Raw genomic sequence first — 141047 nt, 5'->3', positions numbered from 1 at the left:
TAAAAAAGAACTGCATGAAGCTACTCAGCAGTTCAGAAAATTAGAATGTCATAGTAGAAATGAGTTAGGGGGGTGAGTGCAGGTGAGAAAATGAATGGTGCATTTATCATGTAATATGTATGTGGAATTGCTCCAGTCAGAAGCCTGGATTTAAGAGTAAAGGATAGTTTGGGGACAGAAGGGAACAGATGAAGTGAAATGGAGACAGTGAAGATTAAGGAAGGAAGCAGAGGATTTAAGGAATGAAACAAAATGAAGATATTAGAGCAGGTTTCAGAGTAACAGCCATGTTAGTCTGTATTCGCAAAAAGAAAAGGAGTACTTGTGGCACCTTAGAGACTAACCAATTTATTTCAGCATAAGCTTTCGTGAGCTACAGCTCACTTCATCGGATGCATACTGTGGAAAGTACAGAAGATCTTTTTATACACACGCAGCATGAAAAAATACCTCCCCCCACCCCACTCTCCTGCTGGTAATAGCTTATCTAAGGTGATCACTCTCCTTACAATGTGTATGATAATCAAGTTGGGCCATTTCCAGCACAAATCCAGGTTTTCTTCCCCCCCCCACACACACACAAACCCACTCTCCTGTTGGTAATAGCTTATCTAAAGTGACCACTCTCCTTACAATGTGTATGATAATCAAGGTGGGCCATTTCCAGCACAAATCCAGGGTTTAACAAGAATGTCTGGGGGAGGAGGGAGTAGGAAAAAACAAGGGGAAATAGGTTACCTTGCATAATGACTTAGCCACTCCCAGTCTCTATTCAAGCCTAAGTTAATTGTATCCAATTTGCAAATGAATTCCAATTCAGCAGTCTCTCGCTGGAGTCTGGATTTGAAGTTTTTTTGTTGTAATATCGCAACTTTCATGTCTGTAATCGTGTGACCAGAGAGATTGAGGTGTTCTCCGACTGGTTTATGAATGTTATAATTCTTGACATCTGATTTGTGTCCATTTATTCTTTTACGTAGAGACTGTCCAGTTTGCCCAATGTACATGGCAGAGGGGCATTGCTGGCACATGATGGCATATATCACATTGGTGGATGTGCAGGTGAACGAACCTCTGATAGTGTGGCTGATGTTATTAGGCCCTGTGATGGTGTCCCCTGAATAGATATGTGGGCACAATTGGCAACATGCTTTGTTGCAAGGATAGGTTCCTGGGTTAGTGGTTCTGTTGTGTGGTATGTGGTTGCTGGTGAGTATTTGCTTCAGGTTGGGGGGCTGTCTGTAGGCAAGGACTGGCCTGTCTCCCAAGATTTGTGAGAGTGTTGGGTCATCCTTCAGGATAGGTTGTAGATCCTTAATAATGCGTTGGAGGGGTTTTAGTTAGGGGCTGAAGGTGACGGCTAGGGGCGTTCTGTTATTCTCTTTGTTGGGCCTGTCCTGTAGTAGGTGACTTGTGGGAACTCTTCTGGCTCTATCAATCTGTTTCTTCACTTCTGCAGGTGGGTACTGTAGTTGTAAGAATGCTTGATAGAGATCTTGTAGGTGTTTGTCTCTGTCTGAGGGGTTGGAGCAAATGCGGTTGTATTGCAGAGCTTGCCTGTAGACGATGGATCGTGTGGTGTGGTCAGGGTGAAAGCTGGAGGCATGTAGGTAGGAATAGCGGTCAGTAAGTTTCCGGTATAGGGTAGTGTTTATGTGACCATCGTTTATTAGCACTGTAGTGTCCAGGAAGTGGATCTCTTTTGTGGACTGGACCAGGCTGAGGTTGATGGTGGGATGGAAATTGTTGAAATCATGGTGGAATTCCTCAAGGGCTTCTTTTCCATGGGTCCAGATGATGAAGATGTCATCAATATAGCGCAAGTAGAGTAGGGGCGTTAGGGGACGAGAGCTGAGGAAGCGTTGTTCTAAGTCAGCCATAAAAATGTTGGCATACTGTGGGGCCATGCGGGTACCCATAGCAGTGCCGCTGATCTGAAGGTATACATTGTCCCCAAATGTAAAATAGTTATGGGTAAGGACAAAGTCACAAAGTTCAGCCACCAGGTTAGCCGTGACATTATCGGGTATAGTGTTCTTGACGGCTTGTAGTCCATCTTTGTGTGGAATGTTGGTGTAGAGGGCTTCTACATCCATAGTGGCCAGGATGGTGTTATCAGGAAGATCACCGATGGATTGTAGTTTCCTCAGGAAGTCAGTGGTGTCTCGAAGGTAGCTGGGAGTGCTGGTAGCGTAGGGCCTGAGGAGGGAGTCTACATAGCCAGACAATCCTGCTGTCAGGGTGCCAATGCCTGAGATGATGGGGTGTCCAGGATTTCCAGGTTTTTATGGATCTTGGGTAGTAGATAGAATATCCCAGGTCGGGGTTCCAGGGGGTTGATCTTGTCCTTTTTCAGGGAGTTTCTTGAGCAAATGTTGTAGTTTCTTTTGGTAACTCTCAGTGGGATCAGAGGGTAATGGCTTGTAGAAAGTGGTGTTGGAGAGCTGCTGAGCAGCCGCTTGTTCATATTCCGACCTATTCATGATGACAACAGCACCTCCTTTGTCAGCCTTTTTGATTATGATGTCAGAGTTGTTTCTGAAGCTGTGGATGGCATTGTGTTCTGCACGGCTGAGGTTATGGGGCAAGTGATGCTGCTTTTCCACAATTTCAGCCCGTGCACGTCGGCGGAAGCACTGTATGTAGAAGTCCAGTCTGCTGTCTCGACCTTCAGGCGGAGTCCACCTAGAATCCTTCTTTTTGTAGTGTTGGTAGGGAGGTCTCTGTGGATTAGTATGTTAGTATATTAGTTTGTGCTGGAAATGGCCCAACTTGATTATCATACACATTGTAAGGAGAGTGATCACTTTAGATAAGCTATTACCAGCGGGAGAGTGGGGTGGGGGGGGAGGTATTTTTTCATGCTTTGTGTGTATAAAAAGATCTTCTACACTTTCCACAGTATGCATCCGATGAAGTGAGCTGTAGCTCACGAAAGCTTATGCTCAAATAAATTGGTTAGTCTCTAAGGTGCCACAAGTACTCCTTTTCTTTTTGCAATATTAGAGCAAGAACTTTTCAATTGGCTTTGCAATGTACAGTATCATATGGCTGCTACTGCCACGTGTATGTCCTTTTCAAACAACCTGGTGAAGTTTCCTTTACTCTTCAGAAAAATAGTTACACTGATCTGAGATGTGGGTGAGGCAATTTCAGCCCTGGACCAGTGATGGTTTAAGGTGAGAACTAATATCGTAAGATTTATGGCATTGGAAAGCTGGGGATGCCTAAGTTTCCAACAGGTTATGGTTTCTAGCTCTGGAAGATCCTGAGATATTGGACTTTAAAACTGTACCATTATTATGCCTAGAAAGGTTGTTCTGGTAACTGAGGTTTCCAAAATGTTTTTCTTTTCCTCTGAGACAGTAGGACTCATAAGGCCCAATCCAGTTCCTGTTCAGGTTAATAGGAGTCTTCCCATTCATTTAGACAGGAGTTGGGTAGGACCCAGGGTATATACAGAATACCCAGTGATGGGGGTTTTTAAGGATATCACTGGTTTCACGAGTTTGGCATCATTTTCAGTAACTCAGGACTAGTAAAAGCTATCCCAAATTCATGCTAATAAAAGCTTAAGCCCACACCTCCCCATTATGTATTACTTCACATGTAGCTAATGTTTGCAAAGCAAAAGCATTACATTTCCCTCTCCCCTTTTCCATTCTAATGTTACAATGCTGTGTTATGTGGGTTAATAGCTCAGCACACAAAATAACCCTGTCATAACAGAGTAGAGTGTGGCTATATGATGACAGAAAAGAGGGTTACTGGTAAGAAAATACATTTTAATTTTCAGCTTCTAAGAGTCGGAGAGAGACTCCAATTCAGCAAAGCAGTTAAGCATGTGCTTAACATATTTACTTTAGTGGGATGAGCATGTGCTTAAATGCTTCACTTTATAGGAATGGGATAATTTACATGCTTTACATTAATCACATGCTTAAGTGTTTTGCTGAAATCAGGCCATAACAAATATCTAGGGGAAAATATCTTTAAACCATTTTTTCAGAAAACCTTGTCAGTTTCTACAAAGTCTGATAAAAATGCTTATTTCCTCTGAAGATGGAGATTACAGGAGTGATTATGCACCACTGAAGTCAGTGGGAATTTTGCCATTGACTTCCATGGGTGCAGGAATAAGCCCGGTGGAAGGAGCCATATGACTAGCTGGCAAAGATTCTGATTGCATGTATTCAGCACAACGGCATAGGTCGCATTCAGCCAATGTATACTCCCTCATATAATTTCTCATGGGACAAGCAGAGAAGATAGTAAATCAAGCAGCTTTTAAAACATACGTCACTTTAAAAAAATCAATACAGTCCATTACTGCAATCCAGTTCTGTTGTTACTGATGTTCATTATGGAAATTATCATGGCCATTAAATTAACTTGGCATGAACTAAGGATGTTAGATACCTAGCACTCATGGAAATATATAATCCGTTAAAATCACCTAATGAGTCAACTTGTTACATTTTTCTTTATCCTGCACGTTAGTTTCTTTTTCATTTGATAAAGACTGTGGTTTCTGTTTTATATTTATTTTCCTTTAACTCTTTCAAACTTTGTATTTAGTAAGGATTATAAAACAGTTGTCAGTTACAATTAATACATCAGGTCACAGTAATAATTTTTTATATACATAACCTGCAATATTCTATGTCATCTCTATTTTAACAATCAAATTTGCCTAAAGCACAGTATTCTGTTGGTTCTTTTCCAGTTTTCTTTAATAAATAATAGCCTGGCTTGAACTTTCTATTGATATTTAACATGTAAATGTACTTTAGTGTGGATTTAAATCAATTTATAAATATACAAAGTGGATTGAATATCAGTGGTGAAATCTTGACTCCATGGAAGTCAATAGGGAGTTTTGCTGTTTGGAATCAGGCATTCATCCCAAAGATCAAATATTCTGATTGTGATTCATCTCTCCTTATATGTAATCATGAGAACTCTCCTTCCCTTCTCTCATCATACTATTAAGCTGGCTTTATGTTAAACAAGGAAAGATACGTTTCCTTATATTCAAGTCCTGGCTGGGCATCTAAAATGAGTAAGTTGCTGTTGCACAGTACTTTGTGCTCCTTTAACAAGTTATGTCTGAGCTCAAAAGTTGTTGGTGCTGCACCTTAAACCATTCAATATCACAACCTCTGCTCTGTACATGCCCCTTACTCTGAAGATGCAACCTGCTCTGATTTTGGCAGCCAAAGGCATTGCCACTGCAGGGAGCACCAATAAATCAAAGAAACAATAAATAAAAGGGTCACTACTGATTTTATTTTTTTTTTAAAGACTAAAATATGATTGCCTTATACATCTGTTCTTGTTAACCTGGAGTTTGAAAGTTACACAGAAACGTTGGTATTTTCTTTCAATTCCTAAAACCAGGGACCTGTGTGCTAAATGGAAAAACCCTATTTTGTACTAAACCCCATGAAGAATACAAAGCATCAAGAATCTTGTTCTGCATTGGCATTCCTTTTTAAATGAGGTGTTACAAAAATTCAGAAGAGCTCTACTTTTACTCATCATCATCTCTTACCAACTGCAGTGCTAAGCTCTGAAGCAGGCTGTGAAATACTCATTTGTGTCTCCCAAAGTACATACAAACTTTGAAGTCTAATACTGAGATATGCCTTTACTGCAAAGGCATAACCATCCCATTGCAGATGGCTTTATCTTTCCAAAATGATTCAATCAATTCAATGATTCAATCTCGTGATTTTAGTGTGTTTTGTTGTTTGTTTTTGGTTGAATTGCTACTGATTTAAAACAAATCTATGACATGTTTGTGTTGATAAATTGATCCAAAAAAGGAAACTAACTGGTGCAATGTGGGCAATGTAGTCTGCTGTTGCGATAGAAAGATGTTCTGTGAACTCACAATCCTGGTGACAGAATCAGAACAGTGAAGCCTGTTGATTGTTCTTTAGCGACTTGGATGTGCTGCAGTGCAGCTGCTCACAATGCACATAGAGGCAGGGATAGGAAAATGGCAGTCCTGGGGAGAAAGTAATATTTAATAATGCTCCTTCCCACTTGTATAGACTCAATGATGTGTCTGCCTCTGGTGTAGGCCAGATGCCTACTTTTAAAAAGAAACTAACTACTGTTAATGAGCCTGTTTTTTAAAATGTTCAAACTTGTTATCTATTTGATTAGAATATGAAAATACATAGGATGAAATCTTGGCCGCACTGAAGTCAGTTGGAATTTTACCTTTAACTTTAATGGGGCCAAGATTTCACTCAGTCATTTAAGTCCTGGGTAATTCCAAGCCTTCTCGGCTCCTTAACCTCGTGTTTCTCCCTCTTCTAAGGCTGAGGGCTCCCTCTCGACTCCCATCACAACATGCTTCTAGGCCAAATGCAGCGTGGCACTCTCGTAAGCACTCACATATCGGCCTGACTGAGTTGTACCAGTTGGCTTAATTTAAGGCTGGAATAAATGCTCATACGTGTAATCTTGTTCTTGCTGTCTGGGCATTAAAGATGGGGATTTTAGACTAACGCTGACTTCAGTTTAGTACTTGATGGCAAACAAAAACTAATCAGGCCAATAGACAAGAATGTATTCCCTAGACATGATTAATCTATATTATAAAAACAGCATTCCCAAAGGTAGTTTGATTGGGCCAGTTATGATCATAATAGCATTATTAAACCGAGAATTTTGAGAATTTACAGAAAATAATCTTGTGTTTTCACCACCATTACTTAAAAGCTCTCAGCAAATTAATACAGGCTAGTTTGGTAAAAAACATAAAGGATTTACCTCTAGTTTATTTAGTAGCAGATACTACAGTAATATGGGCTATATATTACCTGGACAAATATTGGTTCAGACTTTTTGTTAATCATGTCTAGTAGCCTGCTAGAGCCAGCAGCCCTTTAGATGATCAGTATATTCCCTGAAATTTGAGATTAAATTATTCTTGCATACTGCTAGCTTGGTTTAGTCTGACATCACCATATCTAAGATATCTGAGGGAATGTATCTTTCAGAATTCAGTTGTGCTTTACAACACATCATAGGGGTGGAGATATTAGACAATATAATTACTGTGATGATTTATTCCTATAGAAACAAAATTATGCTAGGTATATTACGTACAAACAAAATGACCCAATCCCTCCCCATAACACTCATAATCTAGTGTGTTTTATTGTTGACATCAAATACTCTCCAGCATTTACATGCTGTAATACCCTCAACACTTATGCCTTTTTTTAAAGTGACACTTTGTTAGTCCATTGGACATGAGCCTTCAAGAGTTGTCCCAAATCTGGAGTCTGTGAAGCAGCTACAGAAGTAAGGGAGTTTATGTAATAAGGTGCAGATTGCAAAAAACTTCATGGTCCCACCTTCTGACTTAACAAGATTCTACTCTTTGTGTACCAGCTCCACTCCACCTCCTCTCCCACATAGCGAGCGGTGCTCAAATTTATGTCGTGATAATGACACCTAACTGTTTGACTGGTTTGGAGTAGAGTTGGTTGGAAAAACTTGGATGGAACTATATTCCCTGAGAAAATGCAGTTCTATTGGAAAAAAAATGGAAAATAAAAACTTCCACCAATATCAGAGGATCCTGTTTCAACATTTTTGGAATAAAACATTTCAATTTTTCATTTTGAAACTACTTTTCATTTTGAATTTTGTAATTTTATAGTATAAATTTAAAAAGTAAAAATTAAAGCTTAGTGTTTCCATTTTGTCAAAACAAATATTTTTTAAAAAAAAAATTGGAGAATTTCAAAATGTTTGGGTTTTGTTTGAAGCTAAATTTCGTAATCCGTCACAAAATGGAATTTCTGTCCTCGACAGAGCTATAGTTTGGAAGTTTAAAAAATGCTAGCATGATTTGTGTGGCCAACTGTCATGATAGTTGACATTTTCTTTAAAGCTCCTAGAGTCAAGTGATTCCATGGGAATCTCATCCTTCATTCTTTTAATATGTAAATTTGTAGCTTTTGTGGTTACAGAGAAAACTTGGAAATGTGAACTCAAAAGTTTTAAAAAAAATTTTTTTTTTATTTAAAAAATCCCTTACGATTTTTAAGCCAATCTCTTGATTTTTTTGAAACCTAATTCCCGAACACTTGGAGCTGGTACTATTGTAAGAAGTTCCGCTCATTAAATAAGTGTGATGAAGTCCATGCTTTCTTCCTACCTAACATAGACAGCTGCTATTACCCTCAGTTTAGTCTTATCTCCTCAGTCTGTCCATTTTATCTGTTCTAAAAAGCAGTTTCATATGCTAACATACTAAAGTCTTGACACATTCCAGCTGTTATTCTCATCCCACACCATAGACTCAAGAATTCAATGCTAACTCACCCTCCTAGTTAGTACCTTGTCTGCCTTTTAGCAGGCTGAAACATACATGAGCAATAAAAAGCAGGTCAGGTGTTTATCATCTAATTTAATGGGATTAATAATATTTCCTGCTTGCCCAGCATAATATTCAGTGCTAGAACTGGGGAAAATCTATTTGCTTCATAAAAATTTGTGGGAAGACAAACAAATTTTTGTAGTGCACAATGCTTTCAGTTTCTTCAGATTACACCAGTTTGCCATCGTTTTATGAGCTGCACTATTTTCACAAGCAAAAAAGGTGACAAAAGGCAATCTTAACACAGGCTTTTCCATATTGCATCAGACCATAGGTTTGATTAGTCTATCAAGTCTTTGTCTCCTGCCTCCTGTAGCAGTCAGTATCTGAAAGAAGTAGACAGAACAAAACCTCATACACCGTACACCTCACCATTTGTGTGAGGCTTTACATGGGTGGGCATGGAAAGGTGCTTTGTAAACCATGCAGGTAATGAGCTTGCATCTGTAAGTATAAATTTTGATTAGCCTTATTTAAGGCCCCCCCTCTCCAAATACTTTTGAAGTCACTGGAAGAAGAGGGAAGGCTTCAGACTGTTGCAGCCTGAGGTTTCCCCCTGACTTGCCAGATTGATTTCAAGGCAAAGGAGCCCTCTGCGAGGGGATGGAGGGGTTAACATCTGTTTAGCTGGTGAAGAAGCAATTCCAGCACAGCTGCCCCTTTCCAGTCAGAGCTACTCAATGAAAGGGCCATAGGAATGGCTGTTTGGGAGACAAAAGAAGGCAGGGCTGACATCCAAAGGTCATAAGAACGGGTAAAAAGCCCCAGCTGGGGAATTTTTCTGTTTACTGCTGCTCATGTTATATTATTTTACTTGCTTGATACAATCACTAATCCCTGAGGAAAAGACCTTGGTGCCTGCCGCTGTTGCACTGTGCTCCCACCCTTCCAGCTAACCAGTTATGTCTCTCGATTTATTATGCACGTGACATCACAGAACAAATGGTCAAAGCTAACAACATAGACATGTTATCATTCTTACTGATGACAGTAATAGCGGTTTCTAGCTCTTGTCTAACAAGCCCCTATGTTGCTGTTTGGTGAAAAAACACAGAGATTAAATCTGTCATGAATGAAAAGAGTCTCTCTTTTAAAATGTTGCCCTCTTCCATGGGTTTTTAACGTACCCTACAAATCCACCTTTGAGTGAAGCTTGGTATATACAAAGCACATTGTGCACATGAGTTAGTCCTGTGTGGAAGCTTACACAGTCTGTGCACCAAGCTGACCCACCAAAAGACAATCTGTGGAGCAGCTACAGAAGTAAGGGAGTTTATGTAATGGGATACAAGGTAGGAAGGAACCTTGTGCTTGCTCCATTGCCAAGAGCTATAGAGCTTCTAAACGTACCTCCTGAACCTCCCTCTTGTTATGTTCACAGTATACACAGAAATTAGATAAAAACTGAAATACTCTTGCTGGAAGGTAGCCACATAACACAATGTTATTGGTTAGAATTCAGAACACCCAAGAACCTAAATACAGAGAGAAAAAAACTGGCAAATCCCTAAGATAGAGCGGCACAGCACACCCCATCTAGCTTTAAGCAGGCTCTTTCCAGACTGACTCTGCTCCCACTCTCATTCTTTGCTAGTCCGGTGCCCTTTAGCCCAGCAGTTCTCAACCCCTTAGAGCAGTGGTTCTCAAACAGGGGTCCAGGGCAGCCTGGGGGGCGACAAGCAGGTTTCAGGAGGGCCGCCAAGCAGGCCAGCATCAGACTCACTAGGGCCCAGGGCAGAAAGCTGAAGCCCCGCTGCATGGGGCTGAAGCCTGGGGCCCTGAGCTCCACCATCGGGGACTGAAGCCAAAGGCTGATCAATATAGCTTTGTGGGGGCCCTGGTGGCATGGGACCCCAGGCAACTGTCCAGCTTGCTACCAGTTGTTGTGACACAGGTGGGCTGTGGAGTTTTTATAGCATGTTGGGGGAGGGGGCTCAGACAGAAGAAGGTTAAGAACCCCTGCCGTAAGGGGCTATAAGCAGATTTCAGGGCCCGGGGACCCACCAAACAGGGCCAGCCCAAGACAGAAAGCCAAAGCCCCACCACCCAGGGCGGAAGCCGAAGTCTGAGCAGCTTAGCTTTGTGGGGCTCCTTGTGGTGTGGGGCCCCCAGCACTTGCCCTGCTTGCTACCCCTTACCACCAGCCCTGGCTTTTATATGCAGAAAAACAATTGTTGTGGCACAGGTGGGCCATGGCGTTTTTATAACATGTTGGGGGGGGCCTCAGAAAGAAAAAGGTTGAGAACCCCTGCTTTAGCCTACAAGCAGGACCCAGAACCCCTCCCCCACCCGCTGCTCTTTGAATGTGTCTACACTGCAATTAGACACCCATGACTGGCCCCCATGCCAGCTAACTCCGGCTGCGGGGCTATTTAATTGTGATGTAGACATTCAGGCTCAGGCTGCAGCCTGAGGTTGAGGACCATCCCGCCTCACAGGGTCTTAGAGCCCAGACTGCAGCTTCAGCCCGAACTTGAATGTCTACACGGCAATTAAACAGCCCCTTAGCCCGAGCCCCACGAGCCTCTGTCAGCTGGAACAGACCAGCTGTGGATTTTTAATTGCAGTGTAGATAAACCAGAGGTGGGCAAAGTATGGCCCCCAGCCGTTTTCATCCAGCCTTTGAGCTCCTGCTGAGCAGCAGGGTCTGGGGCTTGCCCCGCTCCAGTGCTCCACCCAGGGAGCAGGTCAGGGGCTGCTCCACATGGTTCCCAGAAGCAGCAGCATGGCCTCCCTTCGGCTCCTACATGTAGGGGCAGCCAGGGGGCTCCACTCTGCAAGCTGCCCCCACCCCAAGTGCGGCCCCCATAGCTCCCATTGGCTGGGAATCACAGCCAATGGGAGCTGCAGGGGTGGTGCCTGCGGACAGGGCAGCACACAGAGCCGCCTGGCCACACCTCTGCCTAGGAGCCGGAGAAGGGACATGCCGCTGCTTCTGGGAGCCGCGTGAGGTAAGCACCGCCTGGAGCCTGCACCCCTGAGCCTCCCCCCGTGCCCCAGCCCTGATCTCCCTCCTGCCCTCTGAATCCATAGGTCCCAGCCTAGAGCACCCTCCTACACCCCAAACTCCTCATCCCCATCCCCATCCCTGAGCCCGCACCCGCAGCTGGAGCCCTCATCCCTGCCACCCCACTCCCCCACCCCAGGCCATAGCCCCCTCCCGCACTCTGAATTCCTCATTTCTGGCCCCACCGCAGAGCCCTCACCCACTCCTACACTCCAACCCTAATTTTGTGAGCATTCATGGTCTGCCATACAATTTCTATTCCCAGATATGGCCCTCGGGCCAAAAAGTTTGCCCACCCCCGAGATAAACCCTTAGAGCAATAGCTTGCAATTCCAGCACAGTTCTCAGTACACCACACATCTTCCCCTGATTAAGTTACTGCCATTTAAGAACTTCCTTAACTTTTATGCGGCAGGGAAACAGACGGGAGCTAGGTTCAAGGGCGTTAACCATTCCTATCTCCATCATGTACTTTCTTTTAGGTCTTATATTTTGAGTTTGCAAAGAAATATTACACAAATTCAGTCTGATCTGACAAAGCTCTGAGTAAGCCCTAGCCTCCCATTGACTTCACCGAGAGTCGGTGGGGCTCACCATTTTCAGGATTTAGGGCCCAGTAGAAAAAGAATAAGTACATACTGAGTAAATAATCTAATAAAAAAACCCAAATGGACCAAAAGTAGACGACAGGGTGCCAGATAGCTAGCTGCATGTAAATATTGAAACATTCTGGCATTATGTGACTAAATATTATTACTAGCAGATTATGAATTAGTATGAAGAGACATGACTATTATTTTAAAGCTAAAATTATCCCATTTAAAGGACAATGATCCCATTAAAAATATCTGTAATACAATGTCTTCAAATTTCTTCTACTTTGCATTTGTCTCCCTTTTTTCGGTGGTGTAATATTTTCCTATGAAATAGCTAACTGGCCCATCGCTGGCAAAGCTGCAGATGAGACGTGAGTGATCCTTCCAATTATTTTGAGAATTAATTTTGTTGCCACTTTTTAAAAGGTCATCCACACGGCTGTTTCCTGGCTCCAGCGCTTGTAATCCAGGAACTTTTCAAAAGAACTCAGGCAATGGAGACACATGACATGAATGTGAATGTTCAAATGTTCTTGAATAAATACTTCTGTCTGCAACCAGAACAGGAAGTATAAGCCATTCATGCATTGCCTGATGCTCAGGTCATTCTCTTCTTACTAGCTGTTATAAACTAATCAGGAGTATGATGCGATGAATCTAGGGGGCTGAGTGCTGCCAGAGGCTCTATGGCCAAGTCAAACCTGAACTAATTTCCTACCATGGAATGAAGGTTTGAACTGCTGACTTCATAACACTACTAGGCTCATCACCACTTGGGGTTATTCGAGGTCCTGTGGAACTTCGAGTAAGACCAAGCTCCAGTTTGAATATATTTTGCCTCCCGTTAGTTCTAGCTGGATCTGGTAATCAGCTGATTCTCCCTTCCTCTCCTGTCACACAGTTTCTGCATTTCACTGCTTGGCTTCTGTTCAATATCCAGTATGTGGCTTATTGTTGTGTCAGCATGTTTCCTTGGTAATGAGGAAATATCCACTTGTTTTGAGGAGAAATATCTTCAGAAATGAGTTGGGTTTTCTGTATTTACCAGAAGTGATTAATATATGCAACACAAATTAATATAAAGGATTAAGGCCTATTCCTGCTCCCCTTGAAATCAATGGCAAAAATCCCTTTTACTCCAACGTTGCAGGGTCAGGCCCACTGAATATGTGACTTTAGGACCAAGTACTGCCAGCACTTAGTCCTAAATCTAGTTCTCATTACTGTGAGTGTTCCCAGTGAAGAAGTAAATAGAAAGTTTAACTATTCATGACAGTAAGGCCTATGGTCCCAGTTCATCAAAGTACTTAAACATTTGCTTAACCTTAGGCATCTAAGTAATTCCATCCCTATTCATCAAACTGCTTAAGAGCTTTGATAAATCAAGGGAAATAGGGAGGGTTTAAAGAATGGGATTCCAAAAGTTCTCAACGTTGGCTTAACTCTGTTCCCACTGGAACCAATGGTAAAACTCATAAAGCCTTATATTTGGCAGGTGCCTTTTTCCAGCTATCAGCATCCGTACAAGTAAGTGGTATGTTCTGCTCAGCAATCTCAAAAGCTTGTATTGCAAAATTTCTGCCTCTTGTTCTCCTTTTTTCGGTGTGTGTTTATCTACCCTACGTATAGCCTCTCACCAAACCATGTAGGAACCATGAAAGAGATTAAAAGAATAACCTGATGTCTACTTGCAGACTATTTCCTCCTCATTTCATGATTACTCATTTGTACCATTTTCTGACAAGCACATTTGCGTTTTCTCCCACACTGCCCCTTATGCATGGGAATTGCTCTTCATAAAAATCTGCAGAACCACTACATTGTCCTCCATTAAATTCTTCCTTTAAAAATTTCCTTTGCTATGGGGCCTACAAAAAAAAATCAACAGTGGTTAGGCAGCTGGTGTACTGAGACCACATTCTATCATGTGGATCAGTAGCTCTCATTGTTACCTTATGTTCCCTGAGTCTGCATTCATCTGTTGTCTCTTGCCTTGTCCTCAGACTGTAAACTTTTCAGGGCAGGGACTGTCTCTGTTATACTTTTGCACCACTGCCTACCACAACAGGGTTGGGGCCTCAAGGCACTACTATAGTACAAAGTATAATTAATAATAACAAGTGAGTTATGAGTCCATTCCGCTCCTTAGCATCGGAGTTCTACAGATGGGGGGCCTTTTACTGAAAACACTCTTTCTTGAGCACCAGAAAGTTTCATCCTGGAATTTGTAGTTCATCTTTTACTATGGTGCTGGATTAAATATGATGACTTCCTTAAAAATGTTGTCCAGCTTGTACACTTTTGTTGTGATTATAAGATTTTTAAGATTGCAATTGACACTGCTATATGCTTGACTGAATGAACAAGACTATTCAGTTCTTCTTCCTCATTATTACATGTCGTTTTCTCCTAATTGGTCTAGCAACTGTGGACCACAGCCACTGCCCTGGGACCACTCTCGTTAATGACCAGTGTTTGACAGCTTAACTTTGTCCGTTTGTCATTTGTTATTTAAAAAAAGAAAAACCTTACTTTCATCCTGACTCACTGGCTTGCCTCACCTCTGCACGTTGGCTACTGCCAGAAACTCAGTTATCACAATGAAACTTGTCATGGTTTGGCTGCAGCAGTTAACGCCCAAAAAGTATTGAAAGAGTCCAATGCACACCACTGTTACTGGGTCTCCACCTAGAATAGCTGGTTTTCTTATAGAAGAGAAATTACATGGTGCTTTCCAGAAAAGGCCCAAGTATCTTCTTGGTCTTTTAGCTAAGATCAAGCGTAGTATCAGTTTCATATCTCTGATACGGGATGTATCCTGTACCCTTAGCAGTTCCTGCAAAGAGGGAGAGAAGGGGAACTATCTCAACTGGTATAAATCGGCATAGCACCACTGAAGCAAAAAATGCCCAAAGTCAGCACCTAAATAAGTGGCCTAATTTTCAGAGCTTCTGAAAATCGACAGCTCGCACTTCCCGGAAAGAAACTCAACTAATAATCACCATACTAAACACTTCTGGTACTCTGTTCATGTACAAAATGTTTTACAAACACTAATTCGAGGGGCTAAAGTTTTTGTAGGGAACTCCTAGTTTACATATATATATATAAAAGCACAATTATTGACCCCCTCATCCACTTCAGGGTCCTCTTTAAAATGCCCTTTTTGCTGTTAGGCTTGTACATGCACTTCCTCCAGACCATTTTATAAAACATGTGTCTCTCTCAGGCTCTTGTCATCTGGGAAACTGACTCATCAGGACATCATAATATTTTACACTGTGATGGGGTGTTCACCTCACACCAGATGTGAAGGGGTTAAGATGGCCCAAGAGGGGCCAATTAACCTTCACATTTGCACCTGAGGGGAGGCCCAGGGAATCATAAACACTAATTGCAGATGCAGCCCAGATGCAGGGAGAAAGAGGAGAAGGGTTATAAACAGGAGATGTTGGTAGTAGTGAGAGTCTTAGGGAGACCATCTGAACAGCAATTGATTTCCAGGAGCAGAAAACTAGGGGTGGAAATAGGCTCTAAAATCCTAACCCTGGAAGCAGGGACAACCTCAGAAGAGTTGTAGGGAAAGAAGTCTTGAGATGGTAGGGTACGAAGAGGCCCAGGGAAATAGCATAAAGATAAGCCACAATTGTGTTTTGGGATGGGAGGATACTTTCAGTGGCCAGAGATCAAGGACTGGCTGGGGTCAGGGATATTGATTTTCAACATCCTGCTGCAGAAGCTACAAGAGTGGCTGTGGCATTGATGAAATTCCCTTCTCAAGCTGGGCCTTGGAGGTCTGGCTGTTGTGGGAGCCCGGGGATGCCGGCTAGTAGTGGTTAGTTTCTTTGCCCATCTGCTCCTATCTACTGAGATAACTAAAACTTTTGACGAACACTCTACTCAAGAAAGGCTCCTGTTGCAGGCCCTATGCAGTCTAGTGACAAGTCTGTACCCCTTCTGAAATGTACAAAGCTTCCCCAGCTGCCCTTCTCCATAGGGCCAAATGCTCTGTACATAGTATTATGGGATGTGGCTGTAGCAGGAGGTGGAGAAGAGCGGGGTTAGCAGCTGAGAGGGCTGTGGCTGTAGTGTGGTGAAATAAATGAGCTCCAGGTGTTCAGCACCTTCAGGAATTGGCCCTGCCTGAACAAGGACTGACTGAAACCAAGGAGGCCTTTGGGATTTGCCCTATTATGTTTAGTTTATTGTAGCACTTTGGGATCTGGCATTTCATTTGTTTGTTCTCTTCCTTGTTTGCCCGGATTAAGCCATGTTTCCCTGGCAGAATAAAAAAACACTGCATGTTCAGGGCCCTTTTCCATTGGAAGAGAGAGCCATGGGAAACTCTTCATTACCAACAGGGAGCAAATATTTAGTTCTCACTAGGCCAGTTGGCAGGTGTGGAATCCACTGTGACATGCACAAGAAAGATGCACTTGCAGACTGGTGATGTAGGCTTTGGTTAAGGCAGCTCACGGAAAAGTGGCCCTAGTTTATTCTATCCCCTGCCCCCCTTTAACATTATGAGTTTTATTTTCCTCCCTAATAACCAGTCACAGTGAGTGGGGCTCCACAGAGCAGCACGGCTCATAAGTGCATTCTTTTGCAAGCCAAGATTAGCCTTTACTGCTTCTGAATCTCTCCCTGTAGATGGTGACTATCATTCAGAAGGACATTCTGTCCTGGCTTCAGTAAGGGGAGAGGTGGGCTTTATTGTTAAGAGATCACCGTCAATCAAAGGTGCAGGATGATCGTATGTTGTGGGAATGCATGCCTAGCATCCACAACAGACCTTTTGTCAGACTAACTTTGTTATGATCTCCCCCTTTTCCGGGGCTGTTTGGTTGTGGTTTTTGGCTCACAGCTTCTCCAGAGAAGTGAGTGGTAAGTAGTATTTAGGCCTCTGATACAGACTGAAATGCAACAATGCCCTCTGATTTTCCTTCCTGTGCTCAGTGTTATTTACAGTATTACTAGTCATCGCTCCGACACATTTTTGGAAAAGGACCTTTCTTCCTTTTAACAATCTTCTTTCTGGTAAAGTGACAATGGTGGGTGGATCTGCCTCTTTGAAGCACACATATGTATTTTTAATGGAAAAGCAGATCTTCATGTAAATCTCATTGCCTGGCCAATCAGAATGAAATCTTTCTTGGCCAAAAAGAGGGTGGGGGGGAACCTTTAGCTGCTTGTCACTTAGCTTTTCTGGAGGAGCCTTTTCTCCTGACTGTCCCAATAGTGTAGGAGTGTCTAAGGCTCCTCTCCTGATGATCTGGCTTGGACTCACTGCCTTCGATACAAAAACAAATGAAATGAATGAAGAATAGGAAAGTGTGTGTGGGGGAGGGCATAATACTGTGAATGTCAGGCTCAAGGGACCTTAACACCCTCAGCACTCTCCAAAACTCCTATTGAATAGCTGAATTTCACTGTTGAGGAGAATGGTATGTGATGTATAGAAAGAGCAGTTTTCATAGTCTCTTCTCTGTATTCTAAACTTTTAGAAATAGGCGTGGGAAAGAAAATCTACAGCAAATTATAGTTGACACCAACCTTGTTTTTCTTCACTAGAGACTGAGACTCCATTGCCACGCCTCACTGTCCTCTCTTCCAACTAGATAGCCACAGTTACCTGGTACTAGTCATTTCTGCTCTCAACAATTCCATCGTGTTTCTTGTGCCTTCAAATGATTATGGGACATTGTCTCATTAATCCTTCCTATTACAGTTCTATCACAAGAAACTTCTTCCTCAGACCACAACCTCATGGATGAGGCTGCAGCTAAGCCCTTCTGTTCTTCCCACCCAGAGCTCTCACAACCTCTTTGCTGGAGTATCCGCCTTTTGCTGTTCCTCTGGCTCCAGCTCTCCAGCAAGGAGACATCATCAGATAAGCTGCTCTGCTGCTCCTCTTTCCTTCAGTCCTTTCCGGCCTTTGGCTCTGGCTCTATAGCTTAGTCAGCAGGCTGCTCCCTCTGCTGCTGTCGCCACCACCTTCAGTCCTCTGGCCCTGGCTCTCTGACTTGGGGACACTAGCCAGCAATTCTTTCTTGCTGCTTCTCCTACCTTTAGTCTTCTCCCAGGAGCCACTTTTCTCTCTTCTCTCCTGCCTCACTCCTGATCGACTCAGTCTGCTCTGTTCTCTCATTGGATCTCACCAGGCCTCCTATAGCTCCTGAGGTGCTGCCAGGCCTTCTGAATTGGCCCAAGTGGGAGCATGTGGACTGCAACAGGAGTGCTGAGCTCAGTTTCATTGAATGGGCCAGCTACCCTGTTACTGGGGGCTTCGGAGAGGATCCATGCATTTTTGTAAGATGTGGATAAATATAAGGAGTTTTTTTGTTTGTTTGTTTTTAAACTCCTTCCATTGTCTGTTCTCACATCACATGTCCCTCAGTCAAAATGTATGTCAGGTCATCTATAATTCTTTTCACCAAATCTGGTTCTATTGCAACCCAACAGTAGCTGGTACTGGTGGTTTCCATAAATCAGGCTGCTGAGGCAACAAGACAGATTCATTAACACAGGGAAACAAAGGTCTCTCTTTATTCTCATTGTTTTGCTTTTCCAGCTAGTATTTTTGCACCGACAGACAGAATCAGACTTCACTCAGTGTTCATTATTTAACTCACCCCTGACATGGCATGGAGTTAATGCCCATCAACAAATGGAAAAGATCTAGGGGCCCAGGCAATAGACTTGGAAATGCTTTACACAGAAAATTTCCCATCCCAAGCTCATAGAATGGATTAGTTTACAGAAATGTTAGTACTGGAAATTAAGCAGTACCTGTCCAGAGAAACTGGATGAGTTTCTGTCACTTCAGTATTCATAGCTTTAACTTAGACAAACTGCCCAAAATGGATTTTGATTTTTATAGCTTTATCAATTGTAACATCAATTCTTCCTCCTCCCCCCTTTAATTCAGAGATAGCAGCAAGATGGACTAGATGACTTAAAATGTTTTTCCATCTCTAAAATCCATGATTCAGATCTTGGGATCCTAAGAAGGCACTTTTTCTCCCATCAGGGGCATTACTCTAGTCCATATCATTTCCTAATAATTCCATTAATGCCTGTCTCTTTTCCCAAAATTCTAGGCTGCCTTGCATCTTAACATTCCAATATGGCAGATCCGCTAAGGACACCATTATCCTTTAATGGCTCCCCATTATTCTAGTATTGCTGCCTACGATAAGGAATGTGAATTATTCTTTCTGTTTCAGATGGAGAGGATTCCAGAGCCACATCCAAAAGTCCCCACAAGGATCTTCTAAAAGGCAGCCTGTAACAGCCTTCTTGTGAAAGGCCAGGAGGACAGGCTGCACTCTGCATCATATTGCTCCAAACACTTAACCATGTGAACATCCAGAGCCATAACAAAACTGCCATTTCCATGATTGCTTTCTGAACTGGTTTGGTCACATGCTAAAATGAAAAGGATGGACAGGGAGTGGGGAAATAAACCCCACACAACAGCCTCTAGTGGTACAGTTCTCAGCACAGAAGCTCCACCTTTGCAGACAAACTTACTGCAACAGACTGTCTCTAATTACAGACTGGAAATAGAATCTGGGAAACATGAGGCCTGGTAGAAATCCAAGGACACTGTAACACGAGAGGAGAGCTTGAAATTGTGATCCCTTTTCATCTTCACTGTCCAACCACAAAGGGGGCAGATGAGAAGTGACTACTGAGCAATCACAAATACAAACAGACTTCTCACTGAAAAGTCAAGAAGAAAACGTCTAGCTTTGGGAGTGAAGAGAGACTTTGGAACTGCCCTCCCAATATGTGACTGCCTTCTGATGAACCAGAAATGGCTAATACTACAAGATGGACACACTCAGGAACTCCCCATGGAAATCATGGCACCTGTTCCTTCGTTACGATACTGGCTGGCACCACTTGTATGCTTTATGCCAATAAAACTTAAATTGTAGGCAGGGCCTCCTGAAAAGCTTTCGACGCCCCCCTTTCCCCCATTCATCCCAGTGGCATCAGGAGATGACATTATTTACTTAATGTCTATAAACACTCTGAAGATGGAAAGGATTATATGGTTACTTTTGTGGACCTATGATGGAATGCACCCCTGTAATTACACCCTAAACAGCATTTTCGTAATGTTTGTACAAGGCATGTCTTATGAGCAAGGTGTGAGGTATCATTTGAAAAAAAAAACCTTACCAGTAATATCATGGTAAAATGCATGTAGCAACATCATTATGAACATAAGATGAAATCATGACTGAAGTGTTTCCTAGGTAAGTCTGAGGAGTGACTAAATCCATTTCTCAAAGACAAAGGGCAAACTGATGCTCCCTCCAGGTCTCGTCAAAGCTGATGGGCCATCACCTATCAACTGGCCATCCTTCCTCCACCAGACCACCTGTCTCTTGCTTCTCAGCTGGAAATCCTTTTCAAAGAAGGACAGAAATTTATAAAAAGGAGGGGCAAACACCCTCTCACCCCTCCTTTGTCTCCCTATCCATCTCACTTGTTGCACCTGAGGAGACAAAAGAAGCAGTCACTGATTCTGAAGAGTTTGGTCAGTAATGCTGTTGGAAGCATGTGGTGAGAAACGTACCTACTTTTTGCGGATACAGACTAACCCAGCTGCTACTCTGGTACCTACTTTGGTAAGCTAGGTGCTTAAAAAGCATTTTTATCTTTATTTCTCTTGTATCATTTCTGACTTATGTCTCATTGCTTCTTGTTACTAAATATCTATGTTTTTGTTAAACTTGTTTTGTTTAATCCGGTGTTTAAATTGAAGTGTCTGGATAACTCTATTTAAGGGGTAAGCTGCTGTATATTGTATATGTTGCTGTACTGTACAAGGAATAACAGACTTAATATAGTTGGACTGTCCAGGAGCAGGCTGGGCAGTACAAGACATACACTGCAGGGGGGAAAATCTGGGAGCGTTGGGGTCACCCTGCAGCATAATGAAGGCTGGTGAGCAGCAGAGTATAACCCAACTATGGCTGGAAGGCTTCAGTTATACACAGACACTCACAGTGTGACTTGCATGCCCAGAAAGCCGTTTGTGAGCAGTGCTGGGTTTACAGTGGCGCCATGGAGCCAGGCCCATGCTCAGAAAGGGCCCCGGCCTGCTCTGCTTGCATTGTACCCTGAGATCCCGCCAGCTCCCCCACACCCTACCCACCACTTGCTCCTCTCGGCCTGCCCACTGGCGGCTTCTCTCTGCCTCCTGGCCGGACCCCAGTGCACCTCTGGCTCCCGGCAGTCTCTGCTTCCCACCATCTGTGGGACCCCACCTGTCTCCCTTGAGCTGAGCTGCCTGGGACCGATGCAGAAGCCTGGCCAGTCTCTGCCAGTTGGGGGCGTGGGGGAAGGGACAGTGTGGGGGGCTTGGCTGGGCCCCTCCAGGCAAGTGGATCCTGAAGGAGCCCGGGTGGGGCAGTGGCTGGCCTGGTTGATTGCACCACTCCCGAGGGGCCGGAGTGATTCCCTGCCCCGGGACGCTGGTGCTGGAGGTGCCGAAGTGGAAGGGAGGGAATGAAGGACCCGCCGCCGAAGACCTGGACGTGCCGCCCCAATAACTGATGGAGTGCCGCCCCTTTCTATTGGCCGCCCCAGGCACCTGCTTCCTTCACTGGTGCCTGGAGCCGGCCGTGCCTGCATGGCTGGGCAGAGGACAGCTGTAGGCCTCTCTATCTAAAATGAGTCCTTGTAATATCATCTGGAAATAAGATCTGATTTGTTACTTATTTCAGAGTGGTAGCTGTGTTACTTATGTGTCTTTTAATCCTTGTCCCCTCCTTTCCCTAGCTCTTTCCTTAAGGTGTTTTTACAAACTCACATATTCACAATAAGCACCCCATGTAGTTTTACAGAAAAACACTTCCTGCTCTGAATGCCTTAGCCTGTGACTGCATGTGTGAGCTCAGGTGACACATTTGGCCTTGTACATGTTCACGGTAGTGGTTTCTTGGTAGTTTTCTTTTGCTCATTCATTTATCCCGTCAAGTAATATTTTCTCTTGGTTTAGGGCCAGATTCAAAATAATGTCCATACGTTACATATTGGTAAGGAAATCTGAGTCTGTCTTATACACCCAGGAACTGGAAGAGGGGCTGACCTATGTTAGGAGTAGCTGATGGCCTATATTAACTAACACTTCTTATATCTTCCTGTTAATTGCTTTTCCTGATCCATCTTTCTCTTCCTGTCCCTTTGCATCAAAATGATTCAGAACAATGAAAGACCAAAGTTCACAGTTCAAATCCAGCTCAGACTGGAAGTTTTTAATCATGACAGCTTTTAAGAGGCCTATGTGAAATAAATTGGAGGTTTCAAAACAATTCACTATGGAGTGGTAACCCCACCGTCACAATTAGCACCCAAGGATTGAAAAGAAATGGAAAATGAATTACCCTGTCAATCGGTAAAAGTGATTTCTATTGGAATGGGTTTCTTAATATTTTAGTAGGGCAAATTTGGGAACCCTAGTATTCTGATGTCTGTGCTACACTTCATCTGTGAATAATCAGGGCTCTTCAGTCTTCTGACATGTCAGTCTAGCACCTGGCACAGGCACTCAAAATTTGCTTTAAAAAAGTTAGCCAAAGTTTGCTTATGGATTAATGAAAATTAAACTGCTGTGATTACTCCTTCCTCTCTACAATGCAGTCTGCTTCCTACAAGGAGCTTTTATAGGGAAACGCAGGACTATAAATAATTTCCCCTTTCATTAGGTTAATTTCAAGGCAGTGCATGGGAAACATTTAAAAAAAAATTCTTAAATACAAATACTGTAATTCAACCATTTTTATTTGACTGTTTCCCATAGCTACATTTTCTTGATTGAAATAAGGTTCAACGTTGCTAATTTCTAGAAATGTTACCATGACTTCCCTGCATTTTAATAATTCGTTGAAATATTTACATTAATTTAAAAATGTAAATACATCTCTTTAAGTGGGACCAGACATGACCACTTAGCGTATTATGCTTTTGTTTGACTTTTTCATGGTATGTAATAGCAACCTTTCCTATCAGAGAGACTTGCTGTAATTTTTGCTAACATTTTGAAAGAATCCTTCACATGCAAATATGGCACCAGCAGTTGGCCCCGATCCTATACACCTAATCTCAGGCTTAATTTTGTAGGCCCATCAGTAGTGAGACAAGATGGTTTTAATAGCCCATTAATCTTCCAGCATGATTGTTTTCCTTGTCACTTAGCCTGCTGGGTTAATTGCTTTAAAATGGACGTTATTGAGCTCAATTCTTGCGACAAGCACAGGGAATTTGCTTCATCTCACAATTGCCTCTGTGCATTCTTGAATCTTTGTTTCTTTTGTTCTTGGTAAGTATTCCTTTAGAATGTAAATTGTAGTATGTACTGATATTGTGCATTATGAAAGATGTGGCTTTCAGAAATGATGACCTGTGGCTGCACTAGCTTTTAAATTTTGCTTTTTGTTTAAAAAAAAAATGAAACTCATAGGCATAAGAAATTGCTAATTTACCTATTGCTATTATGAATAATTTTAAAGGCCATAGCAGGTGCAGCTAGGATGAAGTACTTTTAAAATGAACAGCTGACCAGCATGTTCCCAATTGCAGGAGCCTAAAGCTGACAACAAAGAGGGAAAACTGCAGAAGTAGGGACAAAGAGGCTGTAGGAAGGGGACATTTGGGTTTGAGGATAAGAGAACAGAAAAGATATTTGATAAAGCGAAAGCGCAGGAGACAAGTAGAGCCTGAGAAACCTAGGGATTATTCTTATTATTTACATAGCACTTGGCACTTGAGAGGACAAAATAAAAAGGCAAGAACTCTGCTCTGAAGACTTTTCAATCTAATGTTAGATGTGAGCAAAACAAACAATAGAAGCAGGAAAAGGGAGGAAGGGTAAGAGTTACAGCAATAAATTCATTTGATTGCTCAGTTCTGTCAAGTATACAGTTTAAAGGCACCATAATATATCTCCACACCATTGTTGGGAGATGAAATAGGGTTTGAATTAACTTGGAATTAAGTTTTATATATATGCTGCCCAAAAAATGGTATGACATAGCAGGGTACAATCCAGACCAATGAGTAACTGTGTGACCCCTGCCCTGTAACCTGGGGTAGGCTTCAATGCCTTGTTGTTGTAGCTGCTAATCTGAACTGCTCACAAACAGCCTCCAGCATGTTCGGCCACTCCCAACTATATCTGTGTGCTGTAGCCATTCAGACACACTTTGGCTCTTACTAGCCCTAAAGAGTACCAGAGGATGACCCACCAACACACTCCCAATCCCAGATTTTCCCCTTAAAAACTACTGCTGTCAAGTGATTTAAAAAATTGTGATTAATCGTGTGATTGCGCTATTAAAGAATAATAGAATATCATTTATTTAAATATTTTTAGATGTCTTCTACACTTTTAAATATATTGATTTTAAATTACAGCATGGAATACAATGTGTACAGTGCTCAATTTATATTTATTTTTTATTACAAGTATTTGAACTGTAAAAAAACAAATACCATTTCTTAATTCACCTCCTACAAGTACTGTAGTACGATCTCTTTGTTGCAAAATTCTTTGTTGCAAAATGTTGCAAAATCTCTTTGTTGCAAAAGTGCAATTTACAAGTGTAGATTTTTTTTGTTACATAACTGCACTCAAAAACAAAATAATGTAAAACTTTAGAGCCTACAAGTCTACTCAGTCCTACTTCTTGTTCAGCCAACTGCTAAGACAAGTTTGTTTGCATTTACAGGAGATAATGCTGCCCTCTTCTTATTTACAATGTCACCAGAAACTGAGAAACTTATTTACAATGTCACCAGAAACATTTGCATGGCACTTTTGTACCCGGTGTTCCAAGATATTTACGTGCCAGATATGCTAAATTTCAATTGGTATTCTGTTGTTCATCAGTGCTATTAAAACTGTAATTGTGATTAATTTTTTTTTGAGTTAATTGTATGAGTTAACTGAGATTGATAGTCCTACTAGAAACGTGTCCTGTACTGTCCACCCCGTCTTGGCCAGTACAGGTATATTAAGCCTGTTATTCCTTTAAGGGGATAATAGGCATGCAATTTGTTACCCAAAATGAAGTTACCCAGACACTTCAACTTGAACACACTGGATTAGATAAAACAAGTTTATTAACTACAATGAGATAGATTTTTGAGTACAACCAATGAGACACAAGTCAGAAATGGTTACAAGAAAAATAAAGATAAAACAATTACTGGTGCCTAACTTAAAAAAACTACTAGATTAAAAGCAGAGTTCTCGCACCACATACTTTTAGCAGTCCTACTGCCAAACGCTTTAGGTCAGGACCCCTCCTCCAAAGCCTAATGGCCACTTCCCTTGTTTTTTTCAGATGTAGTGAATGCAGTGGGCAGGGAGAGAGAGGGGTATCTTCCCCTTCTTTTTATAGTTCTGTCTTCCCTTTGAGAAGCATTTCCAGCCAGAAACAAGGCAACAAGCTGTGTGTGTTCAAGGAAACTCCATGCTGATTCTTTGCTAAGATATAGATTTTTGCCTCTGCCCCCTTCCCTGCCAAAGAATGTCCACTTAGCAGATAATGGTCCATCTGGTTTACACCTGGCTGAGGTGGTTTATACCTGGCTGAGGTGTCAGCTTGCCCTTTGTCTCTGAGGAACTGGTTTGGCCACTCCTCAGACTTCTCTGGAAAACATACTTTTAGTCATGATCTCGGCTTATGTTTATAATTTCACATGTAATGCTGCTACATGCATTTTTCTATGACATACTGATAAGGAAATTATGAGTTTAAATATCTTAGAGGCACACTTGTACAAACATTACAATTGTGTTTACGGTGTGTGACAGAGGGTTACACTCTGTCACAGATGGTCTGTCGGAGTCTTAATTTTAAAACTTGAATGCCTAATATCAGGTACCTAAATCAATATAAGTGGCCTGATTTTCCGATGCGCATTTTTCACACCTCTGAGCAATGTAGTTATATTGATGTCGGTCTGTAGAGTAGACCAGACCTCCACATAAGAACAGCCATACTGGGTCAGACCAAAGGTCCATCTAGCCCAGTATCCTGTCTTCCGACAGTGGCCAATACCAGGTGCCCCAGAGGGAATGAACAGAACAGGTAATCATCAAGTGATCCACTCCCTATCACCCATTCCCAGCTTCTGGCATCTGTTAACCATGGTCAAATGGACCGACTAGGGTGAAATCCTGGCCACAGTGAAGTCAGTGGGACTTTTGCCACTGACTTCAATAGGGGCAGGATTTCACGTGCTAGCCTTAAACTTTCATGTTTTTAATAAAAATTGTATTCTTTCTCTCAAAGAAAGTGTAACATTCTAATGTGACAGTCATGCAAATATACTCATAACATTCAAAGTAAAGTTGGGACCAATCCCATCAAAGTCAATGACAAAACTGCCTTTGACTATAATGGGAGTAACATCTAATTTGTTATGCATAATACCTGTACTGCAGAAAGAAAGGATTTTAGAAATTAATTGCCAGCTAATCATTGCTTTCCAAAGCATTTGCCAATGGTCCAGCTGGCTTTTAACTTTTCTTATTAAAAGCAAGTTCATCTGCAACCTGAAAACCTCCTGAATTAGCATAGTTCATAGAAAGCAAAAGTTAAAAGCTGCTGTTAGCTGTAGAAGTTTTGCGCATATTTGCTAAGTAACAAGAATAATAACCCTTCAGAGAGAAGTGAAAAATGAAGAAGGAAAGGAGCAGAGCATTTAGTTCTTTTAAGGTTGGAACAACAGTACTCTTAATTGTGTGATAGATATATTAATCATGCCTAGACATTACAGAGATGTGTGCTTTAGAAATGCAAAGGCAGGTATATAAGATTATGGTAGTTAATTTTAATTATTTTTTCAATACAGATCAGAAGCTTTCATTATAAGAGGCAGAGAAGTTGGAGGACAGTGCAATATTTGCTTAATATTTAAGACTCGAGGCCAGGTGCTCAACTGATGTAAATTAGCACAACTCCTTGAAATCCATTATAAAATCTCCACTGAAGTCAATAGAGCTATGCTAAATAACATCAAGTGAGGATCTTGGCCATGATTGTTTGCTTCAACAAAACCACAGGGGTAAATATTAAGGTTCAGATCCTGCTTCCACTAAAGTCAATGTTAAGATTATTCTTGGCTTCAGAAGTGAGGAATTAGGCTCTAAATGCATAATATAGCTGGATCTTAACTACACCCATGACTGCGGCTGGTGTGGGGTAGAGCTGCGAATGCCAAACTCAGGACATACTGATAAAGGTAAGGCAGAAACACCCCAAACCTGTGGTTATTCTAAATTCACCAAACCAGTAACAAAATAAGCTTCTGTATCACCACACTGGTTAACAAGAAGCTAAACAGTCTGGGCAATTCAACCCTTTTGACACCTGGTCTTTCTGATGAGAGGTTACTGAAAACGAGATTCATCATATGTAAAGTTCTTCCAATCCCAAAGGATCAGTCACTTTCCTAGGTCAATATATAACTCAGATCTTACCCAAAAATCACACTTGTAGCCAATCCTTTAGTAACTAAGAAGGTTTACTGATATGAAAATAAGAGATTTATAAAATGGTTAAGGAATCATACACATTACAATTGATTTTTATAGTTTGCAGGTCAGGATCATAGCACACATGGTAATTCTGCAGGCATGCAAAAGTCTCTCCCTGGATCATAACCAAAAGCTTGGGGTTCATTCAGTCCTTTGTTCAAGGCTTCCATAGAAAGTTACAGTCCAGAGAATGAAGACAAAGGAGTGATGTCTTCGCTTGCAATTTATAGCTCATCCCATATCCATGGAAAGTTATTGGCCAAGACGGAGTCTAGGGTCAAACGAGGATGGAAAGTTACTGGTAAAATATGGAGTTTTAGATCAAATGTCTTCATCACATGTCCTTATACTTGCTGAATCAGAGAAGAAGCCATTGGATCCATTTTATCAAAGGCATCTGCAGGAAGACTCACTGAAGAGCTGATTTCCCTTAATCATCTATCAGAACTTGAATGGTCCCTCAAAAATTGAATGGTTCATCAACACTGGGCTGACTAGACTAGATATAAAACTACCTTGTGGATGTCAACCAAGAACAAAACACATGTCTGAGATACAAATACATAGCAAATATTCATAACTTCAGATACAAAGATGATACATGCATATAAACAGGATCATCATACTTAGCAGATTAAAACTTTTCCATCTATACCTTATATGACATACCAGTACTTTGATTCAGATTTAGTGCAATTGTACAACAGTGGTTGCAATGATGACAAATGGTCATCTTCAATCATACAGCATCACACCACCCTCCAAAAAAAATGAGGTTATGTTCATATTCATCAAATGGGGATACAGCAACTAAGCAATTTTGTAAATTAAATCATAGTATAGCGATATGTATTCACTAATTGCTTTCTTTCAAATATACTGTACTCACTTGAAAATCATTCCTTAAGAAGATTTACAAAGCCCAAATACACTTTCAGTACAATATGGGAAGATTTAATTCAGAACAGCACCAAGAGCTCCTCCAGGAGATCAACAAATTCTATGAAACAGTTCTATTTTTTTTTCTTTTGATCAAAAAAGTGTTTGGTTTATCAAGGGCAGCCAGATTTAGCAAGGGAAGAATGTGTATGTCTGAACTTAACAAAAAAGACAAAGATCTATGACAATGATATTCTCACAAACACAATTCTCTTCTAAAAATCACTTTGAAAATGCTCACTAAGCTTTTCTAAAATAGTCAATGAATAATTTCCTTGAAGCAATTTGAGAAGATCAAGTAGGGATCATCTTGGAAATCTAGTAATCAGAAAAAGTTATAAAGGTACAATGGATGACTGAAAATGGCAGAGTTTTTATTGAACTCATTCTATTAGTATAGAAAAGGTCAATTTGGTCTCTGGTTGTAAAAAAAAGAAAAAATCATGAATGGTCATACTTTGGGGAAGAAAGGAAAATTTAAAGGGCTATGTAATGCCAACAAACCAGGTGCCAGCTCTTGCCAAGGCTTTAGGCCTCAGCCAAGCACTGACATGTTATTTGCTGGAAACCAGTCTGCTTCACCTGTGTGTTAGTATGGCTAAGATGGATACTGAACCTATCACAATGTGTTCAGACTTTATAAAATGTGTGTAAGTTGCTGCATGCATTAATTTCACACTATCTTTATCCCATGCTCTAATGTAATATTTATGTTTTTGCTGTGTAACTGTAAAAAATGTTTGTTCTGAAACTGAACCTGTTAAGATGGATCATCTCCTGGTGATCAAGAAGGCTATCAAAAATAAATGGGTGTTGTGGGACATCACAATACAAAGACTTTGTTAATTGTCCCTTCACACACCTGAAGAAGCAAAGTGCAAAAGGGCTCCTCCCATCAGCTTTGAATTGTGGAAGGAGGAAATAAAAAGTAGCTGACAGGAAATTTTTTTATCTCTTTGCTGTTTGGACTCTGACCAGAGCTAGGAAACAGAAACAGCAATTCCCAGGGTCAACCTGGCTTAGCTCTAAAAGACATTCAGAGCTGACAGATCACTACAACTCTGTCGTCTTTTGGAAACCATAGACTACAACTCATTTGTGTATATATGTTTGCCTGCGTTAACCTTGTAATAACTCTTTTCCCCCCTCCCCTCCCCAGTTAGTTAATTACAGGATTGGTTACAAGAGTTGTCTTTGGTGAGCGATCTATGGTACAAAATGAGGTGGGGTAAATGACTGGTCTCTTGGGAATGGGAGCTACCTGAATCTTTTGTGATCTTTGGTGTATAGAAACCCACTATCACTAAGTCCAGCTTGTCTGGATGGCAAAATAGACTGGAATGCCCAAGGGCACTGTCCAGTGTTTTCCCCAGGAATTGAAATGGGTGTGTGTGTGTTCAAATTTACAGTGGGGAGGGTCAGGGCCAATGAAGGGTGAGACCGTGAGGGTGAAGGTGAACTGTATGGCACCATAGTAAAAACTGAAAAATGTTTCATGACCATTTTATTAGATTTTTTAAATCATCACACAAATTAAAGTTGTCTACTCAAGCCTTCTATGAAGCACTACATCTACATCCTTCTTGGTTTCTTGTTATAATTTTGCACAACTCTGTTAATGAACTTCTTGAATGCAATGCATTCATCTTTGGTGGCTTCTTGTGTGTCTGGTACTTCCATTCCTTCAATTGATATGCTCATTAGTTCATTCACATTGTTGGGGACACTGGGCACTACACTAGGTAAGGCGGGAGGGTGGAAGACCACGAGTGTTGATGAAGCCCTCCTGCTCTACGCCCAGATAAACCAAGGCCCCTTTGCTTCTTGAACCCTCTGTGATCCTGCATAACTCTGAGGAAGCTAGCACACAAACAGACAGGTTTGCACATGGCTCGCCAGCCAAGGCCAGCTTTGGCCTGGGAAACAGATAGATAAGGCAGAAATGATTAGCAAAAACTAGTAACAAATAGGACCAAATAAGGCAAGGCTCGGGCAATGCTACAGAGGAAAAATACAACTGGCTGCTTTAGCTGATTGGCTATGGTATTGTACGGGGCAACAGGTAATTAGTTGCTTAAGCTTGTGTAGTGAAGTAGGCAAAGGTATAAAATGTATACTGGAATCTGCTGCACTGCTGCAGGATTTGAGACAGCTCAGTCTCCCTGAGCCCTATTTGGAGCTCCAAATAAATCTCTCTGCTTCTCCACCCCGTTGTGGTCCTTGGCGTGACGCATATCAGGCAACGAACCCAGCTGTTGCTTGCCTCGGGCACTCTGTGCCAGCAATAACATGATCAGGCAGAAGGCGACTGAGCTGTAGCTCACGAAAGCTCATGCTCAAATAAATTGGTTAGTCTCTAAGGTGCCACAAGTACTCCTTTTCTTTTTGCGAATACAGACTAACATGGCTGTTACTCTGAAATCTTTCAAAATACAAAATTCTATTCCATGATGAAAAAGAATGAACTGTAGCTGTTGTGACTGGGAGTAGCAAGAGATGAATTCCTACTTCTTTCATCCCAGGAAACAGAGGATAAAGATCGGATCGAGCCACTAGTGATGATAAAAAAGAAGTTGAAGTCAAATCTTCATTAATTTGTCATATGATATTCCACTCTGTGTTCAAATTCTCTATTCTGTCCTGAGCACATGGCAGCCCCATGGCTGGTAGTGCCTCACTCCACTCAACTGTTGGTGTTTTATAAGATAGGGATCTGTAAAAGCTACGATAGAGGTTGAGTAGAATCTAGAAGTCGCTGTTGTAGATATATTTTAAGAATCAAGTCTGTGTACTTTTTCAGTTGTCTTAAACGCTTCTTGTCTGCTTCACTTAAGGATTCAATATAAATGCCCTCATTAGTCAACTTCTGGACTGAAGTCTTTGCTTCTTCCAGTACTTTTTCAATGGGTAGCTCTCTGATTGATCCATATGTAGCTTCTATTGCTGGACAAAGAACTACTACTGTTGTAGCAGATGCCTGGATGGCATTGTTTAATGACCCAAGTGGTTTCAACAGTAGACTTATAAGAGAGAGAATGGCAATAGTCTTCTCTGAATGTAGTAGCAAAAGTAATCCACCAGCCTCACTGCTTAGATCCATCCCATCTTGGTAGATACTTTCCAAAGCCAGTAATAATGGCTGGAGTAATTTTAAGACAACAGCCAAGGATCGCTCATGAGAAAGCCAGAGGGTTTTCCCAGGTTGGACTAATTTGAACTTCAGTCCCAGTGTATCTTCTATATTTTCCAAGATATTCAGTCTTTTTGGATTCTTGCTGAAAAAAGAATATAATGAAGACATTAAATTTATAGCTTTTTAAATGTCTTTTGATGAGTCTGCAGCTCATACTAGCGCTAGTTGGAGTAGATGCCCTCTGCAGTGTGTATAGGAGAGACTAGGGTTACACTTTTGTCTGAGCAAAGCTTGTGCTCCACCATGTCTTCCAGAGAAGTTTGCAGCTCCATCAAATGCACAAGCATTCATCTGTTTGGGGTCCCATTGACAAGCATTTAACTCTTCTAAGATGTGGGTTGTCACAGATGCAGCCAATCTGTCTTCTATAACTTGAACATCTAGAAATGCATCCACTGGCCTACCACTGAAATCAAGATAATGTACACAATGACTTAATACTTGATGACCATTTGCATTGGTGCATTCATCAGCCATGTATGCAAATGTTTTGACTGTGGTGAGAGAGTTCTTCACTTTTTCAACTGTTGAGTCTTTCACTGTTGCACCACATGCATCTAGCCAGTCAGTTGAGTTTCTTGAGGAAAGATAGTGAGCATTTGCTGGTCTTGTTCAAACCAGTGTTCAACTTCAGGATGAACAAGTGACAATGCACTTCACATTGGCCTCCAGTTTGTAGTATGTGGTATCTCTTGCTTAAATAGAAATTATGATGCCAAGGCCATGTTTGTTTACGTGAATTGTGTTGTGTCTCCAACATTCTTAACAACCTTATTAACACTCACCGGTGTTGTCCTTGGTCAGTGGGGACTCAGAGTTCAGAGGTGCTTTCACATGAGTTCATTTCTCAGGTGGGGGGCAAGAAGGCACCTTGTTCGTTCCTCCAGCTGCTCACTGTTTGCTCTGGCCACTGTTGTTCGTTGTGCTACTGTTCACTCCATCGTTCTGTTGCCAATGGCCCTGCGCCATCACCTTCTGCTGCCACCTGCCACTGTGACCTCTGCGAGTTGGTCTCTTGAGGTTCCACCCAGCTCTCAGTGATTTTAGCTGAGCTCTCAGTGGGGGAACTTCGCTGCTAGTGCAGACTGGGCCATCTCTTCCATAGAAACACTGTCCCACAGCAGGTCTAAGCACTCAGACCTGATTATCAGTGATTTCAGCTGTAGTGATCACTTAACAAAACAAAGACTATCTATGGAGCCAAATCAGCTCTGTCTTTAAACAGTGGAGAGGGGCAGGTCTAATAGTACTTGTGACTCAGGCAGACCATCAAGCAAAATACCTGTCCTCTCTCTCTCTCTCTCTCTATGCCCTCAATCAGCACAGGCTAAGTACAGTTCTACTGTCCTTTACTCATACAATAAGAATAACAACATTTCATAACACCTTCCCACCCCCGCATTCAGGTGATTTGTAACCCAACCCCAGCCAAAATCTATCACTTGGGCAACACTCTGTTTTCTGGATACCTAGGTAGATTAGGTGTGAATGTAAATACAATCTGGTCCTGAAGCCTTTCCCTCCAGCCCCCAGCTCATCACTAGCTGTCAGGGAGAGCTCATTTAGACTTTGCTTATAAATCATAATTTGAAATTATTAGGTTGGCCAACATCACCGAAATGAATGCTCTGACACTGTCATAAAAAACAACATCTGTATAGGGAAGTTAGTCTATGTTCATACTTTTCAAATCTATTATACTTTTTCAGATACATGTATTTTATCATACAGTGTATATGCTTTTAAAGTATGTATTAATGTTTCAATTTCAATTCAAATTTCCAAACAATCTCTAAATTGGCAACACTGCATGTAACTAGTTCACAAAACTGGGGGACGGGGACACACCCCCTTGGGGGGGCGTAGGGAAATCCCTGGCACTGTCTGTGACTCCCTGGTAAGATTATTATGGTGCTTTAGGAGTTCACATTTGTTACTGGATTGGTGAAGTCTAACTGTAGAACACACAACCAGTTTGGGTCTCTGCCCTGCTTTTTGGCAGTCTGCCCTGAGGTTGGCACTCACTGTCATGAACCATTCTAGACACCTGGAGACCTCCAGATGGGCTAAAATGTTTATATGGTGGCATAAATTTCTTTAGATTATAAACCTTAAATAGTTACAGCTGATATGAGTTATGAACTAGATATCTTATAAAGAGCTTCCTCACTGGAGGTGTGCTCTCTCCTTCAGTTTCTGCTTGAAAAATCTGAATTACTTTGAAAAACCCAAATTATTTGCTCTTGCTCTGGAAAGCTCTAGCATGAATTCACACTACACATTTGAAAATCTTTGCATATGTAAGTTTGTACAAAGTAGAGCTAGCTGAAAAACAGGCAGCTTTTACATAACAAAATGTGTTTTTCATTTTGTGCCACTCTACTAGTCCCACATTTTGGTATCCCTTATTTCTTTATATGAGAAGGATCAACGAACTTTGGCATTAAGCTTAGACATAAGATTTGAATAAGGCAAACATTTTATAATCCTTTGAATGACTGAAAATGGCATGAGAGTGACAAAGTGGGTGAGGTAATATTGTTCATTGGACCAGCTTCTGTTGGTGAGAGAGACAAAGGTGTTGAGATACACAGAGTTGTTCTTCCGGTCTGGGAAAGGTAGCCACAGTGTCACAGCTAAATACAAGTGGCTGTGGAACAGATTGTTTAGCATCAGTATTTAGCACATATTCTAGCACAGTATTTAGCACAGAGACTTGCAAGTGAAGTGACCTGATAACACTTCTGCAGTCTAACAAAAAGGGGGGTTTAGCGGGTTACAGATTGTTTTAATACACCATAAATCCAGTGTTTTTTTTACAACCATGATTGCTCGTGTCTAGCAATGTTATGAATGTTAAGCTCCCAGGCTCACCTTTTAACCATATTATGCAGGTTTTTCTTGAGGACGGAGATTCAGATATGGAATGATCGTTTTGTGAAAAGTGTTTGCCCACAAGCGACATGGTGCTTTTGTCTTTTATAATTTTTCTGTGGGAGTTCATTTGAGAGCAACAACACTGCAAACATGACAATGACATTCACATTCCTGAAAAACTTTCTGTGAGCCCTGTCTCTGTTGTAGGTCAGCAAGGGCTTGGTTGCATTCAGGGGAGTGCTGACTGGTGGAAATTTTCCCTTCAAAACTGTTTTCTGATGGAAAACTGGAGTTTCAACTAAATGATACGTTTGGGAAAAGTGTCTGCTGCAGAAAACGTTGGTATTTAATCAAAATGCCAAACCTGTGAAAACTGCGTGTGTGTGTGTGTGTGTGGGGGGGGGGGGTTGCCACAATGTTTTGACTGTTGATGCTTTGCCAAGAAGCTGACAGTCTGAAAAAGGTGTTTAGAAATATATAAGATTGAGTTGTGGTCAAGTGTCCACAGGAACCTGCCCCCTCACCCCCTTTTGGGCTAGCTCTAGGTCTGCCTTATTGGGGAATCCAGGAAGTGGGCGGGCGGAAGACACCCTCCCTCTAACACACCCATCCGAATCCCTCCTTTTCGCCCTCGCCCCTCCCTGGCCTTTCCTCCCCGCCTCGGCCACTGCAGGTAAGAGCCCCAGTGGTCACGCCTTTGTCGGGTTGAGATCGGGAAGCTGCGAGTCCCCCCAGCCGGCAGGGGGCGCTGCAGGCAGCCACCGCACTCGGCGCAGCCGCCCCAGGCCCCCGCCTCGGCCCCGCTCTCCTTGTCTGATCCCGCAACGCCAAGGTGTCGCGCAGGTTCCGCCTAAGCTCGTTAGTCAGCCGCCCCAGGCCCCGCTCCGCTCCTGGGCTCCTCGGCGCCGCTCCCCTGGTGCGCGCGGGCCTGGTCCTGACCCCTCCCCTCCCCGCGTCGCGGCCGCCGCCTACCCCCGAGGCCGAGGGGGCCCGCCGCCGCCTTCCCTCAGCCCCCGGGCCCCTGCGTGCCGCCGCCGCCCGGTGTGTGCGGGGCCCGGCTCCTGCCGGCTTCTCCCCTCCCCGGCGGGGCGATGGCCGCGAGCGCCAAGCGGAAGCAGGAGGAGAAGCACCTGAAGCTGCTGCGGGAGATGAGCAGCCTCCCGCCCAACCGCAAGTGCTTCGACTGCGACCAGCGCGGCCCCACTTACACCGACATGACTGTGGGCAGCTTCGTGTGCACCTCCTGCTCCGGCATCCTGTGAGTGCGGGCTGGGGCCGGGGCCGGGGGAGGGGGCTCTCGCCTGGGGTGTTTGCCTCGGGTGGGTGATTCTCTTGCGAGGGCAAGTTCCCTTCCTTCTCCCCCGTTGGCGGGGGGTGGGCGGCGGTGCGAAGGCCGGTAACCGTTGGTGATCTCGCAAGGCTGTTTGAACGTACCCAGCAACGGCGCTTAGTTTGCCCTGAGGGATTGAACCGGAGAACGGCCTGGTTTCACTTCTCTGGGCTGGGTTTTACTACCCTGCTCATCCTTTAATTTTAGCTCGTCTTGTGAGTTTGCTTAGTACTGTGGTGTACCAGGCTTGGCGAGTCATTATTTTAGCACTTGGAAAATGATTATACGAGACTAATAACGTGGATTAGGGGAGTTAGGGCCTGATCTTGCAAGCATGTATTCATATGAATAGTTGTATGACCCTGTTTAGTGCAAGCTCTTGCAAGATTGAGTCTCAGATCACTTACATCTTAACTAAAAATATAGAAATCGTATTTTTAAGCAACACTAGGGGGATGTTTGGAAGGGAGGGAAGCAAACTACTCATTTTCATGACTATTTTTCTCAAAATAGTGGAAGGATTAACTCTAGAATAAATACTGGCAAAGTACCTGTTACTAGTAAGGTAAATCATTGTTTTTGATTTGATACATATTTTAGTTCATAAAATTGTGATGCATGAAGGGTCATGATGAGGTAGGACAGAATTTGTGGAATGCCAGGCTGTCAAACAGTTTGCTTATATAAATGAGTTGTTTTCTTCGACTGGATTAAAGTTTAAACTGTGGAAAGTACAGGAGATAGTTTGGTAGAATTTTCATGTGATAATGGTAACTTTATCTTTAAGCTGTCCAAAGTTACTGGAAATGAAACTCTGTTGAAATTTCAAGAATGTTTTCCAGTTGCTGTACTGAAATATAGAATTGATTCTTTATGAATTGCTGTGCTTACACGTGTGCTGTACAACTAATGGACCCAGCAGCCTTCCATATCTTCCTTTGCCTCACTCCCATCCCCCACCAGAAAGAAGTGAATGAAATCAGAAGCATTGAAGAGCAGTTGGTTTTAAAGGGTATCTTGTAAACTCATCTGTGTAACTTTAGTCGTATTGGCTTCAGTGAGATGGATAAAGCTTTGCATGTGCAGATGTTTACTGCTTTGAGTTTTAAAGGAAGAAAGCAATTTGACAGTGTTTAGGCAGTAAATATTATTTCATTAGATGACTTGGGTTTGTATATTGAATTCAGAAATCCAAATAACTTAGCTCTTTATATTGAATGGGAATGAAGAAGTGTGTGTGTGTGTGTGGGGGGAAATAGCAATTGCAAACTAAGTGTCTTGATATAACACTGGTAGCTTTAATAAAAAAAAGCAAACAAGTTAGTTCCATGCTGCATTTCCTTTGAATAAGCTGTCTTTCATACCACTAGACTCCTAATTAATCTTGCTTTTCCTTTTCTTTTCATTGTTTTGCACAGATGTCTCTTCACATGTGTATACTTGTGTGAAGGCCATTCAAAATTGAAAAGTGAGCTCAGATTGTGGAAATGTGAATGGGCGTTAGAGTTGGATATATATTTGGTTCCTAAAGCAGCCAACTCAAAGTAATAAATTATCTGTGCTTATCTTAAAATAGTTTTGAACATGCTGTACATAAGCTTAATGACTGGATACGTTCCTTCTGCTTAAACTGATAGCACATTTAAATTACTCATAACAGTACTATTTTTAATTGGCAGGCTGGCTATTTTAAATAAACATGAGCACATGTGATATACAAAAAGTGACTTCAGTTGGGATGCAAGTGACTTGGATCCCTTCTAGGTCACCAGTTAGCGCTTCTGTTTTTAAAAATTAGTCTCAGACTTTCATTTTGGTTTATAATTTCTTCATATATCGTGTATTCTGAATCAAGAAAAAGCCATAATAGTTATCATGTAAGAACCTGTCCATATCCAATTTATGTTTTCTTTGCAGAGTGAGTTAATATACTTAATACTGATACAAGTAACACTTGTCTAATAGCTAGGACTGTTGCTGGTGTTTCTCTAAGGGCACATCTTCACTGTCAATGTTAAAGCGCTGCCGTGGCAGCGCTTTAACGTGGCTATGTAGTCGCGACTCTATAAAACCCACCTTCCCGAGGGGCATAGCTACCAGTGCTGGGAGCACGGCTTCCAGCACTGGTGCACTATCTACACTGGCACTTTACAGCACTGATACTTGCAGCGCACAGGGGTGTGTTTTTTTTTTTTCCCCCAGTTGGAGAAAGTTGGAGCACTGTAAAGTGCCAGTGTAGACAAGCCCTTAGTCTTGCTGTCTCATTGTCTTTCAGAAGTTTCACTCAGTATTCATGTTAAAATGGAACTATAATTCAAACCAACTTGTTTCTTACTACAAACATAATTTTTAATGTGGAATTCAACAGTGATGAGAGAGAGAACTTAGTAGTAGAGCAAGATTTTAAACTGTTAGCTTCTGCATATGGTCTCATTCAAAACTACCCTAAAATTACTGTAGTTCATATAGTTTTGACACCTATTGCAGTGGTTGTGGTTTGGAATTATTTACTGTAGAGCTTTATTCATGCAGTTTATCACATCATCTGTTTCATACTCTACAGGAACAGATACAGTTCTTCCTATGTTCCAATTTTAATTTTTGTTTTTCACTATTGTTTCAAATTGTAGTTCCTTTGTAGTATAGTGAGACAGTTATTTCAAATCTAAAATGCATTGTGGAATGATGGAACATCAGGTTCTTATTCTACAGATTAAAGTGGCACTTAATTTTGGTTCAGATATTATTTTGGAAGAGGGAAATTATGTAAATAGTGGAAAAATTTATACTTAGGGTTGTTTCAGATATTATTATTGTCAGCATTAAACTTTTAAAGCTGGTATTCAGTTACCTTCAGAAGATTTTTGCAGAAGATGTCTGATGAAGTCTAATTGTATAGATCATACTTTATTTTGATTAAGACTGATAAATATATAGCATTGCTCCTCTCCAACAACCTCCTGTCAGCTTTTGTAATTAAGGTGTGGGAGAAAAGAAACTTGCAGTGCAAACTAGGTTTAATTCAAATAGGTGATCTTTATTGCTGTCCACTTCCAACTCTCTCCAAAATAGTCTTATTAGCTTGCTCAGTGTCACAGAAGATGTGTCCATGGTGAAGAAACAAGTATGTCTTTGTTGTGAAAACATTGGTCTTGACTTGATGGTTAAAGTTGAATTTTGTACTTAAATCAGGAATTAAAACTATGTATGAGGTTTGATAACTTCTGGGTTAGGCATTAGGGAAACGCTTCCTAACTGTAAAGGCATTTAAACACAAACCAATTATCTAGGGCAGTGGTTCTCAGTCTGTGGTCCACGAGCTCCATTCAGGTGGTCCGCGGATAGTTCACTCTAAGGTGTGTGCCTGGGCAGCTGCACACAAGAGAATGAAGGGCCTAATTAGTGGAGCTGCACAAGGATGGGTCCGCTAATTTGGTGCTTGGACCCTGGAGAAGATGAACAGGTAAGGTGAGGTGGTGGCCTGGTTGGGGGGGGGGGGGGGGAAATAGGGGATAGGCGGGAGGGGGCAGTGGAGTGAGAAGATGGGGTGAAGGGAATTTGGGACGTGCAGGGTTGCGGTGTCCAGAGAAAGAGACGACTTTTCCCAGTTCCAGGGCTGCGGCTGCTGGGGAGAGGGGCGCCCCCCCCTTCTTCCTAGCCTCAGCTCAGGAGCTGCTGCGTTGGGGGGAGAGGGCACATCCACTGCATTAGAAAGGTAAGACTAGTATTAAAATATGAATTGTGTGTTTTTATTTGTAGAACAAAAAAAGTTAATCACAGGGTTTTTTTTATATAGCGCTTTTAACCAAGTGCTTTACAATAGTTAGCTAACGGTACAAATAACATTTGGAAAGATCACTGAGTGGTCCACCGAGACCCTCAGCAATTTTCAAGTGGTCTGGGTGGGGGGGGGTTTGAGAAGCACTGACCTAGGGAGGTTATGAAATCTCCATTATTGCAGGTTTAGATGCATTAGACAAACGCCTGTCAGCGATGGTCTAGGTAATACTTAGTCCAACCCCACTGCAGTGGACTAATGACCTGTTGAGTTCCCTTCTATTTCTGAGTTTTTGTTTTTTTTTAATTCTAATTGGGATTCATGCTCAGTTGAACCAAGGAAACCCCTCGTCTTGCATTCATTTATAAGATGAATTTAACTCTCAAATGAAATCTAAATATAATTATCCCAACTCAGGTATACTACTTGTATAACAAAATTGTCTATAATTTTCAGAAATTCAGAAGGATGTTTTAGTATTAACAATATGAGACTTTACTTTCTATATATTATAGATACAACAGTTGTGTGGTTCTATAGTCTGATTTAATGGTCTGTAACAGACTCCTACTAAACTTAAACACTTGTTAGATTTAAGTTTGTCTTAATATGTGGAAACTGGTGAATTCCATAGGTTAGCAGAATTTGAAGTAGTACAGTTAGCTTTAGCTCTGCTTTTGGCCCCCTCTTTTTTGCAAACGTACAGCTATGGAACTGCAATACGTTACATTGGAACTGGCTCACTTGTGTCACTTCTGGATGATAGTGACACATGACTAAACCCTTTCTAGTCACTGGCTTTTTCACTGCTCTTTTGTAGCATCTTACAGTAAAAGCTCTTTTATCCAGCACTTCACCAACTGGCAAGCTCTGTAAACCGGCATTTCTGATCTGCACTGAAAGTCAGGTTTATATTGCGGTTGGTGCGGGGCCGGAACGGGGCTGGGTCATGGGAGGGGCTGTGGGGCATGCTCTGGGAGGAAGTTTGGGTCCGGGAGGGGGCTTGGGGCAGGTGGTTGGGCGGTGTGTGTGTGTGTGTGGAGTTTGTGGTGCCAGATGCACGTGGGAGCGCTCACCTCTGGCAGCCCCCCGCAAGCAGCTCTCCGTCCCTGCTGTTGCTGGCAGAGGCGCAGCCAGGCGGCTCTGCAGGCATGCTGCCCTTGCAGCTCCCAGCCAATTGGCCAGGAACTGCGGCCAATGGGAGCTGCAGGGGGCGGCGCCTGCACATGGAGGCAGTGTGCCTGCTTGCGGAGCTGAACCACCTGGCCGCGCCTCCGCTTGAAGCAGCAGGGCCGGGAGCTGCTTGCAGGGGGCCATCGGAGGTGGGGGGGTTCCCCCTGTCTAGCACCTTGAGCCCCTTCCCATGCCGCTGCCCCGAGCCCCTTCCCACAGTGTGCCCCGCATTCCCCTCCTCCTCCCCGCACTCCAACCCCCTCCCTCTGAGTTAACCGGCATTTTTAATTTACTGGCACCCCTGTACCCCCAACATGCCGGTTAAAAAAGCGTTTATTGTACTTTTGATTTAAATCAATTCTGTCTTGTTACAGTTGGAAAAATTACACCATTGCTCAGGGTAGCACCTATCTCTATCTACCTTAGGTATCTGTATGGCCCTGTGTCTCAGTTCCCTAAGTGACATGGTCCCACAAGGTCACACAGGAAGACTGGCAGATAAAGGACTCAAATCCACATCCTAGGCTAGTGCCCTAACTGCTGTTACTGTACAGTGCAAGAAATAACAGATACGGATTACCAAGAATGATATCACACGTTTAACATGAAAGATTTTAACATGATTTGATCAGTTAAATCAGTTGTAATTCTGTCCTCCTGTGTGTTGGCCTTCTTAAAAGACAAAATTAGCATATTTAACTGATTGAGTTGCTTAAAGTGTAGTATTGGCATAGCTATAAAAGCTGGGTGTATTGGTAGAGCTATGTGAGGATGCTTGCACACATGCTTTAGATTGTCTTGACACACTGTGTTGTGGCGCCTTTAATTTAAAACTCCGTAGTTTTCTGAAGTGGGCTCGGAAGGGGTAAACATTCTTCTTTTGCTCTCCTATTAGTGGCCGTTCAGTGGCAATGTTCACATAATGGCTTTTATGCCCTTTGAATTTCCTTTGTAGTTTTTCTTCTCTTCATGCATCTTTAATAGGAAGGGTCTGAAATTGATTTCCAGCTAAAATTTGTCTCTGGCAATCACTTTCTTACTATTTTTTAAAATTCTTGGTAGAATCTGGGAGAGGGGGCATTCTATGAATCTGTATGTGGGTGTGACATCAATGCATATATACTAAACAAAAACACCTTTGAGTTTTTTTTCCACAGCCATGTTTTGCATTAGGGTTGTTAAGCTCAAAACATTCTTGACATACAGCCACAAAATAAAGTGGTTTCCTAATGGTACATTTCCTTCTACTTCTCCACGTGCTGGCACAGACCACTGTCATTTACCACATCCTTAAAAGGAGTACTTGTGGCACCTTAGAGACTAACCAATTTATTTGAGCACAAGCTTTCGTGAGCTATAGCTCACTTCATCGGATGCAGTGAGCTGTAGCTCACGTAAGCTTATGCTCAAATAAATTGGTTAGTCTCTAAGGTGCCACAAGTACTCCTTTTCTTTTTGCGAATACAGACTAACACGGCTGTTACTCTGAAACCTATCCTTAAATCAATCTCCTAGGAATGCCTACATTCCATCACCACCTTTACCAAGCAACCCCCTTTAAAAGAAATCAAATAACAAGTATCCCCAACTAATAAGGTTGTTAGACTAATAACATATTAAGTTTGACAACCAAATGTCTTATGTCCATATTCATAAGAATGAGACTTAAAAAACATTTATGCAATTATCAGTAGTAACTGATGCAATAGAGCATCCATCTTGTGGTGGTACAATGCTGTGTCATGCTGGGGATTAGAGGTTGTGGTCAAAATTTCCTTGTCTTATAGGGGAGCAGGTGCTGGGAGGGTTGCTGAGATAGTGTACTTAGCCTTTGGTAGTGCAAGAGGGTGGCCTTCCCTTTATGGATTGGTATATGTCCCTCAGGCAGGATGTCTGACTGTTTTGCTTCACTGGGAATAAGGGCCTATTCCCCTTATGCCACATCAGATGTGCTATTTGCAAAGGAGAAAAACATGGTTTTCTTTGAGCTTGGGCTACTGTGCTGTTTAGGATGAGCATTCTGATCTTGGAACAAAATGCGTTTGCAAGGGCAACTACAAAAAGATGCACAAAAACTGGCTCTAGGTCTGTATTTTCAATACTTAATCTCCAATGACAACCTAACTGAATTTCTTACTCTAACTGCTGTAAAGAACTGTAAAGATGCTAGTTACATCAGGACTATAAATTATAGTATGAGGTTTTCATCAGGGTAACGTATGTCTGTTCAGTGCCCTTAAATTAAATGTAAGACTATAGTATAGTGGTTCTCAAAAGTTTTTTTTACTAAGGCTTTTTACTAAAATCAACCACCATTTTGTCTTTGTGAACCCACCATTACCCTTGCCCTACCCTTCTCAGCCCAGGCCTCCTGCTTGACTCTTCTCAGCCCTGCCCTCTCCTGCAGTCCTAGGTGGTTGTGATCCTCTGTTCCTGCAGCCCAAAGTGGCTGTGATCGCTGCCTGGCTTCTGGTAAAATGAGAGTGGGATCTGGGTTGGCAACAGTAGCAGTGTGGAGTAAGTGTCCAGAACCAGTGAGTGGACAGTCAGCAGCCTGTCACATCTTGCTTGTACCCCAGAGGGGCTTGCTCTGCACTGCTGCCCAAATCCTGCTCCACATGCCATTCCTTGCTGTCCTGGGGAAGTGAGAGCATGGGTGGGGGAGTACTTCTGAGGCATGTTTGACCCACTTAGACCCTACCTGTGTCCCACTGGTGGATTGGAACCCACCGTTTGGGAAACGTTGGTATAGCATTTTGTCGAAGTATGCCACTTGCTGCATTCATGAAAGTGACTTCCCCCAGAAGAAAAACATGAATGATCGTTTCCATGGTATAAAAGGGATCTATAATCTACACTACAAGCATTGCAATATGCCAAAAATAATCATGTCTGCAATGCATGTAGAGATTCTTCCTGTAAGACATATGAGTGATTCCTTGTTGAAAGCAGCATGGAATAAAATAGCTTTTAAATGAATTAATGGCAGGCCATGGATTAGAGGAATTGGGAAAATATCTGCTGCGAATGTGAGAAGCTGGGGTCAGATTACTCAAATAGTTTAAAATATGCTGTTCTAGCTAGTCACTCACACCTCTGGTTCTTGATAGAGATAAAAACAAGGAGTGGTGATTGCATTACAGAATCTCATCCTAAAGTACAGATATGTTTAAAACACTAAACATATGTCATCCTGTGATTCCACGTTGGACGTGAACAATGAAAATTTATTCCTCCGCTCTGTCTCTCTTGCAAGCATGTTAAATGCATGTTTTTTGAAAGATGTTCTGAATAATAGGAGCTGACTAGAGAAATGTAAGATGACCTTTTTAAAAAAAAAAAAAAAAAAAAAAAAAACAACAACCAAAAAACCCAAACATTATTATACAACATTACATATTATAACCCATTCATCTTGTGGTAAGGGTTTTTAATTATTACTCCTAGGGGAATTCTGTGCGCACACAGAAAATGTCATCCATCCCCGCCTCCAGCAGATTTCTTTGCTTCCTGAAGAAAGTGACATGGAAGCAAAGGGAAGCTGTGTGCAGGGTCGGGGGCAATACCCCCCAAACAGAGGAGAGATGGGGGGCACACGGCGTCACATGCCAGTGAGGCACCCCCATTCCTGCCAGCACAGAACTGCCCAGCTGTTGGAGCTTGCCACTGGGCTCTGCAGCAGGATGCCGCTTCCTGGTTCCTAGTGCCAGTTGTGTTCCCTCTCTGTGTGTACAACAGTGAGTACCCGTGGTGGGAGAGATGGGGTAAAGGGGGTGGAGGAGGGAGAGGTAGTTGGGGAAGGAAGGAGGAGGGATGTGGGAGTGAGGGGAGGAGGATGGGACAGGGAACAGTTTGGGGAGAGAAGGGGAGGGGTGCAGAAGAGAAGGGGACAGGGAAATCTGCATCGGGGGAGTGGGAGCCTGGCATGCGGCGTTTCCCCTCTGCTGCAGCTGGGGCTCCCCCATTAAGCAGGCCCACTCAACCCCCACCCTGATGAGCCCCCTGCACCCAGACCCTCCCCCCCACTGAATCCCAACCAGCTGCACCTGGACACACCTGCTAAGCTCCTCATGCCCAGACCCCCACCCCTCCCACTGAGCCCAAACCACCTTCACCTGGACTTCCCTGCGGAGTCCCATTGCTTCTGCATCCGGAACACCCCCCATAAGACCCTGTGTATCCATATCCTGCACTGAGCCACTCCATGCCAAGATTGCCCCACACAGGACCCTCTTACCCCATGCCTGGATTTCCTCCACCCCCCCCCCCCCCCCCCAGCCCCTCCACACTTAAATTCTACTGGATTGAGCCTGCCTGCCCACACCTAGTGCACCTGGCATGGAGCGGCAGGGCCGGTCCTTAGGCTGCACCAAACCCTGACACAGCACAATGGCCAAGTCCCTGTCCCGGGGGAGCTGCAGTCCCACCTCCATGCAGCCAGTGGCCTGTGCTCCCCATTGCCGTACTGGAGCCTCCACATTCATTTATTGATAGATAAAATTTGCAGAATTTTAAAATATTGTGTGCAGAATTCTTATTTTTTTATGCGAAATTCCCTTGGGAGTAAATTATGGACTACTGTCATCAGCATTTGCAACAGATTTGTTTAGCTGCAGTTCTGTGTATAGAATTTCCTTTCAATTGTGTTGTGATTGGGAGTGCTCCTTTAAAAAATTATCTCAGATGGAGGAGAGAGGTTCTAAAGATATGCAAAAGTATTATGATCAGGTGGAAACAGCATTTAAATCTCCTGGTAACGATGCATTTATAAATGAGGTTAATGCAAGTACTGAGTGTTAAATGTTGCTTTGTATTGAACATGCTTTTTTATTAACTTTAATTGTAAGATGCATTTTCAATTTAAAACTTTTCATATTTGTTTAAATTATCCATTTAACACATTTTGTATAATTCCATGTTTAATATAGAGCATGCTTTATTTAACACTTTTTATGTGAGATGTCTATCAGACTTTTCCAAATTAAGTTTTATACGCTGATGTGGAATATTTAACAGTCATATCCTATCAATAGTTTTTGGAGACCAGAATCTGTAAATAAACTATCTTAGGCTATGTCTACACTGCATATTACTTCAATATAACTTACATCTCTCAGAGGTATGAATAATACACACCCTGAGTGATGTAAATTATAGCAACCTAAGCGCCGATGTGGAGAGCGCTATGTCGGGGAGAGCTTCTCTTGCGGAGGCAGGAGTTATTAAGCTGATGGGAGAGCTCTCTCCTGTTGGCTTAAAGAGTCTTCACCGGAAACGCTGTAGTATAGGCATAGCCTTACTGAAGGGAGTACTAGGTACAATAGTGCTATTTAAAGTACCATGGAATCTTTAGTTATCACTATATAAAAATGGAACTGTTTACTCTGAGGTCTGACCTTATGTATAATTTGTCATATATGCTGCTTCTGATGGTGTAGATTACTTTTTACACATGACCAACACTGCTATAGTGACAAAAAATTTGGAAAGAATCTATTTCATTCTCTCAGTCTCGTACATCAGCATTAACTAAACTCCCAGTGAGTAATCTTCCTTCTTTAATTAGGACCATGCTGGTGCTTCTGTGCAGAAACAGATGTGATCACAATTAAAGGACAGCAGGGTTGTAGGAGAAGACCTTTGTGAAAAACAAGGCAGTGATGTAAAAAGTGGGAAAGCTTGGAAAATAAGGTGCTGTGACATGTGCCTCAGTACTTACATTTATTTGGCATGCATGCATAGGTTCTTATTTATTTATTTTTTTTTTGTGACAAGGGCTAAGACTGGGTATTGATGGTAAAATATGACTAAGGAGGGTTGGTAAGCCAGTCTGTTAACTGTTTGTTTGGTCCTGGGGGCTGGCAGACAGGCAGCATATCAAAAAATATTTTGATGGATGGAATCTTCTGGAACTGCAGCAACTAGAAATAGAAGTCGGTGGCTATTGGGTGATTGAAATTCAGAGAACAAGAGCATGCCAGAAGTAGTGAAACATTAATAACAGAGACCTAATAAATTATGTAGATTTGGGGAAAGCCAAAAAAAAAATTTATATGGAAAATTTGTTTACTAAACATGAACATGGAAAAACTGTTAAAGCTGAGTGCAGGTTCTGTTCTGTGTATGTGACATGTAGATTGAATGGAGAAACATGAATTCTTGTGATGTGTTCAGTGATGTGTCTGTCTACTGGCAAAGATTTATTGCAGTCAAATGGCAAGAAAGGGAAAACTGTTTTGCAGCAAAATTCTTCCTTCTCTGCATTCTCCTTCTGCTTCGTCTTTGGCAGCATCACCACAAAGCATGGAGTCGTTTGCTGAAGGCAGTAATATGAGTGACAATGAAAGTGGTGCTAGTTCTATTTCTTCATCTTCTAATAAGTTTCAGCGTTGAAAACTTACTCCTGGGAAGTCTTCTGATCTTCAAGTTGGAATTAACAAGTTTTTTCAGCGAGAATATCCTTTGACCAGAAGAACCAACTTGACCATATATTTGCCAGAGGTATTTATGCCAGCAATACACCATTTCATATAGTTATAAATTGGATGTAATTTACAACAATTTCTAGCTTAAAAGATTTTCAAAGTACTGAGTAGGAAATGGCTTACTGGAACTCTTCCGAATGCCAAAGCAGATTATGTGAAAGAGGATTGACGTTCATATTGCACAAGCTGTCTCTGGTGTCTGATGGATGTAGCAATATTCACAATGAGGGTACCATCAACTTCATGAGAACTTCACAACTAGTGCTTTACTTATTCTGATGCACAATTGAGGATTAGCACATAGCCAAATAAATTGGTGACCAGTTGAAAAATATAATCAATGAATTGGTTCCCAGAAGGTTATTTCCGTTAACTGACAATGTGGCTGATATGAAAGCTGCTTGGGCTTTGTTGATAAATGAGTTATCCAAACCCTATGACGGATGTGCTGTCCTTACAACGTGGCTTCTCATTGGTGATGTTGAAGATCTGACCGCTCTCTGTGACATGACACAAGTGAAGAGCAGTGTGAAATTTTTCAGAAACATACTGAAAAATGGTACTTGTTTAATTTAGTACAACATTCAGTTTTACCCATTTTGAGTAACCCATCTAGCACAACAAGGCTATCTGCTGTTAAATGCCTCAAAGAATTTCAGATATGCAAGAAGACTCTTCAGTCAGCCCTCGGTTGAAGAAGTGGTGGGGTCATGTCCCCCTTCATCTCTTTGCCTAAACTGTAGCTCAGTCCATTCAGAATATGGAAAATAGTAGTTCTACATTGTATGAAGCCAAAAACAGGTTCCTGAATATTAAGAAACATATTTGTGTAGTGGACTGTGAAAAGAACAGTCCACTTACAAAATCTGAAGAGAAAAAGATTATAGACAAAATATCATTGAAAAATCAGGTGGTCGTTCCTGCACATAATACTGCCTACCTTCTTGATCCATGCTTCTAGGGCAAGCCCTTTCTGAAGACTAATGTAATTCAGCTTAGGTGACCTCTTAATGGCTGTTTGAAATGTTCAAAGGATATCCAAATGAATGAACAAACAGTGCTGATGGAGGTAGAAAATCTATAAAGCAAGAAGTGGCCCGTTCAGTTGCAAAGCAATGTGGAGTGCAGTCCCAGCAGTTAAATCAAAACACCTTGCTCCTTCATTGTGATGGAAAGGGGTGTCCTCCTTGCACTCTCGCTGTGGTGGCAGAAATTTTTTAACATGTCCATGTACTGCTGCATGTGTAGAATGAAATTGGTCAGTTTGGGGATTCGTCCATTCAAAAACCAGGAATAGACTGAAGACCTTCACTGCTGGGAAGCTGGTGACTGTGAATCACAATTTAAGATTACAGAAGAAAATGGCATCTGAAAAGATGACTCAGTAATCACGAGACGAAGAGGAAGAAGGGGACGCTGATGAATTTGACGACAAAGATGTAAATATAGCAGTTGAAGCTGGTAAAGAAAAATAACAAAAAGCAAGATGCTTGTAGAGTTGGCTACCTACCTAGCATAAGTGCATTTAAAAATGACTGTTTCTTGCATAATTGCTGTGTGTTTAATTTTTCTTTTGTAACTGTTCAGTCTTGAAGTCCATTCACATTTAAATGCTAACCTGTAAAATTAATTATTCTTTAATTTTCTAGAACTTCATTTCATTGTTTTTCATTGTTCTAGTTAAAATAACTTAGTTCGGTAATTTGTTTTTGTAATTAAGCAAAAATACCTAAGGCTAGGGCTACTGGAGACCACCAAGTCTTACTTTTTTTTGTGACTGTTCTAATTTGTGCTTAAAATATTTGTCTGTTTTTTGACAACTGGTCAGTAATTAGCCAAATGTTATCTTTGGACCAGTCTTGGGTTTTATGGGCTGCAGGAGATTCTTGTAGCAATGGTAACCAAAATGAAGGGCAGAAATGCTAGTCTAATCACAGAAGTAGATGAGTTTGCTGTGTTAATATGGTATTTGCACGTGAATAGAGCTGAAGTGACTCGCTCTCTGTAGGTCTATAGATAAATGTGTACACTTGAACATATTTCCCATTTTTTTTTCCCTGTTGTAATGTGTGTCCAACCATGCAAGCCCAAGATTCATTCTTGCCCATGTCAGCTGGACCTCAAACATTTGGAATGGCTTGAGTGTACACTTGCATTCCCTCAGATTGGTTGTCTCAGCAAATAGAGCAATATTTATCCCTTCTTCTTTCCCAGATACCAGCTTGAATTATTTCCAACGAGGAAGTAAAGTGAGTTTCTTTTTGTGAAACTAGAGGGCTGGAACTGGGGGCTGTTGTAGTGTATAAAGTGTCCTGCATCCCTACTTTCTCTTCTTTAAAGCATAACATGTTTTCTGATAACTTCAACTGTTTTGTAAAGACTGCCAGGTCACTTTCTTGAAACAACTGGGTATATCATACTTGATGAAGCACATGAGAATGGTTTAGCAAGGGCTGCAGGTTTGTAGAAATTTTGGTGGTGCCCAGAGCCCGCCCCCCCAAACTCTGCCCCTCACCTGCCTAAGGCTCTGGGAGGGAGTTTGGGTGGGGGGGGAGGAGGTCTGGGGTGCAGGCCCTGGGCTGGTGCAGGAGGGGTGCAGGATGCAGGCTCTGGGAGGGAGTTTGGGTGCAGAAGGTGTGAGAGGTTGGCTCTGGGAGGGAGTTTGGATGTGGAAGGGGACCTGGGGTACAGGCTCTGGGATGGAGTTTGGGTGCTGGGTGCAGGCTTTGGGGTGGGAGTGCAAGAGGGGGTGAGGGGTGCAGGCTCTGGGATCGAGTTTGGGTGCAGGCTCTGGGCTGGGGGTCAGGGTGCAGGCTCTGGGAGGGGGTGGGGGGTGCAGTGCTTACCTGGGGCTCCTAGGCAGGGCAGACCAGGGGGCCTCCGCATGCTGCTACCCCCAGGCGCTGCCCCCGCAGCTTCCTATGGGGCGCTTGGGGCGGGAGCAGCGCATGTAGACACAGACCCACCCCACCCAAGAGCCACAGGGAGGGGCTGGCAGCCATTTGGAGCGAGCAGGCAGGAAGCCACTCAGCTCCACTACGCAGCTGGTTGTGGGTGGGAGCCCTGCGCCATTTCAAGTTGCCCAGTTGGGAGTCCCAGGAGTGTAAGGTGGGGCTGAGGGAGAGACCGGGCCTCAAACATTGTTGGAGCCGGGCTCCGGGGCAGGAATATTCCTGATGCTCAGGCACCACGGGCCCATAGAACTCGCCACCCATGTGGTTTAGTACAGGGTTTCTCAAACTTCATTGTACCGCAACCCCTTCTGACAAAAAAAAAAATACTGCACAACCCCAGGAGGAGGGACCTGAGCCCGCCCAAGCCCCACTGCCCCAGGGTGTGTGTGGGGCTCAAAACCAAAGCCCGAGGGCTTCAGCCCCAGGCAGGGGGCCTGTAACCTGAGCCACGACCCACAGTTTAAGAACCACTGGTTTAGTATATTGGTGAAGCTATTCACTTTATGGCAACACATATGGTTAAATTGATCCTCTAATCCCTAATACCATCTGAACTTACTTTGGGGCCTGTGCAGCCAAAATGTGGGATGCAATGATCATTCCAGGGAGCTGTGACTATTTCACTTCATCACAATTAGGATTAGTTCTCAGAGTGGAGAAACTCCCTTAACACTAGAAATATTTTGAGTTTGATGTAATTGGGTATGGAATTAAACTGTAAATTGTTTACTTCTCTTGGTAAGATTCAGGTTGATGTTTTGCAGCAAAATAAGACCAGCAGGCGTTTTGAAGTGTGGGTGCGTCCCAAATCCGTAGTTAGGCATCTCAACCCCAAATTGCTAAAGTAATCTCATCCTTACAGGAGAGAGGTCTAACAGGAAAAAAAAATCCTTCGGAACTTCTGATTTATCATCCACTGAATTGTTTTGCTTTTTATCAATCGTCTTTTCCAGTGTGGTCAAAAGGAAATAATAATTTTCTTTGTAAGGGGAACTATTATTGAGTTTACAGTCTAATACTTAACTGGGGTCACTTGCTTTTGTAAAAAACATGTTTAAAGGGAGCCTGAGTCAGGCTTTGAAAACACCAATGTTAAATACCAAAAACAAATAATAACAAACTTTATTATCTAACCTGTATTAGTAGAAATATATCAGTCACTCCCTTTTTATACCAAACTAATAATAATGAAATATGTACATCTTGGCTAATGTGTTAAATGTTCTGTTTAATTTTTTCCATCTATCCCCAAAACGGGAATTACTACAAGCACAAATATATAATATAAAAAAACAAAACCCTTGAGTAACTTCCATTCCACCCAAAACCTCTCCACCTGCAAATAAATAAATAAATCTAATGGCTCCTTCAAGCAAAACAGAATTTATCCCTCAAGCTGGATTGGCACCTCATATCTTGAGTTAGGTCCTTCAAGATTGTTGCATAGTTAATAAAGTTGAACAAAAGGGGCCACAAGCTCCTAGGAGTAGCCTCTCAAGGAGTACTTAGAAGCTTGTATTATGATCCTTACTTCTGAATCACTTCCTCAGTGGGCTGGTGTCCTTTGCAGTTGGAACTCCAACAGCAAAAACACTAGATTAATGTTGACAAAACCTTGTTGCTACAAACCAAAACCTCATCCAGAGCTTCACACTGAACTACTGTTGTCCAACATCATTTTTTTTTAGATTGGTCTCTGTATTAGTATAAATTATTGCATCGGATGCAAGAGTGTAGTGTAGCTAAAGCAAAAGGCATTTTAACCCACTTGCATATCCAGTGCATACATTACATTAGAAGGCTCCAGTTAAAATGATTGTTCCCTATTTGCAAAACCATAAATGTTTTTAAACATGATCTCTAATATTACCGGCAGGGTTTGTAGCATGTCTGTTACTAAGGTTGCCGGACGCTTCCCATTATAAGATCCTGTTTTCAATTTTTTGTAACTATGGAAGCGTTTTAACTTTGGGCTGGAATTTTCTATGTCAGATGACTGTCTAAGGCTGATCTTTTTTTGAAATTTCAGTCATTTTGGAGGGGAAAGTGTAATTTTATGTTAAAATTTCTGGTGGTGGTATCTTTCAGCAGCTCTAGTGCACCTATGCTTTGGTGCAAGGACTTTACATTTGGTGGAATGGGGGTGGGAGCAGGGGTGTAGCCTTTGTTAGGAATGTGTTGTTGGCTGTTTTCATGAAAATTTGGCCAAATTATAAGCCTTTGAAAAATTGTGATTTACGCATGCTCCATATAGGTTCATTTTAGCAGCTAAATTCTCAGATTCTGTTGGCACTGAGCATGTTCTACTTTGGAGCTCAATGAGACTTTCCATTGGAGCTGTGCTGGATCTTGGTCTGGGCACTGGAACTGAAAGTAAAGTGCCTCTCTTGTGGTCTCATATTTCCCCCACTGGTGAACAGGCAGTGTGAAGGAAGAAGCTGCCTGGATTTGAATGCAGAGGGAATAAGGCAGACATGGGGATGGAGGGTGGACTAAATCGGAGCAAAGACAGGGTGGTCAGGGAGACTGGCAGGTGGAGATGGAAGCTGAAATTGACTAGGCAAAATGACTGGGACTGAGGACTAGTGGTAGGGTTGGGGAGAGGTCAAAGATCTGACAAAAAGCAAGATTGGGAAAGGAGCAGGGAGAACTGGGACTGGCTGGGCAAGGACTGGGAGAAGAAGCTGAGGTGTGGGGGGGAAAGAAGATTGGATGAGTTGCTGAGGGAGGGACACTTGGACTGTAGGAAAAAAAGTTATGTAACAAAAACCTATCATTAACAAAGAGGCAAAATTAAGGTTGCACAAGCAAATATGGGGATTGACTTTGCAGGCTCAACATTCTTTTAATGTAATTTGTGTGTAGTATATTCAATATACAGTACCATTCAGGGTTCAGTAGGTTGGTTGGCTGTAGTTTCACTGCATATCTTCCCAAGCCCAGCTCTTTAAACCATATTTTAATTTAAATTGTTTTTTAGCTTATTGGAAATATAGAAGTGATATTACTTTTTGATTTTTCAGAATACTGACAAACATTTGTTCTACTTCTTTAGGAGAGGTTTAAATCCACCCCACAGGGTTAAATCTATCTCCATGACCACATTCACGCAACAGGAAATAGAATTTCTGCAGAAACATGGGAATGAAGTAAGTGCTTATTTATTGTAGAATACCTAATGTTTGGTGAATGACTTAATTTGTTCCAATATTTGATTTTAAGAATTTCTCTAGAGGACATACGAGTGCTGCAGCCCAAAAGTAGACTGAAGAATTCAATCTTCTGAATGGACATTTTAAAAAAGAGAATTTCTTTCAGTTACCATGGGAAAACATTGTGATTTTGATCAATTAATGCACTATTCACTAACCAGGAGAGACCTGGGGTCATACAGCTGGAACCTTTACCCTTCTTTTTAGGTGTCCATTTCCCCTCCATTGGCTTGGAGAAAGTCTAGTCAGGTGCTTGAAGTATGTCAGTCCGTTATGCTGCAACTCCTATTACCTTCTGCTGTGTGTTCCTGAGAGATGCAGTATGCACTCTTATTTTCCTGCCCTGTAAGCTCCATCCATGGAGACTGAAGGCATCACCAGTGTCTGAAGACAAAGAATCTTAAACAGAATAAATCTGTTGCATGCTCTTATATCTATAGTGCACATGGCAAAAAGTCAGTAAAATCAGTTCCTGAAGCCCTTGAGGGGAGGAAGGGTAACAGAAGGAAAGGGGCAGAGAACTTATTGGAGCCCACAGTGGAAGTATTACAGCATTATGGATTAGAGCAGTGGTCGCCAACTGGTCGAACGCAATCGTCTGGCTGATCCTGAAGACTCTCCCAGGTTGATCGTGATCTCCGGCTGGTGATGTAGTGGGACTGCCGCTAAGGCAGGCTCCCTGCCTGCCCTGGCCCCATGCTGCTCCCGAAAGCAGCCAGTAGGCCCCTGCGGAGGGGCAGGGGTCTTTGCGCTGCTCCTTGCTGCAGTCACTCCCCCCGCAGCTCCCATTGACCGAGAACGGTGAACTGTGGCCAATGGGAGCTCCAGAGGCAGTGCCTGCAGAGGGGCAGCACGCAGAGCCAGTACCCGCGCGCCCCCCCCCCCCCCCCCCCCCGCCCAGGGGCCACAGGGGTGCATTGGCCCCTTCCAGGAGTGGCGTGGGTCAGGGGCCTGGCAGGGAGCCTGCCTTAGCCTTGCTGCGCTGCTGACCGGGAGCCACCCGAGGTAAGTGCCACCTGGCGGAAGCCCGCACCCCACCTCCCTGCCCCAAGCTCAGCCTGGAGCCCCCTTCCGCACCCCATTCTCCTGCCCAGACTCATCCTGGAACCAGCCCCCTTCTGCATTCTGAACCCCTTGGTCCAAACACAGAGCCCACACCCCCTCCCGAACCTGAACTCCCTGCCCCAGCCCAGTGAAAGTGAGTGAGGGTGCAGAGAGGGTGTTGGAGTGAGCAGGGCGGGGCTTTGGGGAAGGGGCAGGGTAGATCCTGAGTTGCACTTAAATTCAAAAAGTGATCTTGTGCATAAAAAGGTTGGAGACCACTGGATTAGAGACTACTTACTTATGCTTCAAGAGAATGTTGACAAGGCAAGTCACTAAAAATGATTAGGGCTATCAAAAAATTTAAAAAACCCTGTGATTAATCTCACTGTTAAACAATAATAGAATATCAATTGAAGTTTGTTATATTTTTGGATGTTTTTCTGCATTTTTGAAATATATTGATTTCAATTACATCACAGAATGCGAAGTGTACAGTGCTTGCTTTATGTTTATTACAAACATTTGCACTGTAAAAAGGATAAACAAAAGAGGATTTTTCAGTTCACCTCATACAAGTACTGTAATCTCTTTATTGTGAAAGTGCAATTTACAAATGTAGGGGTTTTTTGTTACATAACTGCACTCAAAAACAAAACAGCGTAAAACTTCAGAGCCTACAGGTCCACTCAGTCCTCCTCCTTGTTCAGCCACTAGCTGAGACAAACAAGTTTGTTTACGTTTACAGGAGATAATGCTCCCTGCTTCTTATTTACAATGACACCTGAAAGTGAGAATAAGCATTCACTTGACACTTTTGTAGCTGGTGTTGCAAGGTATTTGTGCCAGATATGCTAAACATTCGTGTGCCCCTTCATGCTTCGGGCACCATTTGAGAAGACATGCTTCCATACTGATGACAGGTTCTGCTTGATAATGATCCAAAGCAGTGCGGACTGACACATGTCCGGTTTCATCATCTGAGTCAGATGCCACCAACAGAAGGTTGATTTTTTTTTTTTTTTGGTGGTGGTTCAGGTTCTGTAGTTTCTGCATTGTAATGTTGCTCTTTTAAGACTTCTGACAGCATGTTCCACATCTTATCCCTCTGAGATTTTGGAAAGTACCTCAGATTCTTAAACCTTGGGATGAGTGCTGTAGCTATCTTTAGAAATCTCACATTGGTACCTTCTTTGCATTTTGTTAAATCTGCAGTGAAAGTGTCCTTAAAATGAATGACATGTGCTGGGTCATCATCCAAGACTGCTATAATTGCTATGAAATATATGGCAGAATGCGGGTAAAAGGGAGCAGGGGAGACACAATTCTCCCCCAAGGAGTTCAATCACAAATTTAATTAACACTTTTTTTTTTTTTTTTTAAAACGAGATCTTCAGCATGGAAGCATGTAGGTAAGCATGAAGCTTGTAGGCGCTAAAGTTTTACTTTGTTTTGAGTGCAGTTTTTTTTTTTTTTTAAATTACATTTATAAGTTGCACTTTCACCATAAAGAGATTGCACTACAGTATGGTGGGGGAATGGGGGGGCGGGAATGATAGCTCAGTGGTTTGAGCATTGGCCTGCTCAACCCAGGGTTGTGAGTTTAATCCTTGAGGGGGCCATTTAGGGATCTGAGGCAAAAATTGGGGATTGGTCCTGCTTTGAGCAGGGGGTTGGACTAGATGGCCTCCTGAGGTCCAACCCTGATATTCTGTGATTCAGTGATACTTCTATTAAGTGAATTGAAAAATACTATTTCTTCTGTTTATCACTTTTACAGTGCAAATATTTGTAATAAATATAAAGTGAGCATTATACACTTTGTATTCTGAGTTGTAATTGAAATCAATATATTTGATATAGAAAAACATCGAAACATATTTACAATACATTTCAGTCTGTATTCTATTATTGTTTAACAGTGCGATTGAAACTGATTAATCGTGATTAATTTTTTGTTAATTGCATGAGTTAGCTGATTGACAGCCCTAAAATGATCATCCTTTATAACAAAATATAAGCATGTTCTTTGACAATCTGGTTCAGCTTTAAGAATGAAAGTAGGAAAATCTTCTTTTTTAAAAAGCTGCTTTTTTTTGTGGTGATACATAGCACTTTCTGAAGAGTTTGACTAGCAATCATTTCTAGACCGACTTGAACAAAATCTGAAGTTATTAGTCTAATTATGAAATTGTTTGGCTCGTAACTGTTTAAAATCAAACATTTAAATCAGAATCGTGTTGCAGTTTCACAAATCTTCAAGTCAGGGCTTGAATACGTTATAAAATGTAGCTTTGTGTTGGTTTGGGGGTGTAGCTGGGGCTCTGAATGTTCTGATCACAGTGTAAAACTCTGATCATGGAATTTGCTACAGATACCACCCTCTTGTTCATAGCATTATGTTCTAGAATCAAAGTTTAATTTAAAATATTACGATGGCCAAGAAAGCTTTTCATTGGTCTATATTCTGTTCACACTTTCAGTGTCTTCAAAAGTTTGCAACAGTGGCTAAGAGGTGCAGATAACTGCTCTTTTACTACATGAAGATAACTAGCAGAAATCAGAGTAGCAGCCATGTTAGTTTGTATTTGCAAAAAGAAAAAGGAGTACTTGTGGCACCTTAGAGACTAACAAATTTATTTGAGCATAAGCTTTCGTGAGCTACAGCTCACATCATCGGATGCATTCAGTGGTATTTTCCACTGAATGCATCCGATGAAGTGAGATGTAGCTCACGAAAGCTTATGCTCAAATAAATTTTAGTCTCTAAGGTGCCACAAGTACTCCTTTTCTTATAGCGAAATATACAGCTAATGTTTCACCCATAATACTAAAGTCCGTTTTAAGGTGCCAAAACCATCAAACCCCACTGTCTGTTTTAATTGCTTCTGTGTTGCCCTTGTATTATCAGTCCAAAAGTCTTCAGTATGTTGAAAATTGAATGGGACAACATAGCTTGAATTTAATATCAAAACAAGTAACATGGGGATCACTGTGCTGACTGTATTGTTCCCTTTTCAAAATGCTGCTTTGACTTAAACAAAGCTGCTCCAGAAACCAGAGGGCCTCACTGGGTAAATTAGTTTCAGGTTGCCTTAGAGACACAGTAGCTTGTCCTTAGCGGTGAAGTATCAACAAGAGTAAATATCTTTAGTATAAGTTAAGTAAACTTAGATGAAGTATAAATGTTGTTTACAGAGCATCTCTTGGATAGTGCTTTAATGTTTTAGTCAAAAAAAAAAAATAATGGAACAATTAAAATATACTTGATTTGTTAAAATAAGCATTTTTTTTCCTGTTGTCCTCTTGAGATATAAAATAGTCCAGAATCTGTCTGCTTTCTGGAGAAAATTGGAGTATCCCAATGAAAAGCTTACTTTATTGGCCTAATTTGCTGCACAAAGTAGCACATTTTATGTACATCTTGAAAGCAGAAATAAGAAATAATATCATTTCGTAGGAAAACTGTTGGACAGTTTCTTATATCAATGCTGTTGCTTTGCAGGGCTCTTTAACAAAATTGATTAGAAGTTGGCTGTCTAAGATTTTAGATATCTAATTTTAAACACTCCATTCCAAAAAACTTTCCCAGTTCTACCTGTTTACTGGAAATCAGGGCAAGTAGATGTTTAAATCTGTCTTCTGGCACTTTATCTTAAATTTTGACCTTTGTGTCTGAACAATGATTCTTTTCAATTTTGTCAATCAAAAATTCATTTAAAAATATTTTTTAAAGGAAATGCCTGACCTGTAACAATGTCTAGTGATTTAAGGTGGCCTTGTCCAGCTCTTTAGAAGGCCAAATCCATGAGTAATCCATCCTAACTTGTGACTTAGACGTGAAACAGTTGGGTGCATTTTCAGTGGCATGTTATAAAAATTTAACTCACTCAAGTTGTTAGCTTTGCTTGTACATGGGATGGAAAGGTAGTGTTGGACAGAATAATATAATGCATATTGAGACGAAAAAAGAGAAGTCTGGTCTTGACTAACAAGTATTGAATTGTTTAAAAGCTAATAAAATAAGCATGAATGTTGTTGTAGGATGTACGCACCGTCCATTGAAAATTAATTTGGATTGTTGCCTAACTATGTTTGTCATTCCAATTGTAATTGGTGGCAGACATTTTGACTACCTACAGCACACACCAATAACAGCTGCAACGATTGGTTATTTTTTTGTTCTTCTCTCACCCGCTTGTATCTGGCAAGAAATGTAATGCCATATTTAACATGATTGGCTCCTTAATCTTTGTTTTAGACTAGTTCTCTTTATTATGTGGTAATTAACGTATATGAGCCCCTAATTCCAAGGGCTGGTCTACACTGCCAAGCTTTTTTTTGCCAAAAGGCAGCTTTTGGTGATGAAATAGCAGAGGTGTACACATTGCAAAGCCACTTTTTGCGATGAAACTAGTCAATTGCAGCGCTGTTAAAAAAAACAAAACAAAACCTCGATGAGAGTCAAGGCTTTTTGTGCCAAGGCTTTATTGCTGTAGTGTCAGTGTAGACACCATGCTTAATTTTAGCACTGTTATTGGCCTCCAGAAGGTGTCCCACAATGCCCATCCTGACCACTTTGGTGAGCATTTTCAACTCCGCTGCCCTGCCCCCACATAAACCACCTTCCACCACTCCCCCTTTAAAGCCTTGGGAATTTTGAAATTCCCCTTTCTGTTTGCTCGGCATGGAGAGCTCGCATCGCATCCTCCCACGTGGCTATGGCTTCTCCGTGCAGCAAACTATCTCACTCTTGGACCACTGGATCTGATAAGTGTTTGGGGAGAGGAGGCTGTCTAGTCCCAGCTTTGCTATAGCCATAGGAATTTCGATACCTATTGCCAGCTTGTGTGGAGCTTGTGCGAAAAGGGATCTGAGTGGGACACACTGCAGCGCAGAGCAAAGGTGAAGAAGCTGAGGAACGCATCCCACAAGGCAAGGGAGGCAAACTTTCTTTCCAGTACTGTTCCCCAGACTTGCCATTTTTATAAGGCGTTGGATGCTATCCTAGAGGGCAACCCCACCTCCACCGCCAAGAGCACTTGTGGATACTTCGGCATGTCTGAAGCTAGTAGAAAGTGTACCTAACCCAGAGGAGGAAGTCCATTAATGACGAGGTGGAGACTGAAGAAGATGTGAAGCCCACGGCAGAGTTGCCTGGTGGTGCATCCAGTCAGGAGCTGCTCGCTATTCTAGAGGTATCTAGCCAGTCTCAGCAGTTGCTCTCTGGCGAGCCAGAACAAGGAGAGGAGAGGGCAGAGAAATATACAAGGCTGGCTGTGTTTCTGTGTGCCGGGCACTTCCCTGCACAGCGAGGCAGTACAACGAAACAGGGAGTTGATGCACTCCAAGATTTCACAAGAATACTCCAGAGAGACCTCTAGGAAACTGTCCTGGAGGTACTCAGCAATCCTCTGCCAGAGATTACTTGGCAGAGCTGCTTTGTTCCTTCCCCCATTGAGAGACGCTTTCCTGTGCCACTCTGCAATTACTTGGGCAGGGCTAAAGGCTGCACACAGGCAAGCAGCATAGGGATTGGGGCAGAAGCCACAAGTATGTAGCAGATGCACCCTTGCTTCCCCTCAGGAGTGAGATATCTTCCCTAGTTGACCCCACCTGTGGAAAGTGGTGGGAAAATTTAGAGTGTTGCCCCCCATAAGTGCCCCACAGCCCTTTCATATTGCTTTTCAGCAATGAAGAATGCCCTTGCCCTTGGGTTCACTCACCATACTTGGGGTGTTCTCCTGCACATGTGCTTGCCTAGGGTCACAGAGAAACTAAGTATGTTACCAGCTGTGTATTTTAATGTAGTATTTCAATGCTCTGTGTGTAGTTGACAATAGTGCTTCTGTTTGTTGTTAATTATGCCTCTCCAGACGTGACCTTGAGAAGTCCTCCAACAGCAGCAGAGCATCTGCGCCAGATAAAATGCCCAAGACGAAGCAAGGAAGATATATTCTGGGAGATATATTCTCACTTCAGTCAGAGGCAGAAAAGACTGAATGCAAGAAATGGAGGAAAAGTGACAAGCAGGAAAGAAAGTAAAATGATGCGTACAATAGGGATGCTACGGAGAGGCTGATAAAAGTTTTGGAGCATCAAACTGACATGCTCCAGTCTCTTGTAACAGTCCAGACTGAGCAGATGCGTGTGCGCTTTCCCCTTCAGCACATTCAGAACTCTTTCTCGTGCGCTCCACAAACTCCCCCTGCACATTCCATTCTGCTTTCTGGCACTTCGTGCTTTCCTCTACACTCCACCCCCACAGACAGCTTTTCAAACAAAAGCTGGACTTACGCTAGCTCTGAAAGTCTTTCCTGCCCCCAGTACCTTCTCCCCTACCAAAAATCTGTGTGTGCATGTGGTGGTGTGGTTTATTTGGCAATAAAAGCAAAGTTCTTTGAATTGTAAGCACTTTTTATTTATTTCCATGCAAGTTACAATAGCAGATGACACCTGCAAATCAACAGGCACTTTTTATCAATTCCTTACATTGAATCCTAGGCCTTAACAATCACAACTGCTTCGTAGTATACCAAATTTAATTAGCCATTACAGTCCCGCGCATAGCAATAAACATTACTGGTTTTCATCTTCGAAGTATTGCCTCAAGGCATCTCTGATTCTCATTGCCCCACATTGCACTCCTTTTGATAGCCTGGGTATCTGGCTGCTCAAAATCAACAGCCAAGCGTTCTGCCTCGGCAGTCCACCCCTGAGTAAACTTTTCACCCTTCCTTTCACAAATATTATGCAGTGTGCAACATGCCTCTATAACAGGGGTGGGCAAACGTTTTGGCCCAAGGGCCACATTGGGGTGCGAAATTGTATGGAGGGCCGGGTAGGGAAGGCTGTGCCTCCCCAAACAGCCTGGTCCCCGCCCCCATCTGACCCCTCCCACTTCCCACCCACTGACTTACTGCCCCCTTCAGAACCCCTGACCCATCTAGCCCTGACCCCTGCCCCATCTAACACCCCTGTTTCCCCCTCCCCCTCCCCCCCCCCCCCAGAACCTCTGCCCCATCCAACCACTCCCTGTCCCCTGACTGGCCCCCTTACCATGCCGCTCAGAGCAGCGTGTCTGGCAGCCGTGCCTCCCAACCGGAGACAGACACGCTGCCGTGTTGCCCTGCAGGAGTGCACAGCCCTGCTGCCCAGAGTGCTGCCCACGCGGAGGCATGGCTGTAGGGGAAGGGGAATAGCCGGGGAGGGGCTGGGGGCTACCCTCCCTGGCGGAGAGCTCGGGGGCTGGGCAGGACGGTCCCGTGGGCCACAGTTTACCCACCTCTGTGCTGTTACCATGGGAGTATTTTCCTCATTAAGGTCTAACCTTCCATATAGGCATCGCCAGCATGCCTTTAATCAGCCAAACACATTCAATGGTCATTCTGCACCTAATTAGCCTGTTGAACTGCTCCTTACTACTGTCTAGGTTTCCCATGTACGGCTTCATGAGACATGGCATTAAGGGGTATGCAGGGTCTCCCAGCATCAGTGTAGGCATTTCGACTTCCCCTCACAGTGATCTTCTGGTCTGAAAAGAGAGTCCCTGCTTGCAGCTTTCTGTACAGGCCAGTGTTCCTTAAGATACAGGCATCATGCACCTTTCTAATCCACCCTGCATTGATGTCAGTGAAATGCCCAGAGTGATCCACAAACGCCTGCAGAAACATGGAGAAGTACCCCTTCTGATTGATGTACTCCATTGCAAGGTGGTCTGGTGCCAGAATTGGAATATGCCTGCTATCTGTCACCCCTCTACAGTTAGGGAATCCCATTGCTGCAAAGCCATCCACAATTTCACTCATGTTGCCAAGAGTCATGGTCTTTCACAGTAGGTACGATTTAATGGCCTTGCACACTTGCGTTAACACAGCACTGACAGTCGACTTCTCTACTCCAAATTGGTTCGTGACTGACCCGTAGCAGTCTGGAGTCGCCAGCTTCCACACTGCAATTGCCACATGCTTCTCTACCAACAGGGCAGCTCTCATTTGGGTGTCCTTGCACCGCAGGGCTGGGGCAAGCTCTGCACATGGTTCCAGGAAGGTGGCTTTCAACATCCGAAAGTTCTGCAGCTGCTGCTCATCATCCCAGACCTGCATAATGGTACGATCCAACCATTCTGTGCTAGTTTCCTGAGCCCAAACGCCATGTTCCATTGTGTTCACCTCCTCTGTGAATGCCAAAAGCAATCCCGTGTTGCTGCTTTCCATGTCGGACACAGTGCCCGTCAACTGTGACTGCTGTTGCCTTCATAACTTCAAGAATAACTCCACTACTATTGTGCTATGTGCTAGTGCTAACTAGCAGAGCAGTGGAAATCAGTGCGGGATCCATTCCTGCAGGTAGATGTGGTGGGGCAAGCAGAAAACAAGGGACGTTGAAAAATGCCATGAACTGAAGATGGAAGCACTTGCACTGCTTTCCGTCCAAGCATTCCATCATGGGGTATTGAGCCCGGACCCATGATGCCCCGTGATCTCCCTCCACCTTCCAACAAGACCTAGCGGCAGAAGTGGGGAGAACTGCACTGTGGGATAACTACACGCGTTACGCTGCTCTCATTGCTGATGCAAGTGCCGCAAGTGTGAACATACTATGCTGCCAGTGGAAGACAATGTGAACACACACGAGCGATTTTCTTGAAGTGCTTTTTTATCAGCAACCAAACTCTCAGCGAAGAAGCTCTGCCAGTGTAGACATAGCCTAAGTAATAATTATTTATGCACCATAAAGGACTAGATTAAATACCCACTGGGAGAACTGAGTATATTATTGCAATTTAAACACTTTCAGCTTTCCTGGGGCATTATATTGAGTAGTAAACTTGTTGCTGCATAACCCAGATTCATTATCACTGACTGAAACAAACACGTTAAGAAGCACAATGTATTTGAATTTTTATTAGGCCTCTTTATATATCCCCTTTTCTTCACTCATTCCAAGCCCCCTCTTCTGTTCTGTTAATTGCTGGGAAATATGGCATGAAAGGAATCTGTCAGTGTGCTCATACTTTTTAGTCCCTAAGTGTTAAGATCACTTTGTGTGCTCTCTATTACCACCTTGGAGTATGGTGATTTTTGTTTTTTTTGTCTCTGTCCCTATCCCGTCCCCCTCGCAAAAAACCCCACCCCACTTACTCGTGAACTAGAGCAAGCATATAACCATCCACGTAAAGAAGTTTGTGTGAAGCATCCTTGTTTATGCATCTGATGGCTTTAATTCTCCATCTGCCACATGTTTACATATTAAATTTAAAACATTTAATCCCACATTTGGTGGCATCAGGCAGAAAGTCCAAAGACTACCAAAGTACACACTTGCTTTTCTCCATTTCATACTAAAAAAAAAATCCTACAGAGTGCTATTGAGAGACCTATCAAGCGTTCTTTCATGTAGTTTATAAATTACTAGAATAGACTTCCTCCGATGTCAAACTTTATCAAACGGCTAGGACTACAGATATTCTTCTAGAGCTCAACAGTCATTCATTTTGACTCCTGATTTTTCATAATTACAGCATCAAACATCGGTGCTCCATGGTGTCGGAAAGGAATTGGGCATCTAGTACCTACAGTCCTGGAAGAATATTTCCCAGTTAACCGGTTGTTGTACAATAGTCTAGTCCGGGGTGGGCAAACTTTCTGGCCTGAGGGCCGCATCGGGTTTCCAAAATTGTATGGAGGGCCGGTTAGGGGAGGCTGTGTCTCCCCAAACAGCCAGGCGTGGCCCACCCCTGCCCCGCCCCCTATCCGACCCTCCTGCTTCTCCCCACCAGCTCTCATTCCCCAGGCCTCCCGCCCCGTCCAACCCCCCTACCCCATCCAACCACTCCTTTTCCCTGACCACCCTCAGACCCGTCGCCCCTGCCTCCTATCCGACACCTGCCACCCCTGGCTTCTTGCTCCCTGATGGCTCCCTCGGGACTCCTGCCCCATCCAACCCCCCTACCCCTGACTGCCCCCTGCCAACCCCCCCCCCCCCCCCCCCCCCCCCCGCCTCCTTCCCATGCTGTCTGGAGCACCGGTGGCTGGTGGCGCTACAACTGCGCCACCCAGAGCACTGGGTCAGGCCGCAGCTCTGCAACTGTGCTGCCCGGCTGCCCAGAGCTTTGTGCCAGCGGCACGGCATGCTGAGGCTGCAGGGGAGGGGGAACAGCAGGGAAGGGGCTGGGGACTAGCCTCCCAGGCCAGGCACTTATCCCCTGGACCAGGCAGGAGGGTCCTGTGAGCCGGATGTAGCCCCGTAGTTTGCTCACCTCTCGTCTAGTCTATGGAGAGGGAAAGGGTTCTGCGTCTTCCTCTGAAAGTTCTCATCACTAGCTACCGTAGAACAGAATACTGGACTAGGTGGATCACTGGTTTGGGCCAAAGTTACTAAGGTTCAAATGAATTTTGGGAGCGTGTCATGCGTTAGTCACATTCCACATGAACTAATATTTTTCACTTCTTACTCTTTACCATACAGTCCATAAGTTATGGACATGTTGTGGGGGAAAATGCTTTTTCTCTAATTTATTGGATGCCTTTTGCTCATATATTATGAATTTGACCTCTGTGTTACTATAGCATGTTCTGGAACTGTAGCATTAATTTCAAGTTTTACCTGGTTTTAAGGGTCTCTGCGAAATGTATGAAGACCGCTTTTCAAGCGCTTACTACAGCGTTTGAAACAGCCGTTATTAAGATGGAATCTCTGCCAGTTTTGCTAGAGGCCTTATGAAAGTCATGAGTCACTCAGTCACTGGCATAAGTGGTAGAAGTTACGCCTTCTGTGAATGTAGTCTCTGAATTTCCTTGGATGTCGTTCTGGTATACCTGGTATAGGTGGAAGAGCTTGCAACTTCCATGTTTAACTAAAATTAAAACAAAGTAATAAAACTTTTGTGGGTTTAGGATGTAAATAAGTAGCTATTAATTCAAATCATTGGGATGCTATAGTTATTGGGGCAGGTCAAAATTTTTATGTTGAAATTACTTTTGATGGAAAACTGGGTTCTTGACTAAATGAGTTGTTGTGGTTTTTTGTGGAAAGTGTCTGCTTTCTGTGGGGGGGAAAAAAAAACCTTGGAGTTTATGCTGCCACAGTGCCTCATTCTTTGTAGGTCAGATTCCCTGGCTGAATTAAGTCTACCATGATATTCTGTTTCTTATCTCCAACAGAAGAGACCTTTGGCGCATCTTAGAAAATGTAGTCTGACCAGGGCCCTGCCTGTAGAAGAGGGTGGGGCACATAAGGCATCCTAACAACAACTCCCATGGGCACCAAGGCAGCATTTCCAAATCAAACTTTTTTTTTTCCAGTTGAACTGTTTTGGTACTTAGTTTTTTGGGGGAGAGGGAAGAGAGGAAGAATTGCTCTGGAAAATACCAATATCAATTACTTATTAACCATCTAATGTATGTTGGTGGTTTCTGCTGACTACTCTTTGAAGGGGAGGTGGCAAAGAGGCTATTGCCACCTTCCCGTAGCATAGTGGCTCTCAAACTTTTGTGTTGGTGATCCCTTTCAGACAGCAAGCTTCTGAGTGAGATTTCCCTCCCCCCTTTTAAATTAAAAATACACATTTTATATGAACACTATTTTAAATGCTAAATTTATCACTCTATTGTTGAAAATGAATTTACCTTTTTCTCACTGCTTTTAAATTAAGACTAAAACACTTTTATTGTTCTAAGCAGAAAAGTTTTTTTTTTTTTAAATACTGTTTAATATTGGGGGGAGGGGCTGAATAAAATTTGTTAAAATCACTTTTTTCCACAACAGACTTAGTGCCCCATTGCTACTCTTACTTCTACGCTGCTGCTTGCAGCGGTGCTGCCTTCAGAGCTGGGTGGCTGAATAGCGGTGGCTGCTGGCTTGACGACCAGGTCTGAAGACAGTGCCACCGCCAGCAGCACCGCAAACTGCAGAAATAAGGGTTGTAGTGCCTTACCGTGCCACCCTTGCTTCTGCATAACATTTGAACTTTGCAGTGGGAGGGGTGGCTACGGAGTGGGGGGCCTAAGTAAAATTTTAGGGTGGTTATAGCACCCACAAGGCCCCCCCCCCAGTCTGCCCCTGCCTGCGTGTGTCTGTTAAATTATAAATCACTTCTTTTTGCTGATCTCAGTGTTCTGATTGGTCTGCGTTTTAATGCAACTCTTCAGCAGCTGAACAATCAAGCCCTCTGATGTTGTCTAGATCCTGACTTTTTAGTATCAAGATGACAAATCTGCACACACAATACTATAATCCCCAGAGTCCAATTTCCTTAAAGTGGTGATAATACAAATATATATATATATATATTATGTTTAGGAACAATGATCGCTGCATTTATGTTTACAATACTTTTTGAGGTAAATACACTACATTGCGACAGAAAAGCAGGTAATTTTCTAAAACACAAGGTTTAAATAATATTTTATAGCAGTTGCTTTGTTTTGTGTATGTATTTGCAACCCCCACGTAATAACCTCACGACCCCCAGTTTGAGAACCCCTGTCTTAATATGTATGGCTAACAGCTGAGGATCTGAGAGGTTTGACAGGCAAGTAACTGTGTCTGGTTGAGGAACTCTTCTTTTGTTTTTGTTCTTTGTTTAAAGAAATTGTCATGACATAAACCCTCCGCATTGGTTTGCATTTTGAAAGCCTCTCAAAAAGAGAAGCTTATCTTTTTTTTTAAATGAAAGTTTAGGTCTCTTCACCACAACCCTTCAACCGTTCCTGAAGATTGTAAATACAGTAACTCCCCACTTAATGTCCTCTTGCTTAACATTGTTTCGATCTTACGTCCCTGCTCCATTACAGAACATGCTCGTTTAAAGTTGTGCAATGCTCCCCTATAACATCGTTTGGCTGCCTGCTTTGTCCATGGCTGGCAGCTCCTCTAAGCCCCCCCCCATGCCTCCCGCCCACCAGTGGACCCCGCAGATCAGCGACTTCCCCTTCCACCTCCTGCCTGTGGCAATCAGGAGGCTGGGGGGAGGAGTGAGGACGCGGCTCGCAGCGTTTCCCCCCTCCCCCCCCCCCCGCCTCCTGCCCATGGCAATCAGCTTGCGGGGGAAGGGGGATATGGGAGCTGATAGGTGGGCTGCCAGCTTGTTTAATACCTGTATTAAATGGTTTAAAATGTATATAATGCCTCTTGTCTGGCAAAATTTGTTTTCCCTGGAACCTAACACCTCTCCGACCCCCCATTTACATTAATTCTTGTGGGGAAATTGGATTAGCTTAACATCGTTTCGCATAGTCATGTTCCTGAGAAATGCGATTACCACGTTAAGTGAGGAGTTCCTGTACTGGTACCCTGAAAGGGCATTTTCAATTTAAACCCCAGTTTTGCATCAAAATATATCAAACAGTCCTACGTGCTTTTTTGTCCAGGACTGATGAATAAAACCTGGACTGCTACATTGTGCTATCTTTGATATTTTATGTCAGATCTTTAAATAATCAAACCCTCTCTGCCCCAGGGACTGGTTTACATTCAGAATTTGTCTGCAGAGTTTTTGGGACCAATATTATCAGTTTTAAACCAATATGCTTACATCGGTGCAAAAAATGTGTGTGGGTAGCTTTTGGTTTTTGCATTGGTTTGACTAACAATCAAAACAAGTTATGCTGATTAAACACCCTGATGCCAGTAGAACTGTCCACACTAAGGGTTTGCCCTGATCAGAGAGTTTAGTTTATTCTTTTGATTTTTAAATTGTTGGAAAAAACTGAGTGCAGACAATCTCTAAATTGCAAATCTCAAGTCACTTGTCCAGTTAACCCGAGGTCTTCTCACCTCTCCTTTCCCCTCTGCATGTTTGAGAAACTACACTTTAGGTGGAAAGGATTTTGAGGGAAGGAGTATTCATAACACTGTACAATAGAAAGCAAGTTACAGGTTTAACCCTTGACTCAGCCTGACTTTATACAAAGTGTACTTTCAAATATCGTTTTTACTGGAAGCATACAATTCTTTTTACTCTACAGAGATTAGTAATTCAGCACTTCTGATGTCAATATTAGTTATTAAACAGTTATTTGCTTATGCAAGGAAACTATATTTCCAAATCTTTCCTGTAGTGAGTATTCTGTTTTGAAACATAGTCTTGTTGTGTTGTCATCTCTAGTTTTTACTTTGCAAATTGTTTGATTTATGTACATAAGGAAAATAACAGCATTTTTACAGGGGCTCTTGCCCAGCACAGTTATGTTGGGGTCACATCACTTCATACTCCTGGTGGACATAATTTGCCAGTGAAAGTTTGTGTGTCGGCCTAGCCTTACTTTGTATATTTCCCCCACTGCTTTGTGTCCCCCATTTTGGAAAATGCTGGAATAGACGTTTATAACAGATGTGCTCTCCTTCTGTGCATGCTTTGAGGAGTGAAAAAGGTTAAGCATTTGCATTTGAAGTACCATCCTTGATGTCTGTGCTACCTAATTCAGATGAAACTAATGGGTCACTTGATACCTAAAAACTATTATTTTGGGCTCTGCAAAATTGGGCAGATGCTACTGCATCAGTTCCACTCTGGTAGCATTTTCAAGGCTTTCTCTAAAGCCAAAATAGCGGAAGACAAACTCCTTTCAAAATAGAAGCTGAAACTACAGAGGGTAGGTAAGTCCGTTCCTCTGATGTGCCCTGCTGCAGGAGTGTTTTCCAAAACATGGGATATTCTTTGCCCTGAAGAACTTGCAATCTAAATAAACAAGATGGAGCGAGAGAAAGGAAGTAGTAGTTATCCCCCTTTTACAGATTGGCAACTGAGGAACAGATAAAGGCCTGATAGGAACTTTGGCAGAGCAAGAATTGAAATCAGATGTCCTAAACTCCATTCCACTGACTTAGCTAGAGGACAGTCCTCTTTAGTGTTGCTTCTAAGTGAAGTCAAAGATTTTTCTCTCTCTTTTTTTTTTTTTTTTTTGGAAACTTAATGCTTCCTTACAAGGGTGTAACATTCTCTGTGGATTGTCTTCAATTGTACTGGCTTTGGTTAATTAGAAAGCTTATGTAAGTTAATTTGCTTGCATGTTTCTGAACTTTTTGATAAGATCACTAGCACTTTTTCTTTGGCTACTTAAACTACAGTTAATTTAACTAAATTAAACTTTATAATAAAATGAAACTTGAAAATTTTTGTACCATCCATGCATTCAGAAGGAAACTTCATTTCTCTCTCTCTTCTTCCCCCCTAGAAGGATTCTAGAGAGCTACAGCAATAATTAGGGTGTTGGATAGGTTTTATGAGCATAGATTAAAAGATACATTTGTGTAACTTGACTAAATGATGAGATGGGTTATTTCTATGTGTTAGAAGGCTATAAAGGTCTAGGAATGAAGAATTGTCTCTTCCATGGGAGTTTGAGAAATATGATGAAATTAGAACTGTGAGCTTTAATTGAGTCAGACTACCATTTCTATTTAAATTATGGAATAATCTCCGTAATGGGATGCTAAATCCAGCTCAAAGCTTTGGTATATATACAGTAGGGAACAACACAACTATGGACCAGACCTAATATTCAAAATACTAGAGATTCTATCCTTTTGATACACTTAATATCACAGCTGAAGGGACAATGGCTAATTAAAGGAAACTTTTTCATTTATCTTGGTGAATTATTGGGAATTATCAGTGAGGTCAAAGCTTGAACTGCAGTGTAGTCTTTCAGGTTTGCAAGTCAGTTAAGGCTGGTCCTGATGAGACTTAAGTACCATTTTAGGCCTGGAATTTGTATGGTTGATTCCCAACGCAAGTGATCTCTGCTGACCCATGTTCCCTTTAATAGCATACACCAGCATTTGTCAAACCGGGGATCTTGACCCAAAAGGGGGTTGCAAGCCTATTATAGGGTGGTCACAGTATTGCTACACTTATTTCTGGGCTGCCATCAGAGCCGGGTGGCTGGAGAGTGGTGGCTGTGGGCTGTGCGCCCAGCTCTGAAGGCTGCACTGCCAGCAGCAGCACAGAAGTAAGGGTGGCATAGCATGGGCAGCGGCCGGTGGGGATAAGGTGACATCACAGCCTGAAATACTTTCAAAGAGAGTCCCAGCAAAGAAGGTTTGAGAACCCCCGGCATACACAATTGTATCTGATTGTTCACTTAAGAATTTCTCCTAATAGTTTCAGATACTTTTAAGTATGTTTTTGGGTGCATTATCTCATGGCCCACTTACCAGAGAGACAGCAGATAAAAGTCACCAAAAAGCACTAAAAGCCACCATTTAGTCACCAAAATGTTTAGCAATTCTAAAGTTTATACGGTCCAGCTAGAGTATAGTTTGAGTAGACTGTATGTTAAAATTTCAAATCAGTGTTTTCATTATTTGGATATTTTCTCTCTCAAACTAGAACGCTAAAAATAAGTACTATATCTGCTTTTAAATGTTTTTGTGATTTCTGATTTACCAGCATTTCCTAGTCTCTGCCATTTTAAAAGTTTTTCTATTTTCTTTGTGGCACTATTCCCCCCCCCCCCCCCCCCAATGTAATCCCTTATGTGCTTTGCCTGTTCTTACATTACATAACTTTTCAGTTTTTGAAAATGCACCAGATGTGTCCATATCATTGGTATTCTAAGAAGACTACAGGAAAAGTTTCATGATTGTACTGTGGATTGCTTCAAACCTTCGACTGTAAACTTTTTTTAGATTCTGAAATTCTCAGGACTGGGTCCATGTTGGTGAACAGCCCCAACAGCATGTTCTTCAATGGAGCATCTGGGTGTTACCATGATACAAATACTAAATGTCATCACCACCACTCTACAGCATATCAGATACACTCAAATTGCACGTTGCCATGTAATTCAGTTAAGTTTGACTCATGCATAACTTTAGAATAAGAAACATCTGAGAGCGTAGGATGATACTTAATGCAGACATGGTCTATGCCCTTTAAGTTTTTTATATTAAAGCTTATGCAAGGCAACTCTTCAAAGGGCTTGCTTTCATTAATAGTTGATAAAAATGTCATCACGTGCATGCCATCTCTGTTGTTTTCTTTCTTTTTTGTGAATGTAACCTTGATGATAAACTTAATTTGCATCCCTGAAGTTTGGAAATAGTGAAATAAAGCTGCAGTGCTTAACCCAAACAATCCCCGTATTTGTCTTACAAAAAGGAAACAAATTGATTAGGTGCATAACAGTGGAGCTGTGTGTTTTTTTCACTTGTGCTTAATGCTCATGTTTTGTGTGTTGCTGGAAGTAGTGGAGAGGTAAAACCTATGAGTGATGCCTGGAAGTAAAGCAGGGACTCTGTCAAAGCTAGCCCTTGTAACATGCTTTTACTTTAAAAATGGAAAGAGGTAGTAAATCAAGGAAACTTCAGTCAAGTTACTGCTTTTGTGTTTAGGTGTATTTGAAAAATAAAAATAAAGTAGTCTACCTCCAAGAAATCTATGGCAAGTTTAATTCTTGAAGGTTAAAAAATACTTGAGAAACTCTGCCCTGGTCTACACTATACAGGTCACCATAAGGCAGCTTTGTCAGTGTACACAGTGTACAGCCTTGCTCCTGTAGATGTAAGTGCTATACTAACTAACAGAATACGACTACACTGATATAATAAGCTATACACCACTTGCGGAGGTGGAGTTATTTTGGTGTAGATAGGGTGCTGCGGTGTCAATGTAGACCAGAGGTGGGCAAACTACAGCCCGTGGGCCACATCCGGCCCACGGGACCGTCCTGTCCGGCCCCTGAGCTCCTGGCCTGGGAGGCTGTCCCCCCTCCCCCGCAGCCACGCCACGACGTGGCGCAATACTCTGGGCAACAGAGCTGCAGATCTCGGCCTGCCCTGGCGCTCTGTGCTGCGTGGCGCGGCTGCCTGTTGTGGTGCAGCCGTGCTGCCAGCCACCGGTGCTCCAGGCAGTGCAGTAAGGGGGCAGGGAGCAGGAGGGGTTGGATAGAGGACAGGGGAGTTCAGTGGGTGGTCATGGGTGTGGATAGGGGTCGGGGTGGTCAGAGGGTGGGAATGGGGGTTGAATGGGGGCAGGAGTCCCGGGGGGGGGCAGTCAGGAAGGAGTGGAGGGGTGGCAGGGGGTGGTCAGGGGACAGGGAGCCGGGGTTTGGGTGGATGGGGCACATGTCCTGGGGGATGGGCAGTCAGGAAGGAGAGGAGGGGTTGAATGGGGTGGTGGGGGGCAGTAAGGGGCGACGGGTCTGGAGGTGGTCAGGGAGAAGGGGTGGTCCCGGGGGGGGGGGCAGTCAGGAAGGAGGGAGGGGGTTGGATGGGGCGGCGGGGGGCAGTTAGGGGTGGGAGGTCCGGGGGCTGTCAGGTGTTTTTAAACACAGTATGTTAATTTTCTAGGAAACCTTGCTGTTCTGTAAGCTCCTCATATATTAGACAGGAATTTGTTGTGTTCAGCTGAGTACAAAGCACTGTGTATTGGTAAATTTTAGAAGCTCAGAAGGACTCTTAAAAACTAATGCCAGCGTACGAATTATATTAGCATGCGTCTTCCAAACTTTACAGGTCACTGTAAGCTGAACAGAGAAGCAGGACAGAATCTTGTCTGTGGTTTGAATATATAGACTTTGGGGAGGAGTATTTCTAAAGACAAAAATGGTAGTTGTGTGTTACACCATTGGGAGTACTTTCAAAATCAAGTACTTTTTGTATGTATGTGCCTGTTAAATAAGAGATTAGATGTTGCAAGGCCATCTATCTCAGCAAGGCAAACAGAAATCCTAAACAGTGCACTGTGCACTCACACTTGGCTGAAATATCAATTAGTGTAAGACAAGTCCTTTGCAAATAAATGGTAAGAATGGATATTCAAAAATTAATAATGCATTTTATCTATAGTTGTAAATTTAGAGTGAAAATATAAATTTGAACTTGAAAGTTATTTAATATTGATTTCTCTCTTTTCCCTCTCCCTCCCACCTTATTCCCTCAAAATAAGGTGTGTAAACAGATTTGGCTAGGATTATTTGATGATAGATCATCAGCAATTCCAGACTTCAGGGATCCACAGAAAGTAAAGGAGTTTCTACAGGAAAAATACGAAAAGAAAAGATGGTAAGCTAACACTCAGTTTTGATAAAAACTAATTTTTTTTTTTTTTCTTCCCTGTAACCAGAAATCCCTTTTGGGTTTACTGTAAATTGCTGGCTGACGTCCGTCTTTCATTGTGACTAATAATGAGTGTTACTTTGTGGCTGAAAAGAGACCTTAACGACATCTCAATTTTTAAAGAAGGCTTATGGAAGACTTTGACTTGACTTCACGTACAGCACTACAGCAGCACAGCTGCAGCACTTTAGTGATGATGCTACTATAACTATGCCAACAGGAGCTTCTGGGAGAAGCTCTCCCGATGACATAGCACTGTCTACACCGTCGGTGAGGTTGGTGTACCTATTTTGCCCAGCAACAAAGTTGTACTGATATAAGTCTGTAGTGTAGACCTGGGCATTGTAAAGCACTAAATATTACATCTGCATAGTCTGAACATTGCCAAACCTAGATATTCATTTAAAATCTTATGAAGAAGACATGGCCGTTTGTTAGTAGATGCACGACATATGTTAGTGTGACATTCCCCAGGGACTGCTGTGTCCCCTTAGCTCTCCAGCCTAGGATGCCTTTTACACTATTTTGTTAGTGAACAGCAAACCCTTCCAGGCTCTGCTTACTCACACCACCAGCATGCAAAGTCACTCCCAACTGAGTGCATGAATCTATGCCCAGCTATCCACGAAGCACATATAAGGCAACACCCGCATATCCCTCAGGCCCAGCCTTTTCCCCCAGAAATGTGCATCTTGTACTGTTCAGTAGCCCCACTGGACAGGACAAGCTCATAATCAGTCTGTCATTCCAACTGTGGGTAATAAATATATGCACCAGTCCTTTTGATCTGAGTAGAGATCAAAAGGATTCCCCAAACACTTCAATCAAACACACTGGCTTAGATAAAACAACAAAATTAAGTTTTTATTAACTGCAGAAAAGTAGACTTTAAGTTTTTATAATTAGTATGGCATAGACATCAGAATTGGTTACAAAAGAAATAAAAAGATAAAATTGCAAGCTAATTGCTAATTCCCCCCCGTGCGCATCCCCCCCCTTATACCCCAACCCTTGGGTGATGGAAAAATCCTTGCTGGGTCATGTGGGCAGCCAGTTCCATGGTGTGCGTGAGCTTCAAACTGTCTTTTCAGATGAGTTGTAAATTTCCTGTTTACAACCCCCCAGCAGGTAATGGCTCTTTAGCACTTTTCTGGTGTGCTAGTGTGTCTGTCTCTGAGGAATGGGCTTATGGGTGTTATCCAGAATTGCCACATATTCCAGTAACAATCCTACAGCAAAATCTCACAATTTCACATGCTGTGTTTACACACATTTCTACAGGATAATAATCATCAGATTATGAGTTTACAAATGATATCTCACAAGGCATACTTTGTACAAAATATGTAACAATATAAAAGTGGTGAACATGGGGTACAGGGTGTCAGTTATTTTTCCTAAAGGGCTGCACTTGGATCCAAACTGCTTTAGCAGCGCTGAGGATCCACAAGACTGTTGCACTCTGCAGGTGGGGAAGTTGCTGCCTGTTCACAAGCCCAGCTTCTGCTGTTTCCCTTAGAGTGGCTTTTAGATAGAGTATGAGCAGAACACAAAAGCTTCTATTCTGCCCTAACAGCTCTACTATGTTTGCTTGTCTGGAGGGCTGTTTGTTTTTATTTTTCCTCTTATATATGTGGCAAACCTTGTCAGAATATACTGGACTTATTACATAGACAGTTGTTTGCTGAATAGGGTGTAAGAGCTATTACAGCTCATTTAAGTGAAGTTGTCAGACTATTTTCTTTACAAGTTCTTTTAAAAAAAAAAATTGTCTTTAAAAGTGTGTTCAGCTTAATGGGGCAATCATAATTCATCTCGAGCCAGGAAACTGTAACTGCTTATGGTGACATCAGTAGCAGTATAGGACTTAAACAGTCCCTTACTGGGATGGAACTACAGTAACGGTAGAAATATTTACTTGGGTTTTGTAAAAATATTGATGCTCTGTAAGGTGAATAGTTAATAACTGTTGGTAACTCAATCTGACTTTTAAAGAAGTGTTGTCAGCATCTTGCTTCACCTCCTTCCATTCTAGCTCACATCACTTAAAAGTTGGGATGTCAGACTTTAATAGAGTGTACAACAATGGTTCAACCCTGGCAGTTGGTTGAGATTAGGGACCATTAACATCACTTTTGAGATGAAGTAGATGTGATTTTTAATATGCTAAACATGCCATAAAATATTTTTTTCCAACTTTTTTTCATTTGTGGACCCCTAAAAAATTTCAAATGGAGGTGCAGACCATTTGGAAATTCAACCTGTGGTCCGCAGGCCCCTACCATAGAAGTCTTAGACTGAAAACTGACTGAGCAGAACTCAACTATAGATGTTGCACATGCTCGGCACAGTATTTGACAAAGCGTGAGAAAGGGCGCTAAACTGTGGGCTTCTGTGGTAACAACAGCACTTCTGGGTTTTGACCTGTAGGTGGGGGGCATTCACCTACTTTCGATTGATCAAAAGTATGCCTTTTCTGGGATCTGAAACTTTATTTTCATAGTCACCTTTAGCGGACCCCTTAGACGCAGTCTGTGCGGACCACAGGTTGAAAATGACTGTTATAAAACATTGGAAAACTGGAGTCTCAAGCTTTTGTAATCCCAGTGATTGAGATATGGGACACTAAAATGGTGACTGGACCATCAGACCAGTAGTACTATTTGACATTGGTCCAGATCTTAAAATAGCAAATCTGAGACCTCAGAGCAATAACTTTTGATCCCTGCGCTGCCATTATAATGGATGTTGGAACAAAACTTGTGTTAAATATTAAATAATTTTACTCTTATTCAACTTAGGTATGTTCCTCCAGAACAAGCTAAGGTGGTGGCATCAGTCCATGCATCTATATCAGGGTCCTCTGCTAGTAGTACAAGCAGCACACCTGAGGTGAAACCGCTTAAATCTCTCTTGGGAGAATCTGCACCAGCACTGCACTTAAATAAAGGCACACCTAGCCAAGTGAGTGAGTAATGGCTAAGAGTTCAGTGGTATGGGATTATGTTACAGTATTTAAAAGGAGAATGGGCATTTTGTGAATTGAACAAGATTTTACAAAATACTGAAAATTGTGGCATTAGTGGGTTACTGCTATTACAATAAAACTGTCCTGTCCTTAATAGCTTTCATGCTGTGTTGCTTTTATGGAATGTGAATAGGGGACTGACAGTAAAATCCAGAAACTGAGTTCTGCAGTGGCTTGACTTTGAATGCTTCAAACTAAAAATGATAGCCTCTGCCCTGTGTAATAATGACTAATAGACAGACTGGTATTTTTGGTGCTATTTAATAAAACTAAAACTCTTTTTTTTGTTTTGTAACAGGTTTTTGGCTAAACATCTTATGTATCCACAACATAGAGTAAAAGCTGTTTTATCTGGCACTTCACCAACCAGAAAGCTCTATAAACAGCATTTCTGATCTTCATTGAAATTCCGGTTTACAGTCCGGTTGACGCGGGGCCAGCAAGGGGTTGGGGGTTGGGGTGTGGGGCGTGGGCTCTGGGAGGGAGTTTGCGTGCAGGAAGGGGCTTGAGGTGCAGGAGGGGGCTCAGGGTGCTGGATCCGGGGGCTGCTCACCTCAGGTGGCTCCCTGCAAATGGTGACCTGTCCCGGCTGCTCCTAGGTGGAGGTGTGGCTCTGTGCACTGCCTCTGCCCGCAGGCGCTGCCCCTGCAGCTTCCATTGGCCACGTTCCCAGCCAATGAGAGCTGTGGAGCCAGCGCTCAGGGCAGGGCAGAGGGCAGCGTGCAGAGCCGCCTGCTGCACATCTGCCTAGGAGCAGCCAGGACAGGTCGTCGGTTGCGGGGAGCCGCCCGAGGTGAGCGGTCCACGGATCCGGCACTCGCACCTGCTCCCCAACCCGCTGCCCCGAGTCCCCTCCCGCACCCAAACTCCCTCCTGTCATTAACTGGCATTTTTCACTTACTGGCACACCCTATTCCCCCAACATGCCGGATAAAACAGCTTTTAGTGTTGGTGGGTTGGGTCATCCTCCTCCCTTGCATCCTTGTTGGAATTTTAAAAACACACCACTGCCTCCTATGAAGCCCTCTGTTACAACTGCCATCTTTTTATTAAAGAGAGGCATGGACAGGACTTTTTTCTTAACCTGTCAGGGTTACTGCTTTTAGAAGTAAAACCATGTTTTTTCAACATCTTGAGATTTGCTTTATCTCTTCAACCCAGCCCCCCTCCCCCCCAAATTTGGGCCATTGTGACAAAATTAAGTTAACTATAAACTAGATTTTATGTAAATGGTCTTCCCTGTGGTATGAGGAAGTATTTTGATCAGTCCAGTGTACTATAACTTCAACCTCCCTTCCTTAGAAGCAGTTCAGGGGTCAGTGAAGCTAACTTAATTAACGTGTTTTTCTCTATATATGGTCATGAATACTGTGCTGTATATTATGCAATTGTGTCTTGTTGCATTCTTGTAAAATGACTTTCGGCTCTCTGTCTAGCTCATCCATAACGGTACATGATAGGTTGGAGGGAAAAAATGCATATTTGAAAAATAATGTATGATGTAAGTAGTCTGTATAATGCAAACGCACAAGAGGGTAAAGCTAAGGTTAAATGTTTGTTTAGAATTTCCTGACTCTTGAGTTTTTTAGCATGCAGCTGTAATTTTCTGTTGAGGAATTCTGCAAGAAACTTAACTTTTTTTTTTCTCTGGAAGAAAAAGAATGGGGATTCCGTGAGAAGAAGGAGCTTCAGTCTACATGGCTCTGAAGCTCTGCTGGGCTTCAAAAATAATTGCAAATACCACATACAGGTTCCATAATATGGAGCCATTTGTTTAGATACCTCTAATTTTCCAGAGACTAAGATGCATGTAAAACAGGAAGTCTGCTGTGTAACTCCTAAGGTGCACTTCAGTAGGGCTACCTGAAGACTCACACTAAGCCCATGGGGGTTAGAGGGGGAATATGCTCTTGCACACCTTAGGGAGGGTGGGAGGAGGAGGAGGAAAGATTCTTCTGTGTACCAGATTTTAAACTAGAAGCTCTAGGTTAAATTACCAAATTTTAACGGGTTCATTGCTTGTTTGTTTCACATAATTGTGGTCTGAATTCTAAAGTTAAGAAACTTGATATGGCTTGCTAACCATGCTCCGTGGCAAAAAACTGTTCAAAACTAGTACCAGAAGTAGCTTATTCGGTCTGTAGCCTTTAGCTGTTTGTAAAGCGTGGTTAAATATTGGCTTTCCTGTTTGTTTAGCTAATTAAAATGTTGTTTGTAGTCCCCTGTTATCGTTAGGTCTCAAGGACAACAGCAGCAGGAAAAGAAACAATTTGACCTCCTCAGTGACCTTGGCTCAGATATCTTTGCTGCTCCTGCTCCTCAGTCAACTGCTACAGCAAATTTTGCTAACTTTGCACATTTCAACAGTCATACAGGTAAGAGTTCTGTGTAGACACTCCCTTCTAATTAAATGTATAGAAACCTGAGGAGTTGTTATTCTTTATGGCTCATAAATAGGAATGATCTTCTGAATTAGTAAAAGGAGAATTAATATTCTGTGCCTTGAACATTGTTATATCAGTTGTTAAGATTTAGCTTATGGCAAGCTGGAAATCAAGTTTAATAAAGCAAGTATTATTCTAAAGTTTTAAAACTTACACTGTGCATTTCCTTTGCAATAAACAGTATGGGAAACAGAAGAGAATAGCTATAAAATATAGCGTAGTAGTACTGTTTGACATGGATCACATAAATATTGATCTGTACCTGACACAAATTACGTTTGGTCGCTTTTTTGTCACTCCGCTTTAATTATTTTTTCCCTTGAGTTGCTTGTTTATAAAGCAAATGTTTGGCTAGAAGTCAGGAAGCATCAGTGTTGGTGGCAAGAGAGGAGAAGGTGAGTAAAGTAGTGGGAATGAGCAGAGGCTATGCAAGATGATGTTAGTTCTTCTCTCTGAAAAAGTTGGCAAGATACTTTATGGAAGGGAGTGAAAAATAGTGAACAGACAGCTGGTGTGGGTGTCAATGAGGGGGAAGAAGCAATGCTGCCTCACTGAGTATGACAGAACTGAAGGAAGAGAGAACAAACTTGTAGTGGAGGAAGTCCATGTGGCTGGGACTCACTAGTGTGGGGGCAGCAGGAAAAGGAAACAGTTTTTGAGCAAAAACCAGGGGTAGGTGTGGTGGGACAGACTTTTAAATATTTAGAATGGCTGTCTGTAAACATTCCTGAATATTACAGAGGAGGAAAAATAAACAAACCTCAATCCATATAACTTTATCCTAAAGAATAATGACCACTAAGTTGATTCTGAAGAACACCAATAGTTATACGTCAGCAGCCTATAGATATTGAGTAGTGTGTTGCCACTAACCTTCTGTGTGATCATGAGCAAGTACCTACCCTTTGTCCTTGTCTACTTAGATTATGAACTCTTCAGGCTAGGTACTGTTTACTAAAATGTTTAGTATCTAAGGCAGCGGAGCCCCTATCTTGGTTGGTATCTCTGAGTTCTACTAATATTGCTAATGCTGAGGAGAAATGCTGCTCATGAAAAATCTTGTGTTCATCTGAAGTGTTGTCGTCATAGTTGGCGTGAAATTACAAAGTTGAAAAATCATGGGTGCAGACTTCTGGTGAGTTGAATAAGGTATTCGTCACCAGTTTAAATAAAAACATTTATAAATATTTTTTTAAAAACTTTTTTTCAGGCATTCTATTTTAAAGATAATGTGAATGACCAATTTAAAATCAGTAGAATTAAACATGAAGAGTTCTAGCATATTTTATAAAGCATGCGTAAAACAAAGGCTTTCATGTAAATCAGTTTCTTGGAATGTATTTAAATTGGAATGATGTTTGTTGACCGATTTCAAATTTTAATCTGCAGATTTACATGCTGATTGGCCAGTATTACATAAAACAAAGTTTCACTCCAAGGGCGTCTGGATACTTAAGTTTCAGAGTAACAGCCGTGTTAGTCTGTATCCGCAAAAAGAAAAGGAGTACTTGCGGCACCTTAGAGACTAACCAATTTATTTGAGCATAAGCTTTCGTGAGCTACAGCTCACTTCATCGGATGCATACTGTGCACATCCGATGAAGTGAGCTGTAGCTCACGAAAGCTTATGCTCAAATAAATTGGTTAGTCTCTAAGGTGCTGCAAGTACTCCTTTTCTTTTTGTGGATACTTAAGAAGTCTTTTCCTGTAAAGATCCAGCCTAATCAAACCACATTTGTATCCGATTACAATGTACTTGAATTCTTTTTTTTTTTTTTTTTTTTAAATAGACCTCAAGAACTGTAAGCCTCTTTTTAGGCGAACTGTTTTTTCATTTTATGCTTGATCAATCTAATACAGCATAAACATGGTCCATTACCTCTGTTCAGGACTATCTTACTACTTTATATAGGATTGAACAGATACAAAGGAAGATATATCTTTCAAGAGGAAAGACTAAAATTTTTAATGAAGTCAGCTAGTTTTTTAGATTGAAATTATTGCTTTAAGTTGTGAATGGGATGAATACCTGAGTACATATCACTGGTGTCCTTTTCTGTAGTAAGGTGCTCTCACTTTCTTGAGATAGTGAATTGAGGAAAACAATCCCACAGAATTTTAGAACCTCGGACTTTAAGGCTGGTACTTTTTACCTCTTATAAACACATTAAATTACGAACATCTGGTGGCAAATTTAGATCACTAAGCCAGTTTTCTGTACAATGCAAAGTGCCTGCCTCACCAGGCTGGCAAGCACCATACCTTAATAAGGACATTTCATATGTAGTAAACTGTTTTCAGTGATCCAGCTCATAAGTCCACGTGGCTGAAGCCCTTCTGTTCTATGCCTATCAACATTCTAGTGCCTTTTCTCCCCTCATGAACTTGGCTTCTACACTTTGGTTGTGGTAACACCCTGTGAAGCTGGTTCTGAAGTTACAGATTTGTCTTGTGGTTCAAAGGAAGGAGTTGTTGAACTCACGTACGCATACAATAGCAAACTCTTAAAAGGTCTATAGAATATAATTGGGAATCATTGCACGCAAAATTAAGATGTACGTGAACATCTTATAGTAAAAGATACATGGGCAGGTGATTGGCTACAAAGATTGTTGCAGTAGAAGATAGAGGGCTTTGATGTATATAGGTCAGCAGTTCTTGCTTTGGCGGTGTACTGATGCTGGTCCGTGATGCCTATTTTGTTGATGTGGTAGTGGTTCTGCCTCCTTTACAGCTTCTCCTACAGGAGATTGAATATTTTTTCATTTGGAATGTATAGTCTGGCCCCTTATAGAAACCACTGCTGAGGGGCAGCAAGATTAACAGCCTCTGTTATAAACTGTTGCAGCCACAAGGGAAGGGTGAATTTAGTAGCCAGCAGGAAAAAAACTGTTGTAATAAGGTACTTCTGCATTGGTTGGGTAGACTGTGGAGACAGTGAGAGCACTCTGTGGGAGGGTTGAGTGCCTGTTGCTGTACTGTTGTAATGCCTGGTAACTGCACAAAAATGTAGCTTCTGATATGATCCATCTTGTGGAGGTCCTAATGTGCCAAGTAGTACATGGGAACTTGGGCAGAGGGATTATGGAGAAGAGTGGGGCAAAGGAAACTAGTTTAACATATTGTAGACGTGAATTGAGGAAGGAAAACAATTTGAGTACAAATTTACTTAACTGAAAATGTGAAAGTTCACAAGAGTAGTACAGTTTTTTCTTCAAGTGATTGCACTTATCCATTCCACTCCTGGTGTCTGTGCACCCAGGGCCTGGCAGTCGGAAACTTTTTTCCCTGAGCTTAGTTTAGTAGTTAGTGTATTTACTATAGTTAGTTTTTTAATCTGAAAATTTACATGCTGATTGGCATGTTTTTTAACGGTGTTAAAAAGTTATATTTTTTAAAATTATGGTTGTTTGTTCCCTGTTTCAGGGTTCTGATGCTGCTACTGAGGCATGCCCTGGTCTCCAGGCTTCAAGCCGTGTACTTCTTGCTCAAGGCCTGTCAGTGAGCGACCCACACAATAGTTGTCTGAAGTGCCTGGGCAAAGCACACATTAAAGACCTGAATACTATTCAGGACTTGCCATTTGAGGGTCCTTCTCTGTTCTCAGACAAGACAGATAGCAAGCTTCATGGACTTAAGTATTCAAGCCACCTTACGCTCCTTAGATTTGTATTCACCTGCCCCAGTCAGAAAGTACTATCAACCTCAGCAGATGCACCATTTTTCTGTTCCAGCTCTTCAATAGTATCTGTCAAAAAAGAAGTCGTGGGATTATAGGTACAGGCTTCCTCCTCCTGCTGCTTTGGCTCCAGTTCCAGGTATCTCGAAGGGGATGGAAAGTGCCAGTCATTTCTCCAGACCCAAATTCCTCCTCCCTTTGCCAACCATCTGTCCCTCTTCCTCAGTTCTTGGTCCTGAATTGCTTTGGACCAGTGTGTCTAGAGCACTGTGGAGGTGGGATATACTCAACCGTTAGTTTCTACCCCTTCCTGCTATCCTTCCTTCTCATGCCTCTTCAGGGACCACTCTCAAGAGGAGCTCCCCTTCCAGGAGGATACAGTCTCTCTTGGTTGGGGGCAATATAAAAGATTCCACATCCTCTGAAAGGGAAGGGGTTTTAGTTCCGCGGTTTTCCAATCCCAAAGGTGAAGGGGCCAGGTTTAAGGCCAATTGTAGACCTGCATCAACTCAATACATTCTTAAAAAAGATAGCTTCAATTATCCCTTCCCTGGATCCTAGGGACTGGTATGCTGCCCTCGACTTACAGGATGCGTACTTCCTTGTGGCAGTCACTTCCTGTGAGCTTGATTATCTCAGATTTCTGGTAAATCAAAATTATTATTGTCACGCTGTCTGGAGTGGTTCATGTCCACGAGTGCCAGCCTCAGGTCAAACTATCAAAAAGCAGGGCAGATGCCCCAAAGTGGTGGTTCTGTAATTAGATTTCAACTACCCAGTAACACATGTGAACTCCTGGATCACTGTACTAGTCTTACCATGGAGTCGCAGACTGTACCCTCGGGCATTCCAGTCTATCTTGCCACCCAGACAAGCTGCACTTAGTGAAAAATAATTACTTACACCAAAAATCACAAAATACTCAGGTTGCTACCAGTGCCAATAGACCAGTCACTTACCCCAGGTCAGTTTGTACCGGAGATCTCAACAAAGAGCACGCTGGTAGCTAATCCTATAGTAAACTTCCACCCATGAAGAAATCAACTAAGTTTTTGTCCTACAGTGGCCCAGTTAGACTTGATAGTCCTTTTCCTGCCTAGGTTCACAAGTTCAGAACAGGCATTTTTACAATTATAAAGCAAAACTTTCCTGAGAGCATGGGATACAGACATTACAAGTAAGATTAATGTATGCAGCAACATTCCAACATTTTGTAGAGTCTAAACACAGTCTTACAAGTCTAGCACCTATCTTGAGTAGTACTAACACACGTGAGCTGGTCTGGTTTCCAGCTATGAATTTTTCAGTGTAGGAGTCAGCTGTGCAGATTTGGTAAGAGTTAGCACCTCGGTTACCAGTGTCACAATTATCGGTTCACTGTACTACCATTTGGCCTATTAGCCGCTCTCAGGATCTTTACAAAAGTTATGTCAGTAGTAGCTGCATTCATTAGAAGATCGGGAGTTGAGGGTAGGGGTAAATCTGGATGACAGGCTTGTCAAGGGTCTGTGTCAACTGTAGGTACAGCGCAGTTTATGCCTGATCCAGTCAGTGTTCAATGTTGTGAGACTGCTAGTCAATGCAGAGAAGTCTCCTGTCTCCCTGTCCAGAGAGTAGCATTCATAGGGGATTGTGCTGGACTTTGTTCCAGGCAATTCAATCAATTATTATAGGTAGAAAACATTACCCAGTCACAACAGCACGAAACTGTTTGAGGCTCCTGGGTCATATGGCCTCCTGCCTGTATGTAGTTCAATATGCCGGCCTGAACTCCAGAATTCCTCAGAGTAGGTTGGCATCCATCTACTCGCTGCGCCTCCATTAGATAGACTTGGTGATGAGAATGACTTATGTTCTTGCCTCCTTTGATTGATGGGCAGGTTCAGCCAATGTATGTGTAGGTGTTCCATTTGCCTGCCTGCAGCTGATGCTCATGCTAGTGATGGATGTGTCTGCCTGGGATGGGGAATCCATTTGGGTTCTCTGCAGACTCAGGGTTTCTGATCCTCGGAACACTTAGCTTTCAGCCCTGCCATTGATGTGTAAAACTATCGGACCGTAGTGTGAGATGTTTCTTGCACATCAAGGAAAAGAGTCTGTTAGTCCTTACACACAACACAGCAGTAATGTTCTGTCTCAAGCAGGGAGGAGCCAACTTTTTCCACTCTATCAAGAGGCAGCTCTCCATTGCTAGCTTGATAGATCTAAAGCTTCTTATCTTTGGGGGTCCAAAATGATCCAACAGACCACCTGATCAGATTGCTTATGAGTCACTGAGTAGTCTTGGTCCAGATACATCTTCCATTGGTGGGGTTTCCCCAAGTAGACCTGTTTGTGACAAGGAAAGTGTCAGCAGTTCAGCTCCTGCTAGATTGCAGCCCAGGTTTCCTGACAGTCGCTGTTTTTGCTGCCGTGGTCAGGCAGCCCATTTTACATTTTTCCCCCAATCCCACTCATTCAGAGGGTATTACTAAAGATAAGATGTGACCAAGCCAGAGTCATACTCGTGGCTCCAGCTTGAGCCCATGAACACTGGTTCTCCACTCTCTTGGCAGTGTCAGTGAAACCTCCAATCTCACTTCCATTAAACTGAGACCTAATCTCTCAAGGTCATGGGCGCCTACTCCAACTGTATGGATGCTCCGGTGCTAATATTAGAAAGTGATCTTGCTTGAAAGAGGTTCAGGAGGTCCTTCTAATAGTAGAAAGTTTTCTACAAGAGCTACTTATCTCTCTTAAATGAAGGCATTTTTCCATTTGTTCTTGCCAGTGGTGGGGTATTGCTGACCTGTTCTTTGGTTCAACATATTCTGGACTAATTATTGCACCGAAAACACCAAGGTTTGGCTGTTAGTTCAATCAAAGTACATCTGGCAGCTATTTCAGCATTCCACCCTAAAGAAGATAATCACTGTTTTCTCTAATGACATATCTACAAGGTTTTTGAAGGGCCTGACAAGTTGTGTCCTCAGGTACAAGATGGTAATTCTCCATGGGACCGAAACTTGGTGTTTGTCCAGTCTTATGGGTCTGGCATTTGAACCTTTGGCTACTTGCTCTCTGCTGCCTTTGCCAGTGAAGATGATATATTCAGTGGCCATCACTTCTGCCAAAAGGGTAGAAGTATGTGCTTTAATGTCGGGGCCTTCCTATATAATATTCTTTACGGACATGGTTAATTTGCATTCTCACCCCAGGTTCATTCCAAATGTGGTGTGTTTTTCCATATCAACCAGTCCATTTGTTTGCCTGCGTTCTTCCCGAAGCCACATTCGAACAGGGAGGGAGGAGTGTTTTACATACCTTGGACTTCAGAAGAGCTCTGGTATTCTATTTGTGCAGGACCAGGCACTTCCATAAGTTCTACCAACTATTTGTAGTGGTGTCAGACAGAATAAAGGGACAATCCGTCTCTGTGCAAAGAATCTTTTCTTGGATCAACTCTTATATGTGCACGTGCTATGTCCTGGATAATGTCACCCCACCGATCAGTCACAGCTCATTTGACAAGATCACTGTGCTTTGATGGTGTTTCTGCCACAGGTTCTGGTTGTAGATGTTTGTAGAGTGGCAACTTCCTCCTCAGTCCACACTTTTGCCTCCCGTTATGCTGTTGCTCAAAACTCCAGAGATACAGCTAAAGTTGGATGAGGAATTCTCCAATCTCTATTTAAAATAGATTCCAATTCCACCTCTTGGTGACTCTCAAGCCACAAAAACAAGAGTGGAATGCACATGTGCAATCATTCAAAGAAGAAAAAACTGTTGCTAACCTTTTTCTGTAACTGTTGTTGTTAGAGATGCGTTGTACATGTCCATTCCATGGTCCGCCCTTCTGTCCCACTACATTGGAGTTCCAGCCAGAAGGAACAGAGTGGGGCTAGCAGTGGTTCTTCCCTTTTATACCTTCATGCAGTGGTGCATGGCAGCAACGGTGCTCAAGCCACTCAACGGATACTATGGAGGGAAAAGGTTTCCAACGGCCATCACTGGGTGCACGGGCACCAAGAGTGGAATGGACATGAACAGCGCATCTCAAAGAAAAACAGTTACTAAACAAGTTAGTTACCATCTTTCCCCCAAGGAGGATGTGGGAATGTGTCACAAGATCCTTATCAGGAGGGGTGACAGACATTCTCTTCGGAAGTCCATGCTGCAAAAAATGTCATGAGTGTTTGAAAACGGCAGTTTTTCTATTTACATACAACTTCTCTTCCATTTTTAAATATGCAGTGTAAATGTTTATTATAGAATTCTTATATTTTGTAAGATGACTCTTTATTTTCTATAGCCAGAATTGTCACAACAAACTATACTTTAGGCATCAGCATTTCTATTGTAGCTTATTGTTTCCTGGGATTTATAACTTAGTTGTAAAACTTGCTTCAGGCACATTGAAAGCACTGACCTGATAATACCACACAACCTCCAAAGAACCCATTCCCAATTCTGTTATGTCAATCGAAAATCACATCATATTGAGGGGTTTTAGATCAACTTAAAAAAAAAGTAAGTCACTTTAAATTAGAGATTCATGTGTAGGGATTCCCCTCTAGTCATTATTGCTTGCATAGTGTAGCACGTAAATAGCGGCTAGAATTTTCAAAGGGGCCAATGAGTTGAACACTGAATTTATATTGACTTTCATTGGGAATTGAGCCCCTGACTCCCTCAACCAACAGCTTACCTCAGTTACCTACAATGTCATGACACAAAGGGAAGGCTGAGGGCACAATGGGTGTCAATTCTAAATTCCCTTCCTTTGCAGGTTCACTTTTCACACCTAATGTTGATGGACATGCAATTTTTTTTAATTGTCCAGTATTCTTAATATCTGGATCTGGGGGCAAAAAAAACCCCTAAAAAGGCCAAGTCAATATAAATGCTGTTTTGCAAAAGAAGGCATCTTTAGTATTTCACTGCTTGGTTTGGCTTCGTGTTCTGTTATGTGACTTTTTTTTTTAATTGCATTTTAATTACATAGTGCTTTGAATGCTTTGACAGGTTGAATGACTTCTAAATAGTATGTATCCAAAACAAACTCAGTAGTGACAAATTAAATTCCCTCTAACAATGTTGTACTTCATATATAAATGCTTGACATTTTGAAATGGTGTAAAAATACATCCTAGAAGTAGAACATATTTCACATTTCCAAACCAGACTCGTGGGAGTCAAATAGCTTACCAGACGGATTGGCATTTCACTGGAAAACAGTGTTTGGAAAGATAAATCTTGTTGTTTGACTCTTTTAACCGTTACAAATTTGGTGTTCTGTTTTCAGGGCTTTCTGTGCTAGTACTGTTGGTTTAAGATGAATCTGACACTGTGTATGTCTACGCTGCAATCGAAAGCATAATTGCCGTTTGAGTAGGCATGCCCATGCTAGCTGTAATCTAGCTTTTCTAGCGTAGCTAAAAAATAGCAGTGCAGCAGCATAGTATTGGCTTCATCTCAAAGCTTACAAGTATTCCTAGCCCATGCTGAAGTCTGTGCTGCTGCAGCTTCATTGCTAGCCATGCTAGTTAGATTAAAGCTAGCCTAGGTATGTCACCATTCGCTGCAATTATGCTTTTGATTGCAGTGCAGATTTACCTTTTCTTGAGGTCATGCAGTTACTGTGGGTAATGGCATATCACTCATGCTTTAACAGAAATGAACTATGGAAAAATGAGTGGGAAATTTATTGATACAAACCTATGAAGGCAAGTATGAAAGGCTTAAAATAAATTTTGAAGATTAATTTAATCCATAGGATGTGTATTATACTTTAGATAAGAATGTGATGCTTCATTTATAAAAAAGAGAAAAATCATGCTCGAGGTAGGACATCACACTCAGACCAACATAACCATAACTTACTTCAGTTAATACATGTGTTTTTGTTTTCCATGTCCATTAACATGTTTTGTTCCTTTACAATTTACAGCACAGAACTCTGCAAATGCAGGTTTTGCAAACTTTGATGCATTTGGACAGTCTAGTGGTTCGAGTAATTTTGGAGGTTTCCCCACAGCAAGTCAGTCTCCTTTTCAGCCCCAAAATACAGGTAGACTACTAGCACTTCTGATTAATTTTTACAAAATAATCCAGACATACAAGTGAGAAAGTACTTCAGTTTACTTCCTGCATCTGCCTGCTTTAACACAATCATAATCTGAAGCTCTGGGGAAACCTGAAATTGAATGCCTTTTCTGTTTGGTTATTTGATATGGGTTTTTTTGTTTTCTTTTTGTTTTACTTTTTTCTGGCACTTTTGAGAAGTCTCCTAATTTATGATGATGTCGCTTATAATTAGCCCTACACATGAAATATTTGTAAGCTTACTGAATGTAACTATATTGGTACTTCTGAATGTCAGGCCACATTTATCTAAAGGAGATTACATCTGTGATTTCCATCTTCCAAGAGAAGATTTTAGTAAAGATAGATAATGCAGACCAGAGTAATACAAGTATTGAATATATTTACCACACAGATGCATGTTAGCCACTCAGTTATCAGAAGATTTCATGTGTAAGGTCTATTGCTAAATTCTTATTTTGCTTTTCTTGTTAATTTGATCATACTTTAAAACTTTTGCTTGGGCTGACAGTTGCTGTTTGTCTAATCTTTGGCTGACTACTTTTCCTTTTTTCCTTTTGAATGTGGTGTCATTTAAACTTTCTTTTTAATTTTTTTCTCCCTTTTGTTAACTTTAATCCCCTTCACACAATTTCTGGCTATCCAGCGTTCAGAACGCTTTCATCTAGCTGCAGTTTTGGTGAATTTACTTCAGCTTTCCCTCTCCAGGCTGTACACAGTAAGTTCCATTGAGTAGGAAACTTAGTTTTTTGTTTTATATGCCATTGTGTTTTTTTAGTTCCGCCCTTACATATATTTTCACCAGTCATTGCTTATGTCTGTGCTTGCTTTTAAAATTATCAAATTGCTACTGGTTTATTAATAGTTAATGTGGACTGAGTACTCAACCAAGTGTACTACGTGTACACACATGTGTCTGCACGCACATACACCTTTTTCTATTAAACTAAAATGTAAATCTGACTTGCGCATATGAACAGAATCCTCTGTCCACAGAGAAGATCTGGAAACTCATAAATTAATACCTTTTTAGAGACTTAAACATAAAATTTGTTGCACACATTAAAAAGCTGGAGCTTTCAAACTGATTCCTGTATTTCGGATCAGCAGAGTGTTAGTATAAATCCTAATAGAGTGATTTATTTACTTGAGTATATTTAATGTGTATCCTAGGAAAATAATTTTTTTTCTTTGAAAGGAGGGCTCTCAAATCCCTTCTGTTCTTTTCCTTTATCTCCCCTCCAAAAGGCTGTGTTGTCTGTCTGTCTCTGTCTGGGTGCAGCCATGACATCTGGGAGTCAAGGACTGAGTTAGTCTCTCTGAACCTTGACCTGGTATCCCATTGTGCTACCTCTGGACTTTCAGGCTAACCTTTTTTGCCTGCAGTGGTTACTGATGTCTGAAATAGTCAAGCATATTATACCATTGAGGAAAATAAAGCAACTCCTACTTATTTTGCTGAATTCTTGCAGCAGTAAAAGCTTTATTTTGGATTTATAAAATTAAAGCTAATTTAACTCAAATTTTTTCTAGCTAAATATATGTGGTGTTTGAGTTGACTTAATGATGTTGCACTGAAACATAATTTTGCGAGAGCTAATTACGGTGTGTGAAAGCTATTGAATTTTCAGTGTTTTCTTCAGATTTAGAAGTTTATAGATATAAATGTGCTCATTCTGATTCAAGATTAATTTTAAGTGTGTTAGAGGGGCTTTAGTTAGCCTGTGGGATAAAAAACAAAAGTGATGTTACTGCCTGGTGTAACCACCAAGAGGTGGGATGATATTGCCACCAAGCGCATTTGGAGAGACTTTCCTATACCTTTAAAGTATCCATGTTTAACTTATTTTGTTACAGGTGGAAGTGCTGGATCAATGAATGCTAACTTTGCTCACTTTGATAACTTCCCCAAATCCTCCAGTGCTGATTTTGGAGCCTTCAATGCTTCTCAGAGCAACACAACGGCAACTGCTGCCAGTAAAGTTGCAGTGAATAAACCGAATCTCCAGTCAGCAGACAAATATGCAGCTCTTGCTAATTTAGATAATATCTTCAGCACAGGGCAAGGTATTAAAGTTTTTTTTCTTTGACCTGTTATCCTTCATTTTTCTTCCTTATGAGGATGGCTGTGCCTATCAAAATGGTAACCAACCATGTTAAGCATGCTTTAAATTGTCTCTTCAAAAAATTCTAATTAACTTCACACTTGCACATTTTAAACTCCTATATTGCCGTGCTGCTTCTTGTAACAAAGCAAATGCTTTAATCTATGCAGTCATTTGCAAAATAGTACTTATCAAAAAGATCATGCTTCTTTTATGAGCCGATCACTCAAAAAAAATTTTCATGAGTGATAAGTATTCTAGAGGTACATTATTCAGGTTTCTGTATATTGCTGGAGTGGGCGACTTTATTCATTCAATCACACCAGTTGCGGTCTAAGATATTTTTTATCTTTACAATTAAAAGCCACCATGATAGCTTCTTTAGATGTTCATATAATGTAAAGCTTGACTAGCCTTTCTCTCTTAAAGGAGATTACAACTGCTAGTGTTTAACGGGTTGGTTTTGTATGCACACTAAGGTAACCATATATTGAACAAGGACGGTAACATGAATTTCATTGGAGTTTAAGTTGGATTCAGTCCAGCATACTACAATGGTAAATAAGTCATGTATATCAGCTCCTAAGCAAAACTGATACAGTATATGGCTTTGTTAATATTCTTTCCCTTGAAGTTGTGTGGTTTTGAGGAGGGCAGTGGTTGACTGACTCTTAGGATGAGCCATTATTCTAATTGTGGAGTAGACACTGTCTGCTCCATAACTAAGTTGTTTGCAGCTATTCTGACAAACATTGCTGTTATATGTGTGTTCAACACAAATAAACAACAGGACTATGAGGTGCACTATCAAGAGTCGCTCAGTGTTTGTATCTCCATTGACCTGGCAATGTTTATGGAGGGATAAGGTACACAGGTGTTCAAAAATACCCTACTTTTAATCACAAGTTGTCCAATTTTTTGATTGCTTCTGCATACTTTAGTGCATATTTGCTAGATAGACTACGTTAGCTCAGTGAAACTTACTTAAGGGTATCATGAGGTGACATAACCACTCTTGTTCTTACATTTTACCTACAAAAAATCCTTAAATTACTCTCCTTTGTCAATTTTTTTGTTCATATTCTTCCATATTCCAAAAAGTAGGTGTTATTGCTCAGTGCACCTCTACACTGTTGTACACTTCCAGTTTTTGTTGAACACTTTAGACTTCTTGGTTACAAAATACCATACACTGATGCTTGTAAAATAATCTGTGGAGTTTTTCCTCTCAGTGGCAGTCTGCTGAGAACAGGTATCCTTGGAAACGAGACAATTCTATACTGTTACCTATCATTTTGTTCTCCTGAATTTGATACACTGGATCTGTATTATTTATTTAGCATCTTTTCAGGATTTGGAGTGCCTCTTAGGGCATAAATGAAAATAAGCCACGAGTTGGAAGATATGACATGGCTTTTGTGACACACACTGCATGGTTCGTGAATTCAGTCTTTAGTGGGAAATACCATACAGGAGGCTAGGGAATACTCCACAGCATATGGAGTCACAAGAACCTGGAAGTGTGAGTTTCCGCAGGATTATACTTTGAGATAATAGTGAAGTAAGAGTCCATCGTTCTGTAACTTAATTGTTAGATTTCTTATGCCTCGTTGCTTTCTAAATGTACAAAAATTTCAAAGCTGTACTCTAAGGATGAGTCATGCACAACATACTAAGGTTTAAAACAAATCCATCTTTCTAACTGGAGCAAGAGAGAGCAGTGTACTTCACTTAATAATGCGATCAGTGGAAACTAGGAAGCCACTTTTGGAGCGATAGACCCGTTGAAGCATGGTACTGTGTGCTTATAAAGATAGAGATTGGGAGCCATAGTGTATTAGAGTGGCACTAAGTTTTATTGTTTAATTTTAGTCTTAAAGGATGGGAGAACAGTTAATTAACATTTTCTGTTAGTATGGAGAAGATTATAGGGGAAAAAATGGTTTTAGAAGTGTCATTTTAAATTTCAATATGGTATCTTCTTTTCTAGGTGGTAGTGAGCAAGGAAGTGGCTTCGGCACTGTAGTTACAGCACCGTCAGGTCCTGCTGTGTCAGCCCCAAGTCAGCCAAGTGCATCTTCAGACAAGTATGCAGCTCTAGCAGAATTAGACAGTGTGTTCAGCTCCACAGCAACCTCTAGTAATGCATATACTTCCACCAGTAATGTTAGCAGGTACTTTTTCTTGTTAGAAGTTAAAGTAATTAGCCCTAAACCAACTGTATTTATAGGCAGAAAAATAGCCGTATGGTAGTGTTGATAAAGTTTTTAAAAAACCTGCTTGTATTCAACTGTTCTTCTTTGTTTAGGTCACGATTTAAAAATTGTAGGGAAATAATTCTGGAGAGGAGTTAGTTGGGTGTTGACTTCAGTGTCCTTACTAAAACTGCATCTTTTCTTAACGGTAGTTGTGGTTGTACTGCCCGCTAGAGGTTGTAAAATGAAACTGAAGCAAGTGTTTATCAGTGAAACACTTTTTTACACCTTCCTAGACAACACACACTAAATTCTGTTGGAGGATAACAATCCTCCATATGGATTACTTGCATGCATATTTAAGCGTATAGCCTTGTAATTGGTAAGAGATTGGTTTTGAAAAGTGAGACATTTGCAATGTACGTTTTTTAAAAAAATTTTTAAAGTAATTAAAAGCACGTACCTGTAGTAACTTTTTGCTTGGAAATGCAAATTTCCCTAAAGCTTTTGCTTGGCACCTATGCCTATTTCTTTTTCTCCTCATTGTCCATACTTTTACACTTTGCCACTGGCAGACAGGGTTTACCATTGCTCAGCGCTAATATATTTAGCCTTTGACCTTGGCATCAAGAATTCAACTCCTGGTGCTAATGGATTATATAGCATTTCAAATCTGTGCCTAAATATCCCTTCTCTACCCTGCTTTCATCTGCCAAAATTAATTGTAGATGTTAAATGTTAAAGGAGCAGCACTGACTTCAATGAATGTGAATTATTTTCAGCAGTGCTTTTGGAACAGTACCAGTGGCTGCTACTGCACAGACACAGCCTGCGTCTTCGAGTGTGCCTGCTCCATTTGGAGGTATATTAAAATATTACTAATGTTTATGCAGACTGTAAGCAAACATATTACTAAATTTTAGTCCCATTGTATAGTAGTACTAATGACTTCACTGTCATTAGAAATGATGACATAACTGTTTCCAGTGCAGGCAATATGATGTAAGTAGTCTAAAATATCAGTGGTGGTTGTGTGTGTGTTTAAAAAATATATATATCCTGTAGTACCCAATACAGAAAAGGTATGGGAAAACTTCTTATGTAAAGTTATTTCTGACTGTATTTGACTTCGTGAAGGTTGTGTAGAACAAATATATATCCATGCAGCACTGTGTAAAAAAAATTTTTTTTTTTTTAAATTAATTGTTCTTAATCTTTCAGCAACACCTTCCACAAATCCATTTGTGGCTGCGCCTGTCGCTCCGGTGGCACCTTCAACAAACCCGTTCCAGACCAATAGCCGAGGAGCAACAGGTGAAAAATAAAATTGCACTGTACAGTTTTATGTGCTATACATACATTTTTAATTTCAAAACTTCATTATATTTGTAGTTTCATAATTTTATTTTTTAGAAATTGACTGAGAATAGGTCATGCACAAGTTAATGTAAAATTCTGCACTCTGTTTTTTAAGTAAAAGAGCACAATATTTAAATAAGACATATAGCCAAATTGTCAAATAGTTGTTTAAGTTGAAATGACATTTCATTTTGACCTTTTCAAAACATTCCCAAGCCTCCAGGCAGCCTGCCTAGTGAGGAGCCTGGAAGTTCTGGGAGTCCCAGCTGTGGGGCAGACCACCTGGAGGGCTGCCCCAGTGCCACAGACTCTGTAAGCCACTGGAACCAGAGCTTCCAAGAGCTGTTAAATTGGCTCCTGGCTCCCCATCAGAGAGGTTGCTAAGGAGCCAGGAACCAGGACTGCCAAGGAGCCTGGTAGGTGACTAGCAGGAAACCAGGCTAGGTAGGTTTTTTAAAATGCCTGGCTTCCATCTCTGTTGTCATAGTCTCATGGAACATTTCAGTTTCAGTGATTTGCTATTTTCTGGTGTAAGAATGTTCCATTCAGAATTTTTCCAACCAGCTCTAGTAATCCTGTTCTGTCTCTTAAATTCCCTCTCCAATTTTAATTGGCTACATCATTGACCTGTTGTGTTGTTTTAAACCTGTTGTGTACTACTTATTGCTGTTACATGCTAGATGTGATTGCGTTACAGTGTTGGCTATAAGAGTTTCTTTATACAGTTTGAAAAGCACTTTGGGGTACTCAGCAGTGAAAGGCAGCATCTGTAGGGCACCTTAGTTCCAGCTAGCTGCAGAATATAAATTTTGTTGCACTTGGAAATTCTGCAGCAGTTTCATTTAGAATAAAAATATAAAAAATTAATAATGCAATCAGTATAGTAGCCCCTATGATTGTTTGTTTTTTTATACTAAACTATCCACCATGGAATTGCAGAGTGGGATTGAGTTAAGAACACTTGTTGGATATTTAAGTATTTGAAACAGTTAAGTGTACATTTACACTGTCATTGTCAGAATTTACACCCCATTTAAATGAATGGAGCAATTCTAGCTTTTATCATTCTCTGCACCCTCAAAGACAAACCCCACATCCATTCACGTTTACAGGTTTTTCCTTCCCTACTGTTAGGGTGAGAAATCCTTTTAAATGATAGCTTAAATTAATGAAGCACAAGTCTGAGACAAGAAGTGAATTCTGCAGAATCCATGAGGCCATGACTCCATATGTAAAATAGTTCAATTTATAAATTGAAAAACCAGTTTAATGTTTCTTCTTACAATACAATGCTCCTCAGTTTAGACACTACTACAAGTTTAATACTTTATTCTGTGATTAATTCTTTATCTGCAATGCTGAATTTTAGGGTTGGCCCCATGTGGCGACTGTGGCTATTCTGCCATTTAATAGACTTTGCTGTTCGGTTAAAACCTTTGGTATGCAACCAAAATTCTCTCCTTTATTTAATATCATCCCAGTATTACGATCTGTACCACTTTGGACTATCTTTAAAAATTTCTGTCATTCTCTTGTATCCTTGCAAAAATTTAGCTTTAAAGAGGCTGTTGGAATTACCTTCAGAAGGTCTCTGCCAGATAGTGACGTAGGATATGCCTACACTTCCTGCAGTTTGAACTGTGCGGGTGTGAGTTGTGCTGTAACTCCCCTTTGTGGATGCTGCAGATGTGAACTAGCAGGCTCCTAGTTTACATTAATATAATCCTCCTCAAACAGGGTTATATTAATGTGAAGTAGTAACCTTCTAGTTCACATCCACACAAGGAGTTACAGTTCAGCGCTTTGGTGTGCACTGCTGTTCACTCCTCCGTAGGCTGAACTGCAGGGCAGTATAGACAAGCCCTGTGACAAGTGTGAAGGTTGTCACAAAGTGTGAAGACAAGCGTGAAGGTTGTTTTTTAGATTAACCCTTTAAAACAAATTCTATTCAGCTATTTCTATGTTCCCTTACTTCCGAAAACATGCTGTCCTTTGAAAAAGTGTTTAGGCATCAACAGGTTTTACTGTACTCCAGTTAAGGATCTGATAGGATATTGTAATTAACATTTTCTGTGTCACAAGTTCCTTTCTGCAAACGTGATAAGTATAATAAGATTGCTTATAATTTAGCTTTATGCTATATTTGCATCTCGTGTGCAGTATAAATGGGTTTGGTATAAACTTTATAGTGTATTTTAGAAAAAAGCCTTTGACTTTGTTAGCATAATTATTTCAGGTAACATATATAATTTACCAATTGGTCTGCAGTACACTTGATAAATTCAAAGTTTAGTTGTTAGAAAATTTTTACAGGTTTTAAAAAAGCTCTTTAATCACTGCACTTTTTGTCATGTAAAATAGTTGTATAAAAATGACTGTTCACAAGTATATAAATCATTTGACATTGGTCTTTTTGTGGCTTTCCATAAGGCCTCTCGGGAGCAATGCACTCTCACATATTTCCTCAGGCTCATTTTGGTAGGTGGCCACATTTGATATCTGAGTTTCATGTGGCTAATTGTTTACTATGTTGTGAAAACTTATTGCCAGCTTCCTGGTTCTCTGCATGTAAATTTTGAGTAAGCTGTTTTCCATATTTTAAAATGGAGTGAGCATGGATGTGTGGCACTTGGAAAAAAATTGGCATTGTCTTAGTATAATTTTTTATTTGCATCAAGCAATTAAGTCATTATTGCTTACCTCCATGGTCACGTTAGTAGATGCTTACAACTTATTTGAGTAAATTCTTTGAAGCTTGCTTGTAGTAAGTTTGACACCTTTTGGATATCCTAAACCATTGTGACAAATTGTGCAATGGTGTTTGGGTTTGCTGTTTTGTCAAGCTGTTCACTATTAAATAGCCTCTTCTGTTGATGGTAATTTGTGAAAGTAATGTCAATGCATTCTTTGATAATTGTACTGTGTCAATTATCTGTTTACTTTATATCCCATACTTATCTTATTCTGTTTAATGGTTACTTAAATATATACACTCTCTCACCATTCCTTTCATAGAATCATAGAATATCAGGGTTGGAAGTGACCTCAGGAGGTCATCTAGTCCAACCCCCTGCTCAAAGCAGGACCAATCCCCAACTAAATCATCCCAGCCAGGACTTTGTCAAACCTGACCTTAAAAACTTCTAAGGAAGGAGATTCCACCACCTCCCTAAGTAACGCATTCCAGTGCTTCACCACCCTCCTAGTGAAAAAGTTTTTCCAAATATCCAACCTAAACCTTCCCCACTGCAACTTGAGACCATTACTCCTTGTTCTGTCACCTGCTACCCTGAGAACAGTCTAGATCCATCCTCTTGGAACCCCTTTCAGATAGTTGAAAGCAGCTATCAAATCCCCCCCCTCATTCTTCTCTTCCGCAGACTAAACAATCCCAGTTCCCTCAGCTTCTCCTCCTACGTCATGTGTTCCAGTCCCCTAATCATTTTTGTTGCCCTCCGCTGGACGTTTTCCAATTTTTCCACATCCTTCTTGTAGTGTGGGGCCCAAAACTGGACACAGTACTCCAGATGAGGCCTCACCAATGTTGAATAGAGGGGAACGATCACGTCCCTCGATCTGCTGGCAATGCCCCTACTTATACATCCCAAAATGCCATTGGCCTTCTTGGCAACAAGGGCACACTATCTCCAGACAATAGTTTACTTTTCAGTTAATCAAATGTGTTGATTTGGAATTAAATTTGTGCAAATTTTATACCAAAGAAAGTTAAATTAAAAGAATGGTTACACTCAATGCTGAATTAGAGCAAAAATGCCTGACATTTATGTTCATACCAAAAAGCTTTCTGTGTGCTATTTAATATTATTCACAGTAAACCCCGAAGGATTTAGTAATGGTTTTGTTGTTAGTCACACTGTGCTACTCTTACTCAACATTTCTCTGAAGACATGCCTGGTTTGTTCTACCTGGAATGTTCAGTAACAGTGAGGCAGATGAGATTTTTTTTTAAAGCATCACCTCAATCTTAAACTAAGGAATTCTGTGCTAGGAATTTTGTATACGAGTCTGAGCATAGTAAGAAGTTATTTTAAAAGAACACTGAAGATTGATTTTACAACTTTATCTCATTGTTTATAATTTCACCTTGGAAATTATAAACTGAAATTTTTCAGACCTAACATTTTCTTTCTTTGAACATACATGCTGTTTTTTTGGTGTTGCCTGTAAGTACTGGCCTCCACATTAACTCTTTACCAGAAATAACTTTTGGAAGCACTTGAGTAGAAGTAAAACATGGAAAAGAATTCCATTGACTTTACAGACGCTAAAGTAATCAAAAAAAGTTGGACCCAGCCAACTTGACAGTGTTCTACTCGCAGTTTAGCTTTAATTTTTTTTTATCTTGCATGTTTTTTATTTAATTTCCAGTGAGCAAATTAATTTAGTGTTACTGGAAGCTGAGACTAACCCGCCCAGTGGCTGTTGGGCGGGTATTAGAAAGCTAGCAAGATTCTTCTTAGTGGCATTGTAGTACATTTTGTATAAGAAATTACTTGTAAATTAAAAATAATTGAATGTTACTTCACTTGCCAGCAGCTACATTTGGCACAGCATCCATGAGCATGCCTGCAGGATTTGGAACTCCTGCATCCTACAGTCTTCCTACTAGCTTCAGTGGCAATTTCCAGCAGCCTGCCTTCCCAACCCAGGGAGCTTTCCCACAACAGACTGCTTTTGCTCAGCAACCAAATGGTAAGTTCATCCATACCAGAAATCTTGGTTAAGCAAGTGGGACTATGTAAAGGAAATTCCTTGCATGTAAGGAGCAGGCATGACAGGAGCATACCTTAATTGTTGTGTCAGTTGTGGTACGTTGCTACTAGCAAAAAACATAGAGTATCGCATAGTCAAACTACATTTTAGCAATCCAAGATAATACTTAACTTCTAATGTACATTTTCCTTATCTTGGATCTTTTGGGGTGATCTTGCAACTATATAATTGCAGGACTAAAGAACTTGGTTTCTTCATGGTCTTTTATGGCATGGTATAATCTTTGTCAAATGTCTCCAATTTTATTGCTATAACTATGATCGCTATCTCAAAATGATAGTGAGACTTTTTATATGGATTTTTTACTGAAACTTTTGTGCAGGGAAGGAGATTGTATGTGTCTGGAACCTATTACAACGTATTTCCTCAAACCTTAAAAAGGAGAGAGGGCTAGAGAGCATAAAAGAAAATAGCCTAAATTATTTTTTAATGAATTTTTACATGCAGGAAAAGGTCCAAAAAGAAAACTGTGCACTGGACTATAGTCAGGAAGGAATAACTTTGGAACCTTTAGAAATAACCACCCAACTCTTGCTTCCTTTTTTCAGTAACATAAAAGTAGCTACTTTGTTTTTCCTATTCTTTAACATTTTATATTAACGCTGATTAATGCACTTGTAACTGTAATTAATATTATCAAGCCCTATCTCTGGTGGTATTGGTTCAATAATATTTGTTGGTGTTAGCTTTAGGGAGGCAGAGTATTCAGATTCTGAACACTTAAAAAGATGCTGTAATTTACTGTGCTACTGTACTGTTACTTTGTACGAAATGTGTAGTAGAAAATCACAATGATTTGGCCTTACTTCTTCCTGGAAAACCATTAATAGTCCTGGCTTATAGCAAGGCTTGGAAGGATTAGGTTTTTATTGGTAAATGTTTATAAACATTGATTTTCCTGTGTGTACACAAACTGAACAGAGATTTCAGTTAACAATAGAAATTTACAGGTAGGCAAAATAAGAAAATTGCTGCTTGAGAACTTATTTGAATTTAAATCCAGTGATTTAAGACTTTTAAATTAGGCTTGTTACAAGTGGACTAACATGAATCATGTAAAGAGCTATGATTTGTTGATTTAAGCATATTTAATTTGTATATTTTGTCGTGGTGTTGACAATTTGTGTTTTAAGGGTTTACAAAGCTTTAATTTTTTGAATCTCAATATCTCTAATTTTTACAGCTGAAAAACTTAATTTGAACTTGTATTGTTAGTGTGTTTGGCATTTTACTCACCTTACGTGATGAAAATTTTCACATCCATGTTCACTCTGATTACGTTAAATTGATTAGAAACTTACTAGAGTGTCATGTACTAGAACAACATTAGAGCGTTTTGGCTTAGAAACAGTCATGGGAATTCTAAAAACATGTTTCCATAGGAATTGAAAGAAAATTCCTAGATTTTTAAAACTTCTTTTGAAGTTTGGCATAAATTTCTATTTAGAGAAGCTAAATTATGGACCGGATTTGACCCAGTCCTGCTGCCTTGATAGACAAATTACCAATGTACTAAAAGGTTTAACCTGTGTCACTGTGATGGGAGTGGGCTTATAGGAAATAGTCTTCTGCCTTTAAAGGCTTGGCCACCAGTGTGAAGCTACTTCTAACATCTTTTATCTTGACAAGGTGCAGGTTTTGCTGCATTTGGACAGGCAAAGCCTGTAGTAACCCCCTTTGGACAAGTTGCTGCTGTTGGAGTATCTAGTAATCCTTTTATGGTAAGTGAGAATTATTACACAGTAATAGTAAATCTTACAGGTCCAAAAAGAGATGTAATCTACAATACATTTAATTTAGATACGCATGCAGCTTGATTTTGTTTTAAGTTAGGGAACGCAGCATGTGATCTCCAAATGCAATTCAGTATTCAGATGACATGGCATTGATAAGGCAGTTCAAAATCAGACAGAGGTATTTATGTACAATGATCTTATTAGGGGTGTACAGTAACACCTTGCTTAACGTTGTAGTTATGTTCCTGAAAAGTGCTACTTTAAGCAAAACAGCAATGATGATTGTGAGTGGAAGAGGGTGGGATATTTCCCAGGAAATGTCTTACGGGCTAAATGATGAACTAGCACTTGGCTGAGCCCTCAAGGGTTAACATATTGTTGTTAATGTAGCCTAACACTCTGCAAGGCAGCAGGAATGGAGGGAGGAGACCCAACATGGCAGAGAGAGACACACATACACACAAACACACACACCCTGTGTGCGAGAGAGAGACTCACATTGCCCCTTTAAGTACAGACCCCATTTTAAGTACATTGCCTTTTTAAGTAGATCAGCAAGTTGAGACAGCAGCTGCTGCCAGCAAGCTCCCTCTCTCCTGAGCCGTGTCGTGTCCCATCCCTCCTGCTCTATGGGAGGGGGACACCCTAACATTAGCACGCCTCTTCCCTCCCTCTCCCCCGCCCCCAGCAAGCAGGAGGCTCCCAGGAGCAGCATGTGGGGGGAGGGACAGCTGAACTGCCTGGCAATTGATAGCCTGCTGTACGGCTGCTGCACAGGGAACTTAGGGAGTGGGGAGCTGATGGGGAGCTGCCAGTCCATCCTGGTCCAAGCCCCCACCAGCTAGCTGCAACAGGATGCTCTTCCTGCAAGCAGTGGACAAAGCAGGCGGCTGCCAAACAATGCCATTAAGGGAGCATTGCGCAACTTTAAATGAGCATGTTCTCGAATTGATCAGCAACATAACAATGAAACAACGTTAACCAGGAGGACATTAAGTGAGGAGTTACTGTATTTTAAAATAAACCACCAAAAAGCACGACAATACATAAAGTATTAAATAGGGCTGTCGATTAATTGCAGTTAACTCATGTGATTAACTCAAAAAAAATTAACTACGATTAAAAAAATTAATGGCGATGAATTGCACTGTTAAACAATAGAATACCAATTGAAATTTATTAAATATTTTTTGATATTTTTCTACGTTTTCAAATATATTTATTTCTATTGCAACACAATACAAAGTGTACAGTGCTCAGTTTATATGTTTTGTTACAAATATTTGCACTGTAAAAATGATAAACAAAAGACATAGTATTTTTCAATTCACTTCATCTCTTTATCATGAAAGTGTAACTTACAAATGTAGATGTATTTTTTTTGGGGGGGGGGGGGTTACATAAGTGCACTCAAAAACAAAACAATGTAAAACCTTAGAGCCTACAAGTCTACACAGTCCTACTTCTTGTTCAGCCAATTGCTAAGACAAAACAAGTTTGTTGACATTTATGGGAGATAATGCTGCCTGCTTCTTATTTACAATGTCACCTGAAAGTGAGAACAGGCGTTCCCATGGCACTTTTGTAGCCGGCGTTGCAAGGTATTTATGTGCCAGATGTGCTAAACATTCATATGCCCCTTCATGATTTGGCCACCATTCTAGAGGATATGCTTCCATACTGCTGATGCTTGTTAAAAAAATAATGCGTTAATTAAATTTGTGACTGAACTCCTTGGGGGAGAATTGTATGTCTCCTGTTCTGTTTTACCCGCATTTTGCCATATGTTTCGTGTTATAGTAGTTTTGAATAATGACCCAGCACATGTTCGTTTTAAGAACACTTTCACTGCAGATTTGACAAAACGCAAAGAAGATACCAATGTGAGACTTCTAAAAATAGCTACAGCACTCGACCCAAGGTTTAAGAATCTGAAGTGGCTTCCAAAATCTAAGAGTGACGAGGTGTGGAGAATGTTTTCAGATGTCTTAAAAGAGCAATACTCCGATGCGGAAACTACAGATCCCGAACGACCAAAGAAGAAAATCAACCTTCTGAGGGTGACATCTGACTCAGAGGATGAAAATGAACATGCGTCAGTCAGCTCTGCTTTGGATAGTTACCAATCAGAACCTATTATCAGTATGGACGCATGTCCTCTGGAATGGTGGTTGAAGCATGAAGGGACATATGACTCTTTAGCGCATCTGGCACGTAAATGTCTTGCGATGCTAGCTACAACAGTGCCATGCGAATGCCTGTTCTCTTTTTCAGGTGACATTGTAAACAAGACGCGGGCAGCATTATCTCCTGCAAATTGTAACCAAACTTGTTTGTCTTAGCGATTGGCTGAAGTAGGACCGAGTGGATTTGTAGGTTCTAAAGTTTTATATTTTGTGTTTTGAATGCAGTTATTTTTTGTACGTAATTCTACATCATTATAAAGAGATTGCACTACAGTACTTGTATTAGGTGAATTGAAAAATACTATTTCTTTTGGTTTTTACAGTGCAAATACTTGTAATCAAAAATAAAGTGAGCACTGTACAGTTTGTATTCTGTGTTGTAATTGAAATCAATATATTTGAAAATGTGGAAAACATCCAAAAATATTTAAATAATGGTATTCTATTATTGTTTAACAGTGCGATTAATCACGATTATTTTTTTTAATTGCTTGACAGCCCTAGTATTAAGCTATAACATAAAAAGCAAATCTTTCTTACCAAGATAGTAACAGGCTTTTGTTTGTTTTTTATTCCATCCAGATACAGTACTTTTAGGGTTTGCCATGTGGAAAAACAGTTTGTGCATTTGATTTTTTTTTTTTTTTTTTTTTTTTTTTTTGCATTTGTCTGTTTTTCAGGCTGGTGCACCAGCAGGACAATTTCCAACAGGAAGCTCATCAACCAATCCTTTCTTATAGCCTTATAGACACTTTACCCAAAAGAACTCTTACGTGGTCACAGAACATCTCTGCGCCTCTTGCACTGTTGTCTTGTTTCACTGATCTTAGCTTTAAACACAGGAGAAGTCTTTAATAAAAAACCCTGCATTGTGTATTAAAACCACCAGGTAATATGTGCAAAACGGAGGGCTGTGTTAACATCCTTAACCTGTGAATTGGCAGGAGAAAAGTAGCGGTATCATGTATATTAAAATTGGCTAATAAGTAATTGCAGATACCACATTCGTTATGCTGCAGTACTGTACATATTTTTTTCTTAGAAAATAGCTATTTGTGCATATCAGTATTTGTAACTTTAACACATGGTTATGTGAAAAATGTTACTGAGGAAATAGATCAGCCACTTTGAGGTGCTGTTGTATCTCTTGGAATGAATTACCTACATCATTTTAACCATTGCTATTGGAAGTCATGAAGTCAAAGTGGAGGTTTTGTTCATTCTCCAAAATGTTTTCCATTCCTAAAGAGCTCTTCTATTTATACATGCCTACATTCTCTATAATGTAGAGGGATACCTGTCTGCCTAATAAAGCTGATCATGTTTTGCTACAGTTTGCAGGTGAAAAAAATAAATATTAGGGGAAAAAAAAAAGACTACGTGTATTCTTGCTGCTGTGCAGTAACAAATAATGGGTTGAAATGTAAGCAGTATATGTACTTGTATATTGGTCCATTCATGAATACTTAAATAAAACAAGGTAAACAAAGCGAGTCTGCAGGTTTTACAGGTAACTTTGAGGACAAAACTTTCACACGATTCATCAAGTCAACTTACTTCTGACTTGTGACACTGATGTCAGTTCATTTATCTCAGGGGAGGGCAAACTGAGGGCTGAATCTGGCCCGTCAGGGCTTTCAATCTGGCCTGCGGGATTGCCATCCCTGTGGCACAGCGGGGCTAAGGCAAGCTTCTTGCGTGCCCTGGCCCTGCGCCGCTCCCGGAAGTGGCTGGCCCCATGTCCCTGTGTCCCCTGGGGGTGGGAGGGCAGAGGAGTCCATTCACTGCCCTTGCGTGCAGACACCGCCTGCCCCCCGCAGCTCCCATTGGCTGGGAACGGGGAACTGTGGCCAATGGGAGCTTCAGAGGTGGTACCCGCAGGCAAGGGCAGTGCGTGACGGAGCCACCTGTCCCACCCCACCCCCAGGAGCCACTGCCAGACATGCTGGCCACTTCTGCCTTAGCTGCCTTAGCTCTGCTGTGCGCCGCTGCCACCCCGGAGCTGCTCGAGGTAAGCGGTGTCAAGCTGGAGCCCGAACTCCCCCTGCCACATCTCACACCCCTCCTGCACCCCTTGCCTTGAGCCCCTTCCTGCACACCACATCTCCTACACACCCAGCACTCCCTCCTGCACTCCAACCTCCTGCCCCAGCCCTACCTGCATACAATTTCCCCATCCAGATGTGGCCCTTGTTCCAAAAAGTTTGCCCACCCCTGATTTATCTCCTTATAATACCAGATCAAACTTATGTAAAGCCTTTATGTACAGGTGTTCACTAGGTGTTAGACTGCTGCACTGTTTGTGTTTCTAATTATGCATCACTAACAAATACTAAAATTTCTTCAAATGTGGAAGGCTCCATAGTACTTAATTGTGAAGGTGGATAGTGGAAATGTGGAGTAACTTTTTTTAAAATGAATGTTTAGAACCACTATTTTGAAACTTAGGGATGGATTCCCAAAGAGGATGTAGGAACTCCTAGGCACCAAGTAGAATTCACAGCCCTGGGTTAGGTACCCAGCTCCCCATACAATGCCTGGGGAGAGTTAGGCACCTAAGAGAGGGATTCTCAGAAGTCCACAAGCTGAGTGGGAAGCTGCTTAAGTTAAATGCAGAGGAAACAGGCAGGACTTGGGGTCCAGATCCACAAAGGGACTTAAGTGGCTACCTCACATTGATCTGCATCTTAGGTGCCTGTCTCCATGTGGGATTCTCAGCCGTGAACCCTCTCCTGGAGTTAGGGCTACCAAATCAGGTAGAGGAGAAATATGAAAACAGGTGTTCCGCATCCTAGGTGAGTTACGAACTGACCAGTCAACCACACACCTTATTTGGCACCAGAGGTACGCAATCAGGCAGCAGCAGAGGACCCTCTTCCCCCCCCCCCCCCCCCACACACACAAAAGCAAGTATAGTACTGTATTAAACTACTAAAAAAAAAGTTTTTTAGAAAAAAGATTTGAGACGAGGTAAGGAAACTGTTTCTGTGTTTGTTTCATTTAAATTAAGATAGTTAAAAGCAGCAATTTTCTTCTGCATAATACAGCTTTGAATCATTACTAAGTCACTGTTCAGTTATAAACTTTTGAAAGAGAAACCATAACGTTTTGTTCAGTGTTACAAACAACCTCCATTCCTTAGGTGTTTGTAACTAAGATTCTGCTGTTCTCGCTGTTGGCCCCGATTTGGCAAAACACAAGTACGCATGCTTTTTAAGCCCACATCTCCTCCCCATCCCCGGGAGGAAAAAGGGAGAGAACCACACATGGCAAATGCTAGTTGTGTTGCTTACTGTACTTTTGCACTCAAGTGATGGCAGTATAAAATTCTGAGTAGAGTAAGTCCCGCTGACTGCCGTGGGACTAAAACGCATACTTAGACTGCTGAATTTTAAGTCCTTTGCTGGGCTGTATGCAGAACTCCAGTGAAAACTAAGGCCTGGTCTACACTGCGAGTTTGTCGGATTTAGCAGCGTTAAATTCGAATTAACCCTGCACCTGTCCACACAACGAAGCCATTTTTTCAACATCATGGGCTCTTAAAACCGATTTCTGTACTCCTCCCCAACGAGGGGATTAGTGCTGAAATCGACATTGCCATTTCGAATTAGGGTTAGTGTGGACGCAATTCGAAGCTATTGGCCTCCAGGAGCTATCCCACAGTGCACCATTGTGACCGCTCTGGACAGCACTCTGAACTCGGATGCACTGGCCAAGTGTACAGGAAAAGCCCCGGGAACTTTTGAATCTAGTTTCCTGTTTGGCCAGGTGAGCTCATCAGCACAGGTGACCATGCAGTCCCAGAATCGAAAAAGAGCTCCAGCATGGACCGAACGAGAGGTACTGGATCTGATCGCTGTATGGGGAGAGGAATCCGTGCTATCAAAACTATGTTCCAAAAGACGAAATGCCAAAACATTTCAAAAAATCTCAGAGGCCATGAGGGACAGAGGCTTCATCAGGGACGCAACACAGTGCCATGTGAAATTTAAGGAGCTCAGACAAGCGTACCAGAAAACCAAAGAATCAAACGGACACTCCAGGACAGAGCCCCAGACATGCGGCTTCTATGCTGAGCTGCATGCAATTCTACGGGGGGCTGCCACCACTACCCCACTCCTGTCTGTGGACTCCGATGATGGGGTACTCTCTGCCATGGCTGAGGATTTTGCAGATGGGGAAGATGAGGAGGAGGACAAGGTTGGGGAGAGCACACAGCACACCATTCTCCCCGACAGCCAGGATCTTTTTATCACCCTGACTGAAATACCCTCCCAACCCAACGATGCCAGAGAAGGGACCTCTGGTGAGTGTACCTTTTAAAATATAATACATGTTATAAAAGCAAGCGTTTTTAATGATTAAGTAGCCCTGAGGACTTGGGATGCATTCGTGGCCAGTACTGCTATTGGAAAAGTCTGTTAACATGTCTGGGGATGGAGCAGAAATCCTCCAGGGACATCTCCATGAAGCTCTCCTGGAGGTACTCTAAAAGCCTTTGCAGAAGGTTTCTGGGGAGAGCAGCCTTATTCCGTCCTCCATGGTAGGACACTACCACGCCGTGCTAGTAGCAAGTAATCTGGTATCATTGCACGACAAAGCCTGGCAGCGTATGGCTCCGGTGTTTGCTGGCATTCAAGCAACATCCGTTCTTTATCTCTCTGTGTTATCCTCAGGAGAGTGATATCATTCATGGTAACCTGGCTGAAATAGAGGAATTTAATTAAGGGGACATTCAGAGGTGCCCGTTCCTACTGGGCTGTTTGACTGTGGCTGAAAAGAAATCCTCCCCGCAGTTAGTCACGTGTGTAGGGGGGGCGGGGGAGGGCATTGGTGATGAGCTGTTCGCATTTGGCTAACAGGAATCTTCCCTGATACCAGCCAGGCGGTGGGGGGAGGGGAAAAGCGATCATACCAGGGAATTGGATAGGGGGAGGGGATTAGTTTGGTTTCTGCTGCTGCACGTTAACAGGAAAACTGCAGCACTAAATGGCCAACTCAACGGGCTTTGCTTGGTATGGGAAAGGAGGGGGCTGCTGTTATGAAGGTTTCAGAAGCTGAAAGACTATGGCTTACCATGGCTGCCTGCAAGCCGAATTCTGTTGCCCGGCCCTGCGTGTGTGATTTCTAGCACCAAAGACGCAGGCACTCAATATAAGATGCAAAATGCGACCTTGTACCAAAATCACATATGCTGTGTAATGTGAATAGTGTTGTTGTTCACCGTGAAAGAGTATAGCCATTGGTCTGTAAAATGTATCTTTTTAAATACTTCACTCCCTTTTTTTCCTCCAGCAGCTGTAAATGTTTCAAGACTCCGTCCCAAAGGCTATCTCAGATAAGGCGGCGAAAAAAATGCACGCGCGATGACATGTTCTCTGAGCTCATGCAGTCGTCCAGCACTGACCGAGCTGTGTGGAGGGACACAATAGCAGAGTACAGGACGGTGGCCGATGAACGTGAGGAGAGGTGGTGGCAGGAAGATCAGAGGAGGCAGGAGGCAACGCTGCGGCTACTGCAGGATCAAACGGACATGTTCCGGCATCTGGTGGAAATTCACGAACGGCAGCAGGATCACAGACTGCCGCTGCAGCGCCTGCTTAACTGCCCTCCGTCCTCCCCAAGTTCCATAGCCTCCTCACCCAGACACCCAAGAAGGCGGTGGGAGGGAGGCTCTGGGCACCCGACCACTGCACCCCAGTGGACAGCCCAAGCAACAGAAGGCTGGCATTCAACAGGTTTTAAAGTGGCCTTTTCCTTCCCTCTTACCCTCCTCCCACACCCCACCCGGGCTACCTTGTGAGTTATCTCCCTATTTTTATAATCCGTTAATAAAGAATACATGTTTTTTAAATGATAGTGACTTTATTTCCTTTGCAAGCAAGCTGTGATCGAAGGGGGGAGGGCGGGTGGCTTACAGGGAATTTAGAGGCAACCAAAGGGGTGGTTTTCATCAAGGAGAAACAAACAAGTGTCACACAGTACGCTGGCCAGTCATGAAACTGGTTTTCAAAGCTTCTCTGGTGCACAGCGCTTCCTGCTGTGCTCTTTTAACCGCCTTGGTGTCTGGCGGCGCGTATTCAGCAGCCATGTGATTTGCATCAACCTCCCATCCCGCCATAAACGTCTCCCCCTTACTCTCACAGAGATTGTGGAGCACACAGCAAGCAGCAATAACCATGGGAATATTGGTTTCACTGAGGTCTGAGCGAGTCAGTGAACTGCGCCAGCGACCCGGTAAACATCCAAATGCGCACACTACCACCATTCTGCACTTGTTCAGCCTATAGTTGAACAGCTCCTTACTACTGTCCAGGGTGCCTGTGTACGGCTTCATGAGCCAGGGCATTAAGGGGTAGGCTGGGTCCCCAAGGATAACTATGGGCATTTCAACATCCCCAACAGTTATTTTGTGGTCTGGGAAATAAATCCCTTCCTGCAGCAGTTTAAAGAGATCAGAGTTCCTGAAGACGTGAGCGTCATGAACCTTTCCCGGCCATCCCACGTTGATTTTCGTGAAACTTCCCTTGTGATCCACCAGTGCTTGCACACCATCGAAAAGTACCCTTTGAGGTTTATATACTGGCTGCCCTGGTGGTCCGGTGCCAAGATAGAGATATGCGTTCCGTCTATAGCCCCACCGCAGTTAGGGAATCCCATTGCAGCAAAGCCATCTAGTATGACCTGCACATTTCCCAGAGACACTACCTTTGATAGCAGCAGCTCAGTGATTGCGTTGGCTACTTGCATCACAGCAACCCCCACAGTAGATTTGCCAACTCCAAATTGATTACCGACTGACCAGTAGCTGTCTGGCGTTGCAAGCTTCCACAGGGCTATTGCCACTCACTTGTGAATTGTGAGGGCTTCTCTCATCTTGGTATTCTTGTGCTTCAGGGCAGGGGAAAGCAAGTCACAAAGTTCCATGAAAGTGCCCTTACGCATGCGAAAGTTTCGGAGCCACTGGGAATCATCCCAGACCTGCAAAGCTATGCGGTCCCACCACTCTGTGCTTGTTTCCCGGACGCAGAACTGGCGTTCCACGGCATGAGCGTGCCCCATTAACACCATGATCTCCAAATTGCTGGGGAATGCAGTTTTAGAGAAAAGTGTGTTCATGTCCTCATCACTACGCTTCCGTCAACTCCTAGCCTGGGTTTTCAGGTGCTGGTTCTGCATGATACACGATAATGCGCGAGGTGTTTACAATGGTCATAACTGCTTTGGTGAGCTGAACGGACTCCATGCTTTCTGTGCTATGGCATCTGCACGGGTAAACCAGGAAAAAAGGCGCGAAAGGATTGTCTTCTGTTGCTTTCACGGAGGGAAGGAGGAAAGGGGGGCCTGATGATATGTACCCAGAACCACCCGTGACAATTTTTTAGCCCCATCAGGCATTGGGATTTCTACCCAGAATTCAGATGGGCATCGGAGAGTCCGGGAACTGTGGGATAGCTATCCACAGTGCAACTCTCTGGAAGTCGATGGTTGCCTCGGTACTGTGGACACACTCCTCTGACTACATGCACTTAGAGCATTTGTGTGGGGGGACACACAATCGACTGTATAAAAACGCTTTCTACAAAACCGATTTCTATAAATTCGACCTAATTTTGTAATGTAGACATGACCTAAGATAAGTATTGGGGGTAGGATTATGCCCGTGCATGTTTGTTTCTCAGAGCTGCAATTGAAGAGGGTGAGTGTGGGTTTAGACCTATTTGAAAATGAGGGTGTGTGTGTGTGTGTGTGTGTGTGTGTGTGTAAAATCTCACATTAAAACCCCAGAGCATGAATAACAACTCACACATTGCAGTATTGACCAATACTTTTCTTAGTCAGAGATTAGCTTCCTCCGAATTCATTGCCATTCAGCGAAACGTCTAAAAAGCAGTATCAAGGTATTTAAGCTACAGGAATGTTGCATTACTGGTTGTAACCTGTTTGTTCTTGTGATCCTTGTTCCTTAATGCTCAGGAGCACTTTGGGAAGGCTCTTTCCTTTCTGCATTTGGTGGAGATAATCATATAAATGTTTCTTGTCAGGAAAATACCAGCTATGAATGCAAAATAGCTGCCATAAACTGAAAAAAAACAGTAAAACTGTACATCCCTTTCTCCTAGGCCTTTGGGGAGTGAGGGGAGGGAGTGCATGGAGTTCCAGGGATTCTTCTCTCCCTGGGGAGGAGCAAAGAGCGGACTCCTCCATTTTTCACAACAGAAGGAGGATTCAGAGCTTCAGGGTTTTTCTATTTCCTCCCCCTCTTCCCCCCTCCCCTCCCAAGAATGGTGTTGACTACAACCCCATTATCTCCTATCAAACATCTTTCTGCTCCCAGGGGGTGGGGAAAGGAGAGCTTTGCCTGCCTCCTGAAGCAGCCCTGCTTGTCTGCACTTCCCCAGAAGATGGGAAAGACAGCCAATCAGTGAGGGTTTTCCCAGGCAAGGCTGGAATATTGCGTGAAGGCTACTCCCCTCCCCGACTCCATGCATGCGCAGAATGGGGCCTTGCATGGTGGAGCTGCTGTAGCCAGGCTTCAGCAGGGGTGGAAGGGGCTTTGAACCAGGCATCTGGATGGCACTTCAGTATCTCTGGGACCAGCATGGTAGTTCACAAGTCCTCTTTAAACACCCAAAAAAAGACTCTCAAAGGGAGCAGGGCTCGGCCTGGTGTCTCACAAGACAACATGGGAGGTAGGTAAATACCCAGTGTTTCCAGATTCTTCCCCGTAACAGAATCCCTTCATTCAGGAGCCATTGAGCCTGAGTAAATAGGGCCTTTCTTGCCCTACCTCATCCTCACCGCTTTGGTCAGCAGGCCCACATTCCCTGGGTGCACAGTTCTTTGGTCTAGACCCCTAATGAACAGACACTTTTGTGTCGCCAGGGGAAACCAAAATTAACTTGTTTTTCAGCTGCTCAAATTGTGAGCATCTCCTGTGCACGCATTCAAAAATTCCAGATCAAGCACGCACAAGTAAATGTTAAAATAAGTGACTGTCTTTATCGTTGGGTCAGAACTGAGATTCTTAGAGCTCACTTGGCCAGCAAAAGTGAGATTCTCCCCCCACACCGCCCCATAGCTTTGTGAATTGCTCTGAGATGTAACTGAGAGTACCCTTAAAAAGAACAGGAGTACTTGTGGCACCTTAGAGACTAACAAATTTATTTGAGCATAAACTTTCGTGAGCTACAGCTCACTATCCTTGATATTCTTCTGCAAACATTGTAAAGGTTGAAAATGAGAGACAAGATGTTTTTTACTCTATATTAAGAAAATCCTCTGTGGAGAGTCCTCTCTTACAGAAATGTCTCATGAATGTAGGCACTCATATGGAGAGCTCTTGTTTAAATCTTTTCCATCATGTTCGTCACTGTGTGTTATCTATAACTGGCATCTTGAAAACATTAGTCTAACCAAGTGCGTAGGTTCTAGAGGTGCCATTTTTTGTCTTCGTGAACCTCCTTAATAAAATATAAACTATAGTACTTTTGTAAAGATCATCTTGTTGATGAAACGTAGAACTAAGCTGACCGCTTGTTAAGGTTGCTGAAGGTTTCTGTACTACTTGCTCTACCTTGTTGCATAGTTGCTTCGTTTTGCTGAAAGGATTAAGCCTGGCTATTCTGCCTCGTCTCATCTCTGCCTGGTTTGTTTTTATCTCAAAGCGGTTTACAATCTGCTTAACAAATGTGAGATCACTGTATGCTGAATTTTTGAAAAATATTTTTCTCTTATGAAACACTCAGGGTTTATCTTCTAAGGCTACTGATAAATCTCAGTTCTCTTTATACCTTGCTTCATGCTTTTGTTTATTTTATGCATTTGCTAGCACTCTGTGGATAGTCTGTTTTAACTTTGGCCAGTTAATAATTTGCAAAGAAAAGAGAGTGAATACACACAAACTCGTCAGGGGACAACAGAGGGCATGTAGCCTTATCTGAAAGGAGCCTGTTTTCAAGTTAACATTATCCATTTCAGTTAGCCTACTAATTTAGAATCTCCCTAAAAGCTAAATTTAAAACAAAACTGTGTTCAGAGGATTTCTGTTTGAGAAGGAAGAGCATGCTTGCATCACTAACAGAATTGGGTGCAATGCACATAATAATAAACTTATCTGAATGACCATATCCAATCTCAGACCTTTGGCAAAATGGCATGACATTAACTTTCAATGGTAATTTCTGAAACATTCAGGGATGGTCATCACAGGCTTAAATATGTTCACTCATTCAGTATGAAGCAGTCATGCACATAGAGATTGTGGGAGAATAAATACATAACAGAGAAATGCAAGGTAAGGAAGCTACCAGTTTTCAAAAACAATGAAGTTGTATTGCACTGGTTATCCTGGTCATCTAGTCTAATCAACACAGTTTCATGCTACTGTCGCAACCTGTTCAAGTGAAAATAGAGCAATATTTGTTTCGTTCAAAATAAATATTAAGTAGAACTGTAATATATTACTCTTCTTTAAAAATGTATAAAATAATAATTACTGATTTAAAATCTCAGTTAATGAATCAGCACTGGGGTGGTTTATACTTAGAATGCTATTGTTATGAAAAGCATGTAACGTGACTTGAAAACTAGTTAGCTAGCATAAGCATGTCCAGATGTTGGCAGCAAAATACATGACAGTCTCTGGAGTGGGTGCTCGTTCTCTATTTCCAGAGCTAACCCTCCTGAAAGATCCCAGTTCATTTTCATATATCCCACTGCCCTGGTTGTTACTGAACCTAGAGAGGAGATATGAGAACATTGTCTGTCATACCCTCCAGACTATCAAGTAAGAATAATATTTTTATATTTTAATACAATGTTTTAAAATACCAGTTTACAACAGTTCTGAACGGTTGTATAAATAGCAATTTTAAGTTGATACAAACAGATTCATTTCTTCAGAAATAAAACTTTGTGATCATCAGTGTTTACATTTTCTTCTATCTTAAGACAACCCAAACTGGTTTATTAACTATCATTTTTGTAGTATAAATAGAAAATGACATGAACGGGATTTGAGCCTGACATCAAGGGGCTTCCCTGATATCTTACTGGTAAGCATGGGCTGCAGACACTCCTCTTGATTATTTTTTAATCACGTATTGCTTTTACTATAGTGTAAGAAATGGAGATGTACCAGGGTGTTGCTTACTTTGATTTACCTTCAGATATTAAAAACACCTATCTGGAACTGAAAGCAAGAAACACCTGGAAGGCATTGGGGACATTTCCCCCCCAGTTAGCATGTACTCTTTTGTTATCTTTGCTTTCTGTTCTTGACACCTGAACTGAGTTTAGCCATAATGTCCTACTGGATCCAAGGGATCTATAGTCTATAATCTACCTAAAGGTGGACAAGGTGGGTGAGGTAATATCTTTTATTGGATATCTCCTGCTGGTGGGAGAGACAAGCTTTTGAGCTATACAGAGCTGCTCTTCAGGTCTGGGAAAGGTACTCAGACTGTCACAGCCAAATACAAGGTGGAACAGATTGTTTAACGTAAGTAGTTAACACGCATTCTAAGAGACCATTCCAGGTGAAATGGGCAGTTAACACCCCTGCAGTTATAGGACAAAAAAAAAGGGGGTGGGGGGTTAATGCATTATAGGTTGTTGTAATAAGCCATTAGTCCAGTGTCTTATTAAGACCATAATTTTTAGTGTCTAACAAAGAGACGAATGCAAGCTCCCAGGCTTGTCTCTTGAAGGTGTTGTACAGGTTTCCTTTGAGGATGAAGACAGAGATCAGCTATGGAAGGGTCATCTTGTGAAAAGTGTTTGCCCACAGGCAAGAGAGTGTTTTTGTCTTTTACCCCTTTTCTGTGTGAGTTCATTTTGAGAGTAGTGATTTTTCTGGTTTCAACCACATAGTTGTTGGGGCATTTAGTGCACTGCATAATTGGGCACACTATAAGGCACATACCCCAACATCATTTATTTATCAAGACTACCCATAGCCAGAGCTGTAGTCTCTAAGGAACTGAGCTTCTGCCCCACCACAGAATCTGATACCATACTAATGTGGGGCAAACTAGAAAAATTCGTTCTCTGACACTGCCTCAAAGAATTCTTTCACAACCATAATCACCACCCACATCTATCATGTCCCCACCAACAGTCATAAGAAAAAAATTATTTATGAATTATTACAACGATCTGTAACCCGCTAATTGGATTTATGTGCTAGTCTGAGTACCTTTCCCAGACCTGGAAAAGAGCTCTGCATAGCTCAAAAGCTTGTCTCTCCCACCAGTAGGAGATGATCCAATAAAAGATATTACCTCACCCACCTTGTCTCTCTAACATCCTGGGGCCAACATGACTACAACAACACTGCAAACTATAATCTACTTAGTTAACTCCAGCTGAGCTACCACAGAGAACTAGTGTGAGCCAACTGGGAGGAAAGACAATCCTACTTGTGAGGAGAACTCCATCTCCACAGCCAAGCTTTGAAATGTCCAAGAGAAACTTCTGGGGTTAAACTCCGGAAGAAAAAAAGTCTATTCTATCTCTTCCTGTTTTGTTTTTCTCTTTTCTTATTCCAAGGTGTGAAATACAGTGTTTCAGGTGAAATTAAATATGACCCTCTTACTAAACATTTGCAATTGAGACGCTGCCTTGTAGACTTTCACATAAATTTTCAAGTACATAAAAGTTTATTACAAGGAGGAGGGAGAAAAATTATTCTCCTTAACCTCTGAGGCTAGGACAAGAAGCAATCGGCTTAAATTGCAGCAAGAGTGGTTTAGGTTGGACATTAGGAAAAACTTCCTGTCGGTGGTTAAGCACTGGAATAAATTGCGTAGGGAGGTGGAATCTCCATCACTGGGAATTTTTAAGAGCAGGTTGGGCAAACACCTGTCAGGGATGGTCTAGATAATACTTAGTCGTGCCTTGGGTGCAGGGGACTGGACTAGATGACCTCTCGAGGTCCCTTCCAGTTCTATGATTCTACGCAAGTCACTGATTAAATGTGTTAGCAGTTTGCAGAAGCTACTTTTGTGTTGGGGGTAGACTGAAAAACATTGAAGGCAGACATTTCATGAGAGGTCTGCGAGGGACTTTGCCTTCTCTATTAATTTTATGTGAAAAGCATATAGAGAGTATGGTCGTGAGTGGCAGTCTGAAACCCTTATGGCTAAGATCAAGTGTAAGTAGTCTCTTGGCCTATCAAGGTCGTGATCAAGTGTCTTGATGTTTTTGTCTTTTGGCTTGAGATGAAAACCTTGTCTGTCTCTCTTGGACCTTGAAGTGAAAAAATTATCTAAGTTATATCTTCTCTTAGTAGTTAAGTTTGTGTAATAGCCAGGACCGCAGTTTGAAAGGAACTGTTAAGTGTTTCAAATCCTCACTTTTCCTGTTCTTTGTCTTGCATTAATTTAAACTACAGTTGTGCCTACATGTATTTTAGCTATAAATAAGTTTCTTGTATATGTACCATACGGAGTGTTTCTATCCCATCTAATCTCTCTAGCATTGGAGTCTCCTGTTCATTACAGGAGACAGGTCTACCAAATTACAGGCATCACCTATCCCATAGAAAAATGAAGACAAACATTGCAAACATGCTGGTCTTAAAATAGCTTTGCTCGTTAGGGTACAGGGAAGCTGAACAGAGGGTTGGGTGTATGTTTAACAGACCAGGCAAGTCTGTACATCACAGATAGAAAGAAGTGCAACAGAGTGAAAAGACACATACATGAGGCTGTGTGAGAAAGTAGATTAGACGTGTGGCCACGATAGCCTACCTCCTTTCAAAAAAAAGCACTTGGTAATGTACATTGTGTCAAGTATCAGGGGATAACTATGTTAGTCTGTATCCACAAAAACAACAGGGACTAACAGATTTATTTTGGCATAAGCTTTCATGGGTAAAAAACCCACTTCTTCAGATGCTCTGTTAGTCTTTAAGTGCCACTGGGCTCCCTGTTGTTTTTATGTACATTGTGTAATCTTTCACTCTCCTTAGCCCAGTTGATTTAGTGTGGTGGTGGTTTTTTTTTTTTAAACAATGTAAAGAAATGCAACCATTATTCAGACTAATTAGTTTAAGAAATTTGTCTTCTAGGAAAATCCTACACTGAAAAAGTGCTGGACATGTAGAGCATTCATATTAGTTTTGATATTATAGTTATTGCCAAGTGCCTGAACAACCTGGTTAAGCCTCCCTTGTGAAATAGGTGGGTTTATTAAATTATTTTGCTGCTTATCTGTATGTTCTTATGTGGCTACTTTTGGAAACAGGACACTGGACTAAATGGGCCATGGTTTGTCCCAGTATGGCAGTTCTAATGTTCTACATAAGTACCATATTATAGAAGCTACCTTGGCACTAGAGGAAATTTTTCAATTTGCTATATTGGTTGGTTACCCAAAAAAGTTGCTTTGTTGCTTCAAATGCTCCATTACATACTGAAGAGCTATGGCAGGGTCCTTGTGAATTCAGTATCCCAACCCAATTCTAGTCTGCAGTGGCTAAAGCCCACCGTAGGGACCAATAAAGAAGCTTTGTTATGTAGTAGCATTCCTTTAAATCCTTGCACTCTCAGTATGTGATTTTGGTGCTTAGTTTTGTCAGACCAGCATTCAGATAGTCTCCTGAAGATAATTGATGATTTCTTTCTCCTCTTGGCAATTTGGCTGCTCATTAATGCTGGGTGCAGTTGATGTATCTTTTACCTGTTGTTCCTCCTGGGGAGTTTCTGGGACATCTTTTCTTTGGAAGAACATTCTTTTGGGGGACATTGGTAGAAAAAATGAGGCCAAGGATAGAGAAGCCAAACTTATGTCATTCAGACAAAAATAGGATAAATCTGCCAAGAAGACTAAAAATTGTCCCAGCAACCCTGCAACTGTGGTTTCAACTAGCATGATGCTTCTGCAATAACTAGTCACTTTCTGTTGTGTCAGTACTGACAACGCTGTAAATGTAGGGCATAATAGACAACTTCAGTGGCTGTTACCATCCCATAAAAAAACATCAGTTGCGTGGCTAGCACTCCTTGGACAAATGTGTTAGCCATGTAATAACTTTAACTCTGCTAAGATTAATGATGGTCTTATACGTAGCCCGTAATCAAGAAAATGGGAAACAGCAGCACGAGATAGGAGTATGTCCAAACTGGAAAAACCTGGTTTGTAACCTGGAAAGGAAGGAATCCTGTGACTGTGTGAATGAACTTGTAGAATAAGAATCATAGTAATTGAATTAATGGCAGTGCATGAAATATACGCAAATATGACAAGCTTTGAAGCACAGATCTTATACTGCATTGTTCACTATGTAAGAAAAATGTTGCTTAAAATGTAATAATCTGTAGGCTTCTTATCACTGTGGGTTTTTGTTTTTTGTTTTAATTCCTTTAATCTGAATGAAAAATAAAGGGAAACAATTATCTTCCTGAAAATCAATCAGCTCTTCTCTAACTGCATGGGAAATGGCAATTGATACATAGCAATTATGAAAGCAATGAATCAGCAAGTTATAACTGGACAAATCTTTTATGGTCTACCTTAAAATTGTATTTATAAGAAAAAAGTATAGGCCCCTGTTCAGGACAGCGCTTAAAAACATACTTAAAGTCTTTTCTTGTTCAGGACAGTGGTTTAGTATATTGATTTCAATGGGACTTAAAGCACATGTCTCAGGGATCTTTGCATGTCTACACTGGCAGAGTTACAGCGTTGGCAGTTACAGTGCTGCTCAGAGCGCACTGTTGCGTGTTCACGCTGTCAGCTGCCTACACAATAACATGTTCACACTTGCGGCACTTGCAACAGTATCCAGAGCAGTGCAACATTTTACAGAAGCAGTATTGTTTGTAACACAGAGACCACTGATTCAGTGATTTAAAACAGAGCCACTATTCACATACCTGTCACTAACTGACCCCAGGCAAGTACACATGAGCCACAAGACCCCCAAAATGGTGAGTAACTGCAGGGGCAGGGTAAATCGGTGTTCCAGGACCATACTGTACACTGGCATGTGGGTCTTGAGGAGAGCCGGCACTGGGGGCGGGGGAGGGCTTATAATCATTCCTGTCTCCACACTTTCCACAGGCTGTGTTCATTATGGACGGTATCTTGCTGCTGAGGGTGAGCAGGGAATCAAGGGAGGGTCTTCTCCAAGACAGCGGCTTCTGCCCTGGCCCTTATGCGGCTCGCCTGTATGCAGCAATGGTTGCCCCCCAGTGACAACAGAGTGAAAGGGAAAGTTACCCTTAATGGGGCAAGAAACAAAGTAGCTCTGCCAAATAACCTGCAGCAGTGGATTGCCCAGTATCTCCATGAGAGTTTCATGGAGATCTCTGAGGCAGATTCCCGTGAAGTGAGGGAGTTAATCAACACCCTGTTCCACTGCTCAGACTAGGCATGCAGTGGTACGTGCATCATACAGACACAAGCCTGTTTTCTGCAACCCTCCTGCCTCCAACTGGTCCTCTGTTGTATTGGAGGTCGTGGTGGATAATCAGCTGAATGTGAGTTCCCAATATGATGCTGTGGCCAGAAGGGCTAACGTAGTCCTTGGATGCATAAACAGGGGAATCTCGAGTAGTAACAGACTGGTTATTTTACCTCTGTACTTGGCACTGCTGCGACCGCTGTTGGAATACTCTATCCAGTCTGGTGTCCACAATTCAAGAATGATGTTGATAAATTGGAATGGGTTCAGAGAAGAGCCATGAGAATGATTAAAGGATTAGAAAACATGTCCTACGTTGATAAACTCAAGGGGCTCAATCTATTTAGTGTAACAAAGAGAAGATTTAAGGGGTGACTTGATTAGTCTGTAAATATCTATATGGGGAACAAATATTTAATAATGGGTAATAATGGGATGAGGTGGATGAGGCTTTCTTCTGGCAACTCACGGAATTTACTAGATCGCAGGCCCTGGTTCTCATGGGAGACTTCAATCACCCTGATATCTGCTGGGAGAGCAATACAGCGGTGCACAGACAATCCAGGAAGTTTTTGGAAAGGGCAGGGGACAATTTCCTGGTGCAAGTGCCGGAGGAACCAACTAGGGGCAGAGCTCTTCTTGACCTGCTGCTCACAAACCGGGAAGAATTAGTAGGGGAAGCAAAAGTGGATGGGAACCTGGGAGGCAGTGACCGTGAGATGGTTGAATTCAGGATCCTGACACAGGGAAGAAAGGAGAACAGCAGAATATGGACCCTGGACTTCAGAAAAGCAGACTTTGACTCCCTCAGGGAACTGATGGGCAGGATCCCCTGGGAGAATAACATGAGGGGGAAAGGAGTCCAGGAGAGCTGGCTGTATTTTAAAGAATCCTTATTGAGGTTACAGGGACAAACCATCCTGATGTGTAGAAAGAATAGTAAATATGGCAGGCGACCAGCTTGGCTTAACAGTGAAATCCTTGCTGATCTTAATTACAAAAAAGAAGCTTACAAGAAGTGGAAGATTGGACAAATGACCAGGGAAGAGTATAAAAATATTGCTCGGGGATGCAGGAGTGTAATCAGGAAGGCCAAATCACACCTGGAGTTGCAGCTAGCAAGAGACGTTAAGAGTAACAAGAAGGGTTTCTTCAGGTATGTTAGCAACAAGAAAGAAAGTCAAGGAAAGTGTGGGCCCCTTACTGAATGAGGGAGGCAACCTAGTGACAGAGGATGTGGAAAAAGCTAATGTACTCAATGCTTTTTTTGCCTCTATCTTCACGAACAAAGTCAGCTCCCAGACTACTGTGTTGGGCAGCACAGCATGGGGAGGAGGTGACCAGCCCTCTGTGGAGAAAGAAGTGGTTTGGGACTATTTAGAAAAGCTGGACGAGCACAAGTCCATGGGGCCGGATGCGCTGCATCCGAGAGTGCTAAAGGAGTTGGCGGATGTGATTGCAGAGCCATTGGCCATTATCTTTGAAAACTCATGGCAATCCGGGGAAGTCCCGGACAACTGGAAAAAGGCTAATGTAGTGCCCATCTTTAAAAAAGGGAAGAAGGAGGATCCCGGGAACTACAGGCCAGTCAGCCTCACTTCAGTCCCTGGAAAAATCATGGAGCAGGTCCTCAAGGAATCAATTCTGAAGCACTTAGAGGAGAGGAAAGTGATCAGGAACAGTCAGCATGGATTCACCAAGGGCAAGTCATGCCTGACTAATCTAATTGCCTTCTATGACGAGATAACTGGCTCTGTGGATGAGGGGAAAGCGGTGGACATGTTGTTCCTTGACTTTAGCAAAGCTTTTGACACTGTCTCCCACAGTATTCTTGCCAGCAAGTTAAAGAAGTATGGGCTGGATGAATGGACTGTAAGGTGGATAGAAAGTTGGCTAGATTGTCGGGCTCAACGGGTAGTGATCAATGGCTCCATGTCTAGTTGGCAACCAGTATCAAGTGGAGTGCCCCAAGGGTCGGTCCTCGGGCCGGTTTAGTTCAATATCTTCATAAATGATCTGGAGGATGGTGTGGATTGCACCCTCAGCAAGTTTGCAGATGACACTACACTGGGAGGAGAGGTAGATACGCTGGAGGGTAGGGATAGAATACAGAGAGCCCTAGATAAATTAGAGGATTGGGCCAAAAGAAATCTGATGAGGTTCAGCAAGGACAAGTGCAGAGTCCTGCACTTAGGACGGAAGAATCCCATGCACCGCTACAGACTAGGGACCGAATCGCTCGGCAGCAGTTCTGCAGAAAAGGACCTAGGAGTTACAGTGGACGAGAAGCTGGGTATGAGTCAACAGTGTGCCCTTGTTGCCAAGAAGGCCAATGGCATTTTGGGATGTATATGTAGGGGCATTGCCAGCAGATCGAGGGACGTGATCGTTCCCCTCTATCCGACATTGGTGAGGCCTCATCTGGAGTACTGTGTCCAGTTTTGGGCCCCACGCTACAAGAAGGATGTGGAAAAATTGGAAAGAGTCCAGCGGAGGGCTACAAAAATGATTAGGGGACTGGAACACATGACTTATGAGGAGAGGCTGAGGGAACTGGGATTGTTTAGTCTGTGGAAGAGAAGAATGAGGGGGGATCTGATAGCTGCTTTCAACTACTTGAAAGGGGGATCCAAAGAGGATGGATCTAGACTGTTCTCAGTGGTAGCTGATGATAGAATGAGGAGTAATGGTCTCAAGTTGCAGTGGGGGAGGTTTAGGTTGGATATTAGGAAAAACTTTTTCACTAGGAGGGTGGTGAAACACTGGAATGCGTCACCTAGGGAGGTGGTGGAATCTTCTTCCTTAGATATTTTTAAGGTTAGGCTTGACAAAGCCCTGACTGGGATGATTTAATTGGGGATTGGTCCTGCTTTGAGCAGGGGGTTGGACTAGATGACCTCCTGAGGTCCCTTCCAACCCTGATATTCTATGATTCTATGAATTAATTATTAATTAAATGGGTAGAATAGATAGATAAAACATGATCCAAGGGCAGGAAGCTGAAGCTAGACAAATTCAGACTAGGAACGGGAATTTTTAACAGTGAAGGTAATTGACCACTGGAACAATTTACTAAGGGTAGTTGTTGAATTCTCCATCACTGGCAATTTTTAAATCAAGACTGGATGTTTTTTCTTCTCTTTTCTAAAAGATGTGCTCTAGGAATTATTTTATGGGAAGTTCTATGGCTTGTTACACAGGAGGTCAGACTAACTGATCACAATAGTCCCTTCTGGCCTGAGAATATATGAACTTTGTGCAGGGACCAGAGCTGTGTTGTTGTGAAATGAGCTCCGGTCCCATCTGAAGTCCCATGACTCAGGAAAAAATCATGAGTTGGCAATTTGTGGTCTGAAATTGTTCAGTTCCAGTTTCTTAGAGTAGGAATAAGGGAGAGTCCCATGCACTGAGCACTTTTTTCATTTCTCAATAATGAGGCGTGACTGTGGATCAGATAGAGCACTATTCCAAAATAACCCAATGCAGCGGTCACTTTCAATATTCTTATAAAGACATGTTTATGAACAGAGAATTTACAGCAGAGAAACATACAGACAATAAAAGACATTAAATAGTAAACTGTGTAGCCTAGGGAAATGGGCACCTAATTGGGAGTCAGGAGGTTGTGATTAATCTTGACTCTTCCTCCCTTGAACAAATGGCTTCATAGAATCACGGAAGCGTAGGACTGGAAGTGATTTCAATAAGTCATCGTCCCTTGAACCCAAGGCAGGACTATGTAATGACTAGACCTTCCCTGATAAGTGTTTGTCTAACAAGTTCTTAACCTCCAATGACAGAGATTCCATAGCATCCCTAGGCAATGTGTTCCCGTGTTTAACCACCCCGATGGAAGTTTTTCCTAATGTCCAATGTAAATCTCTCTTGCTGCAATTTAAGCCCATTGCTTCTTGTCCTATCCTCAGTGATTAACAAGAACAATTTTTCACCCTTCTCTTTGTAACAACCTTTTACATACTTGAAAACTGTTATCACATCCCACCTCAGTCTTTTCTTCTACAGTCTAAACAAACCCAGTATTTTCAATCTTTCCTTGCAGGTCATGTTTTCTAGACCATTACTTATTTTTGTTGCTCTCCTCTGGATGTTTTCGAATTTGTCCACATTTTTCCTTCATCTTTGTCTATTCCAACATTTGGGGAGAAAGAGGATAATACTTACCCCATGTGCTTCACGTGGCCATTGGGAGAACTAGATAAGTTGCTTTGAGTGAAGCACTACTCTGTGAATTTGAAGTATTTATAATTTTCTTTTATTACAGTCTGGCTTTGAGAAATAGTTGGAAACTGCAACAAAACTTTGTTACAGAAAAAAAAATTGATATAATTTACGTGAGGCTGGCCATCCTCCAAGTGGATTTGTGCTTTCTGAATCTCTCTCTTGTCATTCAGGATATGAATTTCTCTCAGTGCTTGACTGAATTGTAGGGCTTCAAGTCTTTTATAAATTCTGAGGTCCTTACTCAGGAAAATCCTCATCTGAGATCAGTGGACCTTGTGATCTGGTACTTAAAGAACATACCTGCAGTGTTTATTTTTATTTGATGCATCTTCCTGACTCACCCATTTAGTTTGGAATTTTCCTGTATTGCACCAACTAAATTTCCCCACACTTCACCTATCCTGGTCATACTGATTACTGGACAATCTCTTTGAATTTAGAGATATGGTGAAACACACGCCCTTAATTTAAATTAACTCTATGCATCTAGGTGCAAGCAAATGAGTGGGGTTCTCTGTTTATCTTTTGCCTTGATTCTTAAATTTTCTTCCTCTTCTTCCAGCCCAAGTTTGCCATGGATTCACCATGAAGTTCAAGCAACTTCTTTCAAATGCAAGTCACGATGACTTGGCTGTTTTTACAATTAACCACCACAGTTGTTCTAGGGAACCTGGCTTCTACAATCATCATGAATGAAAGGCCCAATTTTCAAGAGTGATCTTAAAGGTAGAGGGGAGGAAACAGCATTACAGATACAAAACTGAGAAGGAAAGTTATAGGGGTGTAGAGGCAGTAATTCTTCTACAGGCATAGGATGGGGTGTTACGCTTATAAGAAGCACATGGGATCTTTTTCAGAGAAGAAGGCAATACACCGCATTTATTGAGATTACAGCAGTTAGCATATACTTTTCTCTCTCTCCCTCTCTCTCTCTCCCTTCCTCCCTCCCTCCAGCCAGTTGATGATTATAGTCACCAGTCCAGAGTCTGGATCAATCTAGTAGTCAGCCAGATTGGTCGCAGAGGGGAGCTGGGCTCTGTCAGTTGCGATCCAATGCTTCTGGAGTTGTGGCAAGATGAACCCAAAGTCCCATGGCCAAGCACCCTGTTTTTCTCTGTCGAAGTCCATGGATTTTGCTGTGTCAGTTTTTAACCGGTTGTAATTGGTGTTATCTTTTGATGTTAGCATTCCAAAACACCTCCAAGAGGGTCATCCTGTCCTGGTTTCAGTTTAATCGGTTGTCTTGTCTTTAGGGTTGCCAGCCTCCACCTCAGGGTCGTCATCTGCCCTTCCTTCATTATGGATGTGCGTTGATGGTTCTCTCTAATGTCCTTAAGTTTCTTCACTCTTCCTCTCTTGACCATCTGACTTTAACAATGGCCTTCACACCTTATCTTTTCCTGATGCATGCATTCCTCATTCACACAAACAGTCTTTTACAGAGACCTTCAAAGGTATACAGCAGTTTTTATGTTGAGCAAGAAAGGCATTGTAAATTAAACCTTACTAAATCTTGTAATCAAAACAGTTCACATTGTGGCCCGGACCTTCAACATTCCTCTATTCTCATTAACATAGACACAATACAAGATCCTGTCTCTTACTTACTAAACCTTAAAACAAAGAAATGTATATTTAACTAGAGTGCCTAATTTATAATATGTATAGGAAACCATAGTAGATGTTATAACTTATCCTAAAACAAAAGGGTGACCATAATCTGTCATAAGGATTGTTCTGGTCTGTCCCTGCCTTAACAACAGTACAGACACTGGCAGTCAGTCAGATGCATTTCTACCAATCCTCCAGAGAGTCATTCCTTTCTGCTATTCAAAATGGGTGGCTGGCAGGATGAAAGTAAGTCATACATTACTACATTATTAAACCTGAAATGCAAATATAAAACCCCACTCCTACAGGGATATACATAGGTAGGAGGCTACAAGGATCTACCCTGAATGAAGGTATGAGCAAAACCCTCATCCCACTTGGAGCAGCAAAGCTGAATTGCCAAATGGAATAGCCCTTTGGAATGGAAAGCAGCCCATTTACAATTTTTTCAAAAGCTTGTGTGAGGGAGGGAAAAAGAACCATGGTATTTCTGCATAACACATAGATTGAGATTGTTATGCTGTTGTGTAAATAAATCAGAATCCAATCAAACCAGATTCTTCCTTTTTTTGGCAAAATATCAGGATGATGGGCCAGTCCCTCAGAAAGGTATAACGTTCGGGTAGGTCAGTTCAGATCAGTGGCACAATATTGATTTACACCAGCTGAAGATCTGGTGTTCAATTATATCAGCCAATTCTTTTGGTTGGAGTAAGTTTGTTGTGATTTAGCAGGGGCATACATGAAGGACGAAGTGCTGCTCCCCTTACTGCAATCTCTCATCGACTTCAGTGAGAGTTTTGCAAGCAGGGGCATTTTTGAGAAGTCATTAAAGCCACAGATCTTTGCATAGCTAGTTATAATCTGGTTTCTGATCCTTGTTCCATAATGTTCTGAGGTCCGTTGGAGAAGTTCCGTGTTTCCCTTTTGCATTTGATTGAGACAATTGTGTAAATGCTTCTGATCAGGAAAATCCCAGCTATGACTGCAAAGTAACTGCCATAAATTAGGAACTGGAAAAAAATGAATGCAGAAGAACTGGTAAAACACACATACTATATTGGAGAAATACCCACATCTTTCTGAACTATTAAGTATATAGATTCTACCAATTCGTTCACCCATGTCATAGCTAAATTTCTGCAAGCACAAACTTCATTTGGATGGCTTGCCAGATACCAGAGGATCCTTGGTATGCAGAGGTGTCATACTGGCTCCTACACCAACCCCCTGCTCCTCCTGGCAGGCATCATAAGGGTGTGGTCAGGGAAAGAGGCATGGCCAAATATTTCCTTAGGCTCTGGCAATGTCCAGCTACTGGAATGGCTCCTTGGGGGTATGGACAGCCAAGGGCGAGCAGCCTTCAGAGAGTCACTAGTTTATGCTGGAGACTAGACTAGTATCAATATGGTCCAGGATTGGGAGAACACAAGATCTGTTTGTTTGCATGATATCAATGATATTCTATCCTATTATAGTATAAGGATTATTGGAAATGATACAGTTCTACCTTGTTCATACAAACCTCAGTTGCTGAAACTGTTAATTGAAACAAATATCATACACATCAAACATTTATAAATTACACTGATAACTCTGATTATCCAAAAGTGATCGCTTCCTCATTCCCCCATGATATGCAGACAATCAAAGGTGTACTGTAGATGTATCTTCATTTCAGGATCTCAAGATGTACAGAGTCTTACAGCACTTATTACCTTGAACGTACTGTAGATCAAAATTTAATACATCAGGAAGCAATTTTTTTTTTTGCCTTTCACAGTGAATGGGGAGGGAGGAGTGCTTTTAATACTGTGAAAAATATAAAGCTCTGAGAACTTATTAAAAGCAACAGAAATGACTCTAAAGTAACACATCATAAGCGTGCTTTTGTGCCTCTATATTGTTGAAGTTTTCATTCAATGGTTGTGAAAAGAAACTCTCAAGGGGTCTTTAGCATTTTGGACAATATTTTGTTCCATAATGCCCTGTTTGAGTCCTCCACCCGTTTATTATATTCCTTCCTCTATCAGTTTTGTCAGGCAATAATGTAGCTTCACTGCTAAAACCACCTGGCAGGTAAATAGTATTATCGAGCTACTGTGCAGAAGTAACCCTGAGAGGAAGATCAGCAGGGGGTGCTCCATGCTGTGGGAAAGCAAAAGGGGTGGTGGTGGTGGAATCTGCAGCGTGCTTGTCATCGTTCCAGGAACTCTGCCTGCTTGTGCTAACCAACCAAGAGACCTCAAGGCCATATAATAAAAATATATCTAAACTCAGAAGTCATACCCCTGCTGAACGGTATCTGAACTCCTTTTTGGTATTCTTGGAGCCCAGAGGGCCAGCAAAAGTGATGTGGAATTGCTGTGTCTGAGATGTCATTGAGGGAACTCTCTACATTCACCTGGGAACATGGTAAAGATTGGAACTAACAGAGCAGATGTTTTTGTTTTCTTTTCCATATTCAAAAGCGAGCTCTCCATGGACTTTCTTGTGTTACTGAAGCATCTGATGACTTTAGGTAACAATATGGGGAGCACTTGTTTGCTTAAGCCTTTTCCATTATGTTTGTCAATGCGTATCGTGTCTACAGTTGGCATCATGAAAGCATTAGTCTGACAGGCATGCAAGTTCCAGAGTAGCATTTCTTACCTTGTTAAACCTGCTGCCTCTAGGGTCAAATGCTCAATTTGTGTAAATTGTCAGAGCTTCAGTGACTTCAGTGGTGCCCTGGCAATTTACACCAGCTGAGGATTAAGTCTATTGACGAGAAATAAAACCAAGTTTCTGGACACGTGTGGTCATTAAAGATCCCATGGCATTCTTTGTAAGAGGCTGGGTACCAACTCAAATAGCTTTATACTCTATATACCTAAGTATTCTGTGCTGTTGGATGTATTCCTACTCTGTGTGGTGAGGCTGTGAGCTTCAAGGGTACAGCAATTATCATACAGGTTCCCCCATCAGAGATTCAAAGTGTCTTGCCCCCTTTGCCAGCCACTCAAAGTGTGCGTGTTAGCCAGTTCTTTACTTTCCTACTTTGGTACTCTGATTCTGTCCCTCTTCTTACCACCACCTTCTCCTGCCAAGTTACTGAAGGCTCCTTTCTACATCTCTTCAGTCAACTCGAAAGTATGGTGATGATTTCAAAGAGGGAAAAATAATTTACCAAGGTTTTGGCTAGATCCTGCTGCCCTTGTACTCAAAGGCAAAATTTCAGTTGACATTAGTAGGACTGGGTTAATGAGCACAGTGAACACACCTATGTAATAAGTAGGTATTACTACTCCAGTTTACAAATGGGGAAACTCGAGGCAGAAAGGTAGAGTTATCTGATTTAAGCTACAGAGCAGGTCTGCGGCAGAGATGGAATTAGAATGCAGGAGCCTCTTGTGCTTAGTTTTGTGCTTGGTCCAGGCTACCTCTTATGCTGTTGAACTGCCATGACACCTTGTGGCTAGAGATTATGTTGATTTCTCATCAGGGTGGGTGCTAGCTTAGTTGTATTAACTGAGAGGAAGTTGGCAGCAGCCCAACAGTATTACCTCCTCAGTCATGAATTGGTCTGGGGTCAGGTAATACTGCAAAAAAAAAAAAAAAAAAATCAAAGGGTCAGTTTAATGGGATCCTAGAGTGTGGATCTGGGCTACTAAGGGTGAAGGGAAGGGACCATGACTAACCTATGAGTTTTATGTAAAAACACAGTGGCAACTTTCAAAGCTGGTGACCAAGTTACATCTTCAGTGCTGTCTACACAAGGGAAAGGACAAAAGAAGAGTGGATTATGATTGCTTAAACTGGAAATTGCGATGTCAAAGGATTCCTTTTACAGGTTTAAGATGCATGTGACACTAACTGAATTAACCAAACAGTAAATGTGAAGTGAATAATACTATTTACCTGGGTGACTATCTTCAATCCCAGACCTCTTGAATCAACTACGACTACAGTTATAATAGTCTGAATCACCAGTGCGACAAAGTTGTTGAATCCAAACATTAAAGCGTAGCGTTCCATGCTTAGATTGACAGCAATCTGAAACCTAAAATTAAATGGTTGGTTAGTTAAACTGCAGGGAATATGAATGTATTCCCTTTCCTTTTCCTTGGGAAAGAGTGATGATTCACATACAGAATGGTATGTCTAGGCTAGGATAAAAGGTGTCATTTTACAATGTGTTACTAACATATTTTAACACCCTAGTGTAGACAAGGAAAGGTGTATTTGAACATGTTGACTATCAATCTCTGTCCTTACATGCCCCCTCCTCCCATATTACCATAGTCTCTGAGGAGAGGTTTCACCTTCTGTCCTCTAGGATCAGGGTATCGCCTATAATCCCCATTTTGTAGATGGAGACCTGAGGCACAGAGGAAATAAGTGATTTGCTCAGAGTTACACAGGACGGCTATGAGAGAGCAGGGAATTAAACCTGGGTCTCCCAGGTCCTAGGCTATCATCAAACTTCTGGATTATCCTTCCATTCTTGGTTCAGATGAGCCCTATGGGATCTAATAGAACCTCTTAAGAACAGAGTTTCTCTTGCCAGTTGGTTTGTAAGGTCTGTGGTTTGAGAGTGGCATTGATTACTTCTTATCTTTGCTGAATTCCTGTAAGTTTTTTCTCTCCCTTCAACTTTTTTCTTTTCATTTATTTTAAACCTTTCTTTGTAAAATTGTATCTTTTGGGTCTTCTACTCAGAAAGTTTGCTTGTAATTCTAGCAATACATTGTATAGTATGTCAGTTTTTTTTATTGGACATAGGATATTTATTAGGTTCCTGATAGGTTTATTGTGGGCTTCCATTTTTTTTGGTAGAGCTGATTGAACTTCATGGCAAACCATCTGTCAGATTTGGCCCATTTTCCTGTTTGTGAATTGTCCATGTACCTGTCAGGATATTTTTTGTTTGCAGTGTTTGTAGCCGTGTTGATTCCAGATATGAGAGAGAAGGTTGGTCCAATAATGTCTGTTATTAGACCAACCTCTGTTGGAGAACTTGTTCATTGTTTGCTATTGCTGAACACATAATATTTAAGACTGTTGCCTTCTGTAAGTCTCTACAGCATATAGCAAATTGGGGAGCAGGCTTTGGCACTACCTCAGTGTATGTTTAGTAATATTTGGGCCTATGGGTTTTTTTGGAAACCATTATGGTGAGTACTCAATTTGCAGCACTGAGAATGTGGGCTGTGAGATTGGTCAGTTAAGTCACACAATGGGTGAGCTAACATTCATAAAACCAGGAGCAACGCCTGAAGAAATCATTGGGATGTTGAATTTCTCAGAGGGGAGCATTGTGTGGTCTAGGAAATCTTCGGACATTTGTTTCCTGTCTATTTTGTGCAAAGAATGAGCATTAGGTTTGGCCATATTCATAGATTCCAGATTTAAAAACAGCTGGATTCCTTCTTGACTGCGGAAGAGAAAGAAATAGGCTGGATTTATTTGCTGTTCAGCAGATTTTACATTCGTTTTTTTCCTGTCACATACACTAGCCTACCTAAGACAGGGCTTAAATCCTCAGAGTCTTTCCTGGTGGCCCCCATGCAATCTCCCCCCTCCTCCCCCAACATGCTATGAAAACTCCAGGGGGGTTGAAAACGTTTACCAAAGCTCTGCTCCAGGCAGCTCTGGCTGAATTTAAGCCCTGACCTAATCCATCTAGCTGGATTAATAATCAAGGGTGGCTCGGAAAGCACTTTCAGTACAAATTGACTTTTGTGTGCACATGGATGCACGCATTCATGCATCAACAGCTGTATTTGCATGAAAAAAATCCTCCCCAAATATTTGTATAAACACAATTCTATTGTGCCATATTCACAAAAAAGCAATCTAAACAGAAGGCTGGATTGAATAGTGAGTTAGATGTGTCAAACGTGTGTGTGTGTGAGAGAGAGAGAGATGGGTGTGAAATGGTTTTCCTATCCTGTGAGAAGTTTTGAGATTTTGAAAAAATTTCCTGTCCTAAATTGAGATGAAAAGTTAATGTTGAAAAATTTCACAAATTGATAATCTGGAGGGAAGAAAAAAACCTCAGATTGGGTCAATTGATACATTTTGTTTTGATGATTTTGAAATGTTTCAATTGATTAAATATTTTGTTTTTTAGTATAAAATAACTAAAATGTCAAAATAAAAGTTGTTTTGAACCACAGAATGAACCATTTAATTTTGGAGATGCTGACATGAGCATTTCAACAACTTTGAAACTTTTTTCAACATTTCTTTTAGTTGGGAGATTGTTAATGGGAAAGGGCCTGTTTCGATCAGTTTCAGTTTTGATGAATTGGGATCTTCTGATGAAAAATCTTTAATTAGAAAGTTTCTCACTAGCTCAAGTGTGTGTTGTGTAGACAGATGCATGCTTCATATATACCATATGGGAATGTAGGAATACTGCTCTTTGCACATTTTTTATTTAATTCTGTTCATTTTGTACATTTTACTTGATTGTAGAAAGATGGGGTGCCAGGGTTCTTGTAAACGTGTTAGGTTTAACTCCTCTAATGGCTTTCAAGTAATCAGGAAAGAATTGAAATCCATTAATGGGCTTTTCCTTGAGAAGATGTCTATATAGCTGCTATGTAACAGAAGCAAAATTCATTTGAATTCAATGACTCTCTCTCCCTTTCTTAAAAACAAAGGTTTGAGGGTTTATTGTTATCAGTCTGTTCTTTTTAAAAGCACCAATTAACCTAACAGCAAGCTGTAAATATACCTAAGTATAGCTATAAGTTAATTTAGTAGCTCTTAACCCCATCTGTGACATAGCTATATCATATCTCAAATGTACTTAAAGCAATAAATATCCACCAGATATCCCTAACCAGCTGAAATAGAGAGGGCATAATATAACTAATTGCTGAATTCCTTGAAACATTCCCAGTTATGTAGAAACATTATGGCTTATTCTTTCTGCATTCTGTGGTCACTTGTGGGTGACATCTTTCAAACACCATTGACATTCCACCCAGCTGAAGGCAGTGTTGTACTTGTAATTGTGCGAGGAAAAATGGATATGTTTGTACTGGTTGGCTGTTGTCCTTGTTTTCTTGTCTTAGTCCACCATACTATTCTAACAACCCCTTAAAATGAAAATTGGGGAATATATTGATTTAATTCAAGGAGCTAATGAGCTGTAATCAATCTAATGCTAACTTCATTATTTTTAAACTGAAGGAATGTCTAATGTGACTTTTTTTATTGGTTTAAGAAGTCTGTGCATAAACAATTCAGCATGATGATGGTTTGTACTTACGTTGCTATTGTTATGAGGAGCATATAACATGACTTGAAAACTAGATAGCTAGCATAGCATACCCAGATGTTGGTAATAAAATGCATGAGAAATAGAGAACCAGCATTCAGTGCAGAGAAGATTCCCAGTGCTAGCTCTCCTGAAAGATCCCAGTTAATTTTCACGTATCCTACTGCCAGGGAGGTTACTGAACCTAGAGAGACGATATAAGAATGTTGCGTTTTATACGTGCCACACTATAAAGTAAATAGTAACTGTCATAAATCTAAAGGGAAGGGTAACCACCTTTCCGTATACAGTGCTATAAAATCCCTCCTGGCCAGAGGCAAAACCCTTTCACCTGTAAAGGGTTAAGAAGCTAAGATAACCTCGCTGGCACCTGACCCAAAGTGACCAATGAGGGGACAAAGGGTTTGTCTGTCTGTGTGATGCTTTTGCCAGGAACAGATCAGGAATGCAGACTTACAACTCCTGTTAAGTTAGTAAGTAATGTAGCTAGAAATGCATTAGATTTCCTTTTGTTTAATGGCTGGTAAAATAAGCTGTGCTGGATGGAATGTATATTCCTGTTTTTGTGTCTTTCTGTAACTTAAGGTTTTGCCTAGAGGGATTCTCTGCATTTTGAATCTGATTACCCTGTGAGGTATTTACCATCCTGTTTTTACAGAGGTGATTCTTTTACCTTTTCTTTAATTAAAATTCTTCTTTTGAGAACCTGATTGATTTTTCATTGTTCTTAAGATCCAAGGGTTTGGGTCTTTGTTCACCTGTACCAAGTGGTGAGGATTCTTATCAAGCCTTCATCAGGAAAGGGAGTGTAGGGCTTGGGGGGATATTTTGGGGGAAGACGTCTCCAAATAGTCTCTTTACCTGTTCTTTGTTTAAAACGCTTGGTGGTGGCAGCATACGGTTCAAGGACAAGGCAAAGTTTGTACCTTGGGGAAGTTTTTAACCTAAGCTGGTAAGAATAAGCTTAGGGGGTCTTTCATGCAGGTCCCCACATCCGTACCCTAGAGTTCAGAGTGGGGAAGGAACCTTGACATGGTGGCAGAGCGGTGGGATCATTTTGAACCAGAAGCACAGCAGGATTTTAAAGGGTTTTGTAAAAGGTGATTGCAGCTGTAGATTCTGTGTCTCTGCCTGGGGGACAGAGCAGCAGGCATAACAAAAGGATTTTTCTGTAGGCTGAGAACAGCTATCAGAGAAAAAAAAGTATCCGGTTACAGCACAGCAAAATTTTACAAGCCAGTTTGGTTTTTTTTCCTTTCTAACTCTCAGGTGTACAGTTAGTTAAAAACAGATATGGCAGGATGACAGAGTGCACTGTTCAACAGAAGCTGGAATTAGCCAGATTTGAGGCTGAGGAAAAACAAAAGGAACATGAAAGACGGGTAGAACTCAGACATATGGAGATGGATGCACAAGCAGCCAAAGAAAAAGAAAGAGAGGCTGCCCACAGGAGAGAAACGGAGGCAAAGGAAAAAGAAAAGGAGGAGAAGGAAAAAAAGAGGAAGCATGCACTGGAGATGGAGAAGGCAAAGGCTCAGCAGAATATACCAAATAACCCTAACAATCCTTCCCCAACAATCCACAAATGGGAGCGACTATGTCCACAGTATGATGAATCCAGTAATATTGCTGAATATTTTCTCACCTTGAGAGACTGTGCACACTCCATCAAATTCCTGAAGCTCACAAGATGACCACATTGGTCACAAAATTGACTGGAAGAGCTCTGGACATATTCAATAAGAAGCCTATTGAGGAGGCTTCTGACTATAATAAATTCAAGGATTTGGTTTTAAAACAATTTCAAGTTACACCTGAAATTTAGAGTAAAATTTAGAGCCCTTGAGAGAAGACCTGGACTAAGTAATGTGGCTTATGTAAACCAGATGACAGATTGTTTAATAAATGGCTCAACGGATGGGCTGTAATTAACTTTGGAGGAATGCGGGATTTGATGATACAGGAGCAATTCCTGAATATATCCAAGGAGGATATAAAACAATGTTTGTGGGATAAGAAAATGGACTCAGCAGAAAGTCTTGCTGCTTATGCTGATCAATACGAGCAGTCCCAGACCGCCAGAGAGGCAGGGCAAGCCAGAACAAAATGGGTGGAGGGAGGAGAGAGGAACAACTCTAGTCGCAGTTGGAGCGGATAGCAGAAGGGACACCCTCAGACCGCACCCTACTACCGGGGGCAGCCCAAGTCCCCAACCCCAAGGAACACTCCAGACACCTTATTGTCCCTCCAGACTGTTCTCCAGCAACCCACCTAGCCCCAGTGACCCGTCAGCTGGGCGATGTTTTAAATGTAACGAGCCGGGGCATGTAAAAGCCAGCTGCCCCAAGAACCCCAACAGATGACAGTTCATTGCACCAGAATCACACCAGAGGTCCTCAAGCCCAGATACCTCCCAGATACCTTCAGAGTGGAGGGAAACTGTGAGTGTGGGTGGGAAGAAGGTCATCGCGTGGAGGGACACTGGAGCACAAGTGTCAGCTATCCCTATTCCTTTGTGGATCCCAATTTAATCGACCCAGAGGTCCAAGTGATGATTCAACCCTTCAAGTCAAACTCTTTTGACTTGCCTACAACCAAGTTGCCGGTCGAGTACAAGGGCTGGTCAGGAACGTGGACTTTTACAGTTTATGATGATTATCCCATCCCCATGCTGTTGCAGGAAGACTTGGCCAATCATGTGAAGCTAGCCAAGAGGGTGGGAATGGTCATGCGCAGCCAGGCTAAGCAAGCTGTCACACCTAGCTCTATTCCGGAAACTTCTATCTGGACCCGGTCAGAGGTGATGGAACTGGACCCCATGCCAACATCTGCAACAGCACTAGTGGATCCAGTCACAGAGACCCAGACAGAGCCAGTCTCAGAACCGGAACCGGCAGAACAACCAGCACCAGAACCATTGCCAGCACTGAATCCAGTACTTGCAACCCCAACATCAGAGGGCCCCACCGAACCTGCACCGGCAGCAGCCGATAACCCTACACAAGAGGCTCAGCTGGAGCCTGAACCCCAACATAGTGCACCAGCGGAGAACTGTTCAGTCAACGGAAACAGCCCCATCAACTGCATCGCTTCCAGAGGGACCAAGCCTAGGTCCACAATCCAATGAGGAACTGATGTCTCCAGCACCAAGGAACAGTTCCAGACGGAACTGGAAGCAGATGAAAGCCTCCAGAGAGTTTGGACGGTGGCACGGAGCATCCCTCCACCTATCTAATTGATCCAGGTCTGTTGTAGAAAGAGGAAAAAAGGCACAAAATGATTGTCTGCAGTTGCTTTCATGGAGGGAAGGAGGAAGGGGAGACTGATGACATGTACCCAAAACCACCCGCGACAATGTTTTTGCCCCATCAGGCATTGGGAGCTTAACCCAGAATTCCAATGGGCAGCGGAGACTGCGGGAACCGTGGGATAGCTTCCCACAGTGCGCCGCTCCGTGAGTCGATGCAAGCCAGGGGAGTGAGAACGCACTCTGCCGACTTAATTTGCTTAGTGGGGACATACACAATTGACTGTATAAAATTGATTTCTAAAAATTGACCTCTATAAAATTGACCTAATTTCGTAGTGTAGACATACCCTTAGAGTTTCCTGGGGAGCTTACTAATTCCACTGAGCTTTGATCATGTCCTTTTAAAATCTACCAAACTCCTTTGTGGCTTTAGAAGCTTAGTCAGAATCCTGAAGCAAATCCTTTGACTGATGAATTTACCAAGCCCACAGACCTTTTGTGAAACTTGCTAGGCCAGCCAGACCTTTCATTGGTCTTGAAAAATCTATAGTGTGCCAACAGAGAACAGTGTTCTCTCATTCCTAATCAGGCAAAGTATCACAATTGCTTACATACCATCATTTCTGGAAAATGATGGGCCAAAGACCCTAGTGCTCAATGTGTGAACTTGCTGGGCTCTTGGAGATGTGATATGACACAGAATGGTTATGAGAATTTATCTGAGGAAACACCTTGGGAGTGATTCACTCTTGCCTTGCAGCCATTTACCCCAGTGCAAAGTATGTGTAAAACACCGCTGGATTGGGATGGTAGCATTCTGCATTCGTTTTGCACTGGGGTAAATAACTATTCCAGCTGCAGGGTAGCAATGGACCCAGGTCCCTAATTCCTTTTTAAAACTCCGGTATCTCAAGATAGTGAAAACAACGAGGAGACCTTGTGACACCTTAGAGACTAATAAATGTATTTGGTCATAAGCTTTCATGGGCTATAATCTACTTCATCAGGATAGTGAGTGTACAGTTCGCTTAAAATTTTTGGTGAAAAAATTCTCCTCTAGTCCCCCATTACACATGCCAATTAGGATTTAGAAATTTCTTATTAGGGCTTAGAGTTTTTTTTAATGTTCCTGTTTATAAAGGAAGGGTGACCACTGGCTCTATCTTGCAGCCTTTATTCATATGAGTAGCGAGGCAACAGGGTTATATGTGAGAGAAGGCTTAACTAGCGATGGACCGCTAATGAAATCCTAGATGTGCACTTTAACTATGGGATGCTACTACCTCATCCTATATTACTTCCAATGCTTCAGTCTGAAATTTGACTGTGAATGCATTAAACGTCTGAAAACTAACTTTGATATTAAACTGATCTTCCTATCATTTGATAGCTAATTCTAATAAGTACACTGGCCTGGATCTCATTGAGAAGTAACGTACACAACAATACGTTCAAAATGTGCACCATACTCTATTGAAGGACTTCTCTAACTTTTCACAGTGAGATCCATGTCTTCTTAGGGAGTGTCTCACAGAAGCGTCCCTTCCCATTCATGAACGAATAACATTTCAGTGGCAAACATAGCAAGGCCCATGTGGAAAAATAACAGGGCAGCAATGCATTTTGAGCTCCTTAGAATGAATTTAGCAGCTGGACACAAGGTCCATGTGATCAGTGTGCTCTCCACAGACCACCAAGTACTGCACAAAACTCTAGCGATCTAAAGACTACACTTTGAGAGTTAGCCCCCTCGAGAAATACATGGCATGGTGTCATAAATATAAAGGGAAGGGTAACCACCTTTCTGTATACAGTGCTATAAAATCCCTCCTGGCCAGAGGCAAAATCCTTTCACCTGTAAAGGGTTAAGAAGCTAAGGTAACCCCGCTGGCACCTGACCCAAAATGACCAATGAAGGGACAAGATACTTTCAAATCTGAAGGCGGGGGGAAAAAGGCTTTTGTCTGTCTGTGTGATGCCTTTTGCCAGGAACAGATCAAGGATGCAAGCCCTCCAACTCCTGTAAAGTTAGTAAGTAATCTAGCTAAAAAATGTGTTAGGTTTTCTTTGTTTTGGCTTGTAAATTCGCTGTGCTGAAGGAAATGTGTATTCCTGTTTTTGTGTCTTTTTGTAACTTAAGATTTTGCCTAGAGGGATTCTCTATGTTTTGAATCTGACTGCCTGTAAGATTATCTTCCATTCTGATCTTACAGAGTTGTTCTCTTATTTTTTTTGTTGTTCTAATAAAGTTCTGATTTTTAAGAATCTAATTGGGTTTTTTGGGTCTTAAAAATCCAAGGCTGGTTTGTACTCATCTTGTTTGTTCTCAAGCCTCCCCAGGAAAGGGGGTGTAAGGGCTTGGGGGAATATTTTGGGGAAATAGGAATTCCAAGTGGTCCTTTCCCTGTTCTTTGTCTAAATCACTTGGTGGTGGCAGCATACTGTTCAAGGACAAGGCAAAGCTTGTGCCTTAAAAAAGTTTTTAACCTAAGCTGGTAAAAATAGGCTTAGGGGGGTCTTTCATGCGGGTCCCCACATCTGTACCCCAAAGTTCAGAGTGGGGAGGGAACCCTGACACATGGTGTTAAATTTGAGGTTTCTCGTTCTTCACATGAACTATTATAATTTGAATGTACAACCTGCTTACCCCTACTGTGGAATGCTTGATAGGCATGAAATGGACTTAAACCACATCATAGGAGCACACATGATTTAAAACATATATCTGGTATAGTTTGTATTTTAGAATTTACTAGAGGAAATACTTTAATACTATAAAAAGAACAGGAGTGCTTGTGGCACCTTAGAGACAAACAAATTTATTAGAGCATAAGCTACAGCCCACTTCATTGGGTGCATAGAATGAAACACATAGTAAGAAGATACACACACACACACACACACACACACACACACACACAGATGGTAGAAATTAATTAGCCTCTTACAGTTTGTATGGCAACTTCCACCTTCTCTGTATGTGTGTGTGTATATATCTTCTTACTTTGTTTCATTCTATGCATCTGATGAAGTGGGCTGTAGCCCACGAAAGCTTATGCTCTAATAAATTGGTTAGTCTCTCAGGTGCCACAAGCCCTCCTGTTCTTTTTGTGGATACAGACTAACACGGCTGCTACTCTGAAACTTTAATACTATGTTGTTTACTTACTCAGAAATGTTGCTGCTGCCTCAACAGCCCCATTATAAACATTGTTATACTTAGCGGGTGCTCTGTAGTCCCATAACACCTGGATGTAATTCACAATCTGGTTATAGCCCGCAGTGGCTAAAGCCCACCAGAGGGACCAGTAAAGAAGCTTCTTTGTGGAATAGCATTCCTTTAAATCCTTGCATAACTGCACAAGCATGTGACACTGATGCTTGTCAGACTGGCATTCAGGCAAGGTCCTGGAAAGGACGGATGATTTCGCAGCATCTTTGTCCTCTTGGCAACTTGGCTGCTCATTAATGCTGGTTGCTTTTGACATTGTGTCTTGATCCGTTGCTCCTTGGGGAGTTTCAGGGATATGATTTTTGTGAAAGAACATACTATGTTTTGGCATTGGTAGAAAAAATGAGGCTAGGAGGGCCAAGGACAGAGAAGCCAAACTAATGGCGTTTAGATAAAAATAGGATAGCTCTGCCAAAGACACTAAAAGTTGCCCAAACACAGCTGCAACTGTGGTTGCAGCAAGTGTGATGCTTCTGCAATAACTAGTCACTTTCTGATAATGGTCAACACTGACAACGCTGTAAATGTAGGCATAATAGGCAACTTCAGTGGCTGTTACCATCCCGAAAAAAAACTCCATCAGCTGCATGGCTAGCACTCCTTGGACAAATAAAAGCATCAGCCATGTAATAATGAAGCTAAGGCCTTGTAGAATAATGATGGGTTTATAGCGCATATAGTCCGTAATCAAGAAAACAGGAAACAGCAACGCCAGATAGGAGTATGTCCAAACTGGTAAAATCTGGTTTGTAACCTGGAAGGGAAAGAAAGGAATCCTGTGATTTTTGTGAATTAACTTGTAGAAAGCATCATGCTCATTGCTGTTAATTCAGTGCATAAAATATAGCAATATAAGTATGCATGATGCACAGATCTTATACTGCCCTGTTCACTGCTTAATAGGAAAATCTTTGTTTTATCTTTGTTGCCTTAACGTTTTAAAACATATGCTGTCTACATGCCCCCTGAATATTACCTTCTGTCAGGGAATTCTCAGTTGGCCCTTTAGGGCAGAAATGAGGATTGAGCTCCTAATCTTTCACAGGGGAAATATCATGCATGTATCTTTCTGTAATAAATGTCGGAGTGTAAATTAGATTGTCTGATACTTTCTTTCTGAAGAATAAAGCATACTCAGTATTTTGTTATTCCATACAATGAGAAAGCAGTGTATAGCCATACCTCATCAATGGTCAGATTTTTATCTGGTCCTGTTAGATAAGGGGTGAGGAAAGGTTCTGATGGCCTCATCAGGGAGAAAAAACCCATAAATGCAGAGGACCAGGGTAGGATAAATCCAGCTGCTGCTTCGTATTTTCTTCCAGCAAGCCATGGCCTGGCCAACTAAAATATGGTGAAGGAAATGGTGTGTTAAACAGAAGACAGGTGCTCTTCACTGGAACTGAAGGCTATTTTAAAATTCAGTTAATTATTTTTAAAAGGTCCAGACACTAAAGAAAATTTCTTGAACACTGAAAACAAGAGTGCCTCCTCCTGTTAAAAATGTGTAAGTGAACATCTCTTGTTGAAATGCACACTGAAAGAAATTCCATTCAATTTGTTGTTGTTTTACAGGATTTTAAGGGCCTACAAAAGACTGCTTGTAAGAGTTTTAGCTATGGAATTCAGTTGCATTATTCTCTCAAGTGTTGAATGGCAACCAAATTGACCACAGAAAATTTTTCTCAGTCAGTTAATGCTTGAGGAATTTAACTTTCATTTCCTACTTGAGGGCAAAATGGGGCATAGTTTGTCTATTTATTAATGGTCTCCTCCCAACTTTTCCTACTTTCATG

At 41.9% G+C, this 141047-nt stretch overlaps 2 protein-coding genes, 1 long non-coding RNA gene and 1 pseudogene across 31 annotated transcripts; 2 read left to right on the top strand and 2 right to left on the bottom strand.

Moving 5' to 3' along the window:
• Positions 1-15424: 15424 nt before the first annotated feature.
• LOC122461643 lies at positions 15425-19952 on the top strand. Its single transcript, XR_006283708.1, has 2 exons — positions 15425-16894; positions 19237-19952. It is a non-coding gene; the product is annotated as an uncharacterized LOC122461643 (long non-coding RNA).
• Positions 19953-35211: 15259 nt separating this feature from the next.
• Positions 35212-104606, top strand: AGFG1 (ArfGAP with FG repeats 1). Of its 29 annotated transcripts, none has more exons than XM_043522060.1 (15): positions 35413-35842; positions 53360-53453; positions 73453-73568; positions 76424-76586; positions 78869-79025; positions 88703-88822; positions 89504-89575; positions 90715-90924; positions 92953-93136; positions 93940-94019; positions 94379-94471; positions 99071-99229; positions 100946-101031; positions 101144-101224; positions 103913-104606. In XM_043522060.1, exons 1-14 carry the CDS (start codon positions 35676-35678, stop codon positions 101186-101188), a joined length of 1746 nt encoding a protein of 581 aa, XP_043377995.1. In that variant the 5' UTR covers positions 35413-35675; the 3' UTR covers positions 101189-101224; positions 103913-104606. The 29 variants fall into 29 exon arrangements, with proteins under 29 accessions (XP_037764139.1, XP_043377998.1, XP_043377999.1 ...); XM_043522059.1 differs by having other exon boundaries at positions 35414-35842; positions 100940-101031; XM_037908213.2 differs by lacking the exon at positions 101144-101224 and having other exon boundaries at positions 35401-35842; positions 92953-93049; positions 100940-101031.
• Positions 104607-117824: 13218 nt separating this feature from the next.
• Positions 117825-124142, bottom strand: LOC102946754 (annotated as a pseudogene).
• A 2064-nt stretch (positions 124143-126206) lies between these two features.
• LOC102934002 (thiamine transporter 2) lies at positions 126207-140584 on the bottom strand. The gene is given in 6 exon segments (XM_027817357.3): positions 126207-126509; positions 129397-129538; positions 132761-132953; positions 139189-140005; positions 140434-140517; positions 140519-140584. Coding segments are annotated over 6 exon segments (1458 nt in total). The 3' UTR covers positions 126207-126353.
• Positions 140585-141047: the final 463 nt, after the last annotated feature.

Source organism: Chelonia mydas, chromosome 9 (assembly GCF_015237465.2).
Source record: "Chelonia mydas isolate rCheMyd1 chromosome 9, rCheMyd1.pri.v2, whole genome shotgun sequence".
NCBI classification, from domain to species: Eukaryota; Metazoa; Chordata; order Testudines; family Cheloniidae; genus Chelonia; species Chelonia mydas.
The sequence above is the reverse complement of the archived record's forward strand: the minus strand, read 5'-3'. Positions and strand labels throughout refer to the sequence as shown.

What these genes read in the sequence shown, in the direction of transcription:
- AGFG1 (XM_043522052.1), top strand. Translation starts at nt 35,676, where the DNA reads ATGGCCGCGAGCGCCAAGCGGAAGCAGGAGGAGAAGCACCTGAAGCTG. An exon ending in TTTTCAGCCCCAAAATACAG is followed by an intron (nt 88,823 to 89,503) that starts GTAGACTACTAG and finishes CTGGCTATCCAG; the next exon opens with CGTTCAGAACGCTTTCATCT. An exon ending in TATCTAGTAATCCTTTTATG is followed by an intron (nt 101,032 to 102,884) that starts GTAAGTGAGAAT and finishes GTTCGTTTTAAG; the next exon opens with AACACTTTCACTGCAGATTT.